Source organism: Eretmochelys imbricata, chromosome 2, assembly GCF_965152235.1.
Source record: "Eretmochelys imbricata isolate rEreImb1 chromosome 2, rEreImb1.hap1, whole genome shotgun sequence".
Classification (NCBI taxonomy): domain Eukaryota; kingdom Metazoa; phylum Chordata; order Testudines; family Cheloniidae; genus Eretmochelys; species Eretmochelys imbricata.
Window position 1 is genome coordinate 45450110 of NC_135573.1, and position 117574 is coordinate 45567683.

At 43.4% G+C, this 117574-nt stretch overlaps 2 protein-coding genes across 10 annotated transcripts; both read right to left on the reverse strand.

Annotated features, from left to right (window-relative positions):
- Positions 1–5003: 5003 nt before the first annotated feature.
- Positions 5004–60644, reverse strand: LRRC69 (leucine rich repeat containing 69). Its single transcript, XM_077810037.1, has 8 exons — positions 60462–60644; positions 56357–56483; positions 48544–48616; positions 43243–43438; positions 40762–40833; positions 34345–34446; positions 25577–25756; positions 5004–5573 (listed from the first exon to the last, which is right to left on the reverse strand). Exons 1-8 carry the CDS (start codon positions 60642–60644, stop codon positions 5463–5465), a joined length of 1044 nt encoding a protein of 347 aa, XP_077666163.1. The 3' UTR covers positions 5004–5462.
- A 4148-nt stretch (positions 60645–64792) lies between these two features.
- On the reverse strand, positions 64793–88794 carry OTUD6B (OTU deubiquitinase 6B). 9 transcript variants are annotated; one of them, XR_013345111.1, is made up of 9 exons: positions 88634–88792; positions 86392–86546; positions 79893–79988; positions 77123–77435; positions 73463–73524; positions 72506–72612; positions 71173–71351; positions 69440–69517; positions 64793–67938 (listed from the first exon to the last, which is right to left on the reverse strand). XR_013345111.1 is itself a non-coding variant. In XM_077810041.1 (7 exons), exons 1-7 carry the CDS (start codon positions 88719–88721, stop codon positions 67926–67928), a joined length of 834 nt encoding a protein of 277 aa, XP_077666167.1. In that variant the 5' UTR covers positions 88722–88794; the 3' UTR covers positions 64793–67925. The 9 variants fall into 9 exon arrangements, 3 of the variants coding, with proteins under 3 accessions (XP_077666167.1, XP_077666166.1, XP_077666165.1); XR_013345112.1 differs by lacking the exon at positions 71173–71351 and having other exon boundaries at positions 88634–88794; XR_013345110.1 differs by having other exon boundaries at positions 64793–69517.
- Positions 88795–117574: the final 28780 nt, after the last annotated feature.

Here is a 117574-nt window from a genome sequence, read left to right on the forward strand (position 1 = left end):
CAGGCAGGAGTTCCCCCTCAGCCCTCTTCTTTGAGCTGGGGTTTGTGTCTTAGACCTCTTGCTTGGAATAGGCAGCTGCAAGGCTTTATCCAGCACCCTTCAACTGAACACTCTCTCCAATTAGCCTGTCACTCTGGAGGAGTCAGTCAGCCGCCTTCTCTGGACAGTATGGCCCTGCTGTGAGGGAGGAAGCAGCCTTTATACTGGTCCCCTTCTCCTGACTCCTCCCCAACTGATGGGGTGAGAGGATCCTTGCCCTGCCCTCTCTGCAAGGCTTCAGGCCCTTGATGATACAGTATCAAGATTCCTTCCTCAAGCATCATCCATTCCTGGGACTCTAAAGTCTCCCTATATATCTACTGGACCCTTCCAAGCCCTTAAAGGGTCACACCAGGTGGCTGGGTGGGCTGACCACTAGAAGCCACTGCCCTCCATCGCACACTACCCCATCACATGTACTTATGTTGGAATATACAGTTTGAAATTCTGTTAGGAGGACTTATGGGCTAGGGGCCAAGATTTTCAGTCTTGAAATAGTTAATTCATCATTACCTCACATATATGTTATATGGTTTAATTATTTGTAAAATGCTTTAATATTCTTGTTTTAAAAGTGCTTATATATGTCACAGTTTCAGGGTTAACTGACCCCCTCCTGTTCTTCCTTGAGGGTACCCACTCAAGGTTTAGGCTTCTCAGCTATCACCTCTCAGGGGGCAGAGACCCACATCTCTCTCCCTTCAGACCAGAGGTTTGGGTTTGCTGTCGCTCTGCACTTCACTGCTATTTCCCAGCAGGTCTGACTGGGGTCCATTCATGATAAATACTTACCACAGGTCACCTGTTAATCTTATGGGGCCCTAGAAAGCCAATGTCTTTCCAACCCCACTGCAAGGGTTAGTACCCCCACCCCTGAGACAGAATGTCCTGTCCATTTGCTGAGTCAGACAGACGGCCCCAAGTCAATTTAAACCCAGCTTTTTTCTTTTTTTCCTTTTGAAATAATAAAAGCCCTTTTCTTTGTCTGTTAGTTTCTGGAAAACCCAGTTTGAACCAGTATATGCAAGCCTCCCGGGGAGAGTTCCTCTCTGGAGGTGTTTACAACCTAGCTGATTCACCTTAATCAACCCCCACTGTGTTTTGTTCCTGAAGCTGTGGGAACCGTCCTCACTGGACCTGCACACAATCCCTGGCCCACCGTGATACATGAACTTAATACCATACGGTCCCAAGGATAGGCTGCAATATATGTCACAATCTATACAAGTGCAACATATTTCTATAACCTTAGAATTGGTACATACCTTCAAATGCATTAAAGGCATTCTCAAGTGATCAATTGTTACGTCAGACATTATCAATTATTTTTAAAGTATCACCAGTGTTCCAGCATGGTCTGAGCACAGACAATACAGCATTCTGTGCCTGCTGTCTTGAAATCCCCCTTGCATAGGGTCCCTTTTCAACCTATCCCAGATGCAGCAAACAACTTGAATTAGAGAACCTACAGGCATGATAGATTCAATTGATTGATTTTAAATTGAAGCAAATTTATATTTGGGGGGTTCTTTTATTATCACTAGCTCCCATTATTCCTGGTTACCAATCTCCCTTCCACCCAGCTATTACCAGCCTGGCATTCTTCCTCATTGACTTGGATATTTACTGCTTCTTCACTCAGATCAGACCCTGTACCCACCCAACTACCATTATCTGCTTCGGATGGATCCTTCCTTGGCCCCATAAACCCAGAGGTTTCACGTCCTCCTGCACAACCTTCCTTATCAGGCTGTCTTTGTGTTTCCCAAGTGTTCAAACATCTGCCTATATCACAGCTGTAGCCTCACTTCATTGGAGCTTCCAGGGACTGTATCATATGTGAAGAGTTTTGCAGAGGCAGAGTAACCTTTTTAAGGGGTGTTCAAGCTGCAACTCAGGCAAGTATTGTGAAAATCCATATATCAAATATTTTATTTATGCATAAATATTTTGTTCACAATTATAGATTAATGTAAATTTAACTTTGAAAATCTTTTCAGTCTGTCTTTTCTTGGTTATTATGTGAAACTATATTTCTTACTAATAGTCCTATGAAGGCCCTTTGACCGATGTCCAGGGGCCCTATGATGACATCACAGTGGTGACACTTCAGTGTGCTTAGGTATTTACAACTTTTTTATTTTCTTTGCCTGTTGTAACATGGAGGTTACACAAGTAGCATCACACTGGCATTGATATACAAGCATAATTAGTTAGCTATATAAACTGCACAATGAAAAGAACAATGGTAATCCATATTGGTTCATTCCTTTTTTATTAATTCCTGCTAGCAGGAGCAGCAAGATTATTGAAAATCCTTCTGTGCTACATGAGGCCTGCATAGCAGAAAGACATCTGGGAAAAACATCAAAGAAAGTAAAATACCCTTTGGACCTTAAATAGCAGGTGAACCTTAATTTTTCACACTCCCCATCAGTTTACATCAGACCCGCTGGATTTCACTTACCTATAGTAGTTTGAGATTCTAAATTTGTTAGTCTCTAAGGTGCCACAAGTCCTCCTTTTCTTTCTGAGTTAAGGTGGAAACAAATACTATTTCCACAGGGCTCACGACTTGGGTATGAAGAACCTGCTCTCACTGAATACAAGGGAGTTTTGACTGGATTTAAATGGGAGTTTAACAGATAGTTCACTACTGTGCAGGATGTTTGTGACACCCACAGATATTCCAGGCAAAAACATTGCTGGGAGACATTCATTGTAATAACAAATGCTATTTGGGAGTCAAGGACTAGCTGAGAGTTGTAGATGGCCCCAAATCCTATTAATCCCCATGGAATATTCTGTGTCATGGTCACTATTACTATCTTCAGATGAATCTTTACAAAAATACACAAAAGTATTCTTCTCCTGTTTCATCTGGTGGCCTGGAGCATGATTCCGCACACCACAGACATCAGCATAAGCACAGCATGTATTAGTATTGCTGATTTAAGCAGAAGAGAGTGTTCTTCAGGAGCAGTCAGTGATTCTGCCCTGCAGCATGATTACACAATGAATCAAATGGACACCACCAATGGAGTCCTTCTCTCTCTACAGGGAAAGTGTGTTCCCAAGGACTATGCAATCCCATTCACGCCCAAACAAGATCTTCATGAAGGTCACTGGTGTCTCACTCCCCTCCCTGGAGATGAAGGGAGGCCAAAAATGCAGCATTTTTAGTTTCTTGAAGCTGCAGTTTCACTGGGTACCTGGAGGGCATTTCTAGGTTGTGTAAGTGTTCTGTTCATCTTATCATGTATTTCACAGATACTTGCACAAAGAAATTAACACACAAGGCAATGAGTGACAGTGAGGTTGTGACACATCTGATACAGGCAAGGCTTTTCAAAGTTAAGGCTGATACTGCTTAACTCATCTTCTTATGCCTTGGCAATATAATCATTGTAATTAAAGACAGGACAAATCTATTAGCTCATTGAATGCATCCTGTTGGAAACTTTATGTAGCGTTCCCCAAAAGAGGATGTTTACAGATATTAAACCAATATTAGTCTGGACCTTAGCCAAAAAGGAAAAAATGCAGCACATATTGTATTAGAAGCCAAGTATAAATAACTCCACTGCAATAAAAGGAGGAGGCTAAGGCAGCTTTGAATTTAACTTTTCTTGCTTCAGACAATTTGTGTCAAACTGAATTATTTTAAAAACAAATTATTTTAAAACCAAACTAACCAAATGTCTCTCTGAAGTGCCTATTAACTGAGAAAATACAACAGAAAGATTGATCAGGCAGTTATTCATTCAGGGCATTAGTTATTTAATAGGACAGTCGAGACCTATGATGTAAATGTGTATTTAGAACATATTTAGTATGTATACCAAGTGTGTGCAATGCAAAGCAGATGCTCCTGTCCATGTGAAAGAGCAGAATTTCAGCATCCAAAGTTCCATCTACATCTGTTTCTTCATTTTTGATAATGTAATAAAAGTGGGATTCTCTCACAGCTTGAGTGATCACATTCTATAAGACTGTCCTACCTGGAAACTGTGGAGGATGGAGACCTTTCGCAGCTTCTACTCCAGGCCCCCTGTATGGGGTTCCTAGTCACTGAATCTGCATATGCACAGAACTGGTAGTTTGTTCCCTAGTCTATCCTCAATGCCCTCCTTCTTGTTTGTACTTTCAGAGAGGTATGGTGAATCGTCCCTTCACTCAGCCTGCGCCCACTATTATCTGCACAGCATTACCGTACTGGTTCCATGACACGCCCTCTGTCTGCAATGAATTTCACTTGAAGTGAGTACACCATATTATGAGACAAAGTTCTTGAGAAATGTTTTTTGGTGCTCCACCGATGCCTCATGGAAATGTAAAAATTACAAAAATATTCTATTTAGAGAAAATTCTGCTTGAGTTTTTTGGTATTTGTTAACTTGTTCTTTACTCCTAGGAAACATATTGTTTAAAAACAGTCTTTGCTCTTTAAATATGTGACTGTTCCTGCTTATTCTCACCTGAAATCATTCTGGACCCAAGCAGAAAGGTACTTAACCACATTCTTAACTTTCAACAGATGAACAGTCCCACTGAAATCAATAGGACTGCTCGTGCTTACATTTAAGCACATGCTTGAGCACTTTCCAGAAAAAGGGTCCCTGTTCGTAACATTATGATTCGTTGCAAAGACAGGTTAATGACATTAACAGAGGATTATAAATTTAGGGGAGAAAGATTTAAAAATGCCTGTTTCAATCTAAAAACATCCAAAGGGATAAGAAAGCAGGGAAGAAAAGAAACCACAAAAAACAAAACATCTAAGAATTGTTTCTATATAGAATGTTTTCTCAAAGTTTTCCATGAGGCATATGTGCCTCTTTAAAAATTAAAATTGTTTTATGCAAAAAAAAAATCTTAAAACTGGTAATCTTTCTTTTTCATTTTTAAAGCACTCATACATATTTGCTCCTGCGCTAAGACATTTGTATGCCAAGATACAAAACTTCTAAAAAAGTGGATTTATAATGGCAATGAAAAAATATATAAGGAATCACTTTGACACGTCTCCATATATTTCTTTGAAGCTTTAAAATTTGATCCTAAATTCTCAGAAAAACAAATAATTTCACATTAGAACATAACAAGACATTTGTCAATGAAGCCACAATACAATTTGTTTACAATTTACACTATAAAACTCATATTTAAACAATGTCATTGGTTTAATTCATCCACTTTTAGAAGCTGTGTTAAGTCTGCCAAAAAACATCAGCATCACACAGTTGAACGGAATAATTATGTATATGGAGATCATTTCTTTGTAATTCATTATCTCTCCATAATATATATTTTACATTGAGAACAGACACAATACTGAACTCTAAGAACTAGCTCTCGGGTAAGGGTAAACAATACCAAAGAGGGCAATCTGACTGATGTACTGAGTGAATTCCTTGCCTGCTCTATGGTACAGCAATTCCAAAGAATCCATGGCCAGGATGGTTAAAGCATTTGTAAGAGCACAGCAATGTCCTTACAGGCAAGAGGTGCACGTTTCTGCTTATCTTCATTTTCTTTAAAAAAAAAAAATACAATAAAATTCAATGTAAAAATTGCAAAAATAGAAAATATTTCTACACTACATACACAATTAAGGCAGAGCTGTAACACTGGTGTTTGATATTACTCTCAATAAAGTTGTCTCATAAGAAACTAATAACTCCCAATTTTCTGAACACCCTGTAAATGAAGTAAGTAATTCTTCTAAGGTCTGATACTGCAGGCCTTCTACAGGCAAAATCACATTATAGTTTTAGCTTGAAGAGTAATATTAAAATAGATATCCTTGGGGCCATCTTTTGTGCCTGCTGCAGCACTGAGCACATTAATAAAAACAAATGAACAGGAGTTTTGCCAGTGTAAAAACAGCAAGACTGGGTGCTAATGCAAGTCTAATATGTATAATCTAGCGTGAAAATGGATCAATAGGAGGAGTCTGTGGAAAATTTACTGATCTTTTGGTTTTGTTTTTTAAATATACTTGAAAATCAAGACACTACACCAAGAAAATGAGGTGATAAAAGACATTGAGAGCTTTGCCTCTTCCACTCTGTCTAAATAAAGCAAGCATTTAAGAAATGGAGCTATACTGGTTTCCACAGACCTCTGGAAGTTCAACGACTTGAGAAATACAGGGATCTACTACTACTACGTTTCTTGAAGTGTCATATTATAGTATTGCATAGAGGCCCCCACTGAGATTGGACCTCACTGTGCCAGGCACTGTCTGTACACAAAGTAAAATATAGTCCCCGCTTGGAACAGCATACAAATCTAAACAGACAACAGATAGGAGGGGAAACTGAGGCACAGTGACTTATCCAAGTCACACAGCAGGTCAGTGGCAGAACCTCCTGAGTCCTAGTCCATAGCCCCATCCATTGGAAGACCATCCAGGGCACAAGAGTTTCTCTTTTAAAAATTTAAATTAATTTTACAACGTTATTTCATTTGCAATATTCATTTTAATTTTAAACCTTTTTTCCCCTGCCCTTTACCATAGTTAACACATTCATAGACTTCAATAGCTTGTTGGGTCCTAAAATGTGTAGTTATTTGTAAAATGGCCATGACAGCTCTGAATTAGCAACCTAATAAAATTCTAATAATTCTATTGTAGTTTTTCAAGTCATGTTCATTCCTACAGAAATTAGTTAAATAAATTATGAGATGAAAGAGTGTACCTTAAATTGGTTAAACAACCCTGTCCTGGGTAGTTGTACAAGAAGCCAACCAACCTGATGTCTCCTTTAATAATGCCCATAATGAACACTCCAGCTAAATGAGTTTTATTTCTCTATTCCAAAGTCTTAAGTTTTTTGTGGGGAGTTGGGGTTTTTTAAGAGCTATATATTTATGCTGTCTGAATTTATCTGTAGGGCCAAATTTTCATATCAGACACTAAATTGTGTGGAAGTAAACCAGCATAAGAACATAAGAACAACCATGCTGGGACAGACCCAAGGTCCATCTAGCCCAGTATCCTGTCTTCCGACAGTGGCCAATGCCAGGTCACCCAGAGGGAACGAACAGAATGAATGAACCAGCTTGCTAATACAAATGCAGGGGTCTGCAGGTTCAAGTACTGTATCAAGCATGAATTGAAAAAACCGATCCTTGTAGTTTTACCTTCATACAGTTTGATTGGAAGCTTAATGGATTCAAAAACCCAAACAAACAGAGCTCAGCAGTTTAGTTACATTTACATAATAATAATCCATATGTATTAATGTAATAATCCACCAAGGAGTTCAGAGACAGCATGCTCTAGTGGCTTTGAGCAAGGACTGGGTATCTGGTGACCTGACTATATCCCTCACTTTCTGCCAGTGATGTGCTGTGTAACTTTAGACCAGAGGTGGGCAAACTATGGACAGCGGGACTGTCCTGCCTGGCCCTTGAGCTCCTGGCCGGGGAGGCTCGCCCCTAGCCCCTTCCCTGCAGCCTCAGTGTGCCATGCCACCAGCGCTCTGGGCTGCGACCTCCTGCCAGGCAGTGCAGCTGTGACAGCTGACAGGTGTAGTGTATTAAATTGCTCCCCATAGGAACGTGCGACCTACCGAGCACCAGGACTGACAGCCATAAGTAGTACACCATAAGTGGCACATTTCTACAGGGAGCAATTTAATACACTACACCCGCGTAGGGAAAGCTGTGCTTCCCAAAACAGCCTGGCTGCCACCCCCTATCCACCCCTTCCCACTTCTCACCCCGACTGCCACCCTCAGAACCCCAGACCCATCCAACCCTCCCTACTCCTTGTCCCCTTACTGCCCCCTGCCAGGACCTCCCGCCCCTAACCGACCCCCAGGACCCCACCCCCCTGCTCCCTGTCGGCCCCGACCCCTATCCCACCCCCGACCCCTGCCCCTTATCCAACCTGCCTGCTCCCCGCCCCCTTACCATGCTGCTTAGAGCACCAAGACTGGCAGCCGTTAAGTAGTACATGGTAAGCAGCACATTCCTACGAGGATCAATTTAATACACTACGCCCAGCCCCCCATACAGTTTCGGAACCCCAATGTGGCCATTGGGCCAAAAAGTTTTCCCACCCCTGATTTAGACAATGGTTCATTAGCAATATATGATGCAACAAGGAGGCAGAGCTGTCAGAAAAGCAGTACATTTAATAAAGCTGTTTCCAAGAAAACATGCTCAGGATTTTACTGTTTCTATCTATACCACACGCAGGAGCAACCCACAGACTTACACTCACACCCCAGCTTCTAGTTCCTCCTGAAGCCCAATTCTCTTTCTCCAGTACAACTCATCAGACTACAGACTAGTCATTTAACCTTTCTGGCTTTATCTGCTCTAGTAAAATTAGTACCCATATTCCTAAACTGCTATTGTGGAGAAACCTCAAGGATTTTTTACAGCATGCTATGACAATCAGGCTTGAACATGGGCATACACATTATTCCTCACTCAGAAATAAAGAATAAAAAGATGATGACATATGATACTTGGCAGGCTTGCTTCTAAACAGAGGGTCAAATTATCAAAATAGGGGCTTTATACTTACATCTATCTCCACTACCAGTTCTAGGTTCAAATGCTACCACACTCACAAATGATTGCATTCATGTAATTAAGAGACAGAGTTCCATTTGAAAATTTGCATTAGGATACTATTCATGCCAACCAACATCCCTTTAAAAGGTCAACTGGATTTTTTTTCCCAAAGTTTAGATCTGAGTTGCTATTCCCATCTTATATGCAGCTGCTCATTCACAAGGGTCTGCTTTAGGAAGTTTAATCTATCAACAAGCATGCATATATTTTCTGCACTGAACAGTGCACAAATCACATCCTGCAGAGCAACTCATAACTCAAGAGAACACCACACTGGGTCCTTCCTGTTTGCTGATGAAATAAAATGACTTCATTTTGGTCTAAAAGACATGACAATGTCCTCTTAAGTAATAAATATTTTGTAAGCAGACAATTTAGAATAATACTTGTTGTGGTAAAGATGTACACTGTGACAGAAATTGATTTTCATACTACAGGCAGAATCCTATCTCTTACATGTCCATGAATACTACCATCTGACCAGGAAAACTAGAAAAATAAAATGGTAATGGAGTTAAAAAGACCAGTACATGTAAAGCAGGAGAGCAGAGTATTTGAGAAGTTACCAAAAACTTATAAGGCTTAGCCCTAGTCCACACTATGAGGTCAGGTCGAATTTAGCTGTGTTAGGTTGATTTTATAACCAATGCGTCTACACAACCAACCCCACTCCGCCTACCTAAAGGGCTCTTAAAATCAACTGCTGTACTCCTCCCCACTGAGGGGTGGAGCACTAAAATCGACCTTGCTGGTTTGAATTTGGGGTAGTACAGATGTAATTTCGACAGTATTGGTCTCCAGGAGCTATCCCAAGGTACTCCAATGTGACCGTTCTGGACAACACTTTGAACTCTGATGTACACAGGAAAAGCCCCGGGAAATTTTGAATTTCATTTCCTGCGCGTGGCGAGCTCAGCAACACAGGTGACCGTGCAGTCCTAGAATCGCAAATGACCTCCAGAATGGACAAAACAAGAGACACTGGGACCTGATTGCTGTATGGGGAGAAGAATCTGTGCAGGCCGAATTCTGATCAAAAAGAAGAAATGCTAATATATTTGCCAAAATCACACAGGGCATGGTGGAGAGAGGCTACAACAGGGACACACAGCAGTGTCGCGTCAAAGTAAGGAGCTCAGGAAAGCCTACCAAAAGACAAAGGAGGCAAACAGTTGCTCCGAGTCAGAGCCGTGATCAGCTGCATGGCATTCTAGGAGGGACCCTACCACTGTCCATGGACACCTGCAAGAGAGGAGGAGCATTTTGTGGATGAGGAGGAGGAGGAGGAGAATGCGCAGCAGGCAAGCGGTGAATCCGTTCTCCCCAGCAGCCAGGACCTTTTCATCACCCTGGAGCCAATACCCTCCCAAGGCAGGTTTCCGGACCCTGAAGCAAGAGAAGACACCTCTGGTGAGTGCACATTTGTACTACACTAGAGGCTTTAAAAGCGATTGTTTGATTTGCCCTGAAGAATTGGGATGTATCTGTGGCCAGTACAGCTACTGGAAAAGTCTGTTAACATGTCTGGGGATGGAACGGGAATCCTCCAGGGACATCTCCATCAAGCTCTCCTGGAGGTACTCTGCCTTATTTCATCCTCCACGGTAGGACACTTTACCTCGCCAAGCAAGTAGCAAGTAGTCTGGAATCATTGCAGCACAAAGCATGGCAGCGAATGGTCCTGGGTTTTGGTCACATTCAAGCAACATTTGGTCTTTATCTTTCTGTGTTAGCCTCAGGAGAGTGATATCATTCATGGTCACCTGGTTGAAATAGAGGAATTTTTGTAAGGGAACAGTAAAAGGACCACGTTCATGCTGGGTTGTTCGCGCTTGGCTAAAAGGGATCATCCCGGAGAATAGCCACGCGGCGGGGGGAGGGGTGAAGGGATCATCCAAGAGAATAGTCATGCGGTGGGGTGGGGGGAGGTGTGTGCTGCACATCCACCCGAAAACCGTAGCCCCTCCTTTTAAACGTGAAACCCAACCAGCATTGCTTGCTATGGGAAAGGATGGTGCTGCAGTTTGAAACCATTCCCACATGTTACGAAGGTGTATGAAGCCAACCCCGTGTACCAAAAGGTTTACTGCGGCTGCATGGAAACCAAACACTGAGGTTATCGCAGATCAGAAAGCGAAAAAAATGCACACGCGATGACATGTTTTCCAAGCTCATGCAGTCCTCCCGCACTGACAGGGCACAGCTTAATGCATGGAGGCATTCAGAGGCAGAGGCCAGGAAAGCATTAAGTAAGCGCAAAGAGCAGAGGCAGGAGGCAATGTGAGGCTAATGGGGGAGAAACGGACATGATGAAGCATATGTTGGACCTGCAGGAAAGCCAACAAAAGCACAAACCCCCACTGCATCCATTGTATAACTTGCCCTTCTCCCCAAATTCCATATGCTCCTCACCCAGATGCCCAAGAACGTGGGGATGGGAGGGGCGGCCCAAAGCAAGAGAAGACTGTCATTCAAACAGTTTTGATTTGTAGTGTGGCTACAATAAGCAATGTGACCTTGTTCTTTCCTCCTTCCCTCCTCCCGCACCCCACCCCACCCCACCCGGACTACCTTGTCAGTTATCTCACTTTTTTTTTAATTAATAAAGAAAGAATGTATGGTTTCAAAACAATAGTTACTTTATTTCCTTTGCCAGCTGTGATCGAAGGGGGGAGGGTGGTTGGCTTACAGGGAATTAAAATCAACAAAGGGGGCGGGTTTGCAGCAACGAGAAACACACACAACTGTCACACCATAGACTGGCCAGTCATGAAACTGGTTTTCAAAGCCTTTCTGAGGCACAGCGAGCCTAGCTGTGCTCTTCTAATCGCCCTGGTGTCTGGCTGCTCAAAATCAACCACTAGGCAATTTGCCACAACCTCCCACCTCACCATAAACTTCTCCTCCTTACTCTCACAGATGGCACATACAGCAAGAAGCAGTAACAATGGGAATGTTGGTTGCACTGAGGTTTAACCTAGTCAGCAAACAGCGCCAGCGAACTTTTGGACGTCCAAAGGCACATTCTACCACCATTCTGCACTTCCTCAGCCTATAGTTAAACTGCTCCTTGCTACTGTCCAGGCTGCCTGAGTACGGCTTCTTGAGCCATGGGAGCAAGGGGTAGGCTGGGTCCCCAAGGATAACTATTGGTGTTTCAACATCCCCAATGGTAATTTTCTGGTCTGGGAAGTAAGTTCCTTCTTGCAACTGCTAGAACACCCCCGAATTCCTAAAGATGTGAATGTCACGCACCTTTCCCGGCCATCCTATGTTGATGTAGGTGAAACGTTCCTTGTAATCCACAACTGCTTGCAGTACCATTTAGAAGTACCCCTTGCGGTTTACGTACTGGTTGGAAAGGTGGTCTGGGGCCAAGATAGGGATATGTGTTCCGTCTGTCATCTCACCACAGTTAGGAAACCCCATTGCAGCAAAGCCATCCACTATGAGCTGCACATTTCCCGGAGTCACTGCCCTTGATGGCAGACCGTCAGTGATTGCATTGGCTACTTGGATCACAGCAGTCCCCACAGTAGACTTGCCCACTACAAGTTGATTCCCAACTGACCGGTAGCAATCAGGTGTTGCAAGCTTCCACAGGGCTATTGCCACTCGCTTCTCAACTGTCAGGGCCCCTCTCATCTTGGTATTCCTGCGCTTCAGGTCAGGGGAAAGCAACTCACGAAGTTCAAGGGAAGTGGCCTTACGCATGCAAAAGTTTTGCAGGCACTGTGAATCATCCCATACCTGCAACACTATGCGGTCCGACCAGTCTGTGCTTGTTTTCCGGGCCCAGAATTGGCGTTCCACTGTATGAACCAGCCCTACTGCTACCATGATGTCCAAGTTGCCACATTTCAGAGTAACAGCCGTGTTAGTCTGTATTCGCAAAAAGAAAAGGAGTACTTGTGGCACCTTAGAGACTAACCAATTTATTTGAGCATGAGCTTTCGTGAGCTACAGCTCACTTCATCGGATGCGTACCGTGGAAACTGCAGAAGACATTATATACATACAGAGACCATGAAACAATACCTCCTCCCACCCCACTGTCCTGCTGGTAATAGCTTATCTAAAGTGATAATCAAGTTGGGCCATTTCCAGCACAAATCCAGGTTTTCTCACCCTCCACTCCCCACGCCAAAAACTCACTCTCCTGCTGGTAATAGCCCATCCAAAGTGACCACTCTCTTCACAATGTGTATGATAATCAAGGTGGGCCATTTCCTGCACAAATCCAGGTTCTCTCACTCCCTCACCCCCCTCCAAAAACCACACACACAAACTCACTCTCCTGCTGGTAATAGCTTATCCAAAGTGACCACTCTCCCTACAATGTGTATGATAATCAAGGTGGGCCATTTCCAGCACAAATCCAGGTTTTCTCACCCCCCCAGCCCCATACACACACAAACTCACTCTCCTGCTGGTAACAGCTCATCCAAAGTGACCACTCTCCCTACAATGTGCATGGTAATCAAGGTGGGCCATTTCCAGCACAAATCCAGGCTTTCTCACACACACACACACACACAAACTCACTCTCCTGCTGGCAATAGCTCATCCAAACTGACCACGCTCCAAGTTTAAATCCAAGTTTAACCAGAACGTCTGGGGGGGAAAAGGGGGGGTAGGAAAAAACAAGGGGAAATAGGCTACCTTGCATAATGACTTAGCCACTCCCAGTCTCTATTTAAGCCTAAATTAATAGTATCCTATTTGCAAATGAATTCCAATTCAGCAGTTTCTCGCTGGAGTCTGGATTTGAAGTTTTTTTGTTGTAAGATAGCGACCTTCATGTCTGTGATTGCGTGACCAGAGAGATTGAAGTGTTCTCCGACTGGTTTATGAATGTTATAATTCTTGACATCTGATTTGTGTCCATTTATTCTTTTACGTAGAGACTGTCCAGTTTGACCAATGTAAATGGCAGAGGGGCATTGCTGGCACATGATGGCATATATCACATTGGTGGATGTGCAGGTGAACAAGCCTCTGATAGTGTGGCTGATGTTATTAGGCCCTGCAATGGTGTCCCCTGAATAGATATGTGGGCACAGTTGGCAACGGGCTTTGTTGCAAGGATAGGTTCCTGGGTTAGTGGTTCTGTTGTGTGGTATGTGGTTGTTGGTGAGTATTTGCTTCAGGTTGCGGGGCTGTCTGTAAGCAAGGACTGGCCTGTCTCCCAAGATTTGTGAGAGTGTTGGGTCATCCTTTAGTCCATGTCCTCATCACAATCTTCCTCGTGCTGGTGTCTCTTAGTCTGGTTCTGCACATACTCCACGATAATGTGCGAGGTGTTTACAATGCTCACAACAGCAGCGGTGAGCTGAGCAGGCTCCATTCTTGCTGTGGTATGGCGTCCGCACGGATAACCCAGGAAAAAAGGAGCAAAACGATTGTCTACTGTTGCTTTCATGGAGGGAGGGTCGACTCACGACAGGTACCCAAAACCACCCTCAACAATGTTTTTGCCCCATCAGGCATTGGGAACTTAACCCAAAATTCCAAAGGGCAGCGGAGACTGCGGGAACTGTGGGATAGCTACCCACAGTGCACTACTCCGTATGCCAATGCTAGCCATGGTATTGAGGACATACTCCGCCGACTTAATGCGCTTTGTGGGGACATACACAATCGACTGTATAAAATCGATTTCTAAAAATCGACTTCTATAAAATCGACCTAATTTTGTAATGTAGACATACCCTTAGGTGCTTAGCATTCAGGAAAAACAAGAGCCATAACCCATCCCCTCCTCACTGCTCAACAGAGCTGGCCCACACAAACAGAGTCCGCACTGAACCCTGGAAATGCTATAGCGGGGGCCACTTTGACCCACACATCCCCAGCATCCCTGGGGGAATTCCACCTGTCTAAGGGAGCTGCAGCTACTGAGCAGTGCTTTTCACACCCCTATATTTCAGGGGCACAATGTAGGTATAACTCAGCCCTTTGTGTTTTGTTTTTAAAGTCTGTCCTGTTATGTCCATTTAGTTTCCAAAAGTAGTTTCTCATTCCTTCTATGTTACCTAGAAAACAATGAGACAGTGCTGTCTAGTCGTTAGGACAGGTCATGAGGACTCAGAAATCCTAGATTCTATTCCTGGCTCTGCCACTGATTTTTATGGTTTCAGACAAACTGCACGTTTCAGTTTACCCATCTGTGCAATGGGTATCATCAGAAGGGTGTCATAAAGCTTAATAAGACCCTCTTAAGCATGAAATCCTCAGATGTAAGGTATTATAAAAGTTCCAACCATTTTATTACCAAACAGAGTAGAGGGTGGTTTGATTTTGCTCACTGATTTTAGTTTTTCAGGTTCAACTTTGTTACAGTACGTTCGTTGGGTTCAAAAAGTAGTCAAAAGGCAGGAAACAGATGGTAATAGTACTACTGTATTGCACTTCTTCACACTGAAAAGTAATTAAGAATGGAGACTCCAGCTCCTCCTCATTTTTAAGGAAGGAGAACCCCACGGCGGTGAAAGTAAGGCTTTCAAGAAAGAATGGCTATTCCAATGTAAAGAACTGCAAACAAGGAATGAACAATAAGTTCAGATACAATATATAAATACTGTGGTGGCATGCTTTAGTTAACTCATTATCAGAAGATAACATTATGTGCCAGGGTTTCTTTTAAAATGGAGCTCTCTGGCTATCACTGGGCTTCGTGACACATCACATGGTATGCTCCACTGGCCAAGCTGGCGACGTGTGGCACCACTGCAGGGAGATCACAAACGCAGATAGCTATAGAATAATTAACTTGGGTGCAAACAAGAAAAGCTGCTAAGTCCTGTATCTTAACCTGGCTTGAGAATTACTATTGAATGTGCCAGTTCCAAACTACAAGTATGACAGTAATGCAGGGTCACCAAAAATGCAAATTAGGGTCAGATTAGTCAGAATTACAGTTAATTTCCCAGATCTGGATATATGCATCTGAAAACATGGCTATCCAGACGGAAAGGCTGCACCATATCTTTTTGGCATCATGGTACAGAAGATAAAAATATTATCCCAGAACAAGGAAAACAAGAAGACAGTATCTCAGGTCTACTATTAATCTTGTGACTTTTGCAAATATCTCACAATCCACTATTCTCAATGCAAAATTAAATAAATCTTGCCTGAAGTCCTATACACTCAAAAGAACTTCCTTGGTGAGAACTTGATGAGCATGAAGATTGTGCTTGTTGATTTCAAATATCTTTCCATTGTTCAAATCTGGATGCTCCAATGACATGTCCAAATCCCATATCTGGGACACTCAAAAAAGCACTAATAAATTTGCCCTTCAATATGGCGGGGGGCGGGGGAGAAGCTCCGGGCACCGAGCCACTTCAGCGGATGGCCCAAGCAACAGAAGGCTTTCGTTCGAACAGTTTTGATTTTTAGCGTGGCTGCAAATTAAAAATGTGGCCTTGTCCTTCCCTCCTCCCCCACCCGACTGGGCTACCTTGTCAGTTATCTCACTTTTTTTTTAATTAATAAAGAAAGAATGCATGGTTTCAAAACGATAGTTACTTTATTTCCTTTGCCAGCTGTGATCGAAGGGGGGAGAGTGGTTGGCTTACAGGGAATTAAAATCAACAAAGGGGGTGGGTTTGCAACAAGGAGAAACACATACAACTGTCACACCGAAGCCTGGCCAGTCATGAAACTGGTTTTCAAAGCCTTTCTGATGCACAGCGCGCCTAGCTGTGCTCTTCTAATCGCCCTGGTGTCTGTCTGCTCAAAATCGGCCACCAAGCGATTTGCCTCAACCTGCCACCCCACCATAAACTTCTCCTCCTTACTCTAACAGATATTATGGACCACACAGCAAGCAGCAATAACAATGAGAATGTTGGTTGCACTGAGGTTTAACCTAGTCAGTAAACAGCATCAGCTAACTTTTAAACGTCCAAAGGCACATTCTACCACCATTCTGCGCTTCCTCAGCCTATAGTTGAACTGCTCCTTACTACTGTCCAGGCTGCCTGTGTACGGCTTTATGAGCCATGGGAGCATGGGGTAGGCCGGGTCCCCAAGGATAACTACGGGCATTTCTTCATCCCAAGGGTAATTTTCTGGACTGGGAAGTATGTCCCTTCTTGCAGCTGCTCGAACAGCACTGAGTTCCTAAAGATGCGAGCGTCATGCACCTTTCCCGGCCATCCCATAGTGATGTCGGTGAAACGTCCCTTGTGATCCACCAGTGCTTGAAGCACCATTGAGAAGTACCCCTTGAGGTTTCTGTACTGTTGGCAAGTTGGTCCGGTGCCAAGATAGGGATATGCGTTCCAACTATCGCCCCACCACAATTAGGGAAACCCATTGCAGCAAAGCCATCCCCTATAAGCTGCACATTTCCCGGAGTCACTATCCTTGCTAGTAGAAGGTCAGTGATTGCATTGGCTACTGGGATCACAGCAGCCCCCACAGTACATTTGACCACTCCAAATTGATTCCTGACTGACCTGTAGCAGTCCAGCATTGCAAGCTTTCACTGGGCTATCGCCACTCACTTCTCAACTGTCAGGGCAGCTCTCATCTTGGTATTCCTGTGTTTTAAGGCAGGGGAAAGCAACTCATAAAGTTCAAGGAAAGTAGCCTTACGTATGCGAAAGTTTTGCAGCCACTGTGAATCATCCCATACCTGCAACACTATGCGGTCCCACCAGTCTGTGCTTGTTTTCCGGGGCCAGAATCGGCTTTCCACTGTATCAACCTGCCCCACTGCCGCCATGATGAGCCAATTGCCACATCCCATGCTTTCAGGAACAACTGTGTCCATGTCCTCCTCACAATCGTCCTCATGCTGGCAGCTCCTAGCCAGGTTCTGCACATACTGCAGGATAATGCGCAAGGTGTTTACAATGTTCACAACAGCAGCAGTGAGCTGAGTGGCTCCATGTTTGCTGTGCTATGGCATCTGCACGTGTAACCCAAGAGGCGCAAGACGATTGTCTGCCATCGCTTTCAAGAAGGGTGGGAGGGAGGGAGGGGAGACTGACGACATGTACCCAAAACCACCCGTGACAATGTTTTTGCCCCATCAGGCATTGGGAGCTTAACCCAGAATTCCAATGCGCAGAGGAGACTGCGGGATAGCTACCCACAGTGCACTGCTCCATGAGTCGATGCTCACCACGGTATTGAGGACGCACTCCGCCGACTTAATGTACTTAGTGGGGACATACACAATTGACTGTATAAAATCTCTTTCTAAAAATCAACTTCTATAAAATCAACTGAATTTCGTAGTGTAAACATACCTTTAGTTGTCAATGTTTTTGAACGAAAGAGAGCAAGTCGTAATGCAGCTATGCAGATGAAATAAAATACTGTATATTTACTATTAGTGAACTTTAGTCATACTTCTCAGTATGCACATGTTCATGACTAGAACAATCATGGTTAATTAGGAATTCTGTATAATTTGTCCTTCTTTTGTGCTTAATTATATATAGCAATAAACAAATACAAAGCTGTAACATATACAAATACATTACAACAGTTTTGTGACTTGGTCTATTTAGTTGTCAACTTCAACTGCTGACTGTATTATGTATAACTCAAACAGGTAATTTTAGCTCTTAAGCAAGTCTTTTATGCTGTAAATCATTAGTAGAATTAACAATATAAATTAAGGTGATGTATGCTTTCCTGCTGCTCAGCTGTGTTACTGAATTACATTTACAAAATGTTACAAAGCGTTACAAAATTTCATTTATTTTTCCATAATACTGATCATCCAAGTCACACTCATTTGGAGGAAGGCATATTTATTTTGATAGATTTTGAGAGCCGTTTTTAATTATATTACATCATTTAATGCAGGGTTGAAAGTTCATTATCCAACACGAAAGTAGTTTATTCTCTAAACTCCATGACTTTAAGAGGATATAGGGAAAAGTTAAGATAAACAACAAAAAGAAATGAAATGTTCATATATATATATGAACACATACATATCCTGAGGGCTAGCTGGCTCAGGGAATTGCTAATGGAATTCAGAGCTTTTTACTTCTCAGTCACTGGGGCTTCATGACAGCCAAAGTCAGTAATAACTGAAAGCTGTTACTACAACCAAAGGTGTTGGCCTATGTGAAATCTGTTTGTTGGTCCAAGTCCTGTTCCTCGTGGAAAAGGTCTATTTTTTTAAAAAAAATCATACTGTTGGAACTCTTGCAGGCAGTCTAAGCAGAGGCTGAGGACTGAATGGGCAGAGAATGCATTTCAGAGTTCTTTTCAGAGAAGGTTTGAGGCACACTACCACAGGGATTTATGTGTAATAGAGTTGGTGGCTGTAGTTTAGCTACAAGTGGGTGGTAAAGCATTTCAGTAAAGTATTTGATACTGTATTAAAAAATGTGTCATGAGAACATAATCCGAATTTGTTGGGATGGTAGTTCTGTCATGAAGATTGAAAACTGGTTGAAATAAAGAGTTAAAAAAAGACAGTGTATTGGCTAAGTGAGGTGCCTAGCAGTATGTGGCAAAGGTCAGTGTTACAAGGTCCAGTCTCATTTAATCTCCTCCCCACTAGTCTAGAAGAGGAAGAAAATAACATGTTAATGAAATTTGCAATTGCTACTAGAGGTGCAATGCTGCTGAAGAGAGAGAAATAATACAGAGAGACAGAAAATAAAAACAAAAATTAAATTAAATTCAAGTGAAAAAGCCAAAAGGGATGGATGGGGGGGAAGAAGAGCTTGCCATTTGCCCGGTTGTGGTAAAAATTAGCTCCTTAGGAAGGAAGTGATTACTACTGCTATGTAATATTGCTGTCAAAGGAGACCATCTGGGCAGCTATGACACAAGAAAGGGTTGGGGCCAACCAGATGCGTTCTTATGCAACAACTTCAGCAGGCCCTGGGTCCAGTGCAGACACGAGACAACCAACTGCTGTAGACTAGTGGAGATATTTTGCAGTAGAATGATTTATGTGCAAAGATTCAAAGAGCTAAACATTATATCTTGGCTAAGAAATGAATTAGAGAGGTTAAGCATAGAACACATAAGCCTTTTCAAACATTCAAAGTGAATCAACACAGAGTTGATTAAGTATTACTGAACATAGTACAAAAGGGAATATCCCTGGGGCTGCTCTAATATATGCTGGGTCACTGTGGAACTCAAAGGCCATCCAGCAGCCAGGGACTGAAGGATAAGAGAACAACCCTGAACATACTCCTGCACTTCACCAGGACTTGCAATAGAAGGGGGGATGGCAGCCAGCTACAGCAATTCTACTTCAGTTGGGGGAATCCTCCAACAGATTTGGTGGCTTCGTGGTCACTTTGAACTGCCAGATCAGAACAAATGAGAGAATCTGGAATTCTGGATTATCTTTAATTAAAATGAAGACATTACCTCAAATCCCTTAGAATACTATCGTTGTGTCCTAAAACAGCTACAGGTTTTTTCATTTAACCACAGTCTTCCCTTAAGTGTGTCTCCTCCTGGTATCTATTTTCTATTCTATACAGGTTCTTATACCATGCTCATACTGTAGGATCCAAGTGCCTTCCAATAGCGCATTACACATCTGTCACAAGTTGTTTGTTCTGTCGTCCTCTCCCCAGAGGGAGATATATATGCAGTGGACTCTCTTAGTTTGGTAGGTCGGGTTTTATTTTTTAGTTTGGGTTTTTGGTTCTTTGTTTTTTTTTTAAATATAAATATACCAGTTGTTCTGTGTTTATATTAGAGAAGGCGCATGGTCAAAGAAATGCTGCTTGCATTTGGAATGGAAAATAGCAAGGTTTGTGATGGTCTGTAGTTGTTGGGGGAGTTCATTACCGCATTGGGAAATGCAGAAAAGTTTACAGTGAAAGAGATTTCACAGAGGGCCGACACTGCAAGGTTCTGAGCCCCTTCTTCTTCCGGCAGCGCTTAGCACACTGAAGGATGATACTCATAATGTACAAGTTGAAACGGTATCTGTCATAGCTCATCTGTGCATGGCATTGGATAGTTGTCTGAGCGAGTTACAGCATTTAGCTTACGATAGTCCACATAAAAGTGTATTTTCCCATCTGGTTTGGGAACTAGAACCACTGGAGATACCCATGCACTTTCAGAGGGGTGGATTACACCTATCTGTAGCATGTTCTGGATCTCCCATTCTATAGCAGTTTTGGCTTGAGGAGCCACCCGGTAAGGTTAGACTCTAATTGTGCGAGCATTACCTGTGTCAATGGACTGGTATGCCCGTTCAGTCCATCCTGGGGTGGCTGAGAACATCAGTGTTAAGCTAGTGCACAGCTCCTTGATCTGCTGTCGCTGCATACATTCGAGGGTCATGGAGAGATTCACCTCTTCCACGTCACCATCACTTTTTCCTTCATAGTAGACACCTTCAGGCCACTCAGCGTCATCTCCTCCCTGGGCTGCAAACTGAAGAACCTTAACTTTCTGGAATAGAAGGGCTTTAGAGAATTAACATGGTACACTTTAGGCTTTAGGTGGAAGATGCTATGAGATAGTTAACAGCTCCCAGGCGCTCTTGGACCGTGAATGGCCTTTCCCATGAAGCGTCCATCTTATGGGCCTGGAGCGCCTTCAAGACCATGACCTGGTCCCCTACTTTGAAGGAACGCCCTTTGGCATGTTTAACATACCAGGCCTTTTGTTCTTCCTGAGCATCTTTTAGGTTTTCTCTAGCAAGGGCTAAAGAGTCTTGCAGGGTGTTTTGCAGGTTGTTTACAAAGTCCAGAATGTTAGTTCCTGGAGAAGGCATAAACCCCTCCTATTGCTGCTTCACCAACTGTAATGGCCCCTTAACCTTGCGGCCATACACAAGTTCAAATGGTGGTACAGCCCTGTAGGCAAAGAGCAACTGCTGAAACACTAGGTTCCAATCGTTGGAGTCCTCATTTATGAATTTACGTAACATGGCCCCCAAAGTTCCATTAAACTTTTCCACCTGGCCATTTGTTTGATGGTAGTAAGGGGTGGCAACCAAGTGATTCACCGCATGAGCTTCCCAAACGCTTTTCATGATCCCTGCCATGAAATTAGTTCCCGAATCCATAATGATGTCGGAGGACCAAACTACCCAAGCAAAAATGTCTGTTAATGCCTCGCACACACTTTTAGCCCTGTGTTGCTTAGCGCTACTGCTTCGGCCATCGCATGGCAAAATCTATGAAAGTCAGTAAGTACTGCTTTCCTCTGGGTGTCTTTTTCAGGAAAGGATCCAGAATATCCACAACTACTTGCTGAAATGGAACCTCCATTATGGGGAGTGGCTGGAGAGGGGCTATGACCTTTCCCACTCTTTGGTACACCTCACAAGAGCGGACATAGGAAGAAACGTCCTTGCCCATTCCCTCCCAGTAGAATGACCTCCCCAAACAGTCTTTGGTCCTGTTCACCCTAGTATGGCCACTAGGATGATCATGGGCTAAGCTCAAGAGCTTTACCCGGTACTTAGTTGGAACTACCAACTGTCTTCGAGGATGCCCGTCGTCCTGGTGCCCACCAGAAAGAGTTTCCTTGTATAAAAGTCCTCTTTCTACAACAACCGGGATTGATTAGAAGAGCTGAGAGGCGGTGGGTTGCTCCGGCCCGCCGTCCAAGCTCTCTGGAGGCTTTCATCTGCTTCCTGCTCTGCCTGGAACTGTTCCCTTGATGCTGGAGACATCAGTTCCTCACTGGATTGTGGACCTGGGCTTGGCTCCTCTGGAAGCGATGCAGGGGATGGGGCTGTTTCCGTTCTCTGTGAACCGCTTTCCGCTGGTGCACTAGGTTGTAATTTAGGCTCCAGCGGAGCCTCTTGCACAGGTTTAGCTGCTGCTGCCAGTGCAGTCTCGGTGATGTTCTCTGGTGTTGGGGTTGCAAGTTCTGGATTCAGTGCTGGCAATGGTTCTGGTGCTGGTGCTCTGTCAGTTCCGGTTTTGGGACAGGCTCTGGGTGAGTCTCTGCGACTGGATCCACTACATCTGTCACAGACATTGGCATGGGGTCCAGTTCCTCCACCTCAGTCTGGGTCTCTGGTAACACAGACTGGGCCCTTGTAGAAGGCTCAGGAACAGAGCTAGGTGTGAAGGCTTGCTTAGCCTGGTGTGGGTGACCATTCCCACCCTCTTGGCTAGCTTCACATGGCTGGCCAAGTCTTCCCCCAGCATAGGAATGGGATAATCATCATAGACTGCAAAAGTCCACATTCCTGACCAGCCCTTGTACTGGACAGGCAACTTGGCTGTAGGCAAGTCAAAAGAGTTTGACTTGAAGGATTGAATCGTCACTTGGGCCTCTGGGTTGATGAATTTGGGGTCCACTAAGGATTGGTGGATAGCTGACACCTGTGCTCCAGTGTCCCTTCATGCGATAACCTTCTTTCCGCCCACACTCATAGTTTCCCTTCGCTCTGAGGGTACTGGGAGGCTTCTGAGCCTGAGGACCTTTGGTGTGACCCCGGTGCAATGAACTGCAATTTGCTGGGGTTCATGGGGCAGTTGGCCTTTACATGCCCCAGCTCGTTACATCTAAAACATCACCCAGCTGACTGGTCACTGGGGTGAGGTGGGTTGCTGAAGAATGGTGTGGTGGGACGATAAGATGTCTGGGATTTTCTTTGGGGTGTAGGTAGGGCCTTGGGCTGCCCCTGGTGGTATGGTATGGTCTCGGGGTGTCCTTTCTGGTATCCGCCCAAACTGCGACCAGGGTTGTTCCTCTCTGCTACCTCCACCCGTTTTGTTCCAATTTGCCCCGCCTCTCTGGTGGTCTGGGACTGCTCGTATTGATCAGCATAAGACGCAAGACTTTCTGCTGAGTCCATTTTCTTATCTCATAAACACTGTTTTACATCATCATTGGTCATAGTCAGGAACTGCTCCTGTACAACCAAATCACATATTCCTTCAAAGCTAGTTACGCCCCTTCCTTTGACCCATTTATCTAACAGATCTTTCATCTGGTTTACATAAGCCACATTACTAAGTCCCTCTCTTAAGGGCTCTAAATTTTACTCTGTAAGTTTCAGGTGTAATTTGAAATTGTTTTAAAACCAAATCCTTAAATTTACCATAGTCAGAAGCATCCTCAATAGGCATCTTGTTGAATATGTCCAGAGCTCTTCCAGTCAATTTTGCTGTACCCAGTCAATTAGGTCATTTTTGGATCTTCAGGAATTCCATGGAGCATGCACAGTCTCTCAAAGTTGAGGAAATATTCAGCAATATCACTGGATTCCTTATACTGTGGACATAGTTGCTCCCATTTGTGGATTTTTGGGGAAATGGAGCCAGCTGCTGAAGGGTTCCGTCGTTTCCACTCCACCACCTTCAGTTCATGCTTCCTCTCTCTTTCCCTCTTCTTCTGAGCATGCTGCCTCTCTCTTTCCTTCTCCTCCAGTTCATGCTGCCTCTCTTTTTCCCTCTCTTCCTTAGCAGCTTTCTCTCTGGCCACTTGTGCAACAATTTCCATCTGTTTGAATTCCAGTTGTCTTTCATGTTCCTTCTTTCTTTCCTCAGCTTCCAATCTGGCTAATTCCAGTTTTTTCTGGACCTCGCTTTCTGTCATGTTTGCTAACCTTCCTGACCTTACCGCAGCCTAGCCCGAGAGCTAGAAAAGAAAAAAAAAACAGCCTGTGAATTCTCTTGCTATAGCTTAACTCCTCTGCCATTAGGCAAAGAAAAAAAAACCTCCAGCTGCTCTCAGCTTTAAAAAAAAGTGTCCTTTAAAAAAAAACCTCCCTGGTTTTCAAGTAGCTAAAAGGAAAAAAATGTGTCCTTTTTAAAATCCTGAGGTCTGTGCTTCTGGTTCAAAATGATCCCACCGAGCTGCCACCACATCAGGGTTCCCTCCCCAGTCTGAACTCTGGGGTACAGATGTGGGGACCCACATGAAAGACCCCCTAAACTTATAAGTACCAGCTTAGATTAAAAACTTCCCCAAGGAGCTAATCCCTTCATTGTCCTTGGACTGCAGCCGCCACCAAGTGATTTAGACAAAGATTCAGGAAAAAGACCACTTGGAGTCCCTATTTCCCCAAAATACGCCCCCCCCAACCCTTTCACCCCCTTTCCTGGGGAGGCTTGAGAATAATATACCAACCAATTGCCTTTAATAAAAGTACAGACCAGACCCTTTATCTTTAGGACACTAAAACCAAGCAGATTCTTAAAAGAAGAACTTTATTATAATGAAAAAAGTAAAAGAATCACACCTGCAAAATCAGGATGAAAGGTAACTTTACAGGGTAATAAAAGATTTAAAACACAGAGGACTGCCCTCTGGACACAACTTCACAGTTCCAAAAAATAGGAATAAAATTACCTCTTAGCACAGGGAAAATTTACAAGCTAAAACAAAAGATACTCTAATGCATTTCCTTGCCTTTACTTACAATTTCTGTAATTTTAGATGTACATTTCAGGTATCTTTTTAGGAGCTGGTTTACCTGCTTGGTCTCTCTCTTTGTCCCGAGAGGGAACAAAACAAAGAGAGCACAAACAAAACCTCTCCCCACCCCCAGATTTGAAAGTATCTTCTTTCCTTATTGGTCCTTTTGGTCAGGTGCCAACCAGGTTATTTGATTTTCTTAATTCCTTACAGGTAAAATAAAGTCTGTACCTCTGGCCAGAAGGGATTTTATGTTACTGCATACATAAAGGTTGTTACCCTTCCCTTTTATATTTATGACAGTATCCACAAAGATTCTTATCTTCAAATGACCAAATCACTTGGGAGCAATGTATTCCTGCAACCATGTGTTAGACAGACTATGGATTCAGTGCTGCCTACAAATATGCAGCTCTACACCAACTTTGTAAAGAAATCATTCCTGTGCTTGTGAACCCATTCTTACATGATTTTTCAGCTCAGAGATCTTCAAGTGAAGAGGAAACAACTGCACGTGAGTTTATTTTATGCTACTACGTATCTTCAGGCAGGACCAAGACCTATAATTTAAGGAGAAATTCATAAAAGGGTGATTTACCTGTCCGACATTCACAAAACGTACACATTCCAGCCATGTATTCAGGAATCCTTGCCCACACTGAGCACACTCTTGTTTTTTGGAAAGTATATTGCATGCTTCCAAGTTCTTCTTTACTGCAGTATGTAGAATGGAGTCCTCTTTGGTTAACTGACTGAAAATAAATCTTGCCACTATTTCCTGGATAATTTAACAGATACAGAATACAACTCTTGAAATATTTTCACAATATGTGGTATTAGGTCAAAATAAATACTATTTTGCCACCTAAAACTGAATAATGACTAATCCCAACACTGGAAATCATGTTATGCACCTAAATACCAATTAGCAGTTAGAACAATGGTGAACTACGTGTACTGCTACTGCCATTAATTGCACTGTCCATAATGTCATTGCCACTGCAGCTTTGCCATTGCTATTCAGTTCATTAACTCTGTGCTGCTCAGTCAATTTGCTGCCACCTGAACTTGTCTTCACATTTCTCACTTTCTCCCTCTCCCCTTTTCATCTTTTTCTTCTTTCCCACACCACAAATCCCTCCTACATCCTGCTGTGTTCTCACATGCATGACCCTTGCACCTCCATTAGCACAGTCAGTCACTTTTGCACAAAAAGGAATTAAGGAATTTTTTTTAAAAATTACTATGATTATTTTAAAAAAATTGTTTATAAACAGCAAAGAAAATCTATAAAAAACGCCCCCACTAGAGCCATCAAGCAATTGCTTCATCTTATTTACATTGGTCTTGTCCTCTGTTTTCCTAGCTTCCTCCCTTCCCCCAAATCCCTTTGTCATCATGATTATTTTAAAATTTAGATTGCACATTTTTCTGGGCAAGGACTGTCTTATTGTTCCACACATGGTCATGCACATCTATGGCACTGTATAAGTCACCACTTAACTTACTATATTTTTTATTGTCTACATTCATCACCTAATATTCAACTTAAATGTAATGGATATGTTATATGCTTAAAATACTTCCTAAATTTTGTTCAAGTATTGCATTCTTAGACTAATGCAGTAATCCGGACATAGGCAGAACTCTCACTGAATTTCAGTGGGGATTCTGGTGGAGCAAAGTGTACTAGAGCAAGCTTTAAATCATTACTTTGTTCATATACTGCTCAGCCTAAAAGGACTTTCCAGATACTCATATACAAGTGTATCAAAGAAGAAATCTGACCAAAACTACAGCATATTTGTCCTGTGCAGATATTAATGTGGACTTGAAAGTCTAACTGGCCAGTCCTCATAAGATCATTCTCTTTATAGCTGTGCCTTTAAGACAAAGTACACTTGTTTCTTTTCCAAGAAATAGACTTCTATAAAATTCTTATACAACTTGATTTTAATGTAACTTGTGATTTCCCAACTATTCATCCATCATTAATATTCTTAGTGTCACTGAATGGACGGCATATATGACTTTTCAGCACCATCTCATAAAATCATGAGTTTTAGGGACACAAGAGCATTTCAATCCATCATTATGAAGAGGAAGTACAATTCAATGTATTAGAATCCTGATAATAGACAAGCAAAATGAGCATTATCAAGAGATAATGTATTCTGAGAATACATGGCCTCCCTCCCTCTGTTTCAGATTTAGTATTTGAGAAAGCTGGATTTTGGAAAATTATGGTTATTTTATGAATGGACTAAAACTATCTTAAGACTTCCTTAGACCACAGGTCCCCTAGTGGGCACAGAGGAACCTTCGGGGGTACGCAGCGGGGCCTGGGCTAGCCTCCACGGGTGGTGGAAGGAAGTGCCACCCAACCCCTCTCCGCCCCCAGCTCTGCTCCGGTTTTGCTCTCAGCCACGTCCCCGGCCCGCCCCAGTCTCGGCGTGGGTCCGCTCCCATCCCCACCCTTGGATCTGTCCCCAACCCCACTCCCAGCCCCAGTTGTGGCCCCAGCCTCAGCTTCTTTGCCCCCTGAGCTGCAGCCCTGCTCCCAGCCCTGGCTGGCACCAACAGGAGTAAGGAGAGGCACAACCCTCAAAAGTTTGGGGACAACTGCAGTATAACGAAGGCTGGTGAGAGCCAGAGAGTAATTTAAATGTGGCTGGCAAGCTGCAGTTACTCGCAAACACTTAGGGTGTGGCTTGCATGCTGGAAGGCTGTTTGTGAGCAGCCCACGTGGGAATTCCCTCACCAAAGCATCATAAGGCAGCCAAGGTTGCAGGATAAGGGTGGCACAGCTACTCAATAGTCTAGATTGTTCAAGTCCTTGAAATTTTTACTGAAGTTAATCATCGCAGCTTAATTACTTTGATTTATAGGCCTTTGTTAATGTTCTGTTAGTCTTTGAAATCCTTGACGATGAAGGTTATTTTGCTACTAAACTGAAAGGGTAAGCTAATATATTTGTAGTGTAACTCTTCTGCCAGGTGGAGTTGGCAGTCCCATGGTCTGGGTTCAATATCTAGCAGTTCCTCTTAACAATACAAAACAGAACTGGCTCCAGAACCCACCCTGTAATCTGGGAAAATTTACCACCACCCTGGATGCCTCTAAGAGGCAATACTTCCCCTCTCGCAAACACTGAGTCTGGGTATAACAAAAGAAAACTTTTAATAAAAAGGGAAAAGGAACCTGGCATTAATTTGGGAAAACACCACAACCACAATTCAAAGGCACGTGACCATGAACAAACACCCACCCCAAAGTATATTGGGCTGTGTCCTTTGCCTCAGTTTCTCATCTTGTGGTGTAAAAGTCCAACAAATTTTCCTTTAATCTGCCATTGCGCTCTCCCTCCACGGCACCCCGCTCACAGTTGCTGTCCTTGGTCAGCAAAGGCCCAGAGTTCAGAGAGTGAGTTCACCTCCCTCCTGGGGGGCCAGTGTCAAGCAATGACTGAGCTGCTGCTGCCGCCTCTGCAACTGACTCACAGTTGCCGCCATTCACTCTGTCACTGCTGCTGCCACTCTTTACTGGCTCCACCAGTTAACCCAGCTGTCAGTGATTTCAGCAGGCAGTGGTGAACCTCACTGCAGGATGGGTTGTCTCTTTCACCGCAACACTGTCCCTCACCAGCTCTAAGGTTCAGCAGCTAGACCTGATTATCAGTGATTTCAGGTCTACTAATCACTTAACAAAACAAAAACTCTCAATTGAGTCTAATCCATTCTACCTTTTGTTGGGATTCCCTCCAAAACCTTTTCCACTTGGTTTAGCCAGAACACATTGTCCAGTTCTGGGAGAACACTTTATCCAGTTCTCTGGGATCCAAAATTCTCAGTTCAAATCAAGATTTCATTACTCAGGTTCCTTTATTTGGCATACAGCAAGGCTACACTGAGTTGATCAGACTCAAGCATAAGGGGGTGGGTATAGGCCATACCACACATCCAAAATTAAACAGAAAACCTCTTCCTTTATATACATTTACACACGATATTGCATTTGCTATACATTACATCACATCATTTTGGATTGGATTGGTTACTTTGCAGGAACCAATCCCTGTATAGCATGTTTTGTCCATATGCTGTTCATGTGGAACCTGCTCTTTATATTCCACGTTTATCTTGTCCATTATGCCTATCAGGTTGCTACTGCTTATCTTAGCTAGAACAGACATTTTGACTCCAGCATACTGCTTGTCTCGCTCCTATTTACAACTTAACCTTCCATTCACCTTCACTATCAAGCCTACTAAGAAATGAGGCAAGTTACTTATGACAAGACAGGCCTACACCTTTAAAAGTGAAGAGGGGGGACAGTCAAATGATGCCTACAACTCTTTAGGCAGAGCCCACACCACCAGATACAAACACCTGTCCTCACTTCCCTGCCATTCACTGGGATTTGGCATTCCTATCCCCTTCTTAGCTAGTGAGGTTTAGTTGAGAGTGACCCCCTCAATCAGAGCAGGCTAAGTACAGTTCTGCTGCCCTTTACTCACACAATCAGGATAACAACATTCCATTACCCCTACACTCAGTACTAAAAGTGATTTGTAACCCACCACCAGCCACAACTGATCATTTTGGCAGAGCAGTTCCCTCTGCTGCACACCTAGGCAGAGTAGTTGTGTTTATGCAAATACAGTCTGTTCTTGAAGTCTTTTCCCCAAGCTCATCACTAGGTGTCACAGGAGAGCTCATTCAGACCCTGCTTACAATAGCAATTTTATAAAAGCTACAAAAAACAGTCGTCTGCTGCACCTCAGAAGCCCAACTTATTCTTGATATATCCTCCACTAGACTTTTTTTTAAAGTTAACATTTTCACATAAGTAATCTTAGTAAGTTTCCAAGAGATAAACAATTACTCTTTTTGGCTAGTGCATAGCAATGCTTTCTTTATATAACAATTAATATTTGTATTACTAAATATATTCCTAAATTTCCTTATTAAGACCAAGGGAGACCTCATGTACAAAAAAAAGAATATGCAAATATATCATATTGAGCAGAGGCCATCATGACAATGGTATTATAGTCTTCCTGCTGGCATATGGCTGCAGGGAATGGAGAGGAGAGTATAAAAGGAAGGAGAAACTGGGTCAAAGAGGAACTTGGAAGGTTGTGTCCTCTCCCCTCCTGGCTGGTTAAAGCAGAAAAAGCCTATGGGAATTACTGCACATTGTTTCTCAGTTGATATTGTTTTGTGGACAATAACACATGCCCGGAGGAAAGGATCTTCAAAGACTAATGACTGAAGCTTTATTTCTCTTCCGTGCGTGGTGAAACCATTACCACCTCTGGAAGCCTGACTTGCTCATCTGTGGTTCTATTCCTTGGGAGCTATGATCAGTGGCACCCAGGGACCAGACAGCCTTCTTAGAACAATGTATTGTTTATTTATAACGAAAGCATTTCAGAGAAAAAGATCTTAAAACAATAAACAGTCTAGACACATGACATCTCCCTAAGGCTTACCATTCCGTGGAAGCTTGGGAAGGCCCCAAGCCTTCAGACATGCCCGCAAGGACCTGTCTGTGTCAGTCTGTTCCCAGCAGGAGTCGCTCACTGACAACTCCCTCCCTTTTTCCACGTTTTTTAAATGTGTAATATTCATTTGATCTCTAGGCTCCAGCACTGGCAAAACAGCAATGTGACTTTGACAGAAAGTAGCATCTTCAGTCCTAATAGCTCAACCATTGTCTTGTAATAGCCCACAAGTGTTTGTTGAGGCTACTTCTCTAGTGCTTCCTGCTCATTTTTCCAACAGCCTCTATTAAACTAAACCAATATATTCATATGGGAAAACTCAATAACCCAATACAGCTACATAGTGACTCACTCACTAAGTACTTCACATACAGTTACTGTATGTACATCATACAATTATTACTAGGGCTGTCAAGCGATTAAAAAAATTAATCACGATTAATCATTTGATTAATCACACTGTTAACCATTAATAGAATACAATTTACTTAAATATTTTGAGGTGTCTTCTACATTTTCAAATATATTGATTTCAATTACAACACAGAATACAAAGTGTACAGTGCTCACTTTATATTTATTTTTGATTACAAGTTTTTACATTGTAAAAAAACAAAAGAAAAAATATTTTTCAGTTCACCTACTACATACTGTAGTGCAATTGATTTATCATGAAATTTGAACTTACAAATATAGAATTAATTACCAAAAAAACTGCATTCAAAAACAAAACAATGTAAAATTTAGGAGCCTACAAGTCCACTCAGTCCAACTTCTTGTTCAGCCAATCGCTCAGACAAACAAGTTTGTTTACGTTTGCAGGAGATAGTGCTGTCCGCTTCTTGTTTACAATGTCACCTGAAAGTGAGAACAGGTGTTTGCATGGCACTGTTGTAGCAGGCATCACAAGATGCACTAAAGATTCATATGTCCCTTCATGCTTCAACCACCATTCCAGGGGACATGGGTCCATGCTGATGACGGGTTCTTCTTGATAACAATCCAAAGCAGTACGGATCGATGCTTGTTCACTTTCATTATCTGAGTCAGATTCACCAGCAGAAGATTGTTTTTCTTTTTTGGTGGTTCAGGGTCAGTAGTTTCCGCATCAGAGTGTTGCTCTTTTAAGACTTCTGTTTAGGATATCTGGCACATAAATACCTTGCAATGCTGGCTACAAAAGTGCCAAGCAAATGCCTGTTCTCACTTTCTGGTGACACTGTAAATAAGAAGAGGGCAGCACTATCTCCTGTAAATGTAAACAAACTTGTTTGTCTCTTAGTGATTGGCTGAAAAACAAGTAGGACTGAATGGACTTGTAGGCTCCGAAGTTTTACACTGTTTTGTTTTTGAGTGCAGTCATGTAACAAAAATAATCTACATTTGTAAGCTGCATTTTCATGACAGAGATTGCACTGCAGTACTTATATGAGAGGAACTGAAAAATACTATTTATTATCATTTTTACAGCGCAAATATTTATAATCAAAAATATACACTTTGATTTCAGTTACAACATAGAATACAATATATATGAAAATGTACAGAAACATCCAAAACATTTAATAAATTTGAATTGGTATTCTATTGTTTAACAGTGTGATTAAAACTGCGATTAATCACAATTAATTTTTTTGAGTTAATCGTGTGAGTTAACTGCGATTAATCGACAGCCCTAATTATTACATAAAAACCTCAGGTCCACCACAGTTTGCATGAGAAAACAGTAATTATTAACTTTTACATACTGTAATTAGATAGAAATTAAATTAAGAAATCGACAAATATGTAGGATTGACTGCTCAGTGACACAGCCAAAGAACTCTACAGTTCTGTTACCCAGTTCTACTGCAAAGAACCTGCTCTTGTTGGAGGTAAAAACTAGTAAATCTGATCTTACCTACAACAAGAGTATGGATGTAAATCATGTACACGTGTTAGCCTTGAGCATATTGTGCTTTCATCCAAAACAAACTCCTGGCTGTTAACAGGTACCATTGGGGCCAAATCCCAAGGTCTTGGCTCTGTTTTCATTCAGTTCTTACAAAAGCAAAACTCTCACTGATATCAATAGGAGTTTGCTGGAGTGCATGCCAAGTAAGAACCTCTCCCATCCTTGAGAACAAAAAAGACTGACAATTCATTAAAATTTTAATATGTTCTTGTATTTTAAACAGATTTTACAAATAGCATTTATAACAAGAAGATACTTGTCACAGCATACATCTCTTTGACTTAGATTTAGTACCAACACACTGAAGCTGGCTCAGGGTTATTTACCAGCATTCATAAGCTGCTTAGCACTGCCTTATCTAAGCAGCATAAAAGTATTAAAAATGCAGTTAAGAGCTGCCTAGGGCAATAAGTACTCCAACTTAAACTAGATGTTCTCAAATCTCCTCCCTTGAGCATGATGTCATGTCTCTGTTCTGCTTGATCTTGAGCTGCTAGTTTTGAGTACATCACAAACTTTTCTATTGTTCTGGTTTTAGAGGGGTTATATTGCAAAGAGATGTGCCTTGCAGTGTAACCTGGAGCTGGCATTCTCTGATCTCCTTTAAGTGGGTGTCTTATAGTCCTGGACCTGAGGTGAAGAAGGCTTTGCCTTCTACTTTCTCAAATCTGTATCAAAGTTCTGATAACTGGTGAGGGGTAGCTATAGTGTAAGGTTCCTGAACAAGAAGCAGTCTGAGTTAACCTGGGTGTAGTCTACTGAGGATTTTATACATTAGAACAATGAATTAGACCCAGTAGTGCACAGAGTGCCAGGACAGGTTATGGAGCACTGGCATAGGACCTTTGACTGCATCTACATGAGCATTTTTCAAGAGATCTCATTCCATTGCACTGCTTCCAGTGTACCTCAGGGCAGGTAGAAATGAGTGACAAAAATGCCTGCAGATGGTTTATAGAGTTACTAGTGGTGAAACTGCAACAGTGGTAGTAAAATGGAGAATGATTTCCTGAAGAATGCTAGTAACATAAAACTTCAGAGAAGAGCCACCAAATTGTGTACTACCTGCAACTTTTGTCACTCTCATGTCCATGTTGAGAAAGAATTACAGTACTTTCGCCTGGATCGGTAAAATGTTCGTAAGTGCCTAAGTGGAACTTAATTCCCATTTTCAATGAAAATGAATGATGCCTAAGTTGCTTATAAAAATTTTTATCTGAGATGATTAACACATGAACCACTACAGCCAAGTTTTCTTCTGAGAGGAGTGAACAGAATCTGGGTAATGGCTGGAATTAGCAGCTTCAATATCATCATTTAACATCCTTCAGCAGCCTTACAATTCCAAAGAAAAAAATAAGCTGACAAAAAGAGATGAATGATGCTGTCACACAGTGAGTTGTACCTGCTATGGATTAAAGCTCAGTATCTTGCCTGCATTTGAGTCAAATAACTAAGGATCATATAACAGCAAACTGGAAGCAGATTCTTAAGGCCAGAAGTGACCATTACGATCATCTACTGTTACTGCCTAAACTGCTATTCCCAGGCTGCCGTCATAAAACCCTTGGTCAGGGCAGAATTTTGTTTTATAGCAATACGCAAACGTAAATGGAAGGTTGCTAAGTAAATGCCAATGCCCTCATCTGTTCTCCCTTCAATCTTTTCACCTCCGCCTCTCCTACATTCTTCAGCAGAATAGTTATAATCAGCTATGATCAAACAATCTTATAGAAAAAAGAAAATTTGACCAAACCATGTAGTTCATGAAGAATAACCTGAACAGAGATTCAGAAACTGTTTAGAATTGTTAGATTGACAAGAATACTATTCAATCTTTATTTTTATTTTAAATATTGAATTTTTAAAATTATGAAGGTATTAGTTGAATTATCTCATTGCTCACCTTAAGAGACCAAACTTCTTCCTCTTGTATGGCGGAAACAGGCTGTTTCTGGAGCAATGGATTGTCTTCACAGTAAAGTTCCATCAGCATAAGGTCCTCCATCTATTTGAATAAAATAAATAGTGTAATTATGTCAGAAAAGATAACAAAAATCTCAAATGCTATTTTTATTTAAATAAGGAAAACAAATTAACAAATATGAATGTAAAGAAAGCAGGAGATATACTCATCTGCTGGAAAAAACATACAAGATTTAAGTGAAATACATATTCCATTATTCTTGCTAATAAATAATATAAAAATGTAAATCAGACAAGACTGGTTGTTCTACAAGAGAGATCTTGTGCCTAGAGTATTATTTAAAATCACATGATAGTTACAGATTATCAAAATCTCTGCATTTAACACAGTGGAAACTATTAAAATAATGATTAAAAAACCTGTCCTCTATTGTTAAACAGGAATGATTTTCTCCACATGCATTTAATTCTGACGCTCCCGTATTCAACTCTGCAATCCCAGTGGAATACCCTCTCAAGGTAAAGAGGGAAGTGAAAGGCTTGGAGTGTGACTGAGGTCACGTATAGTGTAAAGATGATCATTTTATAATAAAGTAACTGCCTATTAAATAGAGAGATCTGTATAAAGTTTCTCTAAGCAAAAGTTTGCTATTGTAATGATTATTGTTGGGTCTCTGCTATTTATTTATATAGCAAGAATTTATTCATTTTTTAAAAAAATTCTAAATAAATATTTAAAAAATGAAATGAGACTGGACAAATCATTCCCATATATACTATTCAGAAGTGTTCCAGGATTCTAAGAAAGCCTAAGTGAAATAGGCTTAATCAAACACGGAAACTTAAATTCACTGTTCACTTGTTTTACGGTATGCCTAACAAATTCTTGTTTCTGAAGTATACAGTGCTGTGGAAAAATGCATGGAGGTCAATAAAAGCACGACATAATTTAACTCACTGTATAAGGAAAACACGTAAAACTAAAGATTCTGTTTCTGGCTCCCTCACCAACAAAAATGGAACAATCTGCTAATCTTATATTTTTTTAAAAAAAAATTGTACTGCTCTTATCTCTCTAATTCATTTTGTCCAGTAAAATAGAACAGCGGGTACACAAATACTTCTCTTGAATCATAGTTGGAACATATAATAGGCACACTGGAATAATGCACATAACAATCTGTTCCCTCAGTTAATAGCTTCAAGGACAATTTAATAGAGTATCTGTAAGTCTATTATAAGATCAGTGGTACTCATTCTTGTTTCCTTTTCTAAGAGTAATGACTTTATTTTAAGAAAAATATAATGTCTTATTTCAGGGCAAGCCTTATTTTGAACAAGACTTGTTACAAATGATCTAGCAAATGAATAGCCAAAACAGATATGATTTGCTGATTTAAGGATATTTACTTTGTATATTTTGACACGTGGTGTTGATAATTTGTGTTTTAACAATTTATAAAGCTTTTAACTTTTTTAATCTCAATGTCTATTATCAGTAAATAAATGTCTGAACCCCCTATTTTCCTGCAACTGTGAAAATTTAAATTGATAAAAATCAATATCATCCATTAATTTTTTAAAGAAAAAAAACAAATTTTGCCAAGCCTACATATAAAGTACAGGCATTTAAGAACAAGTTGTCTGCAAGGGGTCTTAATTTGGGACAATTTGTAGATATCCCAGAACAAAGGAAGCTTACTAAAAACACAGCCACCGAAAACGGTGCTGAAATGGTTTAGGTCAGGATTTTTCAAACTGGAGTCCGCGGGCTCCGTTGATCAACTCCTCCCTCCCTCAACTCCTTCCCCTCCCTCCCAGTGCCTCCTGCACGCCACGGATCAGTTGTTCAGCGGTGTGCAGGAAGCACTGGGAGGGCCAGGGGAGTGGGGATGGGGCGTGCTCAGGGGAAGAGGCAGAAAGAGGTGGGGAAGAGGAGGGGCAGGAATGGAGCAGGAGCAGGAAGAGGTGGGGTGGGACCTTGGGGGAAGGGGTGGAGTGGAGGCAGGGCCTGAGGTGGAGTGTGGGGCTTGGGGGGGTCCTCGAAAAAATGTAAATCAAAATGGGGGTCCTCTGTTTGCTAAAGTTTGAGAACCGCTGGTTTAGGTATTTCATTAAAATCAATAATCATTGTCAGAGAAACTTTAGAAGAAACGTTCTACAAAGCTGAAAAATTGAGTTCTACTCCAGTGACTACTGAACAAAAATCCAGAGAAGGACAATTATGAAAACATGAACAAAATTATGCAAATACTTAGATTTTGGACAATAAACCCTTTTGGAACTATCTTGCTATATAAAAGATAATTAGAAAAGTTGAAGTACTGAAAGTTGCAAATGTCCTACATTAATAAACACTGTATACACTGACATGAGAATTATGGCTCACCAAGTAAACCTAGAGGAAAGCTAAACAATCTCCCTCTTGGCCAAAACTATTTCTGGGCAAAGACTCTTTTAATGGGTTTTTGTAGTCAAATAAACGTATAGAAGAGAAAAGATTCAACATTTCTCCCAGTGGGGGGAAAAGGCACTTTCTAGAGTTTTGTCTTTGTTTTCTTACATAGAAAACAAAAGGCTGTCAGGTTTCTGTTCTGCTATACAGAAAACAGACCTATCTTTTCTGTTGCATTTTGAAATAGATATAAAGATAGACTGAACATGGATAATGAGAAAAGGGGAAGACTTCCCTCAAAACTGCTGGAATTCATCAACATTTCAATCATTAGATACTTATTATTTTACCTTTTTCCCACTTGCTCCATTAATAAATAAAGCTTTTCTATCTTATTTTGCTGCATTAGAATTATACTACCAGAACACAGATGTCACCAAGTCTGATCTCATATCACGTGACGTAATGGGAATCCCTCTTGAATTCCAGGGATAGAACTCTGACAAGCACAGCTGAAACAGCTCTATCTTTCTTGGCGATTTTAGAGCCATTCAAATTTCAATTTGGCATAAGAAAACAAGAACAGCTCATCTGTGTATCTGTTAAAATAAACTGCATACTCTGATCACGTGTGGTCCCATAGAGCCTAGCAAATCATCATGATTCAGGTTATATAGAGTAGTAGTTCTCAACCAGAGGTCCAGGGCCCCTAAGGGGGCCTCGAGCAGGTTCAGGGGGGCCTCCAAGCAGACCCAGCATTAGATTCACTGGGGCCCAGGGCAGAAAGCCAAAGCCCCACCACATGGGGCTGAAGTCCAGGACCCTGAGCCCAATCACTCGGGGCTGAAGCTGAAGCCTGAACAATGTAGCTTTGTAGGGGCCCCTGTGGCATGGGGCCCCAGGAAATTGCCCTGCTTGCTACCCCTTAACAATGGCCCTGGCTTTTATATGCAGAAAACCAGTTACTGTGGCACAGGTGGGCCGTGCAGTTTTTATAGCATGGGGGGGGGGGGCTCAGAAAGAAAAAGGTTGAGAACCTCTGATTATAGAGCATCTCCTCTTTTTAAGGGTTCCTAGTATGGGATTATTGTTTCCTCTGACACATCTCTTCTCAATTTCGTTATGAAAGTATACCCACAGGGGCTGAAGAACTTTGCTAAAGAGTCCTAAGACCTTGTCATAAAGTTTTGAAATGGATATTACCACAAAAAAGGAATGTTTATACACTAAAGATTTCTACCTATATATACTTACTTTGTTTAAAAGAAAACAAAAAGGCCTTGAAATATTCCAGATTAATTTTGCTGCTAATGTTTACGCTACAGCTTTATCAGAATTCCTTGTTCAGTTACATAAATTGTATCCATGTAATAGAGGAAGAGCGCTACTTGTTGTTGCTAGGAGGGCTATCCTTGTTGCAGAAGTAATTTAGTCTGTGAATACTGTACTGAAAATGCTAACTGAAATGAGCCTCCTGCACCTAGTGCTGTCTTATAAAAAAAATGATTGCATCTAGTCACCCAAACTAAAACTGTTCAGACTCTTAAAATTAAGTTTAAATAGTCAGTAAATAATTTCCCTTAAAATAATATTTTTTCACGGAAGAGGATCACATTTACATTTTGAATTAACAATACAGAACCCCACCCTGAACCTTTTACTCCATTCTCCCCCTCTTTGCTCCATCCCTGTTTTTTCAAAGATCCTTAGCCAAGCTTCAACTTTGATGGATCAACCAAGACTCCAGAAACAGCAAAATGTGCAGCAGCCCTGAAGATTACCTGAGAGTTGTGGAAAAATATACTGAAGTATCTAAATGATTCTTGCAGCAGAGAAATCAGCTAGAGAGCAAAAACTAGAACTAAATCCATGATCATAGGCTAGATTGCTAAATGTTCACAAATTCAGATTACCAAAGGGTTGCTATTAAAATCAATCCAAAGAGGTGCGATAAAGGGCCAGATTGTTCCCAGCTGCTCTGCAGGTTAGCAAAATATGGGAAAAGGTATGAGAAGCCTCCTTGCCCACTTGTGCAGCAGTTAGGCACAACTGCAATCCATGAACTGACTAAAACAAAGGAAATGTTCCGTCCTAGCACAAGCTACGCCAAAGGGTAAGGAGGAACTGGGATTATTGAGCTACCCTGACACCACTGGCCAATGAAACCTAGGCAGATAATGTAAAGTGGAATAGGCTGCATCCCTGAAAGGGGCATAGCACTAGGCACACTCCCTCCTGTTTGCCAGGGAACTCTGATTTTGCCTTCTTGAGGTTCACACCCTCCTGGAACTTCCTCTGGAGTAGGCGCTACCCTAGCCTAAAAAGTGGGCCAGTGACCATCAGGCACAACTGAACACTAAATATGCATTAAATGTGTTAAAATAGACTATAGTGATGCAGATTTAAGCTACAGTTATGTACAGCCTGAGGTAAGCATCCAGAGTGAACATGTACATAATTACATAAAACACCACCTAGTTACAGAATGCACACTACTATTTAAATCTGCTACGCTCTTAGAAACAGGAGTATTCTACAAGCACTGTAGGGCCCATATTTATTACAGTGCCCCATTCTTTTTCTCCCTCATCTTTGCATTGCTTTTTTGGAAAATTTTGAAATGATTTTTGGCCTTGGCTGCAAAACAAGTAGTGCTTATTCAATATATGAGTAGGCCTTCCTGCATGAGTACAGAATAACTCATGTGAGGGTTTGCGGGATCAGGCCCCAAATTTATAAACTCAAACCATCTTGTTTTGTCCTGTATAAAACACACAGTTTCTTGTTATAACCTTTCCTGCTGTTTTGAAACTGTGCCAGGCTGTAAATGAGTCCTCTGATAATAATCACCTGAGGGCACGCCTAAATTACTATGTTGCCTGAGCAGAATAAAGTAATTTAGTCATGCCGTTATGTGATTATTGCTGTTAATGCATGTGTACATTCAAACCTACACACATTAATTGAAAAAAAAAGGCTCTACCAAATGTATTGTTTTTTTGCAAAATTTATTTATTTACAGTAACTTCAATATAACATAGTAACTTTCAGTAGACAACACACAGAATTTGACTACTAGTGGGAAGGAGATGTTCTCCAATGCCCTCTGCAAAACAGGTCACCACTCACAAATAATGTATGTTATAGACACAGCAATAACAAAACGTAAAGAAACTTAGAAAAGCTAGAGTAGTTGAAATCAAAGGATTTCATTCCCCCACTATCTCATAAGTGCCAGAAGAATTGGAAGCCAAACTATTAAAGAAGAGCATGACTCAAAACAGCCACGAAAGAACGCACACACACAAAAGATTCCTATGCTAAAAACAAAGATTGCAATGCAGCAGAAAGAGCTTATGTAATGGTTAGTGGTATATCAAATTATTGAATTCTCAGAGGACAAAGGACACAAAAAAACATACAAATTGTGGTCTACAAACCCCACCACATGAGTGGGATTTTTATTTGGACTCTCCTACATCTTTTTAGTTACAGATTAATCTTTATTCCCCTTTCCAAGTGATTAGTTGGTCCAGGTATGACACTAAATACACTCAACATTAAAATCAAAACGCTGTAGTCATGACCTTTTGTAAAATTTCTAACATAATACTGTGCAGACTATTACAAATTGTGGTGAATGTGTGATTGTATTTTGACATAAACAAAAATTCTTTAGCAACTGGAAATTCCCAAGCACATTTTTAAATCTGAAACTTTTGGCTCCTTGATTTAGCAATATTAAAATTATATTAATGCTATTATTATATGGACTGTTTAAGACACAGCTACTGTGGTTTACATAACTTTGCTAGATCCAATTAGATTTTGTTTGGTTTATATGCAACTACTCTACTCTATATTTTTTTCTTTTCACTCAATGTGTTGTGAAACTCATGCTATCAATCGCTACAAGTTACATAGGCTGCCCATATAATTCATTTAATAGATCTGCAGCAGAAATTTCATATTAGAGAATAACATATAGAAAATAATACTTACTGCTATTGGGAAGATCTGAATTTTGTTCCCTGCTACATCTAGAATTCTTAGTTTTCTCAATTTGCAAAGGCCCTAGATGGAAGGGGGGAAACAATGTAATAAAAATTAAAGAATATCAACAACAGTGAACGTGAAGTTAAAATCCCCATGAGACGAGAGAGCAGTCTCAGGCATCAGGAAGCAACAGTACTGACGAAGAGAAACTGAGTTAGCAGATAAAAGAGAAAACAGGAGGAAAACTGAAAATGAATTACAAAAGGGAAGAAGGTATCCATTCTTTTGGTATTATAAAAATAACATCTGCGTTTATCATTCAAAATTCCCATGGATCTCTTATCCCCCTCCCACACATCCTCCCTCGCACCTCATTCTGAATTATTTATAATACCAGTATCTTCTTCTCTACATCAAGGCTTTCCCTGTTTACCACACTGAGCAGCATGTGAATCCACACTTCTCAGACTCCTATCTCTAATTAAAAAAAAACTTTTAAATAGAGCTCCTTCACTTTCAGAATTACTATTGGTTTCCAGCCCTCAATATCTAACTCAATTTTCATTTCTTAAGATAATTGCTTGCATCTGTGTGAATACACAGGATTTTAGTTTCTGCTGGTATTTTTTAAGTGTTTTCAATGACAACTCAAGCAGTAGCTGAAAGCAGCTGCCAAGATACAATGGTATTAACAAATGTTTTTAACATTTTCTTTTGTGGCAGCCATCTTCAATTCATTTTATTGATTGGCTTTTACAGATGACAAAGTGAATACAGAAATCAAAGACAAACATTGTGCAATGTACATCCAATACTCCAGTATTCTTTGTAACAAGACAAAGCAAATTCCATCACATACAAGCTTTAAATGTTCCACATTTTATTTCCTCCTCCTTGATGCACATACTGTTGATTGTCCTCTGGTGCTGAGCAAGGAGTAATAGAAAAAGTATTACAATTCCAATCAGAAACAATCTACTAGACACAGGCAGGATTAGTATATGCAATATTCCTGAGAACGTAAGATGAAGACCACTCACTTACTGACATTAATAATACAGCAATTTGTAACTAAAATGCTAGGCAAAAAATACATATTTATTTTGATTATTTTAAACTGACAGATGTCCTTTATCTTTTCTTCTAACTTGATAGGATGACAAATGAAAGCTAAGCACAAGTACAATAAATGCAAAATGAAATTTCTCAGTGGATATGCATTTAGGGCCAAATTTTCAAAAGGCAATGGGGCTTAGTGCATCTGCAAAGGGGGGCTTGAGTTAAGAGGAAAACCAGTATGTGAGGTTACTTTTCTCCTGTGGAAGCTGACTAGAATGAGCCAGAGTTTAGACTTTTAACATTTAATATCTAATGCATTTTAGACCTTTATTTAGATTTGACTAAAGCAAGCCCAGCCTTCCAACTCTGACTGAGAGAAATGCTGTTGTATGTATTGGACCCATAAAGAGGCAGAACAGTATTTACATTTATGTTTCTGTTTTATAATACACACACTATGAAGGTGTTTATACTCCACCTGTGCATGTAGAATCCTTTCCAGCTATAACAGAGCTACCACATATTCTCTTAAAGGCATCACTTTGAGGAATCATGAAGCTAGCTGACATTGTCTATTTAAGTCTTTGCCTAGTATATGTCAAAACAATGAATACAATGAATTTGCATTATAAGTTGCTTCTGGTTCTTTATTGCTTCAGACTTTATGTAATGAGATTCCTTGCAGTCAGGGATGTTATTTCACTCTTTTTTACAATTACTTTCAAAACCTTTCTATCAATTCAGCCAGGACCACTATAGAGAAATGTGCCCTGAGATTTCAAGGGCACTAAACACCTGTATCTCTTCTTGATTCTCAAATGAGATTAGTGGAGCAACCACACATTGTTCGGCAAGCAACTAGTTAGTATGTTTCAAAGTATAGCCCTCTTTGTAGATTTTCTAGAATTAACAGGCTAATTTTCAAAAATGGTCTAACTCTGCATGCTTATGAAACCTAAATTGGTACATGCACATGGCATGTGTGAATAAATAAGGTAGCCAAGCATCTAATTCCCCTGTTCTGGGCATGAATATTTCAATTCTTGAGTTTCATAGAAGTTGCAAGGCCAAAACTAGGTGCACAAAGATAGAGAAGCTGAGTTGGGGCCCTTTGAAAATTTGACCCCTACTTGTCTAATTTAACTAATAAGGTTTTGGTCCTATTTTGAGAAATAACTAAACCAATCTATTAATCCTTATGAAATTTGAGATCTCCATATTCCTAAAGAAAACAGTATTTTAACAACATATCTCTAAGGGTGGGATTATCAAATGTGCCTTAGTCATAAAAGTCTGACATGTGCACCCAAATCACAAAGCCACTTTGGAAAATTCCACCCTTAAAGATGTGGTATTCAAATGCTTTCTTAAGATATCCATATTCACTGAAAAAGAAAATACTACCTTTGAAAGCACAACATTACTCACGTCAGGGAGCACTCCTATTTGGTTTCTTGACAGGCACAGCATTCTCAGATTCGTCATGTATCCAATCTCTTCAGGTACTGTGATGAGACAATTGTGAGATAGATGGAGTTCAGAGAGCTTTTGCAAGGAACATAGCTCTTTGGGAACACTTTCCAGCTGGTTATTGTTTAAATTCATGTTTTCAAGATTTTCTAACCTGTAAAATTAATAAAGGATTTCAATGTACAGCCATGGTAGGCTACAATATGTATCAATTTATTTAAACTTTTACTGTAGAATTTGCTGTACATGGATTACTTCTATTTTTTATTATATACTTTTATATTGAGTAACATATTTATATAAACTGAACTCTATGCTGGCCAACTGTTAAGAGCTAACCCTAGTGGGTAATTGTTAAGGGTTTTCATACAATCACAGAATCATAGGACTGGAAGGGATCTCGAGAGGTCATCTAGTCGTGCACTTACGGCAGGACTAAGTACTATCTAGACCAGTGGTTCTCAAAGCTGGTCCACTGCTTGTTCAGGAAAAGCCCCTGGCTGGCCGGGCTGGTTTGTTTACCTGCCGTGTCCGCAGGTTCGGCTGATCGCAGCTCCCACTGGCCGCGGTTTACCACTCTAGGTCAATGGGAGCTGCGGGAAGCGGTGGGGGCCGAGGGATGTGCTGGCCGCCCTTCCTGCAGCCCCCATTGGCCTGGAGCGGTGAACCGCAGCCAGCGGGAGCTGCGATCGGCCGAAGCTGCGGACGCGGCAGGTAAACAAACCAGCCCGGCCCGCCAGGGGCTTTCCCTGAACAAGCGGCGGACCGGCTTTGAGAACCACTGATCTAGACCATCCCTGACAGGTGTTTGTCTAACCTGCTCTTTAAAATCCCCAACACAGAGATTCCACAACCTCCCTAGGCGACTTATTCCAATGCTTAACTACCCTGACAGGACATTTTTCCTAATGTTCAACCTAAACCATCCTTGCTGCAATTTAAGACCAATGTTTCTTTTCCTATCCTCAGAAGTTAAGGAGAACAATTTACCTCCCTCCTCCTTGTAACAACCTTTTATGTACTTGAAAACTGTTATGTCTCCACACAGTCTTCTCTTCTCCAGACTAAACAAACCCATTTTTTTCAATCTTTCCTCATAGGTCATGTTTTCTAGACTTTTCATCATTTTTGTTGCTCTTCTCTGGACTTTCTCCCATTTGTACACATCTTTCCCAAAATGTTTTAAGTATGTTTTTAAAGTATCCATATGTATATAGTGATAACCACAAATTGTTTGCTCTTATTAAAGGCTCCAAAAACAAAGGAATTGGCCAGAGACATTAAAAGCATAGAAGAAATTGCAGTCTGAATTCCAAACATTTATTATTTTTTAAATCCACTCTTCTATTACTAATATATATTAAATAAACTACTTTGGGCTCTTCTACACTTACAGTGCTGCAGCTGTACTGCTGTAGCATTTAGTGAAGACGCTACCTATGCTGAGGGGAGAGCTTCTCCCGTCTGCTTAGGTATTCCAACTCCCCAAGGGGTAGCAGCTATGTCGAAGGACGAAGCCCTCCTGTTAACATAGCGCTGTCTACACTAGGAGTTATGTCAGTATCCACACCCTGAGTGATGTAGTTACACCAACATAAATTTGTTGTGTAGACCAGGGCTTAGTGTGTTCACGAAACACACATGCTCATCCTGCAGCAGTCAATGAACAAGTCGTTGGAGGCAAGCTGGGGTTACAATGGGGTATGGCTGTTGAGGTACTGACAAGAAATTGTCCTAACAACAACGGGTGACCTATGAAAAATGAGTTAATGGTCTTGGTGGGCACCATGTGAAATGGCACCTTTATCAGCAGCCACAACAGGAAGGTCAAGTACCTTTCTCAACTGTGATCCTCCTAAAACACGCTTTTACACACTTTGTAGCAGAATCAGTAAGAGAAAGCTTGTACTGCTGCTGCTTGTGGTGTGTATCTATTCTATAAGTAAAGGGTTTCTATTTTCTGGTACTGTCCATCTGGCATCGCTCTCAAAATTAACATTTTTTTAAAAAGGAAAAAACATTTTCTCAGATCTACATTAAATGCGATGCTGAAACACAGTCAATTGTCGTGTTGACTTCAGCACGATTTGAAAGGTAGCACAAAACATATGCTCAATGGAAAAGTACACAAGTGCTACAGAAAATATCATTTACAAGCAACTACAAACAATGAAAGAATTAAAAAATTATATTAAGAAGTAATCAATGACCTATTCATGTACAAGTACTCACAGTAAGATATCTAGTTTGGGATGTAAATATTATTTTAAAAAGTTAACTGTTTAAACTATTAAAATTATATTATTTAACCAGTTAACTGCTGGGGCTGGGGCTCCTCCTGCTGGCTGGCCAGCAGCTAAAGCTGGGGTTGCTCTGACCGGCTGACGGCTAGGGTTGGGGTCACTCCAGCCGGCCGCGACTGGGGCTGCTTCCGCCAACCGGCCGGCCCGGTGCAGCTGGGGCTGGGGCAGCTCCCGCCGGCCGGCCCGGTGCAGCTGGGGCAGCTCCTACCCACCCGCCTGCCGGGGTTGCTCTGGGGGGCCGGCGCAGCCAGAGCGACTCCCGCCGGCTGGACGGCGGCTGGGGTTGCTACCGCCAGCCAGTGGCTAACATCTGGGACTGGAGCTGCTCCAGCTGGCTGGGTGGGGTTGCTCCAGCCAGCCTACCAGCATGGCTGAGGTCACTCTGGCTGGCTGGCCGGCAACCCGCCAGCTGGCCGGCCGCCTGCCAGCTGGCCAGCACAGCTAGGGTTAACAGCTAGGGTAGTTAACCAGTGAGACTAATGCTTACCATTAACCATCCGTTTACTATTTTATTTATGGAACGGCTGCCGTATGAGGAGAGATTAATAAGACCGGGTCTTTTCGGCTTGCAAAAGAGATGCCTAAGGGGGGATATGATAGAGGTCTATAAAATCATGACTGGTGTGGAGAAAGTAAATAAGGCAGTGTTATTTACTCCTTCTCATAACACAAGAACTAGGGGCCACAAAATGAAATTAATATGCAGCAGGTTTCATACAAACAAAAGGAAGTATTTTTTCACACAATGCACAGTCGACCTGTGGAACTCCTTGCCAGAGGAGGTTGTGAAGGCCAAGCCTATAACAGAGTTCAAAAGAGAACTAGATAAATTCATGGAGGATAGGTCCATCAATGGCTATTAGCCAGAATAGGCAGGTATAGTGTCCATAGCCTCTGTTTGCCAGAAGCTAGGAATGGGCGACAGGGGATGGATCACTTGATGATTACCTGTTCTCTTCATTCCCTCTGGGGCACCTGGCATTGGGCACTGTCAGAAGACCGGATACTGGGCTAGATGGACCTTTAGTCTGACTCCGTACGATCTTATCGGTGCATAGAGCTTTATATAACCCAAACTTATATTTTCTTCCTCTTACTCCTCTTTCCAGTTATTTTTTTTAAAAAAAGATTCTATCACTAGATTCTTCCCATTTTGAGTACAAAACATGGAGCATTTTGCATTTGAAGGTACAAAAATCATTCATTACAAACTACATGTATGGGTCAGAAAAAGCAAACCAAGAAACTGAGGACAGGAAAATCAGACAAAAATGTCAGAATGTAATCATGATTATTTTAAAATCATTTGCTGCTTTTCTGATAAAATGGTTCTTAACATTTTCCAGTGTGAAAACATCTTGAGCCAAATTCAACATTGAAATCAATGGCATTACAACCAGGGATAAACATGGTCCTGTGTGTCTGAAACAGGGTATATTTTTAAAGGATAAGATTACTTGGGTAACTGAAATGTTAGTAAAGATTTTGTACTTTTCATTCCAACTTAATGTTATTCTGCTTGAACATACTGAACATTTTCTTCTATGCAGTTAAGACACTTTTGATGTGCTTACTTGGTAAAATAACTTCTGTTCAAAATGCACTGAAGAAAATATACACCACCGCACTGGGAAGATCACAACATATTCACCCAACTACAGAACAGACAGGATGAACTTCTTGGTCAGAAAAACTTGACTAATTAGTGGCCAGAGGGGGCTTCATCCTCCACAATATTTATGAGATTAACCTTTTGTCTACAAAAGACCTCCTTCATCCTCTCCAGCTTCTCTGACATCCATAATATCCTTCAAGCCCATAAAAAAACCACAGTAGTTAGATCATCATCTTTGCCCCATCTAAGTCATCCCCTGTCCTTGAATCCCTCGACCTCAAAGATTCATAGATTCTAAGGCCAGACAGGACCACTGTGTTCATCTGGTCTTGACCCCTTGTATACCACAGGCCACATAACTTCCCCAAAATAATTCCTAAAGCATATCTTTGCTTTCCTAAAGCACTGGTTTGTCCTTCCACATCACATCAAATTCAAGCTTCTCGTCCTTACCACTAAGACCCTGCACAACTCTTCTCCTGTGGCCACTCTTCATCTTGAGTTCAGCCCTCCTGAACTTCCACCCTTAGTCTGGGTTTTGGGGCTTTTGTTTTTGTGAAGACTGCAAACTCTCCAGGGAAGAAACCATGATGTCCTCCTATGCAGTACCTAGCCTAAGTGGCACAATCGCAATAATAGCATAACCCAGGTTATGCTTTATAATCTCACAAGCTAAATTTCTGCAATAATGTTAACAACTTTACACGCTAAGGCTTTCTTGAAAAGTTCTTGCTATAAAAGAAGACTGGGATAAAAATTAGAAAGAAATAGCATAGCTATACCTAGTTTCATTCGCTAAACCACAAGAAATGAGAAGTATATGGTAATAAGAAACAGTACACAGCTTCAATTTTGTAGTTCAGCATATTTTAAAAGATAACACACAAAAGCCAAACTGTTCAGAGAGAATATTTAAAAGATTGGCTTTAGTAGAATTGCTAGCTGGAAGGCCTGTGTGTAGGAACCAAGTCAGAACCGCAACTCTCAAAAGATCTACAAAAAAGTATTTTGAGACAATTATATTCCATTCCTGAGAATGAGGAGGAGTTCACAGTGCATCCCTTTCAAGAAAAGTATCAAAAAGGTAACCTGACTATGTAAGAGTGAGTATACAAGGGAAATGAGCACTTTAAAAACAAAAAACACCTACAGTTTTTATTTCTTGGTGCTCAACTGTAAATGAAAACGTAGCAGAAGCTTTCCCAACAGTTGAAATTAGTCGTTTGTCAAAATGATAACCACAGAAAAATACTGCATCTAATGTCCACAAAAACTGTACATGAGTATAACATGTACAATATACAGTCAACACAGAGTAAGCCACATAATAACCAAAATTACCTGTGTATTTCTGGAGGAAGATATTTAAGCTTGTTGTTGTTCAGATTGAGAAGTATCAATTTTTCTAATCCATCTGTTAAGAAATACATTCTTACCCAAATGCATATAAAATGTACAATTTTTATTCATCTTTACACTCACTCTCTCTTGGTTTTCTCCTTAGACATACACGTAATGACCCCCCTCTGGCAGGTTGACAATCTACTCTCTTTACTTTCCGTGCCTTGTAGAGTGCTTAAAAGGCAGGCATTTATAACAGGTGAATATCCTGTAAAATTACTAGATCATCTGACAGGTAAAGTTTAACTTCCCTAAATTAACATACAGATGCTGCAGACTTCAAGTATGCACAATTTATATTGAAGTCAATGGGAGCTTTGCGTGTGGAAGGATTGTAAAATTATTAGGATTTTGTTATGGTGTGTGAATGACAAAAAATATTACAAAGACAAGGGTAGGTGAGGTAATATCTTTTATTGGACCAACTTCTGTTAGTGAGAGAGACAAGCTTTCGAGCTACACAGAGCTCTTCTTTAGGTCTGTCTGGGAAAGCTAGGCATGGTATCACAGCTAAATACAAGATCCTCTGAGCATACTCTGTGATATCTGAGTGCTTGGCTGTAAATAATAATTTTCTTGGTGTGTTTGTGGTTACTGCTGGACCTACGAAAGTAGGAGTGGTGATCCATAGGTCACATTGAAGGTGGTCACTCATGGGCCACCTTGAAGAAAAATTTCTGGACAAATGCACCATGAAACCAATGATATACCTGAGACACACTGATAATATTTTCATCCTCTCAACAAAAGATTTAAACTCCCTCATAGATTTCCACCACAACTTCAACAACCACCAGCCATCCATTAAACTCTCTCTGGAACACTTCCACATTAGCATCAACTACTTGGATACAACAATCAGCTTCAGAAACAGAACCCTGAAGACAGCTATGTACAAGAAAGCCACTGATCACCTCACACACCTTCATAGATCCAGTAACCACCCCAAACACACCCAAGAAATCCTTACCTACAACCAGACACTCAGATACCACAGAATATGCTCTAAGAAGAAAGCCCAGAATATACATCTTAACACACACAAAACCGCCTTCACCAAACAAGGACACTCCACCAGAGAAGTTTCATAGAACAGGTCACCCAAATACCCCAAGAGAACTTGCTTCAATACAGAAATGAAACCCCTGCTGATCACACATGCCTAGCTGTCACTTACCACCCCACATTGGAAGCCATCCTGAGTATCAACAAACATCTACAACCCATACTCGATGGGGACCCCATCCTGAAATCTTTCCTGAACCCCATCTTCTGGCCTTCAAACAACGCCCCAATCTCTCCAAGATCATCATCAGAAACAAGCTCCCCACTGACCAAGACACACCAACTCAAAGCAGCATCAGACCCTGCGAGAACAGATGCAAAACCTGCAAACATATTTCCACTGCTATAACGATCAACAACACCTGTCATAACCATACAGCTAAAAGTAGCCTACAATTCCTCCTTACCTGTAAGGGATTAAGAAGCTCAAATAACCTGGTTGGCACCTGACCAAAAGGACCAATGGGGAAAGAAGATACTTTCAAATCTTGGGGGTTGGGGGGGGGGGCTTTGTTTTGGTGTGTTCTCTTGGGCAGCAGAGAAGCATCAGCTCAGGAAACTCCTTCTCCTATAAAACCACATATTACAAAAATCTCATATTACAAAAATTGTAAGTAAAAGCCAGGCAAGGTGTGTTAGATTATCTTTTGTTTTGCTTATGAATTTTTCCTTTGCTGGAGGAAGGTTTATTCCTGTTTTTTGTAACTTTGAAACTAAGCCTAGAGGAAGTTCTGTTGTGTTTTTGAATCTTTTGTTACCCTGTAAAGTTATTTTCCATCCTGATTCTATAGAGGTGATTTTTACCTTTTTTTAAAATAAAATCCTTCTTTTAAAGAACCTGACTGATTTCTCTATTGTCCTAAGACCCAGGGGTTTGGGTCTGTGATCACTTTGTAACCAATTGGTTAGGATATTATTCTCAAGACTCCCCAGGAAATGGGGTATAAGGGCTTGGGGGGATATTTTGGGGGAACAGGAACTCCAAGTGGTCCTTCTCCTGATTCTTTGTTAAATCACTTGGTGGTGGCAGCGCAGTGGGATCATTTTGAACCAAAAGCACAGTAGGATTTTAAAAGGACAATTTTTTTTCCCTTTTGGCTGCTTGGAAAGCAGGGAGGGGGTTTTTTTAGGATTTTTTTATTTTTAAGCTGTGAGACACTGGAGTTTTCTTTCTCTGCCTGAGGACAGGGTAGTTAACCTCCTGCAGGGAAATTCACACGCGTTTTTTTTTTTTTCTTTCTAGCTCCCGGGTAGGCTAGATTAAACACAGAAAGGCTAGGATGACTGATGGTGACGTCCAAAAGAAATCAGAATTAGCCAGATTTGAAGCTGATGAGAAACAAAAAGAACATGATAGACGGATGGAGGCAGAAAAAGCTGCCCATGAGAGAGCTATGGAGGCCCAGCAGCATGCTCAGGAGGAGGGGGAAAGAGAGAGGAAGCATGAACTGGAGTTAGAGACAAAACGCTTAGAGATAGAAAGGGCTAAGCAGAATATACCAGACAACCCTAGCAATCCTTCTCCAGGTACCACTTCCCATCCCAGAAAATTCCCCACCTACAACGTAGGCGATGATACAGAGGCCTTCTTAGAAAATTTTGAAAGGGCCTGCCTTGGGTACAGCATCTCTACAGGCTAGTACATGGTGGAGCTGAGGCTGCAGCTCAGTGGACCCTTAGCAGAGGTGGCAGCTAAAATGCCTAAGGAACACATGAACAGTTATGAACTTTTTTTAAAAATAAGCCAGAATCAGAATGGGGCTAACACCTGAGCATGCCCGTCAGCGGTTCAAAGCTCTAAAGTGGAAACCGGATGTGGCATTTTCCTGACACGCCTACCACATTGTGAAAAATTGGGATGCCTGGATATCAGGAGCAAGCGTTAAATCTCTGGAAGATCTGTCTTTCCTAATGCAAATGGAGCAGTTCTTAGAGGGCATTCCTGAAGAAATAGAAAGGTACATCCTAGATGGGAAGCCCAAAATGGTAATCGAGACGGGGGAGATTGGACCCAAATGTGTTGAGGTGGCGGAAAAGAAAAAAAACTAGCAGCAGTTGGAGCAGCGATCAGAAGGGGCAACCCGAGACAACACCTTATCACCGGGGGCAGCCCAAGGCCCCACCTACATCCCAAGGAAAAACCCAAATACTCTGTCACCCCACACCAGTCTCCAGCAACCCACCTCACCCCAGTGACCAGTCAGCTGAGCGATGTTTTAAATGTAATGAGCTGGGGCATGTGAAGGCCAACTGCCCCAAGAAACCCAACAGACTGCAGTTCATTACACCAGAGTCACACCAAAGGTCCTCAGACTCAGATGCCTCCCAGGTACCCTCAGAGCAAAGGGAAACTGTGAGTGTGGGCGGGAAGAAGGTTATCGCGTGAAGGGACACTGGAGCACAGGTGTCAGCTATCCACCAATCCTTAGTGGACCCCAAATTCATCAACCCAGAGGCCCAAGTGACGATTCAACCCTTCATGTCAAAATCTTTAAACTTTCCTACAACTGAGTTGCCTGTCCAGTACAAGGGCTGGTCAGGAATGTGGACTTTTGCAGTCTATGATAATTATCCCATTCCCATGCTGCTGGGGGAAGACTTGGCCAACCATGTGAAGCTAGCCAAGAAGGTGGGAATGGTCACCCGCAGCCAGGCTAAGGGAGCTGTCACACCTAGCTCTGTTCCTGAGCCTTCAACAAGGGCCCAGTCTGTGTTATCAGAGACCAAACTGAGGTGGTGGAACCAGACCCCATGCCAATGTCTCCGACAGCAGTAGTGCAATTGGTTAGGATATTATTCTCAAGCCTCCCCAGGAAAGGGGGTGTAAGGGTTTGGGGGGATATTTTGGGGGAATAGGAACTCCAAGTGGTCCTTTCCCTGATTCTTTCTTAAATCACTTGGTGGTGGCAGCATACCGTCCCAGGGCAAAGAATTTGTGCCTTGGGGAAGTTTTAACCTAAGCTGGTAGAAATAAACTTAGGGGTTTTTTCATGCAGGTCCCCCCATCTGTACCCTAGATTTCAGAGTGGGGAGGGAACCCTGAGATGGTAGCAGAGGATGGTTTATAGGAGAAGGAGTTTTCTGACCTGATGCTTCTCTGCTTCCCAAGAGAACACACCAATACGAAGCCTTCCACCCACACCCCCAAGTTTGAAAGTATCTTCTTTCCCCATTGGTCCTTTTGGTCAGGTGCCAACCAGGTTATCTGAGCTCCTTAACCCCTTACAGGTAAGGAGGAATTCTAGGCTACCCTTAGCTGTATGGTTATGACACCCCACACAATGCACCTATCAAGATCCCTGTGTCCTACACATACCTATCACAACAACATGTGGTGTTCCTCATCCAGTGTACTAAATGCTCCAATAACAAGTACGTGGGCGAAACCGGACAGTTACTATGCTCTCAAATGAACTCACGCCGGAAAATGATTAAAGGTAAAAACACCATATAACGTCTGGGCGAACACTTTTCACAAAGTGATAACTTTGTCTGACCTATCAGTCCTCATCCTTAAAGGAAACTTGCACAACACTTTCAAAAAATAAGCCTGGGAGCTTAAATTCATAACTTTGATAGACACCTGAAAAACCATGATATTAATAAAGACATTGGATTTACGGCCTATTGCAACAATCCATAATTCAGCAATCCCCCTTTTATGACTACAGAGCTGTTAATGGCCCACTTCACCCTGAATGGTCCCTTAGAATGTATACTAACTACTTATACACCTCCACCCCAATATAACACGGCTCGATATAACGCGGGTTCGCATACAACGCGGTAAAGCTCTGACACGCTGCTCTGAGCAGCATGTTAAGGATGTCGGGCCAGGGATGAGGGGTTGGATAAGGGGCAGAGGGTCTCAAGTGTGGTCAGGGGCTCTCCCCCTGCAAAGGTCTGGGAGGCAGAAGCTGCAGGGGGCACTTTTGGGGGCCCCACAGTCGCAGAGTGGCACAGGGGATTAGATGGGGGCCAGGAGCAGCCCTCTCTGCTTCCCTCGTCCCAGCCCCAGCAGCGTCGCTCGAGGGAGGGGGTTTGGGGGAAGGGATCCCCCTTGCACTCACCGGCAGCGGTGGAAGCAGAGCAGCCCGGCCCCAGCCCGCTCCACTCCACCAGCTCCCAGCCATGGCACTCCGTTTCCCGATGCAGGTGAGTGCAGGGGGCGTTCTTTCCCCAACCTCCCCACACTCACCGGCAGCAGGAGGCGGAGCGCCGCGGCTGGGAGGTGGCAGAGTGGAGTGAGCTGGGGCCGCGTTGCTCCGCTTCCTGCCGCTGCCGGTGAGTGCCTGTCAGGGGGCGGGGGTGTGGATAGGGGTCGGAGCACTCAGGGGAGAGGGAGCAGGGGGTGGGGTCCTGGGAGTGATTAGGGATGGGGGGGGTCCTCTGGAGGAGGCAGTCAGGGAACAAGGAAAAGGGGGGGTGTGAGGGGGCAAAGCAAGTTCTATATAATGTGGTCTCACCTATAACACGGTGAGATTTTTTGTCTCCTGAGGACCGCGTTATGTTGGGGTAGAGGTGTACTAAACTATTTGTTCCATCTTGTTGTTAGCTGTGACACTCTGCATACTTTTCCCAGACCTGAAAAGGAGCTCTGTGTAGCACGAACACTTGTCTCTTTCTCCAACAGAAGCTGGTCCAATAAAAGATACTACCTTGCCTCCCTTGTCTCTCTCATATCCTGGGACAAACTTAGCTACAACAACACTGGATACAAATAAATATTTGACTCTTTTATATATATTCTTTCTGAAGAAAGGCACATAAGGATAATGAATCATTGCTCATTCATAACTTATGCTGGTACTGATGTAGTATACTGACTTTGGGGTGCAATTATTCCATCATAGAAAGACAGCATACTTATGGCAAGTACCTCTTTTTATGACTTATTTTCTTTCTTGCTTTTTTTGCAAATGGTTGTTAATAATAGCTGTCATTCATTCATTCAGCTATATATAGACCTGTGTGAAAACTTTGGCTTTGCACAGATTTCTGAGAACATTTTCTTTACTTCTGAGCCGTGAAGTTATTTAATCTTGCCATGACGATAGGTGGTTTCATTCTGACTTGTACAGCTCTGCCTTCATAGGTTATAAGCCAAGAAGGGACCACTGTGATCATCTACTCTAACCTCCTGCATAACACAGACCAGAGGACTTCACCACATTAATTCATTTTAACTAGAGTGTATCTTTTAGAAAGATAGCCAATCTTGATTTAATAATTTCCAATGTTGGAGAAATCCACCACAGTCCTTGGTAAATTGTTCCTATGGTTAATGTTTCTGTATCAGCCAACACAAGGTTGCAATCCTGATAAGGGCCTCTGAGCGCTAGTGCAATAAATATGATAATTAATAAATAAATAAAATGTTATTTTTTTGGCAGATGTCTGGTTAAGGAGTCAAATACCAGGCAGATTTTTAAAATAAAAGAAGCTGGAAACATTTATTAATAAACACATTTGTATTTTTAGTTATAAACGCCAAAATAATATCTCAAGCAGAAGCAGGAGGTAATCCCCCACATGTTGTACAATACTGCACAACCAGGTAGCTGCATTTTAGGAAATTTCTGCTTCCTTGTGAAATATCTACCATAGGCAACTACTGAAGGCATAACATCACTAGTTCTGTCCGAGATGGAAAAGCTTAGGTGTGTAGGTATTACAGAGAATGTTGTTAAAGAGAATTTAGTCAGATTCTTGCTAATGCTTACGGTTACCACTTCAGTGGCACAGGAATAGGGGGGCACAGAGGGCCATGGCCCTCCCACTCACTGGGGCAAACCCTGCCCCCTTCTCCTCCTCTCCCCCCCTGAGACCCCACACCCCCGGCCAGGCCAGCAGCCGGTGGAGCCCAGCCCGGCCAAGCTGTGGGAGCTGCGCAGACTCTTCACCTGCCCATGGTGCAGCAGGGCTGAAAGCAGCCACCGGGCCATGTTCCCGCTCTCCAGGCTCCCTGCCTGGCTCATGGAAGATCGAGGTGGAGGGTCCACAACTCTGCACCAGCTCCCCACAGCTGCCTGCGTGGCTCTCACCAACCTAGCTCCGGGGGGGGGAAGGGGGGGGCAGGAATACCCTGCCTCAGAGCCGCAGCCCAGCTGTGGTAAGGGTCACGTGGGCAGCTGTGGGGATCTGCGGAATGGACTCTCCATACTGCAGGCAGGTGGAGGGTCCGTCGTGGCTCCCCACAGCTGCCCGCGCAGCTCTTATCATGGCCAGGCTGCAGCTCCAAGGCACTCCCGGGCCAGAGTTGGGTCAGGGAGAGCCGCATGGGCAGCTGTGGGGAGCACGGGACACAGACAGTAGTTTGATCCCACCCCCACCATGGCCGGGAGGGGCTTCCTAGACCCCTCCGACTTCCAGCTTGGGCAGGGGCCCAGCACCGCCCCACACACACACTTTTGGGAAAGCTCTGACGCTCTTGCTACTGGTCACATAACTAATTTAATAAGACATATAAAGAAAATTGCATACTGCATTAACATGTAACTTTTTCTTCCAAACATAACAATTTTCCATACAGAGCAATAAAAAGTTTATAAAAGGTATGAAAAATACTGCACTCTTTACCAAACAATCCTGTTCAGTCTGAATATATAAAATAGCTAAAGTATTATTATAGTTTAAGTCTAAAAACACTAATTACTTAATTGTCTGTTTTGATTTGACTTTGATTTACCAAATATTGTGGGCGATATTGTAGTAATCTTATTTCCAAACAAGTGAAGCTTTTGCAGTGAACTGAGATATTTCAGCTGTTCTGGAACTTCCTCAAAGATATTGTTTCCCAAATTTAGTTCCCTCAACTATAAAGAGATATTTATAAATGTTCTTTCACATTGTATCCTCCTTAGCAAAGAAAGACTGAAAAACATAAGCTGATCACATTTTAAACACAAGTGCCCAGGAAATTAAGACCTTTATTAAATTTCCCTTCTATTCTCCCTATATTACAGAAAATTAATGCATACATTCAAAGTACATATAATAAAACAATTTCATGTAGCATAAGATTAGTTTTAGGAAAATTCCATTTTACTCTTCTAATTAGTTAACATAAAATAACTAATTAAACTGTCAACAAAATATATAACAAACCAACAATACTAAGAAAAGGGGTGGATCCTGTTACACAAATATAAATGCAGTATAACTCTGTTGAAATCAATAGTTACTGGTGTAACTAAGAACAATTTTACGTTGGAATTTCAATAATTTCTGGAGGGATGAGGGTAAAGGAATGCTCAATCAAATCTAGGAATTAGTGTAGTTTATTTAGTACACACATATTTGCACACTCAAAACTAATCTTAACACCCCAGAAAAATTCACACATCTTACACAGATTACATAAATAAATTAGGGCTGTCAAATGATTAAAAAAATTAATCGTGATTAATCGCATTGTTAAACAATAATAGAATACCATTTATTTAAATATTTTGGATGTTTTCTACATTTTCAAATATATTTATTTCAATCAGAATACAGAATACAAAGTGTACAGTGCTCATATTTCTTTTTTATTACAACCTAATATAAGTACTGTAGTGCAATCTCTTTATAATGAAAGTTGAATTTACAAATGTAGAATTATGTACAAAAAAAACTGCATTAAAAAATAAAACAATGTAAAACTTTAGAACCTACAAATTCACTCAGTCCTACTTCAGCCAATCCCTCAGACAAACAAGTTTGGTTACAATTTACAGGTGATAATACTGTCCATGGCTTGTTTACAATGTCACCTGAAAGTGAGAACAGGTTTTCGCATGGCACTGTTGTAGCTGGCATCGCAAGATATTTACATGCCAGATGCGCTAAATATTCACATGTCCCTTCGTGCTTCAACCATCATTCCAGAAGACGTGCATCCATGCTGATGACGGGTTCTGCTTGATAATGATCCAAAGCGGAGTGCACCGATGCATGTTCATTTTCATCAGGAGTTAGATACCGCCATCAGAAGGCTGATTTTCTTTTTTAGTGGTTCGGGTTCTGTAGTTTCCGCATTGGAGTGTTTCTCTTTTAAGACTTCTGAAAGCATGCTCCACACCTCATCCCTCTCAGATTTTGGAAGACTCTTAAACCTTGGGTCGAGTGCCATAGCTATCTTTAGAAATCTTACATTGGTACCTTCTTTGCGTTTTGTGAAATCTGCAGTGAAAGAGTTCTTAAAATGAACAACATGTGCTGGGTGATCATTCGAGACTGCTATAACATGAAATATATGGCAGAATATGGATAAAACAGAGCAGGGGACATACAATTCTCCCCAAAAAGTTCAGTCACAAATTTAATTAACACATTTTTTTTAACAAGCATCATCAGCATAGAAGCATGTCCTCTGGAATGGTTGCCAAAGGACGAAGGGGTATATGAATGTTTAGCATATCTGACACGTAAATACCTTGCAATGCCAACTACAAAAGTGCCATGCGAATGCCTTTTCTCACTTTCAGGCGACACTGTAAATGAGAAGCAGTCAGCAGTATCTCCAATAAATCTAAACAAACTTGTTTGTCTTAGCAATTGGCTGAACAAGAAGTCGGACTGAGTGCACTTGTAGGCTCTAAAGTTTTACATTGTTTTGTTTTTGAGTGCAGGTATGTAACAAAATCTACATTTGTAAATTGCACTTTCACGATAGAGATTGCACTACAGTACTTGTATGAGGTGAGCAATATTGCTTTTGTTTATTTTTACAGTGCAAATATTTGTAATCAAAATAATAATATAAAATGAGCACGTGTTCTGTGTTGTAATAAAAAATCAATATATTTGAAAATGCAGAAAAACATCAAAAATATTTAATACATTTCAATTGGTATTCTATTAACAGTGTGATTGTGATTAATTTTTTTTAATCACAGTTAATTTTTTTGAGTTAATCACGTGAGTTAACTGTGATCAATTGACAGCCCTAAAATAAATCTAAAATCCAGAGGCTGACATAGATAAACCCTAGGATGCAACAATGAAGAGACTTTTCCAGAATCACACACACTGAATAGCAAAGGCTCTGCCTCAGGACATCTCCAGATCACATTGGGGGACGATCAGCACTTCCTGTGTCCCCTCAGCATAGAGTAAAAATCCTTTTTAAAATAATGGAAAAATATATGCATTTGTTTTCTTGCCACAGTTACAGGTTTTGAGTATTTTTAAAGTAAAGTAGTTTGAATTTTACCAGAATGTTAAAAAAATTTTGGTTTAAAGAAATGTATATTAATCCCACACTGATCCATGATAAAGCCAAATTTCAGCCTGTATTCAAACTTCCACTATCAAGTTTCAGAGTGGTAGCCATGTTAGTCTGTATGAGCAAAAAGAACGAGGAGTACTTGTGGCACTTTAGAGACTAACAAATTTATTTTAGCATAAACTTTCGTGGGCTAAAACCCACTTCATCAGTCAGTGGGTTTTAGCCCACGAAAGCTCATGCTCAAATAAATTCATTAGTCTCTAAAATGCCACAAGTACTCCTCGTTCTTTTTACTATCAAGTTTATGATCCATTAAAAACACAATCTTAGAATGGAAAAGCTGGCACACCCTAACTACATATACGGTAATAAACAGTATGAGACTATTTCCCAGCACCACCTTCCACTTGATTCAATAGGTGGTTAATTTAGTCCTTATTTAATCTGATCAAACCTCAAGAACCAAATCATTTGTATTACAAATACAGCTTCCACATTTCAGAGTAGCAGCCGTGTTAGTCTGTATCCGCAAAAAGATACATGTCATCTCCACATGTCATCTCAATTAATTTTGGATAGTTTAGACAGGTATTACTGGGCAATTCAGTCACTAATGATAGATATTTGCCATTAACCAGGGTGCTCAAAATTCTGAATGAAATATCAGGGAAAAAGAGACCAAGGAGGACCTACAATAAAATATGACCAACTAAAAACTAGGGTTTTGAGACAATGTGTTTTTCTAACTGTATGCACCTTACTGTTATATTGTCAGGACTGACCACTTATTTCAGCTAAAGTTAGGAAAAAAGTTTATTAAAATGAGATGCAAATGGCAATACGACCGACCCCCAGAGATCCTGTACTTTCTTATAAGTTACATATGGAGGGGGGCCTTGATGTCAGCTAGCAGCTACAGTCAAGGGATCTCTGCACCACCTGACGTCTGAGATAAGCTCTTCTTTCCACATCTGGAGTTGCCACAACTCCCATCCCTGCTTTTGACATTTTTAGTGATCAAAAAAAGGGGCATGGATTATAAAACCGGACGGGGCCCCACATCATCAACTAGTATGGCCCTCAAAACTAAGCTTTCTATGAGCAGGGAATCAAACCCAGGTCTCCCAATTGGCAAAAATTCTACCCGTGAGCCACCAATGCGAGGAGCAGCCAAGGGACCACAGCGTCAGCAATGCGATGGGGAGACGCGGTACCGAAGAAGGGGCAGGTGTGGGGCGGAGAGGGGAGAAAGGGCAGCGGCACAGGCACTACGGGTCAGGCCAGTAGCGAGGGGAGCTGCTGAGAGGCCACGCCTGGGGCTCGTGGGGGTGACTGCAGCCCTCCGGGATGGCAGCGGGGCAGCCTCTGTGTGGGCGAGGAGCGACGCTGAGCGAGCTGTGCGGAGCCTCCGCACCCGAGACACTGGGCTGGGGCGGCAGGAGGCTCCGTAAATCCAGCGAGCTGGGAGCGCTCCGTAAATCCAGCGAGCTGGCCGCGACCCCGGGTAGCGCCGCCCGCCCTGGGGCCGCATCCGCTGGGGCCCAGGGCGGGAAGGTGGCAGCCGCCTGCGGGGCCTCACCCGGCTCAGGCCGCCCAGCTCCGCGGGCAGACAGCGCAGCTCGTTGTCGCGCAGGCTCAGGGCCCGCAGCCCCGGGAGGCTCGCCAGGCCCCGGGGTACGCGCTGCAGCCGCAGCCCGCGGAGCGACACCGAGCGGGTCCCAGGACCGCCCCGCCGCGCCCGCAGCAGCAGCCGCTCCACCATGGCCCCAACGTTACGCGGCAGGACCGCGGCTTGACCGTTACCTACCGCGCTGCCGCGCATGCTCCGAGACAGCGAGCCGCTGCCCTCTGGCGGGCGCACACGCCGCGTGCCGGGCCCCGTTCTCCGGACTGATGGCGGAGGGACGCGCAGGGGCCGAACTGCGCGTGCGCGGGTGGATCGAGCGTTGGCGGCAGCGGAGGGAGAGGGGCGAAGTCACGGGCTGGGAGCAAGAGTCGGGGCTAAGAACAGGGTTGAGACACAGCCTGGCAGTGGCGGCCAGTGACCCCAAATAGGGTGAGACCGAGGCTGCAGTGGCTGCACAAATCGGGGGGGGGGGGGGCAGAGTCGTGCGTCCTCCCGCCTGGCAGGGCAGCATCTCTCAGCACCCGCTTCCCCAGGCTGTGTTCTTGAAGGCATCGTGCGCGACCCTCCCCGCATCCCCAATACAAGGCAGCGCGTCCTTGGCTGATGAGATGAACTGCCACAGGAGACTTGAGTCCCTGAAATATTTCGACCTCCCTTCCCCCCCCCCAAAAAAAAAATTATAATTCTCAGACACGTTTTTAGTGTTAAAAACAAACCCTTCTCCATTTATTTGTCTGCATGAAGCATCACAGCAGTTCATAAACTTGCAAACGGACTGCTGTTCTGAGTGCCTGAATGCGACACCTTTTCTTCTAATCCAAATTTCATGCCTTTAAATTATTTACTTTTTAAAATGTTATTTTCACGAGTCTTAGCATTCCATCATTAACCTCCATTACCAGGCTGCAGATGGCTGTCATGGTGCTATTTACACTTTAATAACATAATCATTGCAAATAATAGTTGCGAGTAGCTTCAGCAATCACATCTCAATGTTTCTAATCCAACACTTCCTGTTTGTAGGGCTATTAGTTTTTAATTCTAAATTTTTTGTTCCTTTCTCATGTATAAATTTATTTTTTGGAATTACATGACTTCAAGACTAACTGATTTCCTGGACTGGTCAAAACTTCTCCAGCTTCCTTTGATCCACCAATGAGGATTGCCTTTGTGAACTTTTATTTTGCCTCTATCCAGGACCTTGGTGTTTTTTCACACCACCACATGTGTGTACAATTTGGTTCCCAAATATCAACTAAAGGCCAGATTTTTAAGGTTGAAAGCAGCTAGATGCTTTTCAAAATCCCACTAGTGACCTAAAATTTAAGGTGATCTTGCTCTCTCTCTCTCTCTCTGCCCTGCACTACTCAGGACATATTTCATGATCATAAGAATGGCCATAATGGGTCAGATCAAAGGTCCAGCCAGCCCAGTATCCGGTCTACCAACAGTGGCCAATACCAGGTGCCCCAGAGGGAGTAAACCTAACAGGTAACGATCAAGTGATCTCTCTCCTGCCATCCATCTCCACCCTCTGACAAACAGGCTACGGCCACCATTCCTTACCCATCCTGGCTAATGGCCATTAATGGGCTTAACCTCCATGAATTTATCCCCTTCTCTTCTAAACCCTGTTATAGTCCTAGCCTTCACAACCTCCTCAGGCAAGGAGTTCCACAGGTTGACTGCGCGCTGAGTGAAGAACTTCCTTTTATTTGTTTTAAACCTGCTACTCATTAATTTCATTTGGTGGCCCCTAGTTCTTATATTGTGGGAACAAGTAAATAACTTTTCCTTATTCACTTTCTCCACACCACTCATGATTTTATATATCTCTATCATATCTACCCTTAGTCTCCTCTTTTCCACATTGAAAAGTCCTAGCCTCTTTAATCTCTCCTCATATGGGACCCGTTCCAAACCCCTAATAATTTTAGTTGCCCTTTTCTGAACCTTTTCTAATGCCAGTATATCTTTTTTCAGATGAAGGGACCACATCTGTATGCAATATTCAAGATGTGGACATACCATGGATTTATATAAGGGCAATAAGATTTTCTCCATCTTATTCTCTATCCCTGTTTTAATGATTCCTAATATCCCATTTGCTTTTTTTGACTGCCGATGCACAGTGTGTGTGCAGGAGAATGAAGATCTGACTGTTATGGTAGATCCTGCTGTACAGATAGATAGAGGATGGTGGCCTCGCTGTACAGCAATCCTCTTGATAAGCAATGTATGTAAAATAGTGTCACTCTTCTCCCATAATAATTAACCAACTGATCCACATTTTCGGTGCTTTAACTGTAAAGATCCCTCTTTGAACTCAGCCTCTACCTGGTCACTAACCACACGTGATATAAACCTCGTCTTTTCTAACTATGCTCCAGGAAAATTTAACTTACAAACACAACATTGTCTCTTACATCTTTCTTGCATTATCACTGAGTCCATGACTCTGATGTCCACAAAGCTGCAAGGATACAGTGTGATAAGTTGCAACAAAAACATTTTCAGTTGACTTAAAACATTGTAATGTTGTGTCTGAGCACACATGCAAAGTTGGTCACCCGGCCCAAAAACATCCAGGAATAGGATGTGGCATTTACTACACATGCTACGTATTTGTTTCTGAAGCTGTACAGGTGGTTTTCATGATCAGCCAGGGACCTGGCAGGTCGTTCCCTATTTCATCGTGTGGTAGCTGAACCAATCAGAGCTCAAGGGGAAAGACGTTATACATATATCTGCTTAAGACAGACATATTACATCAGTGGCCGATCAATGCAAGAGCATGGCATGTGTCTCCTGTAAGAGATGGTTTTGCTGAGAATACATAGAAGTGTTTTGAAAAGGAGAACACTGACATTCTTATGAAGATCTAACAAAGCCAGGCACATACACTACATCTTATGGCCACATTAGAGAAACTCAGGGCTAAATTCACAAAGGTACTTAGGCAACTAAGTCTGGGTTTAGGTGCCTAAATCCCTGATATAGTCTCCACTGTGATTTCCAAATCTCCCACCAAACACTTTAGACACCTAAACTCAGCACCTATGCTTTCAGAGTAAAAGCTCCCTAGGCATCTTAAGTTTCTGCCTCAGAGCATGTGTATTGCTGCCTTACTCTAACCACCTGAATGCCTGTTTCCCACCTAAGCCCCAGAGTGATCACGAACCAGGAAAAATATGGAGGCAAATGCCTACCTTGAAAGTGGGGCCTGATCTGGTAGGCATGCTCAGAAGCCACCGACTGGATTGGGTTCCATTCATAATCTGGCCAGAGGAAGATAGTGTTACCATCCACCTTATAAATACCACTTTACAAACCAGTATTAGAGCAGATGCCTGGCATGTTGGAGACTAAGATTCAATTCTCCCTACAAGCAGAGAGAAAGAAGGGATTTGAACAGGGATTTCCCACATCCCAGGTGAATGCTTTAATACTGGGCTAGAAGTTATAAAGTGGACATCTCATCCAGCTGTTTTGTTTGGAGTCAGGCATCTGCCTAGCTCCTTCTCACAAGAAACAGCTTACATACCTATGCCATTTGACTCTAGGAGGGGTTCCCATTCATGGACCACTAGGCAGAGCTAGGCATCTACCTGCAGTGGGTATTTAGGCACTGAACTCTGAAGAGGGACAGGACTTTGAAGACACCGCTCTAGTTGGCATCTTCCATTAATTAGTTGAGGCAATTCCCCACTGAGGATGTAGGCTTTTATGGACCACATTCTAAAGCACTTTTCTCTCTATATTCATTGTAAAGGGAGTCTAGGCACCTAATTCAGGCTTTGTGGATCACAGTGATGTTCCTATGATTTTCTAGGCAGCTAAAAGGCATTGTGATGCTCAGTATCACAATGCCCAAGTCTCTTTATGAATCTATCCTTTAGGGCTTTTCCTCACAGCTTAAAATGGTGATTTTTTTTTTAAAACCGTGGGATAACTAAGGTGCAAGAGCTATTCTGAGGTAAAAAATACAGTGAGGCTGAAACTCTTGCATTTCAGCACTCAGGAAAAGATCCGAGACAACATTTCTGAAATAAAATCAGAGGGCAATGAAGGTGTGTGCGCGCGCACCAAAGTACAGATTTAGTGTTGAAAATAGGGCTGTTGATTAATTGCAGTTAACTCGTGATTAACACAAAAAAATTGTGATTAATCACAGTTTTAATCGCACTGTTAAACAATAGAATACCAATTGAAGTGTATTAAATATTTGGGCTGTTTTTCTGCATTCTCAAATATTTGATTTTAATTTACAACAGAATACAAAGTGTATAGTGCTCACTTTATTTTTTTATTACAAATATTTGCACTGTAAAAATGATAAAAGAAATAGTATTTTTCAATTCACCTCATACAAGTACTGTAGTGCAATCTCTATCGTGAAAGTGCAATTTACAAATGTAGATTTTGTTACATAACTGCATTCAAAAACAAAATGATGTACAACTTCAGACCCAAGAAATCCACTCAGTCCTACTTCTTGTTCAGACAATCACTAAAACAAACAAGTTTGTTTACATTTACGGGAAATAATACTGCCAGCTTCTTATTTACAATGTCACCTGAATATGAGAACAGGTATTCGCATGGCATTGTTGTAGCTGGCATTGTTAGGTATTTACGTGCCAGGTCTCCTAAACATCCATATGCCCCTTCATGCTTTGGCCACCGTTCCGGAGGACACTGAAAACAAGAAGCAGACAGCATTATCTCCTGAAAAGGTAATTAAACTTGTTTGTCTGTGTGACTGACTGAACAAAAAGTAAGATTGAGTGGACTTTTAGGCTGTAAAGTTTTACATTATTTTCACTTGAGTGCATTAAATGTTTATTATAGAAACTGTATGGCCTAATATACAATGGAAAGAGACTAAAAGAAACAACACTTTCATTCAGGGCTTTACATACAATAGGCCTGAGGTTTAACTCTGTAGAAAGTTTTTCTAGATTACCAAAATACCGTTTTGTGTGTCCAAATCTGAGAGAGATATTTCACAATGGTAGCAAATTGTAGTGAGATGTCTCCCCATCTGTCACAATTTGTTACCCCTGCATCAGAGGATTGGGAAAGATGAGAGATAGTAAATTGTGACAGATGGATCCCCCCCATCACCACTTACTATCCCTGGACTAGATAATGGGAAAGGGAGAGGCTGCAAGTTGTGACAGGCCAGTAAAAGAACACCTAGATGTCAGTAACTGCTACCACTAGCAAACTGTGCCAATAGCAGTTTGTAACTACGCTGGGCAGGGATCCCCTCACCGTGCAGACAGTGGCAGGACCCAGCCCCATCCCAGACCTTGGAGACCCCTCACATGACCATGGGAACAGCCACAGTGCAATGCTATGGATGTGGCCAGGGAAGCACTAGTGGAGGGCTCAGGAGGAGCCCCCACCTCCCAAAGGAAAAGGGTGCATCTGGGGGAGCAGCAGAGCCTAGTAGTCAGTGCCCTCTACCACATCTAAGCAAACCAAACACGGGAACAGCATAACAATGTGCAGTCATAGCCACGCTGGCTACTACTGAAGATAGTGTAAGGAGTTGCAGTGTTAAGGGGAAGGTGAGGGATGTGCGGCTGTGACATGGTGGTCTGGTGCTGTATGGAGTTACCTTAATGACAAGTTAAGCAGAAGAGACTTGCTGAGCCAGTAAGTGAAGTGCACATGCCACCCTGGACATTTAAAGCCATACTGACCAATGTTTTCAAATTACTGTAATTTTCCCAATATTCCCAAATGCAAACCTCACCCCCTCCAGTCCCATAACATCCCCACTGCCCTCCAATACCTCCACTGCCATCCACAGTTGTTAACTTTCACATGGTAAATAAGCACCCCGACTTTCACAATAAACCAAAAATCAAGCTAATTCCATTTCAAAACAAGGCCAAAACAGGCCAATCCCTAAGAACCCCAACACTCTATGTGACTAGATCCCCCCGGTGTGCCGTCTGGGACTGTGGTGAGCCCTCTGTGCACCCCTGATTCTCTTCCCCCGCCTCTTGCCCCTGCTTGCCACGAGCCGATCAAAAAAAGAAGCAACAAGCCAAACAAGCTACAAGCCAAAAACCAGCCAACAAGCAATTTACAAGCCAATTAAGCCAAAAACAAGCCCAGGGTTTGTTTTATTTGTTTTGATTTGTCTGCAGGGTTTGGTTTTTTTTGGCTTTTTTTTTTTTTTGCAGGTTTAGCATGTCTTCTGCCATCTCTTTCCCCCACTAATACCCAGTTCAGTCTCCCTGCCCACCCTCCACACCTTGTACTCCACAGAACACTTATCAAGGAGAGCAGAGGTTAGGCCCCACACAGCAGGGCTATGATAAGCTTCCATTTGTGGAAATAGGGCTGCAACACCACCTGGGGAAGCAGAGACAAGACATTTGCTCTCAGCAGGTGGTTTGCAGAACAGAACCATGCAGGCCCACCATCTCCCTTATGCGCCAAGTCTGAGGAGAGGAGCGGGCACATGATCCCCCCTGCAATACTCTCCCACTGCACCCATAGGTTGGGGGAAAAAGGAGCATGAACCCACTGCCTGCTCCACAAATCCTCCCTGCTGCAGAGTCCTGGGGTAAAAGGGGCTGTTCCTTGCTCCCTGCTGCAGCCACAGCCTGTGGAAAATGGGGCATGGCTGGTATGTCAAGGTCATCACCCATTCACACCCCCTGCCTCCATCTCATGCTAGCAAGACTCTGTGTTATCTCAGCTCTGCACTTCTAATCTACCCCCATCCTGCCATTAGCTGCTGAGCCTTTGGCTGACCCCGCCTCTCCCACACTCCTTTGGCAGAACCAAAGCAGAGGGCAACTATCACCACCTCAAATCTTGGGCATCAACAGCCACACATGTGCATCAGTCTGTCTCAGACTATGTCTACAATGGGGGGGAAAAAAACCCACAGCAGCAAGTTTAAGAGCCCAGGTAAACTGAATCAGGCTCGTGTCACAAGGCTAAAAGGCACAGACATTCCGCCACTCAGACCCACATTCCCCGTCCCACCCATTGTGACTCCGCTATACAGACTACAAACTCCTCAGGCAGATCCTGGTTGTGCAGTGTCTAAGAAATGGGGCCCTAATCTCGGCAGAGCGCTCTCAAACATAACCCAAGGCTTACATCTTGGTTAAGAACATTACAAACCCAAAGTTTATATTTGATCTGCCCCCTTAAAGTACACGATGTAAAGAGAGAACATGGCTGTAATGACCAGAGCATTTTACATACCGATAGTCAAGTCACCCTATTTGCATCAAGTAACAAAGATGAACAGCAATAGGAAGCACAGGTCATTGGTAAAATGTCAACAATGTAGCAAGAGGAGGTTTGGAGCCAGATAGCATTGAAATGCCTTGTTTGATGAGCTGACTGTGAATTTCATTAATGTTCTGTTCACTCTGTTTTTCAGTGATAATACCTGTAATAAAGAGATTAATGTCCCATGTTTAGTATCCCACTGACCATCTCTCCCCACTGCAGTTTTATAATCCTGTAGCCAGTTTTCAACACATATGAATGCGCAGCCTGAACCAAGTCAGCCTGAATTAATTCTGGGAAAGTTTGATATGATGTTTCATTGAAATGCTTCACTAAAGTTCAGATGTATGGCAACCCCTTCAGCCACTAATTCTGTAACTTTATCAAAAACAAAAAAATGTTTGCCTGGAAAGAACAGGAATAATCTAAAAGCACTGATTTATGCGAATGTTTACAGCTTGGCTAAACATGGCAAAAAGAGGACATGATTAGAGCCCTTCAAATCCATCGATATTCGCAGACCATTTTTAGGAACCGCGGCTCAGATGCGGCTATAAATTGCGTATCCGCATAGGGTTCTAGATATAACTTTCTATGAGTATTTGAAGGGTGAAACACCAATCAGAAAGTGCAGGAATATTTTGTGGCACAAGGGACATAACTATAATAATGGGATAAAATGGAGACATTAAATATGTGAACTGAATAGCAAGAAAGATCTGCATTGAAGTCTATAATTTTAGAAGCGTCAATGGAAATCATGTAAGCCGTGCTTTAATATGCAGCAAAAAGTTAAAACGCAAAGTGAAACAGGGAGTTTTTGTAGTATCTAGCTGGTCACATTTCACGTAAGATGGGAAAATTCTATAATATGCTGGAGTGGATGCTACTGAAAAAGGCCATGGCAAGTACAACTGGTGACACTAAGAGATAACATTGGTTTAAAAACAAGAGAAAAATGAGCTTTTGGATTTCTATTTCTTTAATAGAGAGTTGTCTTCTTGAATGGAACTTGTGGTTGACTAAGACATGACGATGTTGTAGGATCATGACAAACGTGAAAATCATTAAGTTCACTAGTTTCAGAGGGAACAGGAAGTACTGCAGAGAAATTCTGTGATAGATAATCTATTTCAGGACAAACTGATAAGTGGAAATCTTATCCAATTCAATAAATACAAATAAGTTTCTAACTTCTTAATTCAAGGCCCATACAGCATAAGCAAAGGTCCTTTGCTCACTATAATTAAATATTCTTTTGCTTTGTACAAGTTGAAAACATCTTAAATTGGACAAATTGTTGGATACAGACATATTCCAGAATTCCAATATCATCTTTTTCCCCTTTCAATTAGTGACCCAGGAATAAATTCTGATGAAGCCTCAATTAACTGACCATTATTCAGCTACATAAATCAGCAAGTGCACTGCCAAATACATCAATTTTAGGTAACACTAAAAACAGTATATTATTGTATTATGGTGAAAATCTTTATGGCATTAAAGAAGATTTCTATATTAACTCTCTCTCACTAATGCATCCATTTCGAGTAACAGGCATTGCAAAAAAAGTCTGACTCCTGCAATCAAGACATCAATTGGGTTCATCCAGTTATTACAATAAATACCAAACGAATAAAGATTGCCAAATGATGTTATACCTGGTTAACACTTGTTTTGCCTGGCAAGCTCCACGCTGTGAAATTCATAATCAAACATTCTTTATGTGGGGAGACTGACTATAAAACAAATAAATATGGCATTTGTAAAGTCCTCATTTGCATCTCTTTCACAAGACCACAAAGTGCTTTCATTAAATGACCCACAGAAGAAAAATAGTTGGGTTTGTGTCTTACTTTTTTGAGATATATAAAGAAGGTATGAAGAAATACCAGGAATGTAAATTTGTTTTCTGGTTTTACTGTACAATTCAGATGTCTTGGATGTGGACTATAACTCTCTCAGCCCTCAGCTGAGGGGCAGCACTGTTACATCTTTAACAACTGCATTTTTCCCAAACTGTTTATGCAGCCAGTTAAAAAAAATCAGTGTAAAAAAGTTTTAAACAGTCGATATAAAAAAATAATTTCCTGGTATTAGCAGGCTTTCCTTATATATTTCAGTCTTCTCTGTGTGTCATAAAGAAGCAAAACAGACAATGCAAACCCAAATTTCTTTGCAGGTCATCTTTAAAGTTACTTACAAGAATTAAGTGATCACAATTTTTACAACTGTTTGCAAATGGCTATATAAGGCAGCGTCTACACTACAGGGACTATAGTGGCGTAACTACAGCGCCATAGTTTTGCCGGTATAACCCCATAACATAGATGTAACCTACGACAGAAGGGTTTTCTCCATTGCTGTAAGAACACCATCTCCCCGAACGACATAAGTAGGTTGATGGAAGCATTCTTCCAGCGATCTAGCTACATCTACACCAGGGATCAGGTCAGGATGGCTATGGTGCTCAGGAGTGTGGATTTTTCACACTGCTGAGCACCATAAGTACATTGACCTAAATTTAAGTACAGACCACACCTGAGTATTGTTAACGGCATTCCAAACTGCAGATCTGATGGAATGGCAGTACTATAAACAGTATGTTTGGATTAGTTCACTAAGTCTTCATCTGAAATGACAACATTGTAAAGAAAAATAAATTACAAAGGAACGAAAAGTTGAATGTCCCCTGTTCTACAGGTGGGACTAAGTGGACCGGCAGTCCCATTATCAATTCTCACCCCTGTTCTGTCATCTATGGCCATAAGCAGAAATGCCAGTGGCAGAAGACAAGGCAGTTTTCGAAACCTGATTAAAAAATTAAGAGGAGAATCCATAAAAACAGAAGTTAGGTTTGCGAAGTTTTGAGTCAGATAAGGATAAGATATTCAGCATCACTGGCTTTGCCTCTGGCTCTTATGTAACTAAAGTATTAGGAGGGTCCTTACTATTGTTTAACTATGTTTTAGCTATGCCTTGTTGGGACTATTAAAGCAGTATCTTTACGGTCACTCCAGTCTAGAATATTACTTAACAGTCATTTAAATGCCTTAATAAAATCTCCATGATCACCACAATCTACTTGAAATGACCTATAAGAGCCTGTAAATCATGTCAATTCTTCAGTAGAAATGCACAGAAGCAGGAAATAAAAAAAAAAAACCCACAGGCTGCCTGAAACATATACTATTGATCTTTTCACTGTGGCAGAGTATGCTATGTAAACCAAAATACACAAACTATGCAAGTTACTCTGGCTTACACAGCCAACATTTTATAGAATATTTTCTAAAACATGATCTAAATCAGCAAAGTCTAGGTACTGTTTTAAACTGCTATTTCTAATACGTAGCCAAATCTTTTGTCTCTCTTAAAAGTTCCTTCCCGTTACTTTTGTTTTCCAGTCTGCTTGGGAACCGTCCACAGATGAAGAGCCCAAAGTGTCAAGCGGCACCCATTATCCATGTGGACTTATGACTTGTATACTAGCTACCATTTTCTGTAGCAGTGTCTGTTAGCAGTTTTACAGAATTATAATGCTCTCCTAATCCATATGCATGTCTCATATACCTAAAATCAAAACAAAAAAGCCATTTAAAAAAATTAATATTTAACTAAAATTAAAACATACATAATACACATGTATACACATACCTACTTTCTACTCTCAAATAGTTTAAAGACATTCAATTAAAGTTAAAGACAGCATGGAAAAATGTATTATCCTGGAAACCATGGAAGTTTGACATGTTTTCATGAGGAAGGAGCGTTTCTTTAGTTTTGCTAATAATGATAAAACCTACACATCATTAATGGAGCTTTTATATAAAATAATACGTTAAATCCATTTATAATTGTGACTAAAATAGCTTTTCTTGAATAACTGAAGGCTGCTAATGAATCAGTCAACTGACAGAAAAGTGACAGACGTCTAAGTTCCCTCTAAGCTGTGTAGCCGCACAGCTGCCTATTAAGCCTTGCACAGGGGCTCAGGGCTGCAGTGGGGAGATGCGCCCCTCCCCACCAGCCCAAACATGGACTTGCAGTAGCGGGGAGAGGCACCCTTCCCCGCTGGCCCCAGTACGGACTTGCCGTGGCCGGGGCAGAGGTGTCCCTCTCCGCCAGCCCCAGCATCGACCTGCCCTGGACTTGCTGCAGCCAGGGGAGAGGAGCCCCTCCCTCGGCCCCAAGCTGCTGTGGCGAGAGAGGGCTGGGGGGAGCCTGCACCCCGAGGCAGCCTGTACCCCAAACCTGTCATCCCCGGCCCTACCCCAGAACCCACACCTCCCGCATCCCAACCCTCTGCCCAGCCCTGAGCCCCCTCCCACATCCCAAACCTCTCCTCTCCAGCCCCACTCCAGAGCCCTCCCCCACACACCCCAGCCCTGAGCCCCCTCCCACACTTCAAACTCCTTGGCCCCACCCCTATCACATGAATTTTGTTATGTGCACCAATATGAAGGTGATGTGTCACACATCACCTACATATTGGTGCACATAACATTCATTCTGCACATGGATGTAAAAAATTAGAGGGAACACTGACAATAAGCTTCTTTAGTTTCCTAACCTGATTTATTGATGGCTATTTTGCATTTTCAAGCCAACTCATTCTGTAACATTCTCTAGTCAGACAAGCTAGATGAAGTTTTGCAATCACTTACTTAAATACTCTCCTGTGGGAAAAACAAGATTAAAAAATAGGAATAAAAATATCTACTTACACTAGTATTAATGGTTTGCTTGAATATTCTTCACCAACAATGATGGGAGGAGAATCCATTTGCACTACTTCAATTGGTTTTTGCAAAATGTGTGATAGAGCCCTTAGCTTTAAGACAGGAAAACAATATACTGAGAAGTATAATTAAATACCATGAAAAACACTTAGTTCTAACACACATACCATTAGGTCAGTTTAAGCCTGAAATTTATGGGTTTTTTTAGAAGTGAGATTTTACAAAAATCTTCCTGTGGTTAGTTTTTAAATTCCTATGAAAAGTTTCTATGAACCATCTCCTGCTTTGTTGATAAAAGCAATGCAGCACAGTGCTAGTTCTCAAGAACTTGAGAGAGCAACTAGTCTATTTTCAATGCTGAAGAGGAATGAAATGCAAAAACAGAGCAGAAGTGCTAAAAAGATTTTTATTTCAGTATTAATTATAAATCTCACTAACTACACTTTGCTGTACGATAGCTTGCTGTGCTGTGAAGTATGTTGACCCTGTTTAAACAAAGAAAATAAAACCAACTTTCTGTCTCTATTTTTTATTCTTTCCCTCCATGTTGTCAACCATCATATGTAGAACAGGTGTTTCTAAAGTTTTAAAGACTTAAGCTGCTGCGAGCAATACAGACACAGACAAAACTGGTAATGCTCTGAGAAAATATATGACCACAATGTAAAGTTTGTCAAGAGGTTAAAAAGGGGAATAATGATACTTACTTAGTTTCTTTGTAAAGTGCTTTGAGATATACTGATAAAACACACTATATAAGAGTAGGTATTGTTATATTTCTTTACAACCATGCTTGATTAGGCCTCCAGAAATTTCTCTATTACGGAAAATCCCCTTCTTTGAACTGGAGAAGGGGCATTTCTAAGAATTTGCATCTAAAAATCCATTAGTTTTCAATCACTTCAGAGTTTCATCAACAAAAATAAACAGTACCATACTTACTTCCAGCTGACCACCCCATGCAGCTGTGTTGACTATATCATCACAGTACTTTTCAAACTCCCCTGCAGGAAAAAAATAAATGGAGTAAACCTCTCAGTAAATCTCTTTCCTGGATGTGGGTGGGTGAGGAAGATATTGATGGGATAAATTAAAAATAAATTTTGGCCTGGAAAAGTAGAACACAATGTAGGGGAATAAGAATATGTAACTGCGGGGAAAGAGAAAACAAATAGCAAACAGACACCTATGACAAAGGAAGAAGTATAGTATGATCTCTTGTTGACAAGAAAAGAGGGAAAAGGAGAGCAAAGACAGGAAAGATAATGTAATAAAAATACAGGAAACAGCAAGTTATATTTTAAGTACTTCTTGAATACATTTTATGGACAATATAATCTAATTAAATACTGTACCCAATAAGTGGTACATAATAGCTTTAAACTGCAGGAGTCATAGCTTTGGGACACAGCATGCAGTGGAAGTATCTTTCTATCTAATTAGTAGGCTTGGCTCTTGTGCAATATAGATGTCAGATAAATTTTTCAGGTCCTGTAACTAGCTGCAGTTCTACTATGTTTTTCTCCAGACTGACTGTTATTTTTCAGTAAACTGAAATATTTAGAATCCAGAGAACATTCCCTTCTATGCATGTCTCCAGAAGACAGTTTTAAGGCAATCCCCAATCTTACTTGCAAGTAAGATCTGTGCTCTTATAAATTAAAAGAATAAAATTAGCTGACCTCTTCATAAAAAACACTAATAAATATGTTCTGGGTGAAGAATAAACTGAACAAAATTACACACTGCAAGACAAAAAGCATTTCTTGGAGAAATCACCTGTCTCAACAATGAAAGAAAATCAGTTTGGATTTCAAAAAGGCTATCACGGTTAAAGATTTAATGAGGCAAACTGAAGGTTTATCTATTTTGATACCCAGGAAATAAACCTACCAATAAAATCATAGAATCATAGACTTTAAGGTCAGAAGGGACCATTGTGATCGTCTAGTCCGACCTCCTGTACAACGCAAGCCACAGAATCTCACCCACCCTCTCCTGTAACAAACCTCTAACCTATGTCTGAGCTACTGAAGTCCTCAAATCATGGTTTAAAGACTTCGAGATGCAGAGAATCCTCCAGCAAGTGACCTGTGCCCCACGCTGCAGAGGAAGGCGAAAAACCCCCCAGGGCCTCTGCCAATCTGCCCTGGAGGAAAATTCTTTCCCGACCCCAAATATGGTGATCAGCTAAACCCTGAGCATGTGGGCAAGACTCACCAGCCAGACACCCAGGAAAGAATTCTCTGTAGTAACTCAGATCCCACCCCATCTAACATTCCATCCATCACAGGCCATTGGGCATATCTACCACTAATAGTTGAAGATCAATTAATTGCCAAATTAGGCTATCCCATCATATCATCCCTTCCATAAACTTATCAAGCTTAGTCTTGAAGCCAGATAGGTCTTTTGCCCTCACTGCTTCCCTTGGAAGGCTGTTCCAGAACTTCACTCCTCTGATAGTTAGAAACCTTTGTCTAATTTCAAGTCTAAACTTCCTGATGGCCAGTTTATATCCATTTGTTCTTGTCTCCACACTGGTACTGAACTTAAATAATTCTTCTCCCTCCATGGTATTTGTCCCTCGGATATATTTATAGAGAGCAATCATATCTCCCCTCAGCCTTCTTTTGGTTAGGCTAAATAAGCCAAGCTCTTTGAGTCTCCTTTCATAAGACAGGTTTTCCATTCCTCGGATCATCCTAGTAGCCCTTCTCTGTACCTGTTCCAGTTTGAATTCATCTTTCTTAAACATGGGAGACCAGAACTGCACACAATATTCCAGATGAGGTCTCACCAGTGCCTTGTATAATGGTACTAACACCTCCTTATCTCTACTGGAAATACCTCGCCTGATGCATCCCAAGACTGCATTAGCTTTTTTCACGGCCATATCACATTGGCGGCTCAGTCATCCTGTGATCAACCAATACTCCGAGGTCCTTCTCTTCCTCTGTTACTTCCAAATGATGCGTCCCCAGTTTATAACAAAAATTCTTGTTATTAATCCCTAAATGCATGACCTTGCACTTTTCACTATTAAATTTCATCATATTACTATTACTCCAGTTTAGAAGGTCATCCAGATCTTCCTGTATGATATCCTGGTCCTTCTCTGTATTGGCAATACCTCCCAGCTTTGTGTCATTCACAAACTTTATTGGCACATTCCCGCTTTTTGTGCCAAGGTCAGTAATAAAAAGATTAAATAAGATTGGTCCCGAAACCAGTCCCTGAGGAACTCCACTAGTAACCTCCTTCCAGCCTGACAGTTCACCTTTTAATGTGACCCATTGTAATCTCCCCTTTAACCAGTTTCTTTTCCACCTTTCAATTTTCATATTGATCCCCATCTTTTCTAATTTAGCTAATAATTCCCCACGTGGAACTGTATTAAATGCCTTATTGAAATAGAGGTAAATTAGATCCACTGTGTTTCCTTTGTCTAAAAAATCTGTTACCTTCTCAAAGAAGGATATCAGGTTGGTTTGACATGATCTACCTTTTGTAAAACCATGTTGTATTTTGTCCCAATTACCATTGACCTCAAAATAGAAAGGTAATTTAAATTTAAGAAAGGAAGTTTAGCCTAAGACAAGACAAGATAGAGCCGGCCAGAAGTGCTACCGTGCTGCTAATAACACTGCAGCAGTACCTGTAACACTGTCTCTCTCTCAGGGAGCTAATATGAAGAGGCAGGGAATATGAGGATGCTAGCATCACAAGAGGCGAACATGAAGACTAGCTAATTTTTTCACAATACTGTTCTAATACTCAGCTCTACGGTACATGTGGTAACTATGTGAATAACACTCGACTCTGGACTCACTAACAGCCATGTTAATAGGAACAGCAAAACATACCACACTTTCCTTTATCATGGTTCCACGGAAGCTTAAGCTTTAATTGAAAAATTTTTTGTAGAATGATTTTTTGGGCTATTGAAACATGCTTAAAGGCTCCCTTCTGCTAAATGCCTATTCTTGATACAGGATATGAACAGTACCACTGAGCATCTTTAAAGAAAAAGCTATTTTGCTTTTGAGGCATAGATGGACTTGAAAGCCATTGTCCAACTAAATCTTCATTATTTCATGCCAAGGTCAATTTACAATGTATGTCTCCCAGACAGCTTAATCAAAGGCATATTTTTTTCCAAAACAAGATTCAACAGAGAGAATAGTAACATTGATCCCTGCAGGATTTCAACTGTAAACAAGATTATCCTTATGTTAGAGGTCCTATCTACATTACAATTTCAGCTCACTCATGGAACACGATTACCGCACCATTGTTACCTGGTCAAGGTGTAACAGAGTTCCATTTTATATCATAGATGAGGTTAACTGTGTTACATAACCAGGCTGAAGTTACTTTTCCTACATGTAGACAAACATCTTCAAGACATTTGCTTAGTTACAGAGGACATTACGATCCTGTCTACACTACCAAACAGAAGTATGACATACAGATCAGTGGACACCCATGCTGTAACTGGTCACAAGTCAGCTATAACTAATACTGATAAGCTCCAGAACTACTGGTAACATTTGTAAAAAGACACTTTTTAAGAACCATTTATTAAACTATAATTCTTACCTCGGCTATACATGTCTCCCGTGTTGGGATTTGTTAGAAACGGCAGGAAATCATCAACATGACTTTGCATATACTCTGCAGTTTGACTTCTCAGAGTTGCAACAGTCCAGGAGTTTTGCTGATTCTTGAGCTGGTCTTCAATAGCTCGGTACATGCAGTGGCCATCTGATGGAATCTGTTTCATCTCTAACTGCCTTGTTGCCAAAATCTGGGCAAGCCTTTGACTTTCAAGATGTCTGGCTCCTGTTAAATTTTCTATCTCAGCTTCAGCTATCCTTTCTTCTCTTTCCTTCTCCAATGCAGCTTTCTTTTCCTTGGATGGAAAACACAATAAAGAATGCTACAAGAGGATGTTCATTTCAAATGAAAGTTATATGAAAAATAATGTTCAAGCTTACAAGAGGTCCCAAGCGTCTGTGCAACTGTTGGTTTGCTGCTCAGATCTATGAAATTCAGAATTTTGTTGCTCAGATTTAGGTCTGTGTGTTCATTACCACTGTGCCACCGAAGGAAGGTCAGAATCTTTCCAGTTAATAAATATACTGAAATTCACCCTTTAGGAAATAATAACCTTTGTATAGTATATTAGCAAATTAGACTAACATTTTCCAAGTTGGTGCCTAAAGTTAAGTGTCTAAATCCAAAAACAGCTAATCTCTTGTTTATATAGGTGCCTAACTTTAGGCATACATTTGAAAATTATGGCCTATGAGTTTATCTTGAAGCCATGCTATACTGAAGCATCATATGGATATGAGTCAACAGTGTGCCATTGTTGACAAGAAGGCCAATGGCATTTTGGGATGTATAAGTAGGGGCACTGCCAGCAGATCGAGGGACGTGATCATTCACCTCTCTTGGACATTGGGTGAGGCCTCATCTGGAGTACTGTGTCCAGTTTTGGGCCCCACACTACAAGAAGGATGTGGAAAAACTGGAAAGAGTCCAGCGGAGGGCAACAAAAATGATTAGGGGACTGGAACACATGACTTATGAGGAGAAGCTGAGGGAACTGGGATTGTTTAGTCTGCAGAAGAGAAGAATGAGGGGGGATTTGATAGCTGCTTTCAACTACCTGAAAGGGGGTTCCAAAGAGGATGGATCTAGACTGTTCTCAGTGGTAGCAGATGACAGAACGAGGAGTAATGGTCTCAAGTTGCAGTGGGGGAGGTTTAGGTTGGATATTAGGGAAAACTTTTTCACTAGGAGGGTGGTGAAACACTAGAGTGTGTTACCTAGGGAGGTGGTGGAATCTCCTTCCTTAGAAGTTTTTAAGGTCAGGCTTGACAAAGCCCTGGCTGGGATGATTTAGTTGGGGATCGGTCCTGCTTTGAGCAGGGGGTTGGACTAGATGACCTCCTGAGGTCCCTTCCAACCCTGATATTCTACGATTCTACGATCAGTTCATGAAGCCAAATTGCAGGAACATAAGAATTTTGTAGAGCAAATACTGTGAGACACATTGCCTGTTTCACTTTGTTTCACTAGAGGACTTATTTTTGTGTGTGGTGTTTCCAAGATTTTCATTTTACCATCTGATCTCAAGTTAAGTGGGCTCAGAAGTTAGTACTTTGATGGAAGACCTTCAGAAGAACTGCAGAAAGAAGCACTGGCAATTCAGTAGATAGCACTCTCCTAAGTCATTCATCTTTTGGAAGAGTTATAAAATGGGAGCTCTGAATACCTGTAGTCCTTAAAAATCTCAAAATATTTTTTGTGTGAAAAGAAAGATGGATAAACTTCAGTGTCCTGGCCAATTCCAGCTGAGATAATATACTGGCTACCCAAGTGTTGCCTCTGCATATTCATTCTTGTGGGGTACTTCCTTTTCTCAGAACTACTGAGCTTTAAGAACCATGCAGGTAACCTACCAATTAGAGTTGGCTAAAACTCAGGAATTCTGGTTTGTGGGAAATTTTGATATTTAGTTTCATTCCAAATCAGAATGAAACAAAATTTTTCGAAGTTTCCCACAAATCAGAAATTCTGAAAAATTTCATTTCGGAAACATCAAAATGTGGTGTTTCTGAAATAGAGTCTGTTCACTGGGACTCTGGCAGGTTGAAACTGACAAGAATTGTTCATTTCAGTCAGCAGCTGCCAACTGGCTCCCATGACCCCACTGAGGAGTCATCAGCTGGATTTCCCAGGACTTCCAGGCTCCCTACTGCAGAACCAGAAGCTGAGAAGCCCAGAGAGTCCTGGCTCAAGTAGAAGCTCTCAGGGCTTCCTTGTTCTCTGCAACAGACCAGAGTACAGATTGGCTAGAGCCAGGGCTTCCAGGCTTCTAGCTCCATGGTAGTAAGACTGGGAGCCCTGATGGTCCTCAGGGTTTCCAGACTCCTGGCTCCAACATAGGGACCCTGGAAGCTTTGGCATGGCATAGCTGCACTGGAACCACTGCCCCTGGATGTGCTGGGGTCCCTGACAGAGATGCCCTTAAATCACAAACCCTAGAATACTGGGGTCCCCCAGCAGCCTGCCAGGAAACCAACTTGTGGTTCAATTAAAGTTTGCCAAATCCAAGATGGGTTTCTTGAATTAGCATTTTCTGATGGGAATTTTCTGACAAAAGTTTCAATCAGCTCTACCACCAAAGCTGTGTTAGACTTGGTAGAGCCCATTGGGAAGATGCCTGCATTTCTTTAGAGATTTAAGTAAACTTAATGGAACTAGCAGATATTGAGCCTAGACATACGTTAGTAAATGTATACTCTGGTGTGAAAATGCCAGCACTTCTTCGCAGAAAACATTGAAACTGGTGTCATACCCGCCTTTTCTGTGCTTTTGATATTCGAGGTTGCTGTATCTGTTGCTCTCTTTCCTCAAGCTGAAAACTGGCAATACTATCAGCCACAGAATCTAGCTAGAGGGAAACAAAATTTTAAACATTTTAGTTAATATGAGTGAGAATGGAGAATTACAACAGATCCTTGGAAATGTCTCTTAAATACGTTTCAATCAATACCAGGTTACACTTTTAAATATTGAACAGTATTATCAACGTTTAAAATATTTTAAGAGAAACCATTTTAGCTTACTTTTATTTGTAGGAAGGCAGCCAATACTTTATTCTATTATCTATTAACTTACCATATTTACTCCTTGACCTAGACACCCTCCCCCCCAACCTTTTATTCTTTACTATCAGGAATGTTAAGCCAATCCACTTAAGAACACTTTGATTGAGAACCATATAGCATAATGTGTAGTGAAAATTACACTAAAGACAACCTCCAACAGTAGACTCAGTCTTAAGGCATAAATGGAGCCTTTACCTGATCACCTGAACTGCAAACCTTAAAATCCAATATCATAAAACTTTAGAATTTGAGACAGTTAGTCAACATAATTAAATCTGCCAAATGTCACAAAAAGATTGGGTTACAAGTTATGCATCCAACTTTCCTGAATGTTAACCATGCGATCCAACAGTCTCTTAAGACTCTTTTAAATAAAATCTCATCATTAGGACATATTAGGCCAGATGGAACTGTAATGTTTTTGCCACACTTTGCAAGGTCCTCTGAACTGAGCTAATTCCCTGTATATATTAAAAGGTGCGGGCTTTACCTTCTCTCTACAGCCCTAGCTCATTTACTGCACAATTGCTAAATTTTTCAGTATTGTATGCAGTGTTGTGGTAGCCATGCTGGTCCCAGGATATTAGAGAGACAAGGTGAGTGAGGTATTATTGGACCAATAACCGGCAGGGGAGACAGCCGGCTGACTGACCTATCCTTAGATAGTGCAGGAGGAGGACACCCTTCCCCCCACATCAGCCTCCAACTCAGACATGACAAACTCGCAAAAAAACCGCAAAAATTGGGCTTGTTTTTGGCTAATTGGCTTGCGAGTTGCTTGTTGGCTATTTTTGGCTTGTAGCTTGTTGCTTTTTTTTATTTTTTTGGATCGGCTCTTGGCAAGCAGGGGCAAGGGGGACAAGCAGGGGGGGAAAGAGTCAGGAGGGCACAGTGGGCCCACCACAGTCCCAGACTGCATGCCAGGGGAATCTAGTCACATAGAGAGTTGGGGTTCTTAGGGATTGGCTTGCTTTGGCCTTGTTTTGAAATGGAATTAGCTTGATTTTTGCTTATTGTGAAAGTCGGGGGGTTTATTTACCATGTGAAAGCTGGCAACTGTGCATCCCGCTCTGCTCGGCACAACAGTCTCTCCTGAAGCAGCCCACTCTGGCTGCCTATGGTTCTGCGATTCCCTCCAAATTCTCCCACAGCCTCCTCACTTACTGCGAGCAGCATCCTGAGCAGCTCTGTGAGCTCTCAGTGCTGAGGAATGTCAAAGTAGCACAGCAGTCTCACACACACACACACACTCCCTACAGCAGCAGTCTGCCTGCCCCTGTGTTCCTAGTGAAGGGCAGAACAGGAGCATTCCACGTTAATGATTTGCTCTCTGTTCCCCAAAAGGAGCATGCTCATCTGTCAGATACTTCCAGGAGCTTTGAAAGGAAGGGAGGTGTGTATGCCTGCAGGGCAGCAGAGATCAAAACAGTGAGTCCAGAGGTCATGGCAGGCATTGTGGGATACTGGTGGAAGCCAGTTATGTTGACAAAACCAACAGCAGTGTCTACACTGATGTTTTTTCCCTTTAATTTTGCCACAAAAGCTTTATGCCTCTCATTAAGGTGGTTTTGTTTTGTCAGCAAAACAGCATAGTTCTGCCGCCAAAAATAGCTTTGTAGAGCATACACTACCCCTGTTTTGTCAGCAAAAGACAGCTTTTAATGATAAAACTTTGTCGTGTAGACAAGGCCTTCACATCCACTACTTTTATTTCCCTCTTCTGGCATTCAAAAAATGGGATAAGGCCTTCTGCAGGTTCTTATCCATGAGTGGATGGGGCAATTAACAAGACTTATCTTACAATGGCCCACTTAATTTTTGATAGTCCTTCTGGTTGCGGGTGATGATTCCCATGCCAGGGTTCACACTTCAGATCAGCGGCACTGCTATGGGTACCCGCATGGCCTCACAGCATGCCAACATTTTTATGGCTGACTTAGAACAACACTTCCTCGGCTCTCGTCCCCTAACACCCCTACTTTACTTGCGCTATATTGATGACATCTTCATCATCATCTGGACCCATGGAAAAGAAGCCCTTGAGGAATTCCACCATGATTTCAACAATTTCCATCCCACCATCAACCTCAGCCTGGACCAGTCCACACAAGAGATCCACTTCCTGGACACTACAGTGCTAATAAACGATGGTCACATAAACACACCCTATACCGGAAACCTACTGACCGCTATTCCTACCTACATGCCTCCAGCTTTCACCCTGACCACACCACACGATCCATTGTCTACAGACAAGCTCTGCGATACAACCACATTTGCTCCAACCCCTCAGACAGAGACAAACACCTACAAGATCTCTATCAAGCATTCTTACAACTACAATACCCACCTGCGGAAGTGAAGAAACAGATTGATAGAGCCAGAAGAGTTCCCAGAAGTCACCTACTACAGGACAGGCCTAACAAAGAAAATAACAGAACGCCACTAGCCGTCACCTTCAGCCCCCAACTAAAATCCCTCCAACGCATTATCAAGGATCTACAACCTATCCTGAAGGACGACCCAACACTCTCACAAATCTTGGGAAACAGGCCAGTCCTTGCCTACAGACAGCCCCCCAAACTGAAGTGAATACTCACCAGCAACCACATACCACACAACAGAACCACTAACCCAGGAACCTATCCTCGCAACAAAGCCCGTTGCCAACTGTGCCCACATATCTATTCAGGGGACACCATCACAGGGCCTAATAACATCAGCCACACTATCAGAGGCTCGTTCACCTGCACATCTAACAACGTGATATATGCCATCATGTGCCAGCAATGCCCCTCTGCCATGTACACTGGGCAAACTGGACAGTCTCTACATAAAAGAATAAATGGACACAAATCAGATGTCAAGAATTATAACATTCATAAACCAGTCAGAGAACACTTCAATCTCTCTGGTCTCTCGATTTCTGATCTCAAAGTGACTATCCTTCAACAAAAAAACTTCGAAAACAGACTCCAATGAGAGACTGCTGAATTGGAATTAATTTGCAAATTGGATACAATTAATTTAGGCTTGAATAGAGACTGGGAATGGTTGATTCATTATAAAAAGTAACCTATTTCCCCTTGTTTATTCCTCCCCCCCACTGTTCCTCAGACGTTCTTGTTAAACCCTGGACTTGTGCTGGAAATGGCACCTTGATTATCATACATATTGTAAAGAGAGTGATCACTTTAGATAAGCTATTACCAGCAGGAGAGTGGGGTGGGGGGAGAGAAAACCTTTTGTAGTGATAAACATCCATTTTTTTCCTGGTCTGTGTGTATAAAAACCATCTTCTGTATTTTCCACAGTATGCATCCGATGAAGTGAGCTGTAGCTCACAAAAGCTTATGCTCAAATAAATTGGTTAGTCTCTAAGGTGCCACAAGTACTCCTTTTCTTTTTGCGAATACAGACTAACACGGCTGTTACTCTGAAACATTCAGAGCAAACATTTTCAAAGTCATAAAGCAAAACTTACGTATTTCCTTATAGCATGGAATACAGTCATTACAAGTGAGATTAATGCACGCAGTAACTTAGCATTTCATTGAGTCTAAACACTAAATACATTCTTATAAGACTAATACTTGTTTTGAACAAAACCAACATACAGATGAACTGCTTTGGTTTCCAGCTATGAGCTTGTCAGTTCTTAGCTAATGACACACAGCCTTGGTCAGAGCTGGCACTTGAATTACCAGCATCACAGCACCCACAGAGACTGTAAGCTCCTCAGTGCAGGACTTCGTTTTTCTACTTGATTAAAAAGTGTCACACAATTATGTAATTATTTACAGAGCACAAAGGATTGTAATTGTAGAAAGATTGCCCTACAGGTCCACATTTTTCAAAAAAATATATAATTACTTTTGAAAAGAGCAGAAGTATACCACCAGGTTGTAAAGATTATGTGACTGCAAATGTAACTGTTTTAATAGCAGAAAGGAAGTCTTTAAATAGATACAAATAAAGGTCATAAAATGGAAAAATTGATAGGATTACTCCTGGGAGAATTCTGCACCACTGCGCATGCGCAGAATTCAAGTCCCACACAGATTTTTTTTTTCTCCACAGAGAGGTCCTACAGTTACATCTTTCGCCCACCAGGGACTGCTTTAGCGTCAAAACAGAGGGCAGCTGCTCCTGGGTGGGAGCAGCCTGGTACAGATAGGGCAGAGAAGAAGCTGTGTTCCTCACAGCACCCTGCCCATGGGGCCAGGTCAGGAGGCTTGGGATATTGGAGGGATAGACAGAGTGGGGCACATGGGGCTGCTGGGAGATCACAGACTGGGTTTCATAGGGCCAAGTGGGTAGGGACAGACTGGGTCGGGGGCTAAATGGGAGTGGGGGAGGGGGTGATGGGACAGATGAGGATGCGCAGGGACGCAGGGGGTGCAGGGGCAGATGTGTCCGTCGATCTGAATGAATGAGAGGGGCTAGGGGTCAGTGAGAGAGAGGCTCCCCCAAATCCCTAACAATCCCTCACACACACACCCCAAATTTATCTCACCCATTCCCAACAACCCTCCAGGTTCACTCCTTCTTTCCAGGAATTACTTCCCTCTCCCTCAGCTCCTCCACTACCTCTGACTCCCCTGAGCCTTTGCACTGCTTCTCAGGGGTGTAAGAAATACATGTCTGTATTGCAGTTTAAATGAATTATTACTCAAAGTTCAGTACTAATATGCCTAGTAAGAAATCTATTGGTCAAAAAACATTTCCTGAATCTTATTTGTCTGTTTTGTTACAGATGTACCTGCAGACAGATATTTTGAAATAAATTACCAAAATAATTGAAACAGACATGATTATTTTGTGTTATTTTGACAGATACAATATGAAGAATTTTGTAGAACTTGAAAATTTTGCACGCAATATTTTAATGTTTTTGGTACAGAACATATAGGACGGGGTTGGCAAACTTTTTGGCCCGAGGGCCACAGCTGGGTATGGAAATTGTATGGTGGTCCATAAATGCTCATGAAATTGGGGGTTGGGGTGTGGGCTCTGGCTGGGGGTGCGGGCTGTGGAATGGGGCCAGAAACAAGGAGTTCAGGGTGCGGGAGGGGACTCCGGGTTGGGTGGTTGGGGTTGGGGGGAGGGGGAGCGAGAGCTCCGGCTGGGGGTGTGGGCTCTGGGGATGAGGAGTTGGGGGTGCAGGAAGGTACTCCCGGTTGGGACCGAGGGGTTTGCAGGGCTGGAGAGGTGCAGGCTTCTGGCGGCGCTTACCCCAAGCAGCTCCCGGAAGCAGGGGCATGTCCCCCATCTGGCTCTTATGCGGCGGCGGAGCCAGGTGGCTCTGCGTGCTGCCCCGTGGCTCTGTGCGCTGCCCCATCCGCAGGCGTTACCCCTGCAGTTCCCACTGGCCGTGGCTCCCGGCCAATTGGAGCTGCGGGCGTGGCGCTTGGGGCAGCAGCAGCGTGCGGAGCCCCCTGGCTGCCGCTATGTGTAGGAGCCGGATGGAGGACATGCCGCTGCTTCCAGGAGCCGTGCAGAGCCCCAGCATGCAGGGAGTGGGGTAAGCCCTCAACCCTGCTCCCTGGCTGGAGAGTCAGAGCGGGGCAAGCCCTGGACCCTGCTCCCTGGTGGGATCTCAAGGGCCAGATTAAAATGTCTGAAGGGCTGGATGCAGCCCACAGGCCGTAGTTTGCCCACCCCGATATAGGAAGTGCTCAGAGTTCAGGCACAGATTCTTGACAAGAATCACAATACAAGAACCACATCACTGAACCTCTCACAAAAGCAGCATCAATAAACTGACACACAACTAGATTAGGTATTTAGCATGAAGACATACTATGGGAGCTAAAAGTTAAATTTTTTTTTAAAAGCAAAGACAGACAAGAATGAGCTGCTAACACTCTTAATTGGACATATGATTTTGCTCTTAAAACTCTCTCAAAAATAATTTGTTGATATGGTTTTTTCTATAGCACTCATTACCCTCAGTATCTGAACACCACACAAGCTTTATTATCACCATAATCCTGATAGAGCAGCAGCGGGGGGCGCGACAACGACGACTGGGTTCAGACCTGAAATCTATTAATCTATGATTAAACCCTTTAACAGTTCTATCCTCAGTTACATATATATACAGTTACACAATTTCAATGAAAGCTGACTGAAGTTCATATTTGCTCCCAAAACCTTACAGATAAGACTAAACATGACTAGTACCTTATTCTGCTCAGGTAAAGTTTCCTTTAGCTGCTTCAGTTCTTCCTTGTGCTTCTGTTCCATTTCTGCCTCCAGTTTGGCAACATCATCAATCAATTGTTTTCTTCTCTTTTTGTCATTCTTAGGAACAGCATTTTTCATACCCTGAATTTTCGCTGTAGGAACACCCAGTAGAATGATCAATGGTTTACCTCTAATAAATGAAATATGCTAAATTTATTGGTGCAACTGTGATTAAAATTGGGCTATATAAATAAGGTAATCAAGATTTGACATACTAGTATGTCATAACAGTTAGGTTATGAGACTGCCTAGCATGATTACTACATTTTAAAATAGCTATACATTCTGAAAGATACAATTATCAACCCCAGGGAAAGCAAGAAAATATTCCAGCCCCATCATTATTAAAGTATTTGCTGCCTGTATAGAACTCAGCCATAACCTTCTCAAAATTATATGGGGCTAAAATTTTCCATACTTTGCCTCAGCAAACTGTTTATTTTGAAAAGCTAGTGAAAAGTCTGTTGAAATTTGTTTGCATAATTCAAATGTCTGGAACCAAAAACTCTGAATTTGGATTGTTTTACAATCTCTATTGAAGAACATAAATATTCAAGACTTATGGAAGTTAGTTCAGTATTTTTAAGATAATGAACTATGGGTCCGATTCTGAAAATACAGACCATTCAACATCACACATCTGAGAAGCCCCATTGAATCCAATCAGAACTTAAAATATGTACATGTTTGCAGGATTGGGGGTCTACAGATGGGCTCAAATCAAAACCCTGCATTCCATTACCCCCATACTTCAAGGATGCGCAAAATTAAAATTATGCAGATAGATTCAGAGCACTATAATGAGTGGTGCTGAGATTTTGAACAAATCTTGGAGTTTTGAAATCTAGATGTGAATCCTACTATCTGAGCCACTCTGTTATTAATATTTAAATGGAAATCAACTTAGAAAAATCACACATCTGTGATTTGTTTTAATATACCTATTATAACAATAAGTTACTATAAATGAACAGTTTTGGTTTGTTTGGGGGTTTATTTAAGTATTGACTTTGGTCCTTTGACAGTACTTTGTGTATGGTCAGCTAGCTCGTTTCCTCTTTGGTTTGGGTGGTCTTTCACACAATATGATATGACTGTAAAAATCACTGGCAGATGTAGTACCCTATAACTCTTTTTAAACTGATTAGCTTTGCGGGAATAAGATTTTAAGATTGGCATGTTTGCAAGTGGACATTAGAACTTTTTTTGTAACTCCCTTTACCCTAGAATAGCGTAGAAGACCAGATATCCTCAGTTTCTCTTCTTTTAAAATTAAAAACAGAAATGAAGTGCAGGGGTAGCAAGCAGGGAAATTGCCTGGGTCCTGATACTTGTGGGTTTCATTGTTCATAACTGCACCAGTAGTAGTTTTTGTACCTTTTATTCAAGTTAAGTGTTGTCCATAATGCAGTAAAAAAGCTACACAGAGATACAGACTGGGAGACAAATTCCTGGGCCCTAACCCTGCCTCTCAAAATGATTCACCAAGTGGGGAAATCACTTCACCACTCTGCTTCTCTTTCTTCGTCTGTAAAAAGAATTATTTCCTACTTCCCAGAAGGGTCTTAACGTTCAGTTAACACTCATGAACTGCTTTGAAGTGCGACGTACATGCTGCACTGCTACCTGCAGAGAAAGCTAGCTCTGGCAGCAGCACAGCCTAGGGTCCCAGCACAGACGTGGTGCCCCCCACCACTGTTTCCTTCTAAGCCGTGCACGTGTGCACACGCACACAGATCCCAAACCCCACAAACACGGCAAAACACCATGCGCACAGAAATTTGCACAGAACCATAACAATCTGCACAGAAGAAATTGTTTGCGCACATGGCCTGTCAAAAATTACAGGCAACACTGCCCGCCACCCTTCCCAGGCCAGCCCATGAGCTCTCATCTGCCCTCTCTGACTCCATGTCCGGCACACACCCCCTCTTCCCCTCCACCCCCTTTCTACCGCCCCTGCCCCAACACCCCGCACACACCCCTCCGCGACTCCCGCAACCCCACGCCCTGCATTCACCCCTCCATCCCACCCGACCCCTGGGCCCTCCCTGTCCCCCCGCCCCGCACAGACACCCCCGCCCCGCTGCGCCCCCACGCCCCGCACACGCGCCCCTGCCCTTGGGCCCTCCCTCTCCTCAAGCCCCGCGCCCGCCCGGACCCCACGGCCGCTCCTCGCCTTGCAGCTCCCGCTTCTCCCTGCGCTGATTCCTCACGAGCAGCTCGAAGTCGCCCGCCGCCGGCTCCTCCCCCGCGTGCCCCTCCATGACCCCGAGCTCGAGCCGGGCGGCGGCCCCGCACAGCGCCACACCGCGCCCCCAGTCCCCGGCACCGCACCCGACGTGAGAGGGAGACCACCCCGCTCGCGCGCAGCCGGGAGCGCGCACGCAGCCCGCTCCTCCCGGGCCGCGCCTCTCAGGCGTTCGGAGGCTGCCCGTGGGACGCGCGCCCGGGAGAGCCATGGGCAGGGACCGTTCCCAGGCGGTCCTAGCGCCGCCGAATGCCGGGGCTCAGTGCAGCGGGGGTCCCTTTGCCCCTAGGGGCGGCTCGATCGGGCTCCCGCCGCGCCGGGCGCCAGGCTGTGCCGCTTGGTCTGCCCGGGCGCGGAGCCTGGGGTCGGTCGCTCAGAGCGGGAGAGACCGGACCCGCCTCTGTTTGACAGGCCAGTGAGACTCGTTCGGGGTTTGTTGGGTCTGTCTCCCCCCCCCGCCCCCTGGCCGCTGATATCGGGGGTGCGGGGGAGAAACGCATTATAATCAACGCCCCTAGCAAGTGCTGGGAAGTGTCAGAGCCACGATTTCCCCCCCCCCCCCACAAATTTCTGTCTGCCAGCAAGGGCCGTTTTTCTCGGGGGGGAACCCTTCATTTTGTTTGTAACAGTTCAACCAGTTCTAGAACAGTGGTTCCCAGCCAGGGCTCTGGGGGGACCGCGATCACGTTTCAGGGGGTCCGCCAAAATGAACCAGAGATTAGGGCCACCATTAGACTCGTTGGGGCCCCAGGCAGAAAGCCCAAGGCTCATGGCCGGGGCCTGAAACAGAAGCCAGAGTAACAAGGCCCCAGGCAATTTCCCTGCTTGCTACCCCTGCCCTGGCTTTTAATCTACTGGCTATACAGAAGTTGTTGCGGCACAGGTGGGCCCTGAAGTTTTTATAGCATGTTGGGGGGCCTGGGGACTCCAAAAGGAAACAGTTAAGAAGAGAAAGTTACTCACCTTGCAGTAACTGAGGTTCTTCGAGATGTATGTCCCTGTGGGTGCTCCACTCTAGGTGACGGTGCGTCCTGGCGCCATTGATCGGAGATCTTCCGTAGCAGTGCGTGGTCTGGACACATGCACTGAGTTGGTATCTCCCGTCTCGTTGGAATCTTCCTGAGCGCGTGCGTCCTGCACCCTCCTCAGTTCCTTCTCTACAGGGTAGAAATCATACTAGTACTCCAAAGTAGAGGGGTGGAGGGCGGGGAGTGGAGCACCCACAGGGGGACACATCTCTAAGAACCTCAGTTATTGCAAGGTGAGTAACTTTCTCTTCTTCTTCGAGTGCTGTCCCTGTGGGTGCTCCACTGTAGGTAAATGTGAAGCAGTACCCACTATGGTTGGTGGGATTTTGGAGTTGTATGAGGGACAACGGTAGACAGTACCGTATGACCAACTATGGTGTCTGCCGTGGTATCCCGTGTGATAGCACAATGTTTGGCAAATGTGTGGCAAATGTGTAGTTGTCCACGTGGCCACCTTGCATATGTCTTTAACAGGTACGTTGTGGAGGAAGGCAATGGATGTTGACATTGCTCTAGTAAAATAAGTCCTAACACCCTCTGGTGGTTGAACATTCTGACTCTGATAGCAGGATCTGATGCAGACTGAGATCCACTTGGAGAGTCTTTGCTTAGAGATAGCATCACCCTTTGATCTCTCGGTTGTAGAAACAAATAGCCTAGGGGATTCACAAAATGGTTTAGTTCTGTCAAGATAGAATGCAAGAGCCTGTCGGACGTTGAAGGTATGTAATGCAGCTTCCTGTGGAGTCGTGTGAGGCTTGGGATGGAATACAGGTAAATGTATTGAGTGGTTAAGGTGGAAGGTAGATGCCACCTTGGGGAGGATTTGGAGCGGGTTCGTATAGTAAGCTTGTATTTAGAGAAAATGGTGTAGGGAGGGTAGGCCATCAGGGCACTTATTTCACCAACCCTTCTCGTTCACGTTATGACAACCAAGAAAGCCACTTTCATGGACATGTGGAGCAGGGATGAGGTGGCCAGGGGCTTGAAAGGGGGTTTCATAACAGCACAGAGAACTAGGTTGAGACTCTAGGAGGCTACTGGTGAATGAATCTCAGGGTAGAGATTCTGCAGGCCTGTGAGGAAGCGTTTCATGGTGGGGTGGGTGAAAGTGAATAGCCGTCCAGAATGTCATGGAAGGTGGTAAGGGCTGTGAGGTGTACTCTGATAGAACTAAGCGAAAGCCTGTCCTGTTTAGTTCAAAAAGATAGTCTAAGATGTCAGGGAGGGTTGCAGTCTGGGATATTAGGCTTCTGTGGAAGCACCAGATGGAGAAGCGTTTTCACTTTTGCGGGTAAGTCTTAGGAGTGGAGTCGCTTCCACTGTGCAGGAGAACATGCTGGACCTGTTCCAAGCAGGCTAATTCATGGGATTGAAACCACGAAGGAACGACGCCGTCAGATGCAGTTTCCAGAGCTGCAGATGAAGAAGCCGACCGGAGTTCTGGGAGAGGAGATCTGGTCTGTTGGGGAGAGTCTGGGGAGGACGGATGGACATGCATAGCAGGTAAGGATAACATGTCTGCTTGGGCCAAGCTGGGGCAATAAGTATGACCTGGGCCTTGTCCTCTGTGATGTTGCGTAGAACCCTGTGTATGAGTGGAATCAGTGAAAAAGCATACATGAGGGAGTTGTTTCAAGGAATGAGGAATGCATCCCCTAGAGATGCATTTCTGAGTCCCGTTCTGGAGTAAAATAGATGGCATTTGCAGTTTTGAGGAGTGGCAAACAGGTCTATCAACAGAGTGCCCCAGTGGGAGGAGAGCTGTCAGAGTAACGTGGGATGTAATTCCCATTCGTGTTCCTCCGAGAAGTGTCTGCTGAGTGTGTCTGTGGTAGCGTTGTGACACGCGGGCAGGTAGGAAGCGGTGACTTTTATGTGGTGTTGTATGCACCAATTCCATAGTTTAATGGCTGCTGTGCATAGGGAGTGATATTGTGCCTCCCTGCCTGACAGCTCTGAGTTCTAGGAGATTGATGTGCAGACGCGTCTCTGATAGGGACCAGCAGCCCCAAGCCTTGTGGTCGCCTAAGTGCGCGCCGCAATCTATCTGGGAAGCGTCCGTGCTAAGCATGAGTACTGGGGAGTGTGGATGGAGGGGAACACCCATGCATAGGTTCTCTGGTTTTGTCTACCAATGTAGGGAGGCCAATGCGTTCGGTGATGGAGTCAGTGTTATGCAGAAACTATGTCTGCTGGGTTGGATGAATGGATATATGGAAATAGGCATCTTGTAGGACGAGGTCTGTGAACCAGTGCCCTTGTTCCAGCATGGGTATTATTGTGTCCAATGTGACCATCTTAAATTTTTGTACATGTACCAACTTGTTCAGTCTGCATAGGTCTAATATAGATCTCCACCCCCGCCTTTCTTTTGGGTTAGAAAGTAGTGGGAGTAGAATCCTTTTCCCCCATGTTGCAGTGGTACATGTTTGACTGCACTTAGGCGGAGAAGATGAGCCACCTCCACGTAGAGAAGGTGTTCATGAGAGGGGTCCCGAAGGGGAAGAGGAAAGGGTGGGCGGGGAAGATAGGAAAGGGATGGAGTAACCTAATTGAGCTATTTCCAGGACCCAGCAGTCCTGTGTGATCAGTTGCCAGACATGGTGGAAAGCTTGGAGGCGGTAGCCAAATGGGCAAATAGGCGGCGGAGTCAAGGGGTGGTGGCACAGACCCCTGACCAGCACTTCAAAATTATTTGTTACCCGATGGTGGGAAGTAATTGGTTTTGCCTGTGCCTAGGAGGTCTGTTGCGGTTTTCCCCAGTGTCATACAGTCTGGACTGGGGTCGGTGATATTGTTGTGTGCTGGGACTCTGATAAGGTTGATACCGTGGTCTCCTGGGGATGAATAGGTATATGCCCAGTGTGCACAAAGTGGCTCTAGAGTCTTTCATAGTGTGAAGGACTTCATCATTTGTTTGTTTGTTTGTTTTTTGAAAAGAGTTTATCTTTGTCAAAGGGGAGATTCTCCACTTTGGACTGCAAATCTTTGGGGATACCGGATGCCGAGAGCCAGGAAGAGCGGCACATCACCACGGCAGTGGTGCGGACTGCTGCATCAGCCATGTCCATGGACACTTGTAGTGCCGTCCTAGACACCAATTGACCTTCGACGAGGACTAACTTGAAGTCCGCTCTCCTGTCCGGTATATGGGAGGCAAATCAAAGAGCTTGTTGTAGTTGTCATGGTCATAGCTTGCAAGGAGGGCGGAATAATTTGTAATTCTAAATTGTAGAGTAGAAGAGGTATAAACCTTGCGGTCCGGGAGGTCAAGGCGTTTGAGTCCTTGTCCTGCGGAGTGGGCCGGTAGTGTGGCTGCTTTGTTCTCTGCGTCGCTGCATCCACCACAATAGAATTGAGTTGTGGGTGGGAAAATAAGAAATTGATGTCCCTTGCGGTCATGTCGTATTTATGTTCAGCTTTCTTGCATGTTGGTGGAATGGAGGCGGGGTCTGCCAGAGAGAACCAGCTGGTTCTAGGAGAGCTTCCTTTATGGGTAGTGTTATCTTCGAAGGTGCAGAGGGTTGGAGGATTTTGAGAAGCCTATGTTCTGTCTCCTGCACTTCCTCCAAAGGGATGTCCTGGCTGAGTGCTATTCTCTTAAAAAGTTCCTGGAATTGCTTAAAGTCGTTCACGTTTTGTGGAGGTGGAGGCATGAGGGCGACTTCTGCGGCTGATGGAGCCGGTAAAACCGGGAAGGGTTCATATCCCATGTCTTCAGGAGGGGGTTCAGGAGCTCTAGATGTTGATAGAGCTGGGGATATAGGCGTAGTACGAGCTTGCGGTCTGGTAGAAGGGGGGCAAGGAGGAGTGGTGGCAGGAGCCAACCATGGGTACCACTGAGGCCAGGGCACCGGGTAGGAAAAAGTTGGGTCCCGGCCATGGGGCACAAAGTAGGGAAACTGAGGCTGATTGTTATGATGCCCCATGTCTTGGGGTATGTATGGCTCCAGTGGAGGGGAAGACTCAGGCAGGGAAAACTCTGCCTGCTGCTGTGTGCCGTTCTCACGATCAGTGAAAGTATCCAGGTAAGGTGGTGAGAGCTGCTGTTCAAACTGTGAGTGCTCCATGTCTAGGAGCGGAGTCAGGCTTAGGGGCCACAGAGATATCCTGCTGATGCAGGAATTGTTGCTGTTCCCTAGGCTGGTGTGCTGCAGAGCATGAAACGTGAGCTGGAGCCTGGAGTGATTTTAGTTTCACTTTTGCAGGAGCGGAGAGCCGTTTGTCAGAGCCCCGCAGGGGGGTCTGAATCTGCTCCGGGGGTGGCAGGCAGGCTCGCTGCCGACATGCTTGTCGGCACTGGGTCAGTTGTCAGTGCCGAGAGAACCGGTGCCGCTGCGGGAAGTCGGGTCCCTGCTTTTGAGCCCTGTGTGAGTTGCTTGCGAAGTGCAGGGGCGGTCAGAGTTGCCTGCTCTCAGCGCTGACAGCCCCAAGGGTAAAGACCCTGCGGGAGATCCTTTACCCTCTTGAGTGTCTCTGAGAGGAGACGTTAGGGCTGCTTGCCTCTTCACCTGAGAGGATGAAGCCGGGCTCCCGGTGGGTTCTGACCTGGCAGGGGAGCCTGAGGGAGAGGGTTTATTGCCCTGCTCCGTAGGCAGCTGCAGAGCTTCTTGCCTCTGCTCCAGAGAGGGTGAAGCCGGGCTCCCAGTCCGTTCGGACCTGGCCGGGGAGCGTGAGAGAGAGGGTTTGCCATTGCCCGTCTCCAGAGGCAGCTGCAGGGATTTCTGCATGAGAAGCATTTTCAGCCGCAGGTCCCTGTCACGACGAGCCCTGGTTTTGAGGCTCGTGCAGTGGACACACTTGGCAGGGACGTGTGTCTCGCTGAGGCACTTCACACAACATGAGTGTCCATTGGACCTTGGCATAAAATTCTGACTGGAAGTGCATTTCTTGAATCCTGAAGCCCCTGGCATTATTCCACTAATAATGCCAGGGGAGAGTGTCTCAGAGGAAGACAAACTTGAAGAAAAAAGTTGTTGTTTTTTTTAAACTAAGTAACTATCCTAAAGAAAAGGAAACAACTGGGATGTTACTAACTATTTCAATGTTCTTCCTAATTGTTCCCTTCAGAAACCAGGGAAGAGGATCAGCACTGCCCCAAGTCCCGTCTTCAGCCGAGGACAGTTGTGAAGGAACTGAGGAGGGTGCACGACGCACACACTCAGGAAGAGTCCAAGAAGACGGGAGATGCTTGCGTCCCGACCAGTCACTGTTAGCGAAGATCTCTGATCAACGGCGCCGGGATGCACCATCACCTAGCCCTGGTCTACACTAGGACTTTAGGTCAAATTTAGCAGCTTTAAATCGATGTAAACCTGCACCTGTCCACACAATGAAGCCCTTTATTTCGACTTAAAGGGCTCTTAAAATCGATTTCCTTACTCCACCCCTGACAAGTGGATTAGCGCTTAAATCGGCCTTGCCGGGTCGAATTTGGGGTACTGTGGACACAATTCGACGGTATTGGCTTCCGGGAGCTATCCCAGAGTGCTCCATTGTGACTGCTCTGGATAGCACTCTCAACTCAGATGCATGATTGTTTGCTGTTGCTCTGACGCAGGGAGGGGCGACTGACCACACGGCTTACAGGGTTGGCTTACAGGGAGCTAAAATCAACAAAGGGGATGGCTTTACATCAAGGAGTATTTCAGGCAGGACTTCACGGAGGGTTCCAATAAGAAATGGTGCACCTAAGTTATTGTTCTTATTGGAACAAGGAGGTTAGTCTGGCCTCTGATTGATACATGGCTAGATTTACCTCGCTGCACCTTCTCTGTGAGTGACTGCAGTGTGACCTAGAGGAATGAGTCCCCTAGACGGGGGGCAAAGGGGGGGTTTGCAAATGAGTACAAAACAAATCTGGTCTATTTCTTGTTTTGATACACTCCATCTATCTTTTACATCTTTGGCTGGCAGCAGACGGTGCAGAAGGACTGCATGCCATCCACATCTCATGGCTGCTCGGCAGAAGATGGTACAATAGGACTGCTAGCCATCCTCATCTCTTGCCTGCCCGACAGAAGATGATGCAATAGGACTGCTAGCAATCTGTATCACCTGCCTGCTCACCATAGGATGGTTCAATAGGACTGACTGCAGGACTAAAGAAAATGACTTGATCAAGTCACTCCAAATTTAGTCCCTGTGCCCATGTCTGCCCAGGCGCTCCTGATCGACCTCACACAGGCGACTAGGAGCACCTCGGACATGACGATGAGGGCTACCAGTCCTATTGCACCGTCTGCTGCCACAAGGCAATGGGTTGCTGCTGCTGTGTAGCAATGCAGTACCACGTCTGCCAGCACCCAGGAGACATACGGAGATGGTTACCTGAGCGGGCTCCATGCTTGCCGTGGTATGGCGTCTGCACAAGTAACTCAGGAAAAAAGGCGCGAAATGATTGTCTGCCCTTGCTTTCACGGAGGGAGGGAGGGAGGGAACGGGAGCCTGACGATATGTACCCAGAACCACCCGCAACAATGTTTTAGCCCCATCAGGCATTGGGATCTCAACCGAGAATTCCAATGGGCAGTGGAGACTGCGGGAACTGTGGGATAGCTACCCACAGTGCAACACTCCGGAAGTCAACTCTAGCCTCGGTACTGTGGAAGCACTCCGCCGAGTTAATGCACTTAATGCACTTAGAGCATTTTCTGTGGGGACACACACACTCAAATATATAAAACCGATTTCTAAAAAAACGACTTCTATAAATTTGACCTAATTTCATAGTGTAGACATACCCCTAGAGTGGAGCACCTATAGGGACAGCACTTGAAGAAGAATCCATTCTAAAATAAATCAACAGCATCATTTGTTAACCTTCTTGCTCAGTCCACTCATGTCCATGGGTTTATCTTCACTAGGGAAAAAAATGTGTCTTTAACTTGACTTACCTGACTGGAGGTAAAAGCCTAGTGAAGATAGGGTAACTTGTAGTTTTCACACGTATCATAAGCAAGCACTGAACTCATCCTGCTAAAACATGTGAAAACTACAAATTGCCTTGTCTTTTCTAGGATTTTATTTCAAGTTTGCTAACTTAGTTTAAGAATACACATTTTTCCTAGTGAAGGCAAGGCCCAAGTGTCTTGAGTCCTCAGGTGGTGGGATATGGCACTGTGTATCACTCCAGAGCAGTTATGTGATTGTGTGATCAAAGTCCTTAGGATAAAGGCCCTATCATGCTAGTTGCTCAGTCTCTGTCCTGAAGAGAATGGAAACTCATTTATAGACATTCATTTGAATATAAGTGCACTTTGCCAACAAATTCCTTGGTGCTATCACTAAAATTCTTCTTTGGAATATCGCCATAGATGGGCAGAATACAATCAGTGAATTTTGATAGTTTCAGTTGTTTTTAAAATGTTTTCAAAGTTGGCAAAGGTTATACAGTAGAGAAGTTTATTTCATACTTAACTGTCATGGCAGTACTATAACCAACAAATTTCCTACGAGGTGAGCTAAAATGTGTAATGCAAACAAAAATGACAGAAACCTTTAAAAAACATTAGTCCAGATCTTCCGATCCTCACATGGCAAAATATGCCTATGTACCAGCAGCACATTTCCAATTAGACACAGTAGGCACATAGGGTTGCTGGTGTTCTAGGAGAACAAGTTGCTAAGCATGCAATTTTCTAGCCCAACTGGGCTATTTTTAGCTGCCAGCTGCCGGGGGTATTAGCAGTTGCCTGTTACAGTATTTGGGGCTATTTTGCTGCTGCTGGTGGCAGTGATTAGTTCTCCAGAGGAAGAGAGCCTCCTGATCTGTCCCGCCCCCTGCCTAGACGCCTCACAAGCCTCTAGTCTCATCCGATGAAGTGAGCTGTAGCTCACGAAAGCTTATGCTCAAATACATTTATTAGTCTCTAAGGTGCCACAAGTACTCCTTTTCTTTTTGCGGATACAGACTAACACGGCTGCTACTCTGAAACTAGTCTCACGTTGTGCCCCCTCCTCTTAAGTGACGTTTGCAGCATGCGCAGAATTCTTGAGGGAGGGAAGCAGATTTTTTTCCTGCAAAAAATTTGCTACAGTTCCGCCTTTTGCCCACGAGGGGCTGCTGCGGTGCCAGAACAGCCTGAGCTGAGCTAACCGGTCTGCAGCAAACAGCTAGCTGTGCCTAGGGGCACGTAAGGTGTAAATCTGGCCCTGCTAGATACATTAACTTCAACGGAGCTATGCCAATCTATAACAGCTGCAAAGGTAGCCCAGTGTCTACAAATATTAAAGTACAAAATTATGATGTTATGGACTGTACCACTTGGTAATTGACTATGAGATAGGCTAAATGACCCATGACATAGGAGAGCACAATGTGAATATGTAGGTCCATGTAAGAAGCCTGTAGTTATGAGAACATACCATTAAAAATTGAGCATTTGGTAACTGCTTCTTTCTCCAACACAGCTGTTAGTCTAGGACCTATAATTGAGCTGTTAGGCCAATATTTTCAAAAGTAACCATTTATTGTGAGAGGTTTCAGAGTAGCAGCCGTCTTAATCTGTATCTGCAAAAAGAAACGGAGGACTTGTGGCACCTTAGAGACGAACAAATTTATTTGAGCATAAGCTTTCGTGAGCTACAGCTCACTTCATCTGTAGCTTATGCTCAAATAAATTGGTTAGTCTCTAAGGTGCCACAAATCCTCCTTTTCTTTTTGCATTTATTCTGAATGCCTCAATGTTTCAGAGCCCAACTTGAGAAATATTGGGCCCTTTGATCTTGGTATTTAACAAATGTGGAATACTGAGTAAGGACTGGGAAGAAAGCTAATATTGTTTCAATATTTTAAAAGGATAAATGAGATAACTTAGGTAACAGGGAATCAGTTAGACTGACATTGTTCCTGGACAAAATCAACAATTTAGGAAAAAATAATTTTTTTGTTTGTTTGTTTTTTCTTTGCCTTCTGGTTTCGGAGCCTTGATGGGTCATTTGAGTCATATTTTGTCATGTTTGGGTGACATTTCTCAATTGTAAAGGCTAGAAACTTAAAAAAATTCTCACATAACCACTTGACTCCAGAAACTGGAGCTTTAAGAACCCCAATTATTGCAAGACTCACAGTAAATTTGTGAAAGCTGGCAACACTAAGCTCATCTCAGTCTTCTGAAATCAATGCCTATGGTTTTTCTAGAGCACTCAAAGCCCAGTTGTGGGTGGCTCTAAGGAAGCTGTGAACATGTGGAAAAAGCAGGAACCCCTTTAGGAAAAAGCAGTCTGGGTGGCGAGTTGTGTAGGCCCGTGGTGCCCGTGCTTCACCAATATGAGAGCACGGGGACCCAGCTCCACCAAAATTAGGAGCTGGGTCTCTCCTCCGGCCCCGCCTGCCACCCCCACGTGCCTCCCCCAGACAGTTCCCCCCCAGCCCTGCCTGCCGCCCCTAGACAATTTAAAAGGGCCCAGGAGCACTGCCGGTGGTAGCGGCGGCCCAACGGGGCTAAGGCAGCTTCCTGCCCACCCGCTCCATTTCTAGAAGCAGCCGGCATGTCCCGCGGGGGGGTGTCTCCACACGCTGCCTCCATCCTGAGCTGTGCCCAATGGGAGCTGCGGGGATGGTATCTGGAGGCAGCGGCATGTGGAGACCCCTCCGGCTCCCCACCTAGGAGCTGCTGCCAGAGGGGGGTGCAGGTCACTTCCGGGAGCCACCCAAGGTAAGCACTGCACCCCTCACCCTTTCCCACACCCCAACCTCCTGCCCAGCTCAGACTCAACACCCTAACTCCCTCCCAGAGCCCGACCCTGGCACCTCCTCCCGCACCCCAACCCCCAGCCTAGACCCTGCACCCAAACTGCATCCCAGAACCTGACCCCTCTCACACCCAAACTCCCTCCCAGAGACTGGGGGGAGGACTTGGACCCATTCTGGGCACCACTAAAAATTATATAAACCTGCCACCCCTGAAAGCAGTGACAAGCTTTCTACCTTAATGACCAGTGCACATCTGTTTACATTTTTAAAATTATGTTTAAGGCTCAGAAACCAGAAGTCAAACAAAAAAAATATTATTTTTTTCTAAATCCTATGATTTTTAAGTTAGTCTTGTGCTTTTTTGGAGCATGTTTTTTGTATTTTGGGATTAGTAATATTGTAAAAAATTTGTCATCTTTAATTTTGTCGTTGCAGCCCTGAGCAAGATATTTGGCCCACAGTCCATCCCCTCCCAGACCCGTGAGGCTGCAATAACTTTCACTAGGCTAAATTTTCCTCTGCTTGCCCCGCTGAGTTAGGGGAGTGGCAAGCTGTTCTGCTATAAAGAAGTAGGTTGGTGCAGACAGACACCTATTCCCATTACTTAATAATCTTTTCTGATTGCATGTTAGAGAATGGGAGCAAACCCTAAATACTCAATAAACTGCCACTGAAATATGCTGCAATTAACCCATTTGAGCATTAGCTAGTTACTTCAGTCCCCAGTCCAGAAATAATTATCACTCTGCAATTACTTCTGACAGATAAGCACTTGGGAGCTGCGAGAGTTGTATTTTACTCAGATATACAACAGTTAAGGATCCGATCACTAACATAAAACCTACATATAACTAAACATGTTAACATTGGGAACTTTAACATAGCTTATATCATACACATGTAAAAGGATGGTTATATTTCATATTCTAGGTCACAACAGAGGGGATAATTCTCTTTCCATTTTGGGGGAGGCTGAAATTTTCCCTTTAAAAATCCATTAGCATTGGGGGGGGGGGAGGGGGGGAAATGCTAATAATTAAATCAATACATTTAAAAAGCTAAGACTACAAAAATAGCATGTAAGCTAACCTTTACTACCAGGCTTATTGATTGGGAGAGCCAGCACCATATGCAGGGAAGTACAGATCTCCTAAGGCTGCTCAAGTACCCTCAGACACACGAGTGCAGACCTCTCCATTTCAAAGGATAGAATGTCTTATGAGACTGTTGCTGTTTCCAGCACATAGCAGGGAAAAAAGCCCCATCGGCAGTAACTGTGCAGCTGTTAAGGCCCCAATTCTGCGAATGACCTCTGTACCCATGCTCAGGAAGAGAGCTGAAGAGTATGAACTCATTCAAAGTAAGTTAATTCTTTACTATGTGTTACCATCAGTAACATAATAAAATGGAGACTGCTGGATTAGATCCACAGCTTCAAGGTGAGAGTCTCTGATATGGAGAGAATGATGATTACAATCCTATTATCCTGGATTTACTCAAGGACAATCAGAAGGTGTTTCTCCAAAAAGTCAGTAAAATGGAGAAAGGTTATTTTCACCTCAGTAGAATCCCTGAGATAAAGAGAGTCAGGTGAGGAAATACTGGGGAGTCAAAGGTATACTGAGTTGCTGAGATTCTTATTAGCCTATAGCTCTAGTCTGTTTCAAGAGTCACAGATGAAAGGAATCTGTGAGGTCATTTACTAGTAGATGTGTCCAGTTGTTCTGGAAATAAAAATATTAGGAATAAAATCTATAGATGTTAGTGGGAGGTTGAAAATATTAGGTTTGATAGTGGAAGGACTGGAATCTTTTCATATTTTCAGAAAATTATTTGTTTAATAAAAAAGATTCGTGATGGAGCTTCCCCATACAAAAAGGAATTCAATCAATACATAAAGTGTTTGTCATTTGTACTGTACCAGCTTAGTGACAAAAAAAGAAACCTTATCCATGTGTTGGATGTGGTAAGAGGAAGAAAGAGCAGCAGATTTAAGTCTGTAGGCAGTTGAAGTATAGGTATGGAGCAGAGGTGGATTAGGGGTTTGTGGGGCCCTGGGCCAGAGCAAGTGGGGGCCCCTCCTCACCCCTTCCACCTGTACTTCCTCTCCCCCCGCCCCCCCCCCCAGCGCTCCTGCTAGAGAAATGGGGTCAGGGTGCAGGGGCTGGAGCAAGAGTGGAGTGGAGAAAGCCCCTGCACCTCAACCCCACTCCCTGGCAGGAGCACCGGAGTGGGTCAGGGCATGAGGGTGCCCCAATTGGCTGGGCCCCTGGGCATGGGCCCTGTTGGCCCAGTGGCTAATCCACCACTGGTAAGGAGGAGCAATGCAAAGAGGACGGGGCTAAGTGCCAGGATATGGCCCATTATATATATTTTTGTCCATCTAGTGCTCTTGAAAGAGGGAGAACACTGCCACTCTATAATAAAATAGATCCTTGTCAAGCTAGGATTTCACAAACATTATTATGCAGGGGAGAGGGCTGGTAGCATTGCCTATTATTAATGTTGACCTATACTTCCCATTATAAGCACCTTTTTTCAGTTGCTTATTACTTTTCCATACCTGAACTATTTGGACTGAAATTTTCCATGCCAGGTGTCTCCTCAAGCTGAATTTTTTAGGAAAGTTTCCACCACAATAGTTGAGCCATTTACAACAAGGATAGAGAAAAATACATTTTGCCATGTTAAAACAAATTCTGGCAACCTTTCCTTTGAACAGCCCTAGCACCCCTATGCATTGGAGAAGGCATAGGCACCAACTCCGTGGGTACTCCAGGGCTAGAGCACCCACAGAAAAAAAAACAGGGATGGGGAGGAGCAGAGATGGGAAGAGGCAGGGCGGGGAAGTGGGTGGGGTGAGGCCTCGGACGGAGTGGAGGTCGAGCACCCCTGGCGCAAGGAGAAAGCCGGCGCTTGTGGGAGCAGGGACTTGAGCTTTGGTGAGGGGCTGGAAGTAAGGGGTGGCCTTTGCATCTGGGATGTACCTTGTGCAGTCCCTGAGAAAATCCACCAAAATGTGGCCAAGTTATAAGCCAAGGAAAAATCTGTAGAGACTTCTTCGAAAGTAGTGCTAAAATTCCTGAAGATTTCATCCTCGTTAAGCGAGCCGTAGTGCCATAGCTCCTAGTGCTAACCAGACTGAGCATGCATCATCCTCGGCGTGACTGAGCATGCTCCATCCTCTCAAAGCTCCCGCCCGTAACTGGGCTCTCAAGAGCGGTAGAAGTTCCCTAAAAGTGGGGGGCCACTGGTGCCCTCCCCCCCGCAGCGCCCCTTCCCCCCGAGGCCCCGCCCCCGTGCCACCCCTTCTCCCTGAGCCTCTGCCCTCACGCCACCCATTCCTCCCATGGCCCTGCCCTCATGCCACCCATTCTCCCTAAGACCCCACCCTTGTGCCACCCCATTCTCCAAGGCCCGGCCGCTGCACCACCTCTTCCCTGAGGACCCACTCCGGCGCCACCTCTTCCCCCCCCCCCAAGTCCCTGCCTCCCACTCGCTCCTCTTTGCCCCTCCCCACCCCGTTGCTCACCCTTATGGCGGGTAAAAATTGATGGAGCCATGGCCCCCTGCCCCTGCCCCCATTCCAGTACCCCTGACTGGACTGTGCATGCACCCTTCGTACAGAGCAACTGACTATGCTCCAGCCCCTCACAGCTCCTAGCACAGAGCAGAATGCACATGCACCATCCTCAGAGTGACTGAGCATGTTGCAGCCTTGGGTTGAGAAGCCAAGTGGGAATTTCCTAGAAATGGCAGTCTCTGGCTGCTCTGGACCAGGGTGGCACCAGGCACTGGAGCTGAGTGTAGAGAGCCTGACTCTCCTGTGCTCTCATTAACACCCCAGCTGGCACCAAGGAAGCATGGAGAAAGAAACCATCTGCCTCAAATGCAGAGGGGATAAGAACCAGACCAGGGAATGAAACAGGAGAAGATTGGGACAAGGAACCTGTTTGGACTGGGACTGGTTGGACATGGAGAACAGGACTGGGAGCCAAAGTGTGGAAGAGGAGGCTGTGAATGATTGGGCAAGGAGATGGAAATTGGAAGTCAGGGGGGTAGGGCAGAGGAGGCTTGAAATGATTTGTCAAGAATACTGGGAGCTGGTGAGGAAAATGCAGGTGACTGAAAGACAGTTGGCAGGAGAAAGGGAACATTGAGATCAGATGAGGAACTGGGGAAAGAGGAAAAACTGAGTCTGGGAGCAGTGGGAGGAGAGACAAATCTCACAAGGAGTTGGGGTATGAGGAGACAACTGAGGCTAGCTCAGCAAAGAGACTGGAACAAGAAGCCGGAGAGAAGGGAGAGTAGAGCAAGGAGCCAAGGAGGTTGGGGGAATTATCAGGAAAATGGAGATGATGGGTTGGGGGCATACAGAGAAACCGGATGAAGAGCTGGGAGGTGGAAACTGGGGCTGGCTGGGCAAGGATACTGGGGACAAGGGGTCAACGGAGGGGGCAACTGGGACTAGCTGCACTAAGAAAGTGGGAGTGGGGAGAGACACTGGGCCTTAGGTGGGGAGTCTGGAGTGGGAGAGACTAGGACTCGCTGGGCAAGGTGATTAGGACTAAAATGAGAAGCCTGGAGAGTAGAGACTAGGACTGGGTAGGCAGGAAGGATGGGATAGGTACGAGGAGCCAGGGGTGAGGGAGAGACAGGACTGGGACAGCTTGGAGGGATGGGGAGAAAGGGTCAATCTTTGGTGTATCAGGCAAAAGTGTCTGTGACCACTAGAGCACATTTCCTTACAGAACCTGGAATGGAACCAAAGATTCCTAAGTCCCAAAATTCTTCTGCTGACACCAAATATCTGTGAAAAATCCACTGCGAAGTGTGTGTTTCATCCCCCTCTAATGCTAGTCCACATAGAGGATCACAACCTACTATTACTATCAGTTACTCCTTTAGTTCTAGAGGTAAAGATCTGTGCAGGTTATCTAAAGGCTCATGATGAACCATATTGATGTCAATATGATGCCACACAATGAACAGAACAGGTAATCATCAAGTGATCCATCCACTGTCACCCATTCCCAGCTTCTGACAAACAGAGGCTAGGAACACCATCCCTACCCATCCTAGCTAATAGGTCCACCAATAGCTATCCTCCATGAATTTATCTAGTCCATTTTTGAACCCTGTTGTAGTCTTGGCCTTCACAACATCCTCTGGAAAAGCGTTCCACAGGTTGACTATGTTTTGTGTGAACAAGTACTTCCTTTTATTTGTTTTAAACCTGCTGCATATTAATTTCAATTGGTGACCCCTAGTTCTTGTGTTATGAGAAGGCATAAATAACACTTCCTTATTTACTTTCTCCACTCCAGTCATGATTTTATAGCCTCTATCATATGCCCCCTTAGTTGTCTCTTTTCCAAACTGAAAAGTCAGTTTTATTCATTTATTCTCATACAAAAGTTGTTCCATATGCCTAATCATTTTTGTTGCTCTTTTCTGTACCCTTTCCAATTCCAACATATCTTTTTTGAGATGGGGCAACCACTTCTGCATGTAGTATTCAAGATGTGGGCGTATCATGGATTTATATAGAGTTAATATGATATTTTCTGTCTTATTATCTGTTCCTTTCTTAATGATTCCCAACATTCCGTTCACTTTTTTGACTGCCGCTGCACATTGAGTGGATGTTTTCAGAGAAATATCCACAATGACTCCAAGATCTCTTTCTTGAGTGGTAATGGCTAATTTAGACCACATCATTTTATATGTATAGTTGAGATTATGTTTTCCAATGTGCATTGCTTTGCATTTATCAACATTGAATTTCATCTGCCCTTTTGTTGCCCAGTCACCCAGTTTTGTGAGATCCCTTTGTAACTCTTCGCAGTCTGCTTAGGACTTAGCTATCTTGAGTAGTTTTGTATCCTCTGCAAATTTTGCCACCTCACTGTTTACCCCTTTTTCCAGATCATTTATGAATAAGTTGAATAGGACTGGTCCCAGTACAGCTCCTGGGGGACACCACTATTTACCTTTCTCCATTCTGAAAACTTACCATTTATTCCTACTCTTTGTTTCCTATCTTTTAACCAGTTACCAATCCATAAGAGGACCTTGCCCTCTTATCCCATGACAGCTTACTTTGCTTAAGAGCCTTTGGTGAGGGACCTTGTCAGAGGTTCTCTGAAAATCAAAGTACACTATATCCACTGCATCACCCTTGTCCACATGCTTGTTGACCCTCTCAAGGAATTCTAGTAGACTGGTGAGGCGTGATTTCCCTTTACAATAACCACGTTGACTCTTCCCCAACAAATCCTGTTCATCTGTATGTCTGATAATTCTGGTCTTTACTATAGTTTTGACCAGTTTGCCAGGTACTGAAGTTAGGCTTACTGGCCTATAATTGCCAGGATTACCTGAAGGGGGTAAATATTCTTTGTGGGTTCCATGCATAAGGGTCAGCAATGATGAAGATACAAAAGTACTTGTGGAAGGAATGAACAAGCTCGTTATGGAGGCTAACATCACTGGCAGGGGTAGGGGGGAAGGCGGTGAGACATGACATAGTAAAATATAAGAGCAGATAAGTTTGGAGGGAGTAGGTTGTGGAGGGTCTTACAGGTAAGGACCAGAAGTTTGTGCTTGATGTGGTGGAGGAAGAGGAGACAGTAGAGAGACTCAAAAATGAGTGATATGGTCAAACCAAGGGCCAACAATGTGATCTTAGCAGTCGTGTTTGAATGGATATGAATGGGGCACGTGTGTTAGGAAGGCCAGAGAGGAGAAGGTAAGGATCCAGATGAGATTTTTAGTAAAGTGTACAGTGTGGTAAAACATGCTCTACCCAAGAAAAAACATTGCAAAGAGGGAAAAAAATATTATCAGACTGCACTTAGCCAACCTGAAGCGACCCGTGCCCATGTTTGCAGTAGATGCAATTCGTGACCCTGAAACCTGCATAGATATGGAAAAGATCTGCTCTGCCATAAAGAAACTGAAGTGGGCATGCTGCTGGACCCAACTATATAAAACCTGAACTTCTCAGGTGCTCCATAGAGACCATAATGCAAACATTACACCAACTTTTTGTCTGGCTTGGACTACTGGGAAGGCACCAGCAGAGTGAAAGGAAGGGATCATCATCCCGCTTTATAAAGGGAAAGTTCCACGTACTGAGAGCAGCAGCTAAAGGGCAATAAATCTGTTTTCTGTTCTTGGAAGAGTTTTTAAACATGACCTACTTGCCCAGCTCCAGCATCTCCTTGTGAAAAACCATCCAGAAAAATCGGGCTTCACTGCTGGGTGATCTGCCATGGATGCTATACTTACTCTTCATTTTTTTACCTGAGATCTATCAGATAATTCAATTGCCCTTTGACAGCAGCATACGTAGACTTGAAGGCAGCCTTTGATTCTGTCAGTAGAGCTGCCCTGTGGACAGGGCTGGCTCTAGATACCAGCAGAACAAGCAGGTGCTTGTGGCGGCACATTTCTAGGGGCGGCATTCCGGCACCGGCCATGACATCCCTAGAAATGTGCCCCTGCCGCCCCAGCTCGCCTCCGCTCCACCTCCGCCTGCTCCCCTGAGCGCGCGACTGCCCTTCCGCTTCTCCCCGCTTCCTCCCTCCCTCCCAGGCTTGCCGCGTGCCAAACAGCTGTTTCACACGGCAAGCCTGGGAGGGAGAAGCCGAGCGGCAGCGTGCTCGGCGGCAGTGGTGGAGCAGAGGTGAGCTGAGGCGGGGAGTGGTTCCTCTACCCCCGCCCCATTACTTCCTGCATTCCCCACCAACCCTCGCTCGCCTCCGCTCCACCCGATTCCCCTGAACGCGCTGCCTCTCCCTTGCCTGAGAGGGAGCGGGGAGAAGCAGAGCGGTGGCGTGTTCAGGGGAGCAGGCGGAGCGGAGGTGAGCAAGGGCATGGAGTTGCTGGGGGGAGCTGCAGGAAACAAGGGGGGGGGGAAATGTGGCACACCCGGGGGAGGAGGCGGGGCCGGGGATTTGGGGAAGGGGCGGAGTGGGGGCGGGCACAAAAAAAAGCCAAAAATTTTTTTGTTTGGGGCGGCAAAAATCCTAGAGCCGGCCCTGCCTGTGGAAGGCCCTATGAGGCACTGGTGGTCATAACATCTTTCTGAGGTTAATCCAAGATCTACATAATGACTCAGTGGCATGGGTGCAATGGAGAACTGTAACGGGACTCCCTCTCAGGTTCAGAGGGAGTAGGGATGCCAGGTGTCTGTTTTTCAACTAGAACATCTGATTGAAATGGGAAACTGGCAGCAGCCGGTCAGCACAACTTCCCGGACGATAGAAGTCAGGTTATCTGCAGTAGCTGGCTTCTGCCAGCAGGGGGTGGAAAGAGCAGCAGCTGCTGTAGCCCAGAGGAGCAGCTCTGCTTAGCAGCTGCTGTTCTTCTGGCCCCCCAGCCTGATGGGGAGAACTGGCTGTCTCCTGGACTGGGCTCCAAAGTAGGTACCAGTGCCATCCGGAGGGGGTGAGGGGTAACCTGTCTGCACCCCCCACCTCACTGTGTTCTGATTACTCCACTGCAGCCCCTCACTCCAGGGATCAACCCTGCTGTATCCCGGCCCCTTGTTCCAGCGCTCCCACTCCACTCCTGCTGTACCCTGCTGTGCTCCAAACCTGGCTCTGCAGGTGTCAGGTGAGTCGCGGAGGATGAGGAAGCAAGTGGCAAGGGTGGGGGTGGAGAGCTAGCAACAGAGGAGGGGACAGGTCGGGCCGGGGCTGGGCAGGGGTGTTCGGTTTTCAGGGGTTAGAAAGTTGGCAACCCAAGAGGGAAGCCATGCCGCCGCACTACATTGCAGTTAGCAGAGTTGGGTCCTGGGCCTTGGGGCGGGGCAGAGCAAGTAAAGCAGTCTGTAGCTATCAGCCTCCTGGCTGGACCAGTGGTAACAGTCTGGCACAGGCCTTTGGGCTTAGTAAGCAGCCAGCTCCAGCTGTGGGGCGGCAGCAGGGGGATGCTGCCTGCTTTACTCCACTGGGTCTCAGCCCTGGGCCCAAATAGCCATGGGCAGTCCCACCACTGGGTAAACGGTGAAACACAAACTCGCTGCCTTGCGTCCCTACAGCACAACTGGAGCAATGTCTGGTTTCCCTGGGCTACTTCCTACCCCACTCTGCTGGCATTGGTCCTTCAGCACTGGGCTCCATCTTCCTGCTTCACAGTTGGGCTGCGTCCCCTCCAGTCACTCCCCGGGCCTTCTGCTGCCTTGGTCATTAGGGACTGGTCTGCTCAGTTACTGGTCCAAGATCAGACAGAGGGCTCAGCTTCCTAGCAGCAACATCTGCCTCCTTCCCTGGTCCAGCACCAACTGAGCTTCAAAATTCCCTTTATAATTCCTGTCCTTCCCTGTACTTCCTGAGAGGGGGCAGGGAGGACTTAGCTCCACTCACCAAGGGGAAGGTAAAGAGCCCTCACTCTCGGGTCCAGAGAGGCCACTCTGCCTCACTACAAGAACTCATAGGTCCACCATGTTTTTCACTAGAACCAGGGTGAAGAAGGGATGTATCCTGGCCCCAGCCCTGTTTTGCCACACGCGGCACTGGCTCCTTGAACATGTCTCTGCAAATATTGGTGTAATTGTTTGGTTCGATTTCTTTTACTGACCTGGATTATATGGATGATGTTGTCCTTTTTGGCCAGGATGCAAACAACCTTAAAGACACACTAGAGAACCTTGAGCACATGACTGCTGCCTTGGGCTAAGGATTTCTTGGACAAAAACCAAGTGTGGTACAAAAGTGGTGATAGAAAACATCTGTGCTGCCAGAAAAATTGTGAAAGTACTGGATGATTTCATCTATCTATGCAGTAAATTGTCATCAAGTGGGTGCAGCCAGTCAGATATCTTAAGGAGAATCAATTTAGTAGCCTGCAGTCAAGGCAGCATGCGGAGCCCCCTGGCTACCCCTACGTGTAGGAGCCAGAGGGAGGACATGCTGCTGCTTCCGGGAGCTGCTTGAGGTAAGCACCTCCTGGAGCCTGCACTACTGACCCCCTCCTGAGCCCCAACCCCCTGCCCTAGCCCCGATCCCCATCCTGCCCTCTCAGCCCCTTGGTCCCAGCCCAGATCACCCTCCTGCACCCCAAACCCCTCATCCTCAGACCCAGCCCAGAGCCCGCATCCCTAGCTGGAGCCCTCACCCCCTTGCCACACCCCAACTCCCTGCCCCAGTCCAGAGCCCTTTCCCACACCCTGAACTCTCAATTTCTGGCCCCACTCCAGAGCCCTCACCCCCTCCAGCACCCCAATGCCCAATTTCATGAGCATTCATGGCCTGCCATACAATTTCCATACCCAGATGCGGCCCTTGGGCCAAAAAGTTTGCCCACCCCTGCTCTAAAGTATTACATTGTTTTGTTTTTGAGTGCACTTATGTAACAAAAAAACTATATTTGTAAGTTTCACTCATGCTGAAGAGATTGCATTACACTACTTGTATGAGGTGAATTGAAAAATACTATTTCTTTATCATTTTTACAGTGCAAAGATTTGTAATAAAATATGAAGTGAGCTCTGTACACTTTGTATTCTATGTTGTACTTGAAATCAATATATTTGAAAATGTGGAAAACATCAAAAAATATTTAAATAAATGGTATCCTATTGTTTAACAGTGCAATTAATCACAATTTTTTTAATTGCTTGACAGCCCTAAAAATCATGTAAATGGAATTATTACAACAGAATTGTAGAGAGGATTATAAGTGATGAGATGGGGTAAAACAATAAGTTACACATTTTTTAAAGAACAAAATTGTGCTTATTGTGTAGTAAGAGACCCCAAGGAGAGCAGCAGAAACTGCAAACAAAAAGATCATCAGATATGAGGTCGAAGGAACCAAAACAAGCTGTAAATTACAAGTGTGGAGTTGAAAATGTAAATCCTCAGTTCAAAAAGATTTAAAATTGAATCATGGACTATATGGCACCATATGTCTTTCAGTATACCTCCCAACATGCTTTACGAGGTCCTCTATTTAGATTTATACAGTGCATTAAAAAGCACCTACGCAAAGCTCTAGATATCTTGCTATATATTAAAAATGCAGTAATATTAGTGAAAACAAAAGCAAACCCAGTAGCTTCCCCCAAACCAAAAAAAAAAAAAGGGAAAAAAAAAATCTGACCTCAGCTACAAGTTCCAGCCCTTTAAAATACGGCTTAGCTTTAAGGGCCCAATACTGATCCTATTGAAGTGAGTGGAAATTTTACCACTCATTTCAAGCAGCAGCTTAATCAGGTATGAGGCAAGATTGGATAGGAGCATAAGTAGGCGTACACGCACATACAGCTGAATAATATCATTCTAAACTTAAAAAAAACAAAACACATCATGCATTGTGCATTGGTCACCTGTAGCCAGGTCTCTCCAAACCCAGCATCAGACTCTGCCTCTGCCTCAGTTTCCCATTCATTCTTCAGAGCTGTTAGGTCACTTCAGTGACTTAACCCTCCAGTTAATCCCCTTAAAGGGCCAACTCACCATGTGAGATCACCACAAGAAACTCCCTCCAGATGAAAGAATCCAAGGGTGAGACCCAAAGATAAAACAGTCATTATATATTTGAGTTTTATACATTGTAGCAGAAACAAGACAGACGAGCACCACTACCTTTTTACTCCCTAGTATGCCAATAGTCCACCTCTTCCAGGATTTAATTCAAAGTCCATCATAAACCCACAGCTAAGTCTTCCACCCTAGACTCTTCCAGTAGCCACAGCCCCTTCCTCTGAATGACTAACCTCTTCCACCTTTCTCCTGGGCTCAGTTGTCAGTCCGACTCTAATCAGTTACTCTTCCTCTAGTATGCAGGTGTTGCTGCACCCTTTCACAGGGTGGCAGTATAGAGGGACCTCCTCCCAATCCACTATGTTTTGTCAACCCTGGAACTCTTAAACCACTAGGCTATTTGCCCCAAAGGCTAAATTTTCCTCATCTTTCTGTCTAGCTCTTCTTCCAAAACACTCCCAGCTGATGGACCACTCATTCCTTGGTCTGCTCTCACTGGAATGCCTGTCTCATATCCATTCCTATTTAAAGCATAGGCTGCATTTATATCTGAGGCCTGGTTTTTAATCATATGGGTCCAGGTCCTCAAAGGCATTTAGGCTCCTAACTCCCATTGATTTCACTAGAAGTTAGGAGTCTAAATACTTCTAAAGGTCTGGGCCTCTATATCTGAGTTTTATACATGGTAGCCAAAACCATAGTAGGAGAGTATCACCACCTTCCCCCTCCCACAATCTGACCCTGTGACAGAGTGCTAAGTATGAGTCAGAACTGTGTTCACAGCAGCTCCAAACAGGCAATGCAGGTTGGAGCTAAGAAGAGCTGTGCCTAATTTGTGGGTGGGGCAGGGTAGAAAGGCAACGGGCAACAAAAATGATTAGGGGACTAGAATACATGAGTTATGAGGAGAGGTCGAGGGAACTGGGATTGTTTAGTCTACGGAAGCGAAGAATGAGGGGGGATTTGATAGCTGCTTTTAACTACCTGAAAGGTGGATCCAGAGAGGATGGATCTAGACTATTCTCAGTGATAGCAGATGACAGGACAAGGAGTAATGGTCTCAAGTTGCAGTGGGGGAGGTTTAGGTTGGATATTAGGAAAAACTTTTTCACTAGGAGGCTGGTGAAACACTGGAATGCGTTACCTAGGGAGGTGGTGGAATCCCCTTCCTTAGAAGTTTTTAAGGTCAGGCTTGACAAAGCCCTGGCTGGGATGATTTAGTTGGGATTAGTCCTGCTCTGGCAGGGGGTTGGACTAGATGGCCTCCAGAGGTCCCTTCCAACTCTGTTATTCTATGAAACTATGATAAGGCTAATTAAGCCATTAGCCAGAGCTCACAAATAGGCATAGGAAGAAAGTAAAAAGGGGGAAAGCAGTGACAGGGAGAGAGAGATTGCTTGCTCTCCCCTGCTTGTTAAAGGTGCTATGTATGTTGTGAAGGTGGTGGGACTCATTTATAAATAAACTGCACAAGGTGTTGGACCAGCACAAAGGTCTCTGCGTAGTTTGTTGACCGAGACAGAAGCAGGACCAAGGAGGCCCTGTTACAGACCCCAAATATTAAAATTAATGGCATTTTCTAGATTGCCACCTAAATGAATGTTTGGCAAGTTGTATTTGACATATAAGAATGGCCATACTGGGTCAGACCAAAGGTACATCCAACCCAGTATCCTGTCTTCTGACAGTGGCCAATGCCAGGTGCCCCAGAGGGAGTGAACCTAACAGGTAACGATCAAGTGATCTCTCTCCTGTCATCCATCTCCACCCTCTGACAAACAGAGGCTAGGGACACCATTCCTTGAGACTCTTGTTAGTAATTCAAGCCAAAGAGAACTGCACCTTTACTATCTATACTGAAATATCTACAAAGGACAGTACTGAATAGAGAATCTGGAGAATTGCACAAGATCTTCTCTGGGAGTTATGCACACAAAGAGATGCAATAACAGGCCCTATTATTTTTTATGCTGTTGGCTAGATTTAATCACACCAATATCAAAGATAAAACATCATTTTATTAGTCTCTCTCTAAAGAAATGTATAGCTAAATTGCAGGGAATTTGTTTCTATCATTACATTTTTTAGTGTGGAATCAAAGCCCACAGTAAATTGTCTGATTTCCATTTAATTTTACAACACTAATCCCTGTGGATATTAGTGTCCCATAGGGCCTGATCCTGCAATGGATTCTGTGGAGTCACTTACTTCGATGGGGCTTTGTGTGGGAACAGGGGTCAGCCTGCAGAACCCCAGTTGCAGGACTGGATGCTTTGTTTGAACTCTGAAGATCTTATTTTTACTAAGTTTTCCTAGATCATTTAGCTCAATAATACCTCTAAATTCCCATGCAGCGGATAAAGTGTTTGCATTAAATTGCAAAGGCAGCATGTTGAAATAACAGTGTAATGTTATATTTATGTAATGCATTTCACACAGCAGGAATCCAGAGAACTTTACAAACATTTGTACCTGTACATGAATTGTTTCATCCACCGGTGAAATGTGGCAACTGTTTAATGAACACATTGCACTAAACAGCAGTTTCAGCCAGAAAGTGAAGAAGGATGGTCATTCAAATTGAAATGACAAAGGAAATTTAAGTAGGCAGAATAATTATCCAAACTGGAATTTGGCCAAGATGCTGCTATGCTTGTGATAAGTGCCATGGGATCTTTAATGATCAAAAGCTGTCAGGACCTCTGTTTTAATTCTCATTAAAATGATGTCAACTCACTCCTTTTCACAGTCCCCTCATAGCACCATTCTGGTGCATTGGCTCATTCCTTAGGACTTGGCTACACTTGCGAGTTACAGCGCAATAAAGGAGCCCTGGGTGCACTAGCTCACTACCTGTCCACACTGGCAAGGCACGTAGAGTGCTCTGACTCCGCAGCTACAGCGCTGCTGGTACTCCACCTCAGCGAGTGGAATAACCTTTGCTGCGCCCCCGCTGGAGCGCCACGGCACCAATGTGGACGAGGTGTTGCATTACTGCGCTCTGATCAGACTCCGGAAACATCCCATAATCCCCTTAAGTCAAGTGGCCATTCTTGTCATTGTTTTTGAATCACTGTAGGAATGCGGATATGACCTTTGGAAGCTCTGTTTCTGACAGCCGACATGCTTATCTGCTCCGAGACAAAGCAATCATTAGTGTGAAATGCTGTGTGTGAGAGAGAGAGAGGCTGGAGGGGAGAGGGGTCTGCTGCTACCTGAACTTACAAGACAGCATGCTGACATGCTCTCAGCCCCCCAAAAACCCACTCTCTCTCCCCGCACATACACACAACACACTCCCTGTCACACTCCAGCCCACTCACCCCCTTTTGAAAAGCATGTTGCAGTCACTTGCATGCTGGCATAGCTGCCCATAATGCACCACGACCAATGCTGCTGCAAGTGCTGCAAATGTGGCCACGCCAGTGCGCTTGAAGCTGTCAGTGCGGACAGACTGCAGCCCTTTCCCTACTGCGCTCTACGAAGGCTGGTTTAACTCAAAGCGCTCGACATCTGCAAGCGTAGAGTGCCACCTAGCGAAGTGCCAGAACCAACCTTGGATCACCCTGGGTTTTTCTTGAACATCTTTCATCTGAGAACTAACATTATTTCATTTTTTAGATCAAAGACCAAGAGGGCTTAAATGATAAACAGGTAACTTAAATCCAAACTGCTGTGCTCAAAATAACTGTGTAATGTTGAAAAAAAACAACCCGGAGATGTAACTAGAAATCAGAGATCAAATAAAAAAATCTAGGATGCCAAAACATAGAAGATACATCTAAAAACCAAGGATCAAATGAAATTCATCTAGCTAGACAGATGTAACAGAAAAGAAGAAAGCAGAAAATTGCTCAGAAACAGCTAGTATAGTAACGTTTGACTGAAGTTACTAAATGAATTGAATGTTTTTACAGCAGGAAAGGATATACATACATATTTATTGAGTTGTGAACTCAGATACAAAGAAAAAGAGGAATCTTGAGAACCTGTAATGTGATTAGGTGGAGATGAAGCAATTAAATTATGTTTTTGAAAGGAACTAGTACTTTCCAGGGGAACAGGGAAGGGTTCACTGTGCTCAAAATAACTATGTAGTGTTGAACACTCCCTCATCCTACCCCCCGAAGATGTAACTAGAAATCAGGGATCAAATACAGTGTTTGTAATACACTGACTAATACAAAGCTAGACTAGAAAAAAATGTACATCGTGTAAGCAGTTTTCCTGCCAATCAAGATTACAGTTTCCAATGAGACTTATTTCAGATTTGGGACTGTGTGTTACTTTTATACTTACTTAATAGGCAATTATTTAGACACCAATCATTCTCCAGGTATAGGTCAGTATAATGAGATGCTTAGCTACAATAATTGTTGCCCATATACCCAGAGTTCAACTAATTAACAGATCTGAATTGTAATGTAGTTTTCCATTTAGGCAATTGGCAGTGATATTAGGGTTTTTAAGTCTTCCTCTGAGGCATGGAAAAATGCAGTGGATGGGTCTCACACAATCAATTTCCTGTAACTGCAGTGCAGTGGCCATTGGTGAACCTGCCTATCTTCTACCTCTTTTTATTTATCCTTTCTAGCTATTGTATCTTTCACAATACAGCAGAAATGGTAAAGATGTGTGGCTGGAAATGTCAGTTTCTTTATTAGAAATCCGTATATTTATTGAAAACTGGGTACTTGATAGCAGGGCCACAGTAGGAAGCTGCGCTGGAGGTACATTTCAACTACAAATACTGAAGACCTATTATTGAGATTCTGATATTAGCCTAACACTATCTTAGAACACCAACGAGAGTTGGGGTTAAGCAGCAAGTTAGCCCAGATCCTCAAAGGTATTTAGGCATCTAACCAATGGGAGTTTAAAGGGTCCTTGCAGGAAAAGGCTCTAAAGTCTACCCTGATCCTGAGCAGTGCTGAGAACCACCAGCTCTTATTTAAATCTATGGGAATTTGGGTTGCTCAGCACCTCTCAGGATCAGTCTAATTTAATGAAAGGACAAAAACAAAATCACATGGTTCAAAACTATGTAGCCTTGAAGTTTGCCTCTTGAAAAGTCAGTTATAGCATTTTCAGAGGGGAACAGAACACTCCAGAGAGCACAGTGTTTGGAGACGACAAGAGGGCACTTGCTGGGTGAGGAAAAACTTGGCCTTCAGCCTGGTTCCTTGCCAATATGCACCTAACCACCAGGTTCCCTGTCAGGTATTATTCTTCACATGGCAACATTAGAGCTGGTCAAAAATCAGAATTTCCATTCTGCAGGAAATGCCAACATTTCAAAATTATTTTTCATCCTGAATCAAAATGATTAGTTGAAATTTCTCGTGAAAGGACAATCCTGAAATACTTCATTTCAGAAATGTCAAAATGTTTCAATAAGGTTGAAATGTTTTGTTATGTTTGAATTGTTTCATTTAAATTTATAATTGGCTATTGTATCATATTAACGAGTCAAATGATAAATTCAAAATGAAACACATCATCCTTATTGAAATGAAACATTTCAATCTCAGTTAAGTGGAAATGTTTTGATAACTTCCCATCTAAAATTTTGACAAAATCAATATGTTCCTGTGAAATGTTTCTATTTCCTTGAATCAGCATTTTCCAATGGAAAACTGTTCTGTCAGAATTTTTTTGGCCAGTTCTAAGTAATAAATCTTATAAAATAAAATTAAGAGGGAAGGAATCTGACTAGCTAATGAAATCGCTGTGTGTGCATCCAACTTCAAAGTTCAGGATCAGGACTTATTATCCTGTTGTTACAAAAATGTAAGAGCATTTTCCCAATTCACACTTCAGGAAGTTCAATTGTCCTAGATAACCACACTTCTGGGATGGCTGATGATACTTGGCAATCCACCTAATGCCTCAGGCATATGATATTATCCAGAATAACTGCACACCTTCTTGTGTTATCACTTAGATGCCACACATTAGGAGGGCCTTGAAATCTCTAATCTGTGGGTAATGTACCAAGATGACACAGTGTGACAAGCATATGTCTCTTTGCAATCTAGGGCAAAAAATACAATAGGAAAGATTATCCCCAGTTCTTCAGTTGGGATTTCCAGCTGGTGCCTGAGTGGGATTTCAGGCAGGGACAGTATTAAGTGGTGCCTTGTGTCCTCAGGGAGTTCACTGACACCAGAAGAGGAGACCCTTCCCAGATGAGCAGCAGACTCAAATGACAAAAAGAGTATGAATTTCCTTACGCATATTTAAAACTGTAATAAAGGTCACTGATTTGCTATCATCTTCATAAGCACATCAGTATTTACAATCACAGGGAGGAAACATCTGCCTCCTCATCAGGTTTTTGAAAGATGCAATTGAAAAAGTAGTAACAACAAGGCCAGCTACTACATGGATCAACTCCCTTTGCTTTTTGTTATTTACTCTATCTTTATCTCTTTTTTTTAGTTTATTTTTAAAAACATTATTTTTTTCATGGGATCTTTAATTTTGTGCAGACACCCTCCTGCAAACTGTCATATAAAAACCTTGAGAGTGAGCGAGAGAGACATAACAGATCAAACCACTAGTAAAAAAGCAGAGAGTGAGAAAATACTAATTTTTCCTCCTTTGTTTAGTAAACTTCCAGATGAAAAAGCAAAATGTACCCATC

Coding starts and splice junctions, on each gene's coding strand:
- LRRC69 (XM_077810037.1), bottom strand. CDS start 60,644: ATGGTGGAGCGGCTGCTGCTGCGGGCGCGGCGGGGCGGTCCTGGGACC. Junction 56,484..60,461: donor AGCTGGGCGGCCTGAGCCGG/GTGAGGCCCCGC, acceptor ATCTCTTTATAG/TTGAGGGAACTAAATTTGGG. Junction 5,574..25,576: donor GTTTTGTGAATGTCGGACAG/GTAAATCACCCT, acceptor TTTTTTTTAAAG/AAAATGAAGATAAGCAGAAA.
- OTUD6B (XM_077810039.1), bottom strand. CDS start 88,721: ATGGAGGGGCACGCGGGGGAGGAGCCGGCGGCGGGCGACTTCGAGCTG. Junction 73,525..77,122: donor GGGAGACATGTATAGCCGAG/GTAAGAATTATA, acceptor TTTTTCCTGCAG/GGGAGTTTGAAAAGTACTGT. Junction 71,352..72,505: donor AGCAAACCATTAATACTAGT/GTAAGTAGATAT, acceptor TTTTGATTTTAG/GTATATGAGACATGCATATG.